Source organism: Pseudophryne corroboree, chromosome 3 (genome assembly GCF_028390025.1).
Source record: "Pseudophryne corroboree isolate aPseCor3 chromosome 3, aPseCor3.hap2, whole genome shotgun sequence".
NCBI classification, from domain to species: Eukaryota; Metazoa; Chordata; class Amphibia; order Anura; family Myobatrachidae; genus Pseudophryne; species Pseudophryne corroboree.
The window spans coordinates 749390166-749534344 of NC_086446.1; the positions used below are offsets into that span (position 1 = coordinate 749390166).

General features: G+C 48.1%; 3 protein-coding genes and 3 non-coding genes across 12 annotated transcripts in view; 4 read left to right on the forward strand and 2 right to left on the reverse strand.

Annotated features, from left to right (window-relative positions):
- Nucleotides 1-5404: 5404 nt before the first annotated feature.
- On the reverse strand, nucleotides 5405-61600 carry PI4K2A (phosphatidylinositol 4-kinase type 2 alpha). The gene is made up of 9 exons (XM_063962326.1): nucleotides 61135-61600; nucleotides 44840-45040; nucleotides 41965-42096; nucleotides 37609-37762; nucleotides 34596-34657; nucleotides 34397-34496; nucleotides 25988-26121; nucleotides 16251-16310; nucleotides 5405-9258 (listed from the first exon to the last, which is right to left on the reverse strand). The coding sequence occupies exons 1-9, from the start codon at nucleotides 61507-61509 to the stop codon at nucleotides 9097-9099; spliced, it is 1380 nt and encodes a 459-aa protein (XP_063818396.1). The 5' UTR covers nucleotides 61510-61600; the 3' UTR covers nucleotides 5405-9096.
- MORN4 (MORN repeat containing 4) lies at nucleotides 61598-97539 on the forward strand. 7 transcript variants are annotated; one of them, XM_063962328.1, is made up of 6 exons: nucleotides 61598-61683; nucleotides 72363-72460; nucleotides 74340-74454; nucleotides 92426-92535; nucleotides 93779-93888; nucleotides 96957-97539. In XM_063962328.1, the coding sequence occupies exons 2-6, from the start codon at nucleotides 72394-72396 to the stop codon at nucleotides 97101-97103; spliced, it is 549 nt and encodes a 182-aa protein (XP_063818398.1). In that variant the 5' UTR covers nucleotides 61598-61683; nucleotides 72363-72393; the 3' UTR covers nucleotides 97104-97539. The 7 variants fall into 7 exon arrangements, with proteins under 7 accessions (XP_063818398.1, XP_063818400.1, XP_063818397.1 ...); XM_063962330.1 differs by lacking the exon at nucleotides 61598-61683 and adding an exon at nucleotides 61753-61897; XM_063962327.1 differs by lacking the exon at nucleotides 61598-61683 and adding an exon at nucleotides 61905-62075.
- TRNAA-AGC (transfer RNA alanine (anticodon AGC)) lies at nucleotides 70649-70721 on the forward strand. The gene has a single exon. It is a non-coding gene; the product is annotated as a tRNA-Ala (tRNA).
- On the forward strand, nucleotides 71076-71147 carry TRNAG-UCC (transfer RNA glycine (anticodon UCC)). Its single transcript has one exon. It is a non-coding gene; the product is annotated as a tRNA-Gly (tRNA).
- On the forward strand, nucleotides 71673-71762 carry TRNAY-GUA (transfer RNA tyrosine (anticodon GUA)). The gene is given in 2 exon segments: nucleotides 71673-71709; nucleotides 71727-71762. It is a non-coding gene; the product is annotated as a tRNA-Tyr (tRNA).
- A 33240-nt stretch (nucleotides 97540-130779) lies between the features above and the next one.
- The window catches only part of HOGA1 (4-hydroxy-2-oxoglutarate aldolase 1), a 94662-nt gene continuing 81262 nt past the window's right edge, over nucleotides 130780-144179 (reverse strand). The window contains exon 7 of the mRNA XM_063962335.1: nucleotides 130780-131190. Within this exon, the coding sequence (XP_063818405.1) occupies nucleotides 131029-131190 (162 nt within the window). The 3' untranslated portion in view covers nucleotides 130780-131028. The remainder of the gene's footprint in view (nucleotides 131191-144179) is intronic.

Here is a 144179-nt window from a genome sequence, read left to right on the forward strand (position 1 = left end):
CAGAAGGAGACATCGGTAAAGCCGACTTTAGGAAACGGCGAGGGGGAGACGTCTCGAATTCCAATTTGTACCCCTGAGATATCACCTGAAGGATCCAGGGGGTCTACTTGCGAGTGAGCCCACTGCGCGCTGAAATTCATTGAGACGGGCCCCCCACCGTGCCTGATTCCGCTTGTAAAGCCCCAGCGTCATACTGAGGGCTTGGCAGAGGCGGGAGAGGGTTTCTGTTCCTGGGAACTGGCTGATTTCTGCAGCCTTTTTCCTCTCCCTCTGTCACGGGGCAGAAATGAGGAACCTTTTGCCCGCTTGTCCACAAAAGACTGCGCCTGATAATACGGCGTCTTCTCATGTTGAGAGGCGACCTGGGGTACAAACGTGGATTTCCCAGCTGTTGCCGTGGCCACCAGGTCTGAAAGACCGACCCCAAATAACTCCTCTCCTTAATAAGGCAATACTTCCAAATGCCGTTTGAAATCCGCATCACCTGACCACTGTCGTGTCCATAACCCTCTACTGGTAGAAATGGACAACGCACTTAGACTTGATGCCAGTCGGCAAATATTCCGCTGTGCATCACGCATATATAGAAATGCATCTTTTAAATGCTCTATAGGCAAAAATATACTGTCCCTATCTAGGGTATCAATATTTTCAGTCAGGGAATCCGACCACGCCAACCCAGCACTGCACATCCAGGCTGAGGCGATTGCTGGTCGCAGTATAACACCAGTATGTGTGTAAATACATTTTAGGATACCCTCCTGCTTTCTATCAGCAGGATCCTTAAGGGCGGCCATCTCAGGAGAGGGTAGAGCCCTTACAAGCGTGTGAGCGCTTTATCCACCCTAGGGGGTGTTTCCCAACGCACCCTAACCTCTGGCGGGAAAGGATATAATGCCAATAACATTTTAGAAGTTATCGGGGGAAACCCACGCATCATCACACACCTCATTTAATTTCTCAGATTCAGGAAAACTACAGGTAGTTTTTCCTCACCGAACATAATACCCCTTTTTGGTGGTACTCGTATTATCAGAAATGTGTAAAACATTTTTCATTGCCTCAATCATGTAACGTGTGGCCCTACTGGAAGTCACATTTGTCTCTTCACCGTCGACACTGGAGTCAGTATCCGTGTCGGCGTCTATATCTGCCATCTGAGGTAACGGGCGCTTTAGAGCCCCTGACGGCCTATGAGACGTCTGGACAGGCACAAGCTGAGTAGCCGGCTGTCTCATGTCAACTACTGTCTTTTATACAGAGCTGACACTGTCACGTAATTCCTTCCAACAGTTCATCCACTCAGGTGTCGACCCCCTAGGGGGTGACATCACTATTACAGGCAATCTGCTCCGTCTCCACATCATTTTTCTCCTCATACATGTCGACACAAACGTACCGACATACAGCACACACACAGGGAATGCTCTGATAGAGGACAGGACCCCACTAGCCCTTTGGGGAGACAGAGGGAGAGTTTGCCAGCACACACCAGAGCGCTATATATATATACAGGGATAACCTTATATAAGTGTTTTTCCCCTTATAGCTGCTGTATTGTTTATACTGCGCCTAATTAGTGCCCCCCTCTCTTTTTTAACCCTTTCTGTAGTGTAGTGACTGCAGGGGAGAGCCAGGGAGCTTCCCTCCAACGGAGCTGTGAGGGAAAATGGCGCCAGTGTGCTGAGGAGATAGGCTCCGCCCCCTTCTCGGCGGCCTTATCTCCCGTTTTTTTATGTATCCTGGCAGGGGTTAAATGCATCCATATAGCCCAGGAGCTATATGTGATGTATTTTTTTGCCATATAAGGTATTTTTATTGCGTCTCAGGGCGCCCCCCCCCCCAGCGCCCTGCACCCTCAGTGACCGGAGTGTGAAGTGTGCTGAGAGCAATGGCGCACAGCTGCGGTGCTGTGCGCTACCTTATTGAAGACAGGACGTCTTCTGCCGCCGATTTTCCGGACCTCTTCTGGCTCTGTAAGGGGGACGGCGGCGCGGCTCTGGGACCCATCCATGGGTGGGCCTGTGATCGTCCCTCTGGAGCTAATGTCCAGTAGCCTAAGAAGCCCAATCCACTCTGCACGCAGGTGAGTTCGCTTCTTCTCCCCTTAGTCCCTCGATGCAGTGAGCCTGTTGCCAGCAGGACTCACTGAAAATAAAAAACCTAATTTAAACTTTTACTCTAAGCAGCTCAGGAGAGCCACCCAGATTGCACCCTTCTCGTTCGGGCACAAAAATCTAACTGAGGCTTGGAGGAGGGTCATAGGGGGAGGAGCCAGTGCACACCAGCTAATCTTAAAGCTTTTACTTTTGTGCCCAGTCTCCTGCGGAGCCGCTATTCCCCATGTAAGCTTGCGAGCAGGGCCTTCCTACCTCTATGACTGTTATCACCCAGTTTGTAATTGTTATTTCAAATTGTAAAGCGCAACGGAATTTGCTGCGCTATATAAGAAACTGTTAATAAATAATAATAAATAATGGTCCTTTCGGAGTTCCCAGCATCCACTAGGACGTCAGAGAAATGTGTAATACATTTTTCATAGCCTCAATCATATAACGGGTGGATCTATTGGAGGGTACACTCGTCTCATCATCGTCGACACTGGAGTCGGTATCCGTGTCGACATCTGTATCTGTCATCTGAGGTAGCGGGCGTTTTATAGCCCCTGATGACATTTGAGACGCTTGGACAGGCACAAGCTGAGTAGCCGGCTGTCCTATGTCGTCAAACCTTTTATGTAAGGAGCTGACACTGTCACGTAATTCCTTCCATAAGTCCATCCACACTGGTGTCGACCCCACAGGGGGTGACATCACATTCACAGGCATTTGCTCCGCCTCCACATCATTATCCTCATCATACATGTCGACACAGCAGTACCGACACACAGCAGACACACAGGGAATGCTCTTACAGAGGACAGGACCCCACAAAGCCCTTTGGGGAGACAGAGGGAGAGTATGCCAGCACACACCAGGGCGCTATATAACACAGGGATATCACTATACAGAGTGTTTTCCCCTATAGCTGCCTATAATATTATATATACTGCGCCTAAATTGTGCCCCCCCTCTCTTTTTTACCCTTTCTGTAGTGCAGGACTGCAGGGGAGAGCCAGGGAGCTTCCTTCCAGTGAAGCTGTGAGGGAATAATGGCGCCAGTGTGCTGAGGGAGTTGGCTCCGCCCCTTTTTCGGCGGGCTTTCTCCCGCTATTTTATCGTTTCTGGCAGGGGTTAATATACACCTATATAGCCTCTGGGGCTATATATGGTGTTAGTTTTGCCAGCCAAGGTGTTATTATTGCTGCTCAGGGCGCCCCCCCAGCGCCCTGCACCCATCAGTGACCGCAGTGTGTGGTGTGCATGAGGAGCAATGGCGCACAGCTGCAGTGCTGTGCGCTACCTTGGAGAAGACAGAAGTCTTCAGCCGCCGATTTTCCGGACCACCTTCTTGTTTCTGGCTCTGTAAGGGGGACGGCGGCGCGGCTCCGGGAACGGACGACGAGGTCGGGTCCTGTGTTCGATCCCTCTGGAGCTAATGGTGTCCAGTAGCCTAAGAAGCCCAAGCTACCACCACCACTTAGGTAGGTTCGCTTCTTCTCCCCTTAGTCCCTCGGTGCAGTGAGCCTGTTGCCAGCAGGCCTCACTGAAAATAAAAAACCTAAACTATACTTTCTTCTAGGAGCTCAGGAGAGCCCCTAGTGTGCATCCAGCTCAGCCGGGCACAGAAATCTAACTGAGGCTTGGAGGAGGGTCATAGGGGGAGGAGCCAGTGCACACCAGATAGTCCTAAATCTTTCTTTAGATGGGCCCAGTCTCCTGCGGAGCCGTCTATTCCCCATGGTCCTTACGGAGTCCCCAGCATCCACTAGGACGTCAGAGAAATAGGATTTTGGTACTTACCAGGTAAATCCTTTTCTTTGAATCCAAGGGGGCACTGGACGCCCACCCAGAGCAGTTTTACCTGGTTTGTGGTAAGTTCAGGGGATCTTATGGTAACACATTCTCACCGACTGGTTCAAAGTTTCAAGTTCAATCGGTTATGGTGTCAACTGTTTAGTTGTCAGTAACGTTATGTGTCAACTGTATTGTTGTCCGTTATGTTATATGTAATTCCATTGTCAACCTCTCTATAGCTCCTGTCCGGCTCAGTAAAAAACACTGAGGTACTCTGGGATATGGAGGGGTAGAGAGTTCTAAATTTAAATATTCAGTGCCCTGTTCCTGCGGAAGCCGTCCATATCCCAAGAGTACTCCAGTGCCCCCTATGGATTCAAAGAAAAGGATTTACCTGGTAAGTACCAAAATCCTATTTTCTCGGAGCTAAGATACTGACTAAACACTTGTAATGTGTCACATATTATAAAACGTGAACCTGGTTGAAAGTAATTAGTCATCCATGCAGAGATTAGGCAGCCAGTTTCACTCTTAGCTGGAAGTGGGTTAACGCCCAGTGTAACATTGTCAATTGCTGAGAGACTTTTTTTTTTTTTTTTTTTCGTTTTGACTAGCATACATTTGTTCTTTCACAAGGGTGGGCGGTCTGGTCAGGTCAGCAGTTTCTAGGTTGTCTTGGGGAAAGGTTGATATGAAAATGGTCGACACATAAAGGTCAACATGTTTCTTTGTTGTTGTTTTTTTCTGGGGTGTCCTTTAAGTTTTAGCACATGGACCCTCAAAAAGTGCACCACGCCCTGCTTCGGGCAAGGTGCATTGCTGTGCTTGGCACAGGTTACCATTCCCAACTGAAGTCTTGGTGAAGTAAATAAAATGTGAAAAACTCAGCCTTTTGACCATGTTGACCTTTGTACAGTTGAGCTAAAGACCAGATAGTGGGTGGGCAGGCTGATAGAAATCCTGAAAGCAGAGTTTCCCAAACCTGGCCCCCACAGCATCGTAAAGCCGCATACACACTAGACGAGAAAGTAAAAAGATCTCGCTCAGAAGGGTCGATCTGAGAGAGATCTTTTACAATCTTGTCCAGTGTGTACACTCAATGTTGTTAATGATCGTGGGAGCATGCATCATTCCCGCCGGCATCGGCCAGTGTGTATGCACTTGCCAAAGCCGGGTCCCCGCTGTCACCACTATCTGCGTCAACGGGGATCGCCTAGTGTGCACTGGGCTTTACATTCCAGTTTTATAGATACTTATAATACAGATGAGGCGGTTCCGGGCTTCTGGCTGAGCTGTGTCTATAGATATAGGATACTCGACAGTGGGCCATGGAATACCGGCATAATAGAATAACAGAAATCTCTGCAGTCTGGCCGAGCCTTGGTCTACCCCCATAGCACTAAATAGAACAATATTAAACACAAAAAGACAGACGAGAGCTGCTACAAAAAGTTCACAAACATCTAAAAAATAATGAACTTTGTTGTTCTTGGAAAAGTCGCCAAACGTTTTCAGAGACCTGGTTTTATTTCTCTACGTTTCATAAAGTTATATACATACATGAATGTACACAGATTTACAGAATGTTTAACACAAACTGGCTGAAACAAAAGCTCAAATTAAAATTGTAAAAGGAGGCGCAGGTTTGTCAGTAATACCCTCAGAAGGGAAACCGTGCTTGTACCAGTACTCTCATTACTCCATTAGCGGCTCACTGGACGGAGCACAAAGTGTATTTTACCATTATCTATATACAGAAACAGGCAGTAGCTCAATCATCAGAGCATTGTATACTGACTGCCCACAATGCACAACTATTTTTAAATAAACTAGTTATGTGACCGGCCGCTGAGGAACAGTGTAAAAAAGTGGAGGATTGAGAAGGGAATCGCTGTAGATCATGGTGGGACTATATTGTGCAGTTGAACAATGTTGCAGTATACATTGGCCAATAGCAGACTACAGGCCGTCATTGAAGTGCACTACCGTATTTTTCGGACCATAAGACGCACCTGACCATAAGACGCACCTAGTTTTTAGAGAAGGAAAACTGGAAAAAAAATATTCTAAACCATCCTTGCGCTGCCTCCCTAGTTTTCACCAACCTCTAAGAGATATTTCTGTGTGATTTCTCAGACTCCTACAAGGATTCTGTACAGTGCAGCCTTCTGTCAGAGCCAGCATACAGAGACACACACACATCAGAGCCAGCATACATTACACACAGACACACAGACACACACACACACACACACTGACAGTACCAGTGGTTCCCCGCATCCAGGCTCTCAGCTAACGCTGCCCGCGGTGCACTCCTGAGGGGGGAGGTGGTGGGGGGGAGTCACATGATGCCGGCTCTGCTGCTGAGATGGGCTCTGAGATGCGGGCGCTCTGCTGATGATGGCGCAGCAGCAGCATCCAGGACCCGCCGCTACCCGCCGGCGCTACCCGCAAACACGTCTTATTCGCTCCATAAGACGCACATACTTTTCCCCCCACATTTGTGGGGAGAAAAAGTGCGTCTTATGGTCCAAAAAATACGGTAATTGTGTGAACACAATGGAGAAAACATTTTGTGAGGTTCAAGCCTATCCGTTCACTAGCGAGACATGGCTCCTCTCATTGGGGACTCCATAGAACCTACTGAACGGACAGACTGCAGTCTCTTGACAATAGACCCAGCCTACAAAACTGTATGCCAGTGCTGCCAACCTAGAGCAAGAAAAATAAGTTACTGTATTGCAGTGGCTGCCAAAGTGTGTGCCATAGCACCATGGGGGTGACTACTGTACACTCATGGTTCTCAAATGATTTGGACAAGCATGTCTATAGGGGCCTGGTAGCCCTCCTCCTCTATGTGGCCTCTAGCAGAAGAATGAATGTAAGTTGGGTTCCCTCTATTTCCCTGTATCCCCCGATGTATTTCTCTCCTTCTGTTTGTGCTGTCTGTCTACTCCTTTGGCTTTGTTACTCCCAAATTCTTGTCACCCTATGTGTGGTTCCCTGTTCCCCCATCTCTTTAAGTGTATTTCTCCTATTAAACTCCCCCCCCCCCCCCAAAAAACAAACAAAACAAAAAAAACTATTTGCTCCCACAATCAACTATCTTATTGCATCACACATTCCTCCCCATCTTCCACTACTATTCAGCTCAGTGTGATTGGCAGAACTAGTGCCAGCTGCCAATCAGAGGTTCAAATGTCCAACACCACAGAATTGAGCCTAAGGATGGCAGAGCAGCACAACTTTCTGATTCTAATAATGTAGTTCATTAAGACTCTTGCTTTAGACATGCCAGTGAGACACTAAGGCTGTCGTGAATGTCTAAGAATCACTAGCACATTGCATTCAGACTAATTGACGGATGGATCTATGGGTCATATCACAGCAGGTTAATGAGCTTATGTGGTGAGACACTGCAGCGTCCTGCATTCACGTAATGATAGCATATGTTGTCTAATATACGTATGTAGAACATTTTATTAACCCTACAAGCAACTCAATGACAGGAACGCACTCTGCAATAAGGTGTAGCTCCCGCAGGTGAACGGCAGGACAGTATTATGTGAGCACAGAAATCCAGGTATTGCTTTGGTGAGGTCACTAGTAACGCATGCTGCTGCTACAAGGATGGAGTATTGAGGATCTAGATCCATGCACGGCATCCCAGAGGAATAGACTGGAGGATCAGCAATGTAGTGCATATCTTATATGTGCGTAAGAACATTCTGCGCTATTAAATTATTCGCTACCTGTGTTGTGTTCTACGTTCACAAACTGATCTTTGTCCAGAGCAGCAGCTACTATGCGGCTCTTTACATGCAAGAGTTCATGCCTTAGCGCATTATACAGTAATAACAGTAAAACAAAATTCATTAGTAGTCTGGGACTGAGTCTTCTTCGCAGATATACCATTAGCACAGTCTGCACACGACCAGTAAATATAGGTAAAGCCTATTCTAGGTAAAGCTGAAAGTCAAGTGCAAAATTAGCGGAGCATTTGGCCACACACATTCAGATCAAGGATCGTTTCTGGCTGAGTTGGGGCCTGCTAGCGCAATGGGACGAGAACTGCCCACAGACGCCAATTGTGCGTCTTCTCACGCTTTCTACTGTTCACGATATCTGATCCTGCCTGCCTGCTTAAGAGGATCAGTATGAGGAACCGCAGTTAATTTCAGCCCCACACACTTGGATATAAGGCCATTTGCTGGTTTATCTGCAATATCACCTCTTGTAGGGGCACCTTACAGTTCTTCCTAAACAAGGTTTGTGATAAATACATGTAATTCGTTTAAAAAAACAGCCTATTTATTAGTCTAACAAATCCACAAAGATTTGCAGAAATGATAACAGAGGTTCCGAAGAACATCACACATAACAGACCATACCTATTACTTATCTTAAAAATATAATACAGCCCTCATTGAGGGTCTCGTAACAAACTTTGGAATATATGCAGGGATCATGAGCATGTCTTAGTATGTGTATATTTTTCACATACACACATGAACAGAATACTGGGAATTTTTTTTAAAAGTTCCCCATTTTCCTTCATAGGACGGTACTCCTATCAGCGCATGCAGTACCTCCTGACATACACTAGGTGGCAATCTGTAGAATAACACTGCGTAATCCAGAACATACACTTATTGGGTTCCTCTGTACTACCTACAGTTTTAGCGATTTCATCGCAAGGCAGGTGTGCATGACTAGGTCATTCATAGTTTTGTTATTGGCAGAGTCAGGCGACCAGTGGCTCTGCACCCGACCTGGAACTGCAAGTTCCAGGCTGCTCTGCTGGCACTTGTAGTTCCGGGACAGCAAGAGAGCAACCAACCGACGACGTAAAATTAGGTAGTGGAGAAGTTTGTTCATGGTTACATTTTTGGAGGGTTCAGGCAGTTGTTTAATTAAGGGAAAGAGTAGACTGCATTAAAAGCTTCATGCCTGTTTCTAAAATTTGTGGGCAATCTAAGTGGTTTTTAGGAAGGTTTCCCTAACGCCACATGCACGCACTCCAAAAGGATTCTGTTTGCGCATACATTCCATGACAGTGAATGAGTCACTATTACGAGTGCTCCCAACCTCCGGACTGCAACGTCAGTTTCCCGTGAAGATTGTATTCTCACTTGGTTGAGGTCCAGGATGCTGCATTACAGCAGCACTTCTCTTGTCCCTGGCGCGTGGACCTCCAGTATTACCACCAGGAGAAGAATGGCTTGCGGCTTTGGAAGCTCTGTGTGTAAGATTCACTTGTGCTCTTCTGGTGGGACCGGGCTGTTTCCACAATCACAGGTGGCGTCTGGACCAACTGCAGGGGACTCTTTCCATCCTTAAGTGCCTGGGCCAAGTTGAGGATCTGGGAAACACAGGTTAAGAAGCCATTTAATACATAGAAAAATGAAATGTCTCCATATGTTTTACCCATCTTCTGCATTATTAATAACAAACATAATGGGATACCATAGCATAAGTACAAAGTGTGAATATCACACCAGACTGGGAGGACAAATAACGGACAATGGTAGGGCAACATGCTGAAGCCAGGAGGAGCATACAGTGGGAAGACCCAGGAGGTCATTGATTCAGTATTCTGTACTCAACATATAAGTGAGCAAACAGTCACCAAAGAGGAGCAGGAATCTGAGCACTAGTGACCTGCATAGTGAAAGGGAGGAACCAAATGGTGGGGGCCCTGCCCATAAGAACTTACATACTTAATGAATTCCCCATTCCTCTCATTATTTATATTTCCTTATAACCAAGGATGAAGTCTCTGCTCTCATCTGACCCTAGAACCTGTCCCGTTCTTATTCCCTCTCCAATTCTAGGCTCCTTTCCTTCAATGCATGCCTAGCTCTAAGTTCACTTCTCCCACTAGCACATTCCCATCTTCCTTAAACACATGATCAGCCATAAAGAATTTCATCAACCTCCCTCTCCAGGTCCAACCTGAGCAACTTGTGTACGAGCACCTAGCTCAGTGCCTCATCCGTTCACTCCCTTCCCAAGTTTTCCCTAACATTTAATGGAGAATGTCCTCACAACAGTAACTTCTACACCCTGCAGTCTTCATACACAATCCTTTTGGACGTCTCTGTCATATCCAGCAACATTGGCCTTCCTTCTTCTTCTGCACAACCTTTATGTCACAGTCAGCTATTTATCCAATTACTCCTTCAGTATCTGGCACATCTTTCCTTCCTCTCCCACTATGCGATGGGGTCCCACAAGACTCTTCTCCCTTTGCTTTTCTCTCCATGCACCTTGCTGACCTAATTCTCTCAGCTTCTAGTATCAACTCTAAGCGGACAACATCCAAATCTACTGTTCCTTCCCTGTCCTCTTCTCTACCATCTTGTGTGGTCAACTCTCTCTACTATTTCCACATGATTGCCCCAATCAAGGCCTTAAACATAGCTCATCCTCAATCACATCTCCCTCACCATCAACCACTACGGTTTCCTCAAGCTCGCTACCATGGTGTGGTCCCTGACACTACTCTACTCCTTCCATCTGTACAAGGCCTGCCGCCTCCACTTACACAATATATGCCCTCTTCTTACCCATCATCTCCCTCCTTCACTACTACAACCTTCCCCATATCTGGCATTCTCTTCACCCAACTGTACCCATACCAATCTGTCCTAAATTCTGCAGAGAAACCAATCCTCCTCTCTGCCTCTCTCAAGCCCCTACACCAGCTCTCCAGGTCCACAAGAACACAATTCTAACTGCTCATCCTCACCTATAAAGCCTCTTTATACATCTCAGACCTCATCTTGAAATACTCTCCCTCACACCGCCTTAGATCTGCTGCCGATCACCTCTCTGCTACCTATTCATAGACTTCCCAACCACACCGATTAGACTCTGCCCTGGCCTTTAAATCTATAACCAGGGCAGTACAGATGGCGTAATGGTTAGCATTACTGCCTCACAGCACTAAGGTCATGGGTTCAATTCCCACCATGGCCCTAACTGTGTGGAGTTTGTATATTCTCCCCGTATTTGCGTGGGTTTCCTCTGAGTACTCCGGTTTCCTCCCACAAGCCAAAAATATACTGGTAGGTTAATTGGCTTCTGACAAAAATTAACCCTAGTATGACTGTGTGTGCGTATAAATGTGCTAGGGAATATAAATTGTAAGGTCCACTGGGGCAGGGACTGTTGTGAATGGCCAAATATTCTCTGTAAAGCGCTGTGGAATATGTGTGCGCTATATAAATAACTGGTAATAAATAAATAATAATAATAACCGCTCTCTGAAAATCCACCTCTTCATTACAGTCGGCCTTACTACCCAGGTGATACCACTCACATTGATATACCCTCACCGCTGTCCCACAATCCTTGTTATTTCAGCTCTGCCGCTAAATTGTAAGCTCTCACGAGCAGTGCCCTCCAGTACAAGCCTTTGTTTGTTTGTTTATTTATTAACAGTTTCTTATATAGTGCAGCAAATTCCGTTGCACTTTACAATTAGAAATAACAATAACAAACTGGGTGATAACAGTCATAGAGGTAGGAAGGCCCTGCTGGCAAGCTTACAATCTATAGGGAAATAGCACCTTTCCTTGTGTACATATGCCTATCTATTGCATAGAATGAGAAGACATGTGAGGATATGTGTGGACTGTACAGAGTGGATGCAATTTGATAGGAAGGTTTATGAACGTTATGTGGGCGGTTCTGGAATTTGATATGCTTGCCTAAAGAGGTGAGTTTTCAGGGAACGCTTGAAGGTTTGGAGACTAGAGGAGAGTCTTATTGTGCGTGGTAGGGCATTCCACAGAGTGGGTGCAGCCCGATGAAAGTCCTGCAGTCGTGAGTGGGAGCGAGTAACGAGTGTGGATGAGAGATGCAGATCTTGTGAAGAGCGAAGAGGTCGGGTTGGGAGATATTTTGTGATAAGCGAAGTGATGTACGTTGGTGTAGTTTGGTTAATGGCCTTGTGTGTGAGTAAAAGTATTTTATATTGAATGCGGTAGAGTACAGGTAACCAATGGAGGGACTGACCGAGTGGATCTGCAGACGATAAACGTCTAGCGAGGAAGATAAGCCTCGCCGCTGCATTCAGAATGGATTGTAGTGGTGAGAGTCTCGTTTTGGGAAGACCAGTTAGGAGCATATTGCAATAATCAATGCGGGAGATGAGAGCGTGGATTAGATGCATGTAACATGATCTTGAGACAGATTGAATGTGGGGAACAAAGGACAGATCAGAGTCAAGGATGACACCTAGGCAGCGAGCTTGTGGGGTAGGGTAGATAGTCGAGTTTTTAACAGTGATAGAGATATCAGGTTGGTACCTACTATTGGCCGGTGGAAATATAATTAACTCTGTCTTTGAAATATTCAGTTTGAGGTGGCGAGATGTCATCCAGGGTGAAATGGCAGAAAGGCATTCAGTGACACAGTCCAGTACAGATCAGGACAAGTCAGGGGAGGATAGGTAGATTTGAGTATCATCTGCGTACAGATGATACTGAAAACCAAAAGAGCTGATTAGTTTACCAAGAGATGAGGTATAGATAGAGAAAAGCAGAGGACCCAAGACTGAGCCTTGCGGTACTCCAACTGAAAGAGGTAGCGAAGAGGAGGTAGATTCAGAGAAGCGAACACTGAAGGAGCGATTAGATAGGTACGATAGGAACCAAGAATGGGCTGTGTCTTTAAGACCTAGGGATTGTAGCGTCTGTATGAGAAGAGAGTGGTCTACAGTGTCAAATGCAGCAGATAGATCTAGAGCAGAGGTTCTCAAACTCGGTCCTCGGGGGCCCACACAGTGCATGTTTTGCAGGTCTCCTCACAGAATCGCAAGTGAAATAATTAGCTCCACCTGTGGACCTTTTAAAATGTGTCAGTGAGTAATTAATATACCTGTGCACCTGCTGGGTTACCTGCAAAACATGCACTGTGTTGGCTCCCGAGGACCGAGTTTGAGAATCTGATCTAGAAGAATAAGTAGTGAGTAGTGGCCTTTAGACTTCGTAGTGACCAAATCATTAACCACTTTAGTCAGTGCTGTCTCTGTGGAATTTTGGGAACGGAAGCCTGACTGAAGTGGGTCCAACAAAGTGTATGAGTTAAGAAAGTGTGTGAGTCGAGTGTAGGCAAGTCTCTCAAGTAGCTTAGAGAGACAAGGGAGCTGAGAGATAGGGCGGTAGTTTGAGAGAGCATTAGGGTCAGAATTTAGTTTTTTTTAAATGGGAGTAATCACTGCATGCTTGAAGAGTGAAGGAAAAATACCAGTAGAGAGAGAGAGATTACAGATGTTAGTTAAGGTAGGGATGAGCACCAGAGACAGAGCTTTACTTATTTGTGAGGGTCAAGTATCAAGATGAGAGGTAGTAGAGAAGCAGGATGAGAAGAGTGATGGTGCTTCATCTTCATATGTGGGATCAAATGAAGAAAGAGTGCCAGAGGGTTCAGGTAAAGAACGGAGCAGGTCACTGGCTGCCGGAGAGCATACCATTTCATCTCGGATCTTCTCAATCTTCTCCTTGAAGTAGGAAGCAAGATCCTGTGCCTTGATAGTGGCGGGTGGGGTAGGTGCGGGAGGATTCAGAAGTGATTTAAATGTATTAAAGAGTTGTTTGAGGTTAGAGGCTTGAGCAGAGATAAGAGTTTGGAAATATGTTTGTTTGGCAGTGTCCAGGGCATTTTTATAAGAATGGTAGAAAGTCTTATATGTGAGGAAGTCAATTGAAATACGAGCTTTACACCACTGACGTTCAAGTTTTCGTGTGAGTTTTTGTAGTTGTCTTGTTAATTTGGAGTGCCATGGTTGACATCTAGGCCTACGTGGAGTGTGATGGGTAGCTGGAGCCACTTCATCAAGTTCTAGAGTCTCATTAAGGTGTGATACAGCCATCTCAGGAGAGGTGAATGCAGAAATAGGTGAAAGCAGTTGTTGGAGTGAAGTGGAAAGTTCTTGAAGATTAATTGTGTTAATATTTCTGCGGGTTTGAGGAAGATTGGAGGACTTCAGCAACACAGGGTTTGAATTAACAGAGGAGAGCATGCAAGTGGTTGTGATCTGAGAGGGGGAAAGGAGTGTTAGTGAGTTCAGAGATGGAGCATAGTCTGGTGAATACTAGATCAAGGCAGTGGCCCGCCTGATGAGTAAAGGAGTCAGTCCATTTGGAGAGGCCAAGGGAGGAGGTTAGAGAGAGTAGTTTGGAGGCGTGCGCAGCAGATTTTGGACAATCAATAGCAATATTGAAATCACCCATGATAATGGTGGAGATGTCAGAGGATAGGAAGTGAGGGAGCCAGGCAGAAAAATCTTCCAAAAATTGTTTTGGATGCCCAGGTGGGCGGTAGATAGCTGCAACACGCAGAGAGAAAGGAGAGTAAACCCTAATGGAATGTACTTCAAATGATGTAAATGTGAGTGATGGAACCTGTGGTAGAATAGTGTATGCAAAAGATTGGGAAAGTAAAAGTCCAACTCCTCCTCCTTTATGGTTATCGGGTCTGGAGGTGTGTGTAAAGTGGAGACCACCATGTGCTAGTGCTGCAGGGGAGGCTGTGTCAGATTGTGTGAGCCAGGTTTCTGTTATAGCCAGCAGATTGATGTTGTTGGATATGAAGAGGTCATGGATGGATGGATGTTAATTTGTTACAAACAGAGCGTGCATTCCATAAGGCACATTTTAGTGATCTGGAGGGTGATGGAAGACATGTGATGTTTATGAGGTTAGCTGGATTTCTATGTTGCTGTGAATCAGGTGAATGTGAGCGATGCAAGTGTTTTCACATCCATGCTTCTTTTGTCCAACAAATATGTCCCTGCTTTTTGTATGCTCTGTTTTGCCCTCTGTCCAACGTGCAGGAGAACGGAGTCACCTTAGTAATAACCAATAACAATATTTTTGGGGGTATTTATTAGAGGTATAGTAATCCCTTAGAAATATACATTTGTTGAGGACGTGTGGAGAAGCTCATTACATCCAGCAGTTTGCCTGTGTGTTTGTGCAGTGGAGGGAGGGAGGGGGGTGTAAAGCAATGACCTGTACTTCCTCTACACAGAAGATAACTGGAGCATGACAGGAAGAATAGCTCAGCTCGCTGCAAGCCCTTTTCATACAAGAAGTGAAACCTGGCACAGAAGACGTACAAGTCTGGGATTTTTTTTTTTTTAATTTACATTTTTTTAATTTACGAAATTTTGTAATGGTACTGTAATCATCGTTTCACACCAGCTGACTTCACACAATGGAGGTGCCCCATGAGGCAGCGATATCACTTAGATGCCAGTTACAGCACTACCACTGCCCTGGATTAGCTGGCTGCCTCTACACAGATCACGGTCATATGATACTTACTTATTTATTACCAGTTATTTATATATCGCACACATATTCCACAGCGCTGTACAGAGAATATTTGCCCATTCACATCAGTCCCTTCCCCAGTAAAGCTTACAATCTATATTCCCTACCACATGTACACACTCACACATTCACGCTAGGGTTAATTTTGTTGGGAGTCAATTAACCTACCAGATTATTTTTGGATTGTGGGAGGAAACCCACGCAAGCAGGGGGAGAATATACAAACTCCACACAGAGCCATGGTGGGAACAGGGCCGTTCCAGCGCTTTATGCGCCCCGGGCGGGAATAGGGGTGTGGCTTCATGCAGGGAGCGTGGTCAGTTACGCCCCCTGTTCAGTAGAGTAGCGCAGCAAAAGGTCCTCTCCACGAAGGGAAACTAGACGCGTAGCGTCTAGTTCCCTTCGTGGAGAGGACCTTTGCTGTGCGGTGCGCAATGACGTCACCGCGCACCGCACAGTAAAGGTCCTCTCCATGAAGGGAAACTAGATGCTACGCGTCTAGTTCCCTTCGCAGCGGGCAGCTGGGGGCAGTAGCGGCGGGCAGCTGGGGCAGTAGCGGATCTTGCCATGGTGCGGCGTCCTCCGGAAGGCGGCGCCCCGGGCAAAAGTCCTGCTTGCCCGTGGCAAGATCCGCTACTGGGTGGGAATCAAACCCTTAACAAGCAATCATCCGTTCTGCCGCTGTGTTATACTGTAAGAGCAGCAAGGTATGATCTGTGAGCTGGCGCTGGTGCCAGAAGTTTGGTGCTGATGTATCAAGTGTCTTATCAATTTAAACGTCATCACAGGAGAAGCCCAGATATTTATATCTGCTTTGAAGAGCTCAGTCAGCTGCCAGAATTATGGGTGTTGTGTGTCTAGGACCCCCTGCAACTACAGATATCTCTAATGACACAGCAGCACTATAATTTAAGAACACAGGAATGCCAACAGGCCATAGTGCAATACGCATATAGAGACATAAAAAAGACTATGGCTATACCAGGTAAATGATAGAGGAATACCTTACCTGCCCTCTCAGAACTGCAATCTGCTTGTGAAACTGTCCTCGGTCAAACCCTGGATCTTTCTGCAGTAAAAGAAGGATATTATAGTGTGGTTTCCACCTGGTAGGAGCGGTAAGCTTGCAGTTACAATAATAGAGATTTTAGGATTCAAGTAAAAAAAATGTCATTGAATATCTATAAAACAAGTTTATTTTAACCAAGTACAGTGCAGAAGTGTCCGACTGTGGGGGGGTATTCAATTAAGCGTCACTTTTCGCCCGTTTTTAGGTCGAATTTACATTTGACCTATCCAATGCTCGTGCCGTTTCTTCGACTGGTCGAAAAATCTGGCACTGGCGAAAACCACGTGTATCGGTGAGTTCACCGCCGATACATGTGTTTTGGCGAATTCACTGGCATTTTCGCCCGTGTTTGGCGCAATTTTCACGCCCACAATAGAATACTGTGTCGAATTAGTGCTGTTTTTTCCACCAGTCGAAAAATGGCACTTTATTGAATACCCCCTTGTTTGTCTTCCGTGTAGTTACCAAGCTACAAAGTCACACAGGAAGCCTGCAGGGTGACATTCAGGGAACACTCTAAATGGAGTTCGACTTGGAAACAAATACTTGTCAGGGGTGCGGACTAGGGGCTTATTTGTAGTTTCATTTTGAAAAGATCGTGCAGTGTTGTCAAAACTGCAAGTTCAGCGAACACAGTCAAAAGTTATAGTGGATGGTCTGCACCAGGCCATACACTTGCTGTGGATCCAGGGATACTATGGGGTATATGCAATTGCCGGCGAATCGCGGCAATTTTTCGCCCGTTTTTTAATTAGACACAATTCGACCGTCGAATTCCGGCAGGTGGGTGCCGGAATTCAACATATTCAATAAAAAATGGACTCGACAGTCCCGCTGTCGAAAAACAGCCGATTTGACGGATTTTGATTAGATTTTTAAAAATGTTTAAAAAACGGGTAAAAAAACAGAAAAAAAAATGCGTGGGGTCCCCCCTCCAAAGCATAACCAGCCTCGGGCTCTTCGAGCCGGTCCTGGTTCTAAAAATCCGGGGGGAAAACGGACAGGGGTTCCCCCGTATTTTTAAAACCAGCACCGTATTATAAATAATACTTGTGCCTCCTAAATAGACAAACCATGTACCTAATCCCTTCTAATATTATAAATAGATATGCTATTACCAATAAAAAACACACCAAAAAAAACATGTTTTTACATTTTTTTATTAGATTCCGCCAGCAAAGTGTGGCGGATTGAAAATGAAGAATTTACTGTCTAAAAGCACTGTTGTCGAATTTACAATCTTCAATTGAATACACTTTTGTCGAATTGCCGCATTTGTACCATTGCAGAAATGTCGAATTTGACAAATGTCGAATTTCAAAAAGTCGAATTTTGAAAGTCCGTTTTTTTGACGAAAAGTACTGAATTGCATTGTCGATTTTTTTGGGGGGGCGAAAATGTCCCGTTTTTCGACATTTTCGGGAATTCGACCGCAATTGCATATACCCCTCAGTCTGTTGGGTAAATATGACCACACACATTGGGGACAAGGCATTCAACAAAATTGGTCTGTGTATAGAAAATAACCAGATCACGATTCCTAAAAACAACTGCCTATGCAGACTGCACCGGTGGTAATGTATGAAGTACAGAAAGACGACGATCCACAGCACAAAGCCTAAAGAACCGTAATATTTATCACTATGCACAAGGGGGCCTGGTTTTTGATACATTTGGACTGGTGATATCAGGCTACCCTGGCATGCGCACAGCTGTACTTGGTTCCTGCAGTACTCCGTAAGGTCGTTTTAATATTATTGCTCTGCAGAAATAAATCTAAGTAAAGGGCTCATGTTCTGGGATGAAAGTGCGGATACTAGACATAAACAAATGTGTCCTAATACAGCTGCATCATGCCATACAGCCCCTCTTGGCACGCCAGGTCACGCGAGACTCTGCTAGCGTTGGGCAGCTTTTTTTTGCTGAAAGTGATTAGGACCAGGAAACTGTGCTGAATAATTTGACGTATGTCACTTGTATATCTGTGTGCGACTGAGTCTCTGTATACCAAACGCCATGACGCAGCAGCTTTATTCCATTCCAAGTTCCATTGTGCTTCATATACAGACTCGGGTATATTCAATAAGAGTCGGGTCCATTCCACCATGCAGTTGTCGGACCCGACAACCCCTATTCAAAAGAGCGGGCAAATCCGACTGTCGGATTTGGCCACTCCGGTTGTCATGTCCTGCTGCTGCTAGCAGCAGGGGGAGCTGTCAGCGGCGCCAGAGGAAGGGAGCTGTCTGCGGCGCCAGGAGGAGGCGATGTCTGCGGCGCCGAGGTGAAGGAGAGATGTCTGCGGCGCCGGGGCGAAGGAGAGATGTCTGCGGTGCCGGGGGGGGGGGGGGGGGGGAAGCAGCGGAGGAGACGGAGCGGACGGGGAGAGGAGAGGAGGAGACTGGGGGAGCAGCGGCTGCAGCAGCGTAACAGGAGGCTCACGGCAGTGTCCACCCGGCTCCAGCAAGCGGGACCTCCGCTTGCTGGAGCCGGGTGGACGCTGCCACTGGGTTCCTGCTCTACCCGCTGCTCCCCCGTCTCCTGCTCTCAGCTCACTCATCTCAATCCGACTTTTTTTAAAGTTGAAATGATATTGTCGGAAACTGGGCTAACACCTGTCGGGTTTGGCCCCGCTTCCGACAATGCACGCTGATCGGCGTCTGAAGCCGCCGATCAACGTGCATTCCGACAAGTCGGGTTTCCCGACTTGTCGGAATAAATGGGGCCGTAATGAATAGGTCGGAACCCCTTCCGACCTAAAACTGTCGGAAGCTGCTGTCTTTTCGACAAGACGGCAGCTTCTGACAGTTATTGAATATACCCCTCAGTCACATACAGTATACAACTGGAGCATATCAAATTAATCAGCACAGCCTACTGGAGCAATCTAGTTGCATCATGTTGCGACTAAGACACATTTTCGGCAAGGTAAGATGCCCAGCGCTAGCGAAGCTGCACGGCACCCATCAGCTCACTCGCACCAGGCATCTTCCGCTGCGTGGCGTATTGTGGCTAGATGTGGAGGACACAGATGCATTAGGCGGAACACTGAGGCGCCTGCAGCAAGACCACACTGACTGACTAATGCCGGATAGCATACATCAGCGTGGGGCATGTGCACGCAGCATTTACTGCCCAATCACATCCAAAACAACCACATCGGCTGCATATAAATAAAAAGTTAAAACAAAAAAATGAAACAGGTAAGTGGCCAAATTTAGGCTACTGAATTGAAGGGGCTAGTTTACTCATGAAAGGCTGCATTCCGCACTTCAAAGATGCAAATGTTCAAATGTGCTGCATCCTGTGTACAGAAGTAGTTCAGTTTTCTATAACAATTACCATAGCCAAGAAATTGTGCTTTCATTACTGCAGGAAACATGGCCTATTGATACGGTAGCAGAGGGTAGGAAGACGTGTGACCGTACAGAGAACACAGACAACGATTGTTACCGATACCACCAACACACTTTTTTCTTTTTCTTTCAAACAATAAAAAACTTTATATCCCACAATTTGACATTTAAAGGCCCTGAACGCACAAGCTATTTTCTGCCATCCACTTTTTTGCAGTGTGGCTGTATTTATTTTCACATTCAAATATAAAAATGAAAAGTAACAATTCAAAATGAACAAAAGTAAAACGGAGTTACTGGGAAAAAAAAATGCAGTAATTATATTTTAAAAAAAATGAAAATTAAAAAAATTGTAATACAATACCAAAGTGTGTACTGACTGATAGCGCAGGAAAAATAAGATTTTAAACCTACCGGTAAATCTTTTTCTCCTAGTCCGTAGAGGATGCTGGGGACTCCGTAAAGACCATGGGGAATAGACTGGGTTCCGCAGGAGACATGGGCACTAATAAGAACTTTAGACATGGGTGTGCACTGGCTCCTCCCTCTATGCCCCTCCTCCAGACCTCAGTTAGAGAAACTGTGCCCAGAGGAGACGGACAGTACGAGGAAAGGATTTTTGTTAATCTAAGGGCAAGATTCATACCAGCCCACACCATCCACACAGTATAACATGGAATATACGAACCAGTTAACAGCATGAAACAAAACAGCATCAGCCCGACACTGATCAAAACTGTAACATAACCCTTAAGTAAGCAAAAACTATATTCAAGTCTTGCAAATGTAGTCCGCACTGGGACGGGCGCCCAGCATCCTCTACGGACTAGGAGAAAAAGATTTACCGGTAGGTTTGAAATCTTATTTTCTCTTACGTCCTAGAGGATGCTGGGGACTCCGTAAGGACCATGGGGATTATACCAAAGATCCAAAACGTGCGGGAGAGTGCGGATGATTCTGCAGCACAGATTGAGCAAACATGAGGTCCTCATCAGCCAGGGTATCAAACTTGTAGAACTTCGCAAAGGTGTTTGAACCCGACCAAGTAGCAGCTCGGCACAGCTGTAAAGCCGAAAAAACCTCGGGCAGCCGCCCAAGAAGAGCCCACCTTCCTAGTGGAATGGGCCTTCACAGAATTTGGTAACGGCAATCCAACCGTAGAATGAGCCTGCTGAATCGTGTTACAGATCCAGCGAGCAATAGTCTGCTTCGAAGCAGGAGCGCCAACCTGGAGCGCCAACCTTGTCGGCTGCATACAGGACAAACAGTGCCTCTGTTTTCCTAACCCGGGCCGTTCTGGCCACATAAATTTTCAATGCCCTGACCACATCAAGGGACTCGGAATCCTCCAAGTCCCATGTAGCCACAGGTACCACAATAGGTTGGTTCATATGAAAAGAAGAAACCACCTTGGGCAAAAATTGAGGACGAGTCCGCAACTCTGCTCTATCCACATGGAAAATAAGATAGGGGCTTTTGTGAGATAAAGCCGCCAACTCCGACACTCGCCTTGCCGATGCCAAGGCCAACAACATGACCATTTTCCAAGTGAGATATTTTAATTCCCCCATTTTAAGTGGTTCAAACCAGTGAGACTTAAGGAACCGCAACACCACGTTAAGGTCCCAGGGTGCCACTGGAGGTACAAAAGGAGGCTGGATATGCAGCACTCCCTTCACAAAAGTCTGGACTTCTGGGAGAGAAGCCAATTCCTTCTGAAAGAAAATGGATAGGGCCGAAATCTGAACCTTAATGGAGCCTAATTTTAGGCCCAAATTCACTCCCGTCTGTAGGAAGTGAAGGAAACGGCCCAAATGGAATTCTTCCGGAGGAGCATTCCTGGACTCACACCAAGATACGTACTTTCGCCATATACGGTGATAATGTTTCGCTGTCACGTCTTTCCTAGCCTTTATCAGAGTAGGAATGACCTCATCCGGAATGCCCATTTCCGCTAGGATCCGGCGTTCAACCGCCAAGCCGTCAAACGCAGCCGCGGTAAGTCTTGGAACAGACAGGGCCCCTGTTGTAACAGGTCCTCTCAGAGGAAGAGGCCACGGATCTTCTGTCCTGCAGATCCGAATACCAGGCCCTTCGCGGCCAATCTGGAACAATTAGAATTGTCTGTACTCCTCTTCGTCTTATGATTCTCAATATCTTTGAGATGAGCGGACGAGGAGGGAACACATAGACCGACTGAAACACCCATGGTGTCACCAGGGCGTCCACCGCCGCTGCCTGAGGGTCCCTCGACCTGGCGCAATACTTCGGTAGTTTCTTGTTGAGGCGTGACGCCATTATGTCTATCTGAGACAGTCCCCACCGACTTGCAATCTCTGCGAAGACTTCCTGATGAAGTCCACACTCTCCTGGATGTAGATCGTGTCTGCTGAGGAAGTCTGCTTCCCAGTTGTCCACTCCCAGAATGAAGACTGCTGTCAGGGCGCTTACATGATTTTTCGCCCAGCGAAGAATCCTGGTGGCTTCCGTCATTGCCACTCTGCTCTTTGTTCCGCCTTGGCGGTTTACATGCGCCACTGCGGTGATGTTGTCTGACTGGATCAAAACCGGTAGGTCGCGAAGCAAATTTTCCGCTTGTCGAAGGGCGTTGTATATGGCCCTCAACTCCAGTACGTTGATGTGAAGACAAGCCTCCTGGCTTGACCAGAGACCCTGGAAGTTTCTTCCCCGTGTGACTGCACCCCAACCTCGGAGGCTCGCGTCCGTGGTTACCAGAACCCAGTCCTGAATGTCGAACCTGCGACCCTCCAGAAGGTGAGCACTCTGCAACCACCACAGGAGAGATATCCTGGCCCTGGGGGACAGGGTGATCATCTGATGAATCTGTAGATGCGACCCGGACCACTTTTCCAGAAGGTCCCATTGAAAAGTTCTTGCATGGAACCTGCCGAATAGAATGGCCTCGTAAGCCGCCACCATCTTTCCCAGAACTCGAGTGCAGTGATGCACCGACACCCTTGTTGGCTTCAATAGGTCCCTGACCAAAGACATGAGTTCTTGGGCCTTTTCCATCGGAAGATAAACCCTTTTCTGGTCTGTATCCAGAATCATGCCTAAGAAGGGCAAACGAGTCGTTGGAATCAACTGTGACTTCGGGATATTGAGAATCCAGCAGTGCTGTTGCAACACCCTCAGGGAGAGTGATACGCTGTTCAGCAACTGTTCTCTCGATCTCGCTTTTATTAGGAGATCGTCCAATTACGGGATAATAGTGACACCCTGCTTGCGCAGGAGCACCATCATTTCCGCCATTACCTTGGTGAAAATCCTCGGGGCCATGGAAAGCCCAAACGGCACGTCTGAAATTGGTAATGACAATCCTGTACAGCAAACCTCAGGAACGCCTGATGAGGCGGATATATGGGGACATGAAGGTATGCATCCTTTATGTCCAGGGACACCATATAATCCCCCCCTTCCAGGCTGGCGATGACCGCTCTGAGCGACTCCATCTTGAACTTGAACCTTTTTAAGTATAGGTTTAAGGATTTTAAATTCAAAATGGGCCTGACCGAACCGTCCGGTTTCGGGACTACAAACAGGGTTGAGTAATACCCCATCCCATGCTGCAGCAGGGGGACTTTGACCACCACTTGTTGAAGACACAATTTTTGAATAGCTTTTAACACTATCTCCCTCTCTGGGGGAGAAGCCGGCAGGGCCGATTTGAAAAACCGGCGAGGAGGCCCCTTTTCGAATTCCAGCTTGTAACCCTGGGAAACAATTTCTATTGCCCAGGGATCCACCTGTGAGTGAACTCAGATGTGGCTGCAAAGTCGAAGACGTGCCCCCACTGGGGCGGACTCCCTCAGCGGAGCCCCAGCGTCATGCGGTGGATTTTGTAGAGGCCGGGGAGGACTTCTGCTCCTGGGAACTAGCTGTGGCTGGCAGCTTTTTCCCCTTGCCCTTACCTCTGGCAAGAAAGGAAGATCCCCGCACTCTTGGGTTTATGCGACCGAAAGGACTGCATCTGATAATGTGGCGTTTTCTTAGGCTGTGAGGAAACATAAGGCAAACAAGTTGATTTACCTGCCGTAGCTGTGGAAAACTAGGTCCGTGAGACCTTCCCCAAACAATTCCTCACCCTTGTAAGGTAAAACCTCCACATGCCTCTTCGAGTCGGCATCGCCCGTCCATTGTTGGGTCCATAGGGCTCGTCTAGCCGAAATCGCCATAGCGTTGGCTCTGGAACCCAGTAGGCCAATGTCTCTCTGAGCATCTCTCATATATAGGACAGCATCTTTAATATGACCCAGGGTCAATAAAATGGTTTCCTTATCCAGCGAATCTATATCAGCAGATAAGGTATCTGTCCACGCTGCTACAGTGCTACAAACCCAAGCTGACGCTATCACCGGTCTGAGTAAGGTACCAGTATGTGTGTAAATAGACTTCAAGGTAGTCTCCTGCCTGCGATCCGCCGGATCCTTGAGGGTTGCCGTATCTTGAGATGGCAGCGCTACCTTTTTGGATAAGCGTGTCAACGCTTTGTCCACCCTCGGGGAGGATTCCCACCGTATCCTGTCCTTAGTCCGGAAAGGATACGCCATAAGAATCCTTTTGGGAATCTGCAGTTTTTTATCTGGAGATTCCCAAGCCTTTTCAAATAATTCGTTCAGCTCATGAGATGGAGGAAAGGTTACCTCAGGTTTCTTTTCTTTAAACATGTGGACCCTCGTGTCAGGGACAGAGGGTTCATCCGTGATATGCAACACCTCTTTAATAGCAATAATCATATAATGAATACTTTTAGCCAATTTTGGCTGCAACTTTGCATCATCGTAGTCGACACTGGAATCAGAATCCGTGTCGGTATCAGTGTCTACTATTTGGGATAGTGGGCGCTTTTGAGACCCAGAAGGTCCCTGTTACATAGTGAAAGGCAGGGCTAAATTCCCTGTACATTCCCTGGACTCAGCTTTGTCCAACCTTTTGTGCAATAAATTAACATTTGCATTTAAAACATTCCACATATCCAACCAGTCAGGTGTCTGCGTTGCCGACGGAGACACCACACTCATTTGCTCCACCTCCTCCCTAGAAGAGCCTTCCGCTTCAGACATGCCGACACACGCGTACCGACACACCACACACTCAGGGAATTCTCTATCTGGAGACAGTCCCCCCACAAGGCCCTTTGGAGAGACAGAGAGAGAGAGTATGTCAGCACACACCCAGCGCCAATGACCCAGGGAAAAATTACCCAGATAGCGCTTTTATTTCATATATATATTATATATATATATATTATATATATATATATATATATATATATATATATATATATATATATATATATATATATATATATATATAAAAAAACACTGCGCCAAATTATGTGCCCCCCCCTTCTTTCAAACCCTCTGTCACCGTGTTCAGCAGGGGAGAGTCTGGGGAGCCAGCTTCTCAGCGGTGTGCTGTGGAGAAAATGGCGCTGGTGAGTGCTGAGGATCAAGCTCCGCCCCCTCAGCGGCGGGCTTCGGTCTCGCTTGATTTCTTTAAAAACTGGCGGGGGATGTCAGAATATACAGTGCAGAGCCTATATATGTCCTTATTTTGCCAGACCAGAGGTTTAAATTGCTGCCCAGGGCGCCCCCCCTGCGCCCTGCACCCTTACAGTGCCTGCCGTGTGTGTGTGTTGTGTGGGAGCAATGGCGTGCAGCGTTACCGCTGCGCGTTACCTCAGTGAAGATCCAAAGTCTTCTGCCGCCTCTGAAGTCTTCTTTCTTCTTATACTCACCCGGCTTCTATCTTCCGGCTCTGTGAGGAGGACGGCGGCGCGGCTCCGGGACGAACAGCTAGGAAAGACCTGCGTTCCGACTCCTTCTGGAGCCAATGGTGTCCAGTAGCCTAAGAAGCAGAGCCTATCAGTTAAGTAGGTCTGCTTCTCTCTCCTCAGTCCCTCGATGCAGGGAGCCTGTTGTCAGAAGGCTCCCTGAAAATAAAAAACCTAACAAAAATTATTTCTTTCAGGAAACTCAGGAGAGCTCCCTGTAATGCACCCAGTCTCCTCTGGGCACAGTATCAAACTGAGGTCTGGAGGAGGGGCATAGAGGGAGGAGCCAGTGCACACCCATATCTAAAGTTCTTTTTAGTACCCTTGTCTCCTGCGGAGCTCGTCTATTCCTCATGGTCCTTACGGAGTCCCCAGCATCCTCTAGGACGTAAGAGAAATACCCAGTATTAGGGCCTTGTGATTATTAGGACTGCTAATTACAAGAAACCGGACTTTCTATACTTCTATGTCAATAGACGACCCAGATGCAGACGAACGTAGAACTATCATCTTACAATGCATCTAACCTTAAACAGCTCATAGAGATCTTCCTCCAAGTCTTTCACAAAGTTGGGGTCGGAGATTTTTGGGAGGATGAGTTCTTTGATTTCCTGGGAAAAGGGGACTTTGGCCTGCGTTAACCATGCCCAGTAAAATGGATCTGAGGAGACAGAATCAGACAATAAGTGGCATTAAACCCAAATGAAATGATAATATAGGAAGGTGCAACAGCACAAAAAGGTTAGATGAAGTAACCAAAAAAACAATGTGTAAGTCTGTTGTAGGTTTAATGGAAATAGTCATAAAAACGCAGCATTTTGGGCAAAATACTGTTGAAGTAGTATTACAAAAATATGATTTTAATTACCTACCAGTAAATCCTTTTATCATAGTCCGTAGAGGATATTGGGGTCCACATTAGTACCATGGGGTATAGACAGGTCCACTAACAGCCTCGGGCGCTTTAAGAAATCAATAGTGTGCACTGGCTCCTCCCTCTATGCCCCTCCTACAAGACTCAGTCTAGAAACTGTGCCCGAGGAGACGGACATACTTTGAGAGAAGGATAGTTAAGGATAGTGGTGAGATTCGGAACCAGCACACACAACAACAAGAGGAAAGCCAAGCTAACCAAACTTGAAACAGGAACAGCAACGGCCGAACCAACATTACTTAACCAAGTAACAGTGCAGGATGAACGAAGCACTGGGCGGGCGCCCAGTATCCTCTACGGACTACGAGAAAGGGATTTACCGGGAAGGTAATTAAAATCCTATTTTCTCTTACGTCCTAGAGGATACTGGGGTTCACATTAGTACCATGGGGATGTACCAAAGCTCCCAAACCGGGTGGGAGAGTGCTGAGGTCCCTGCAGAACCGATTGACCAAACTGAAGGTCCTCAGAGGCCAAAGTATTGAACTTGTAGAACTTAGGGAACGTGTTCGAACCAGACCAAGTAGCTGCTCAGCAGAGCTGTAAGGCCGAGACACCCCGGGCAGCCGCCCAGGGAAAAGTAGAGTGGGCATGTACAGATCTAGGAACCGGCAAACTTGCAATAGAGTAAGCATGCTGGATAGTAAGCTTGAGCCAGCGAGCAATAGACCACTTTGAAGCAGGACACCCAATTTTATTGGGATCATAGAGTACAAACAGCGAGTCCGATTTTCTGTGACGAGCTGTCCGTTTGACAGATTGCAAAGCCCTCACAACATCCAGGGACTTTGAAGTGGAAGAGGTGTCAGTAAGCACCAGAACCACAATGGGCTGGTTGATGTAAAACGCAGACACCACCTTTGGAAGAAATTGCTGACGAGTTCCGAGTTCAGCTCTATCTTCATGAAAAATCAAATAGGGGCTCTTGTGAGACAATGCCCCCAATTCCGACACACATCTTGCCAAGGCCAGCAATGTGATGGTTTTCCACATAAGAAACTTTACATCAACCTCCTGTAAAAGGCTCAAACCATTCAGATTGTAGAAACCGCAACACCACGTTGAGATCCCAAGGTGCCGTGGGAGGCACAATGGGCGGCTGGATGTGCAGAACACCTTTCAAGAACGTCCGAACCTCAGGGAGGGAAGCCAACTGTTTTTTTGAAGAAAATCTGGACTTTTATGGAGCCCAGGCATAGGCCCACATCCACACCAGACTGCAGAAAAAGCAGAAACCGACCCAGTCGAAATTCCACCGCAGGAATTTTTCTGTTTTCACACCAAGACACATATTTTCTCCAAATCCGGTGGTAATGTTTAGACGTTACCCTTTTTCTGGCTTGGATCAGGGTAGTAATTACCCTGTCCGGAATTCCTTTCTGGGCTAAAATTTGACGCCCAACCTCCATGCCGTCAAACGTAGCCGCGGTAAGTCTTGATAGACGAACGGCCCCTGTTGCAGAAGATCCTCTCGGGGAGGTAGAGGCCACTGATCCTCCAGAAGCATGACCAGTAGATCCACGTACCAAGCCCTTCTTGGCCAATCCGGAGCAATGAGAATTGGCTGAACCTTTTCCCTTTTTATTCTTTTGAGAATTCTTGGGATCAGTGGAAGTGGTGGAAACACATACACCATCTGGTAGGCCCATGGAGCCACCAGAGTGTCCACCGCCACTGCCTGTTGGTCTCTCGACCTGGAACAATAACGCCTGAGTTTCTTGTTGAGATGAGAGGCCATCCTGTCGACTTGTGGAGTTCCCCACCGACGTGTCACGCACCCGAACACCTCCGGATGAAGGCCCCACTCTCCTGGGTGGAGGGCGTGTCTCCTGAGGAAATCTGCTTCCCAGTTGTCTAGTCCCAGAATGAAGATCGCAGAATCCGTGTTACCTCTGACATTGCTGCTCTGCTCTTCGTTCCGCCCTGTCTGTTTATGTACGTTACCGCCGTCACACTGTCCGACTGAACCTGGATCGCCTGATCTTGAAGATGATGTGCTGCCTGTAGAAGGGCGTTGTATATGGCCCTTAGTTCCAGAAGGTTGATTGGAAGCCTCCGTGTTGGTTCCAGGTGAGATTTTGGTAGGTTCAGAATCCACCCGTGATCCCGGAGAAGCTGAGTTGAGAGGGCAATGCTGTCCAACAACCGCTCCCTGGATGGTGCCTTCATCAGCAGATCCTCCAGGTACGTAATTATGTTCACTCCCCGTTTGCGGAGGAGGAACATCATCTCCGCCATTACCTTGGTGAACATCCTCTGAGATGTGGAGAGGCGAAAAGGCAGAGTCTGGAACTGGTAGTGACAGTCCTGTAAGGCAAACCTGAGATAAACCTGATGAGGCGGCCAGATCGGGATATGAAGGTATGCATCCTTGATATCCAGAGACACCAAGAATTCCCCTTCCTCCAGACTCGAGATCACCGCTTTCAGAAACTCCATCTTGAATTTGATCACCCGTAAATACGGGTTCAACGACTTGAGGTTTAAAATGGGTCTCACTGAATCGTCCGGTTTCGGTACCACAAACAGGTTGGAATAATACCCTCCGTTCCGTAGCTGAGGTGGAACTGGAACAATGACCTGAGTCTGTATCAGTTTTTGAATGACATCCTGTAAATTTATACTTGCCTCCTGAGAAGCTGGTAAGCCTGACTTGAAGAATCTGTGAGGTGGGAGGTCCTGAAACTCCAGTCTGTATCCCTGGGCGATGAGCTCTTTGACCCAGGGATCCTGGCATGATGTCGCCCATACGTGACTGAAATCTTTTAACCGGGCTCCCCAATGCCCGTCTTCCAGGCAGAGAGGTCCACCGTCATGCTGAAGGCTTTGAGGAAGCAGAACCGGAGTTCTGTTCCTGTGAACCTGCAGTTGCTTGTTTTCTGGGTTTACCTCATAGAAACATAGAATTTGACGGCAGAAAAGAACAACTTGGCCCATCTAGTCTGCCCTTTTTTTATCCTTTAGGTAGTCTCAACCCTTTTTGAACCTTAATTCTTTGTAAGGATATTCATATGCCTGTCTCAAGCATGTTTAAATTGCTCTACAGTCTTAGCCTCTGCCACCTCTGATAGGAGGCTATTCCACTTATCCACTACCCTTTCTGTGAAGTAATTCTTCCTTAAATTTCCCCTGAACCTCCCCCCCTCCAGTCTCAGTGTATGTCCTCGAGTGCTAATACTTCTCTTCCTTTGAAGAATGTTTCCCTCCTGAACTTTGTTAAGACCCTTGGTATATTTGAAAGTTTATATCATGTCCCCCCTTTCCCTTCTCTCCTCCAAACTATACATGTTAAGATCTTTTAGCCTTTCTGGGTAAGTTTTGTGATGTAGGCCATGCACCATTTTAGTTGCCCTTCTTTGTACACTCTCTAATGTATTTATATCCTTCTGGAGATATGGGGGGGTCATTCAGAGTTGATCGCTCGCTAGCAGTTTTTAGCAGCCGTGCAAACGCTATACCGCCGCCCACTGGGAGTGTATTTTAGCTTAGCAGAAGTGCAAACGTTTTTATTGCAGAGCGCTTGCAAAAATTTTTTGTGTAGTTTCAGAGTAGCTCAAAACCTACTCAGCGCTTGCGATCACTTCAGACTATTCAGTTCCGGATTTGACGTCACACACCCGCCCAGCCACGCCTGCATTTTCCCTGGCACGCCTGAGTTTTTCCGTACACTCCCTGAAAACAGTCAGTTGCCACCCAGAAACGCCCACATCATGTCAATCACTCTGCGGCAACCAGTGCGACCGAAATGCATCGCTAGACCCTGTGCAAAACTGCATCGGACGTTGTGCCCGTACGTCGCGCGTGCGCATTGCGCCGCATGCACAGAGCTGCAGTTTTTTAGCCTGATCGCTGCACTGCGAACAAATGCAGTTAGCGATCAACTCGGAATGACCACCCTGGTCTCCAGAACCTCTATTGCCTTTGAAGGCTGTAGAAGAACCCTTGGTTTTATTTTTAAATTTTGCTGTCCGAAAAGACTGCAGAGTCGGAGCAGAATAGGCATTCCCAGCTGGGGGGGCTGCGGAAGGAAGATATGTAGACTTACCCGCCGTAGCCTTGGATATCCACGTATCCAGTTAGTCACCAAACAGGGCCTAGCCTGTGAAAGGTAGGCTTTCCAGACCCTTTTTGGAACCCGCATCCGCCGTCCACTGACGTACCCATAGGCCCCTGCGTGCAGACACTGCCATGGCCGTGGTGCGTGCATTGAGCGGGATCCGGTCTCTAGGTCGACCACTATTGGTCGACATGTTCTAGGTCAACAGGTCAAAAGGTCGACATGAGTTTTCACGATATTTTTCTTTTTTTTTTTTTTAACCTTTTCATACTTAACGATCCACGTGGACTACAATTGGGAATGGTAACCTGCGCCGAGCGCAGCGTTAGCGGAGCGAGGGGACACGGCGCACTAATTGGGGTTCCCGGTCACTCTACGAAGAAAACGACACCAAAAAAACCTCATGTCGACCTTTTGACCTGTCGACCAAGACCATGTCGACTCTGTCAACCTAGTTACTGTCGACCAGTAGTGGTCGACCTAGACACTGTCAACCTAGTTACTATCTACCTTCCATACCACACCCCATTGAGCACTCCGATTTCTTTGATGGATTCCACCATAAAATTTGCAGAGTCCTGTATATAGGGGGTCATTCCGACCCGTTCGCACGCAGCGGTTCTTCGGTGCGATACGAACGGGTCAGAACTGCGCATGCGTGGCAGGCACAATGCGCACGCGCGTCGTTGCCCGCAGCGGTTACAACAAAGAAGAAAGTGATCGCTGGCGCAATTGCAAAAAGATAGACAGCGGGGAGGCATTCCGGGGCATCCACTCACCGTTTTCCGGGCGTGGAGATCCGAACGCAGGCGTGTCCAGGCGTTTTGGAGGGCGGATGTCAGACGTCAATCCCGGGACCTTCGGCGCTGGATCCGTCGCACAGGGTAAGTCTGACCCTGGTCTTGTTTTGCAGGAATCTTTTTTAGCATAGCAGGACTGCAAAGGCGATCGCAGCCCTGCTATGCTAAAGTACACTCCCCCATAGGCGGCGTCTAGTTGATCGCACGAGCAGCAAAAAGTTGCTACATGCGATCAACTCGGAATGACCACCATAGTGCAGGAGTAAAAGTATCTCACCTCTTGGTAAGGAATCTAACCCCTCAATTAAGTTACCAGACCATTTTACAATGGCCCTAGTATTCCAAGCACAAGCTATAGTGGGTCTCTGGGCCACCCCCGCAGCTGTGTATACAGACTTGAGAGTGGTCTCAATCTTACGATCAGCCACATCCTTTAAGGAGGCTGCCCCCGGGACCGGTAAGACTATCTTACGGGACAATCTAGATACTGATGCATCAACAATCGGTGGGTTTTCCCATTTTTTCCTACTGTCCTGAGGAAAAGCGAAGGATGTCAGTAACCTTTTAGGGATCTGAAACTTCTTGTCAGGATTAATCCAAGTTTCTACAAATAGGGAATTTAATTCCATAGATGCAGGGAAAGTAGCTGAGGATTTCTTTTTTACATTAAAACAAGATTCCTCCTCATCCTCTGTCACTTTGTCAGGAATGTGCAGGACATCTCTAATAGCTTCTATCAGGGCCTGTAGTCCCTGTGACAAAGCTGCATCCCCCCCTCCCGAGTCCACCTCACCCTCCTCAACGTCTGATACATCATCATCAGTATCAGTCTGCAGGCCTTGGGCCAGTGTACGCTTTTGTGGACAAATGGCAGGGGTCTGAGACGCCGGAATGGCCACTGAATCTCTATTCATCAGGTCATCTACCGACTGTCTGAAGTATTGCATCTCCCTCTCATTTGGGGATAATTTATGGGAAATATTCGAGATCATCCCTTTCAATGAATCTAACCATACAGGTTCAGATCCACTAGCCTGAGAATATGTACTATCCTGAGTACACTGCAGTGATCCCTGAGTGAGAAAAACACTCTGCCGTGCATGAGACACGCTCCTTTGACATAGTAAATGTGAAAGAACACACACACACACACACACACACACACACACACACACACACACAGGACAACAGGTTAAAAGCACAGTTAACCCACACAGAGCCCCCTAGGGAGACACAGAGTATGATGGAGCCAGCCACAGCGCGCCCCTATAGCTAATTTCCAAGGTTAGCTGGGTCGCAAACTAAGCACCCTTAATAGGGGCTTAGTATACTATTATTGCTCCTCCCCTTGCTTTGACCCCCTGGTACCGCTGAGGTGATCTGGAGTCTTTGTGGGGAAGCAGCGCTTTCCTGCCAGCCTGTCTGTGCATAGCTGCAGAGGGAAAATGGCGCTGGTGAGCTGCTGGATCTGCTCATAGTGAAGCCCCGCCCCCTAAATGGCGCGGTCTTCCCGTTTTTTTATACTGGCTGAGGTAATATTTCTACTCTACAGTGGGTTAAAACCCCTGTAAGATGTACTGCCAGTGTGGGTATTAATAGTTATGGCTTCAGTTCGCCCCTCACAGCGGACCACACAGCACCCTACATGTTTCTGAAGCCTGGAGCCGCAGACTGCTTATCAGCGCTGCGCTCCTACCCTTTTCCCGCCCTTACAACCTGCGACCCGCTAACCGGGAGACCGGCCACCTACTCACCACTCTTCTTACTCCTGGCTCTGTTAGGGAAGGTGGCGTGCTGCAAGTCTGTTCGCACACCGTGGTGGGGCTTGTGAATAGGACCCTCAGGAGCTCTGTGTCCTGTGACCGGGGAATGGGGCCGTTCCCACCTCTAAGTCCTACGAAGCAGGCAGTCTGGTGCCAACCAGAACGGCCTGAAAACCAAAAATAGAAAATAAATGCAGAAAACTCTTCAGGAGCTCCCCTAGCTGTGACCGGCTCCTCCGAGCACATTTTCTAAACGGAGTCTGGTAGGAGGGGCATAGAGGGAGGAGCCAGTGCACACTATTGATTTCTTAAATTGCCCAAGGCTCCTAGTGGACCAGTCTATACCCATGGTACTGATGTGGACCCCAGTATCCTCCAGAACGTAAGAGAAAAGAGATATACAATGATAATGAGGTTATCCACATCTAAATACCTCACTGCCCCCAAATCTGTTGGGGAGAAAGACAGACAGACCGAGAGAGCGCGCGAGAGACACAGACAGACAGACAGAGCGCCAGACAGACAGTCAGAGCGCGAGAGAGCGACAGAGAGCGAGACAGAGAGAGCGAGACAGACAGAGAGCGAGAGCCAGAGAGCGAGACAGACAGAGAGCGAGAGCCAGAGAGCGAGACAGACAGAGGGCGAGAGCCAGAGAGCGAAACAGACAGAGGGCGAGAGCCAGAGAGCGAAACAGACAGAGAGCGAGACAGAAACAGAGAGCGAGACAGAAACAGAGAGCGAGACAGAAACAGAGAGCGAGACAGAAACAGAGAGCGCGCTCTTTGTCGCTTGGTAACTACTCGGAAGACAAACGTGGGTATTCAATTAAGTGCCGCTTTTCGACTGGTCAAAAAAACGGCACTAATTCGACACGGTATTCAATTGTGGGCGTGAAAATTGCGCGAGAGAGAGAGAGGCACACACACACAGACAGAGAGAGAGCCACAGCGCGGGCGAGACACGGAGAGCGCGGGCGAGACACGGAGAGCGCGGGCGTGTGAGCTGGAGCAACCTTATGGAGCTGTATTCTGTTCACGGTGAATGCAGCATTACTGTAGGATTAGGTATCGTTGAATAATAAACCAAATACTACGCCCACAGTATAGACTGGAAAAACCTTTGGACGTAGCAACGATAGTCCATCCAGGATTCATTATAGCTGTATTCTACATAGGGACATTTATGTTAACACAGAACATAGATGTGGAGCTCTCCCACATCTGTGGAGGGGGGGTACTAAAAACTGATTTGTTCTACCTCTATTTCCATATACAGTTTTAGAGCGCCATCATGCAGACTCACAATTGCTGGAAGGTTTATTAGCTCCTGGGGTAACTGAGTGACAAGACTAGAGGAGAAAAAGACTAGAGGAAGAAACTTACAGGCTCTCCAGGAATCCGGGTGCTTTAGTGGGAACGCTAAACCGTTGTCTATCGCTGCAATCTTGATGATCGGCTCTCTTACCAAGACCCAGTCTGAATCCTAGACAAAGACAGGGCACAGCGAATGACGCATATACGTTGCCACCTCTAGGACAGGTCACAAAATGTACTTTACAGACCAACTCTTATCAATACTAACCTTGGATGCTGCATTCTCCATTGGATAGTCATATTTTATCAGCCAGTTATCATTCCCCCGGTCTAAGATGATGGAAAGAGACAGGAAATACATTGCTGGTATTATATACTGTAGCACCGTATACGGAGGAGACTATGAGAACTGCAGACACAGTGAGCGGTTATGGTTTGCCCTGTAATTCTGTCGTCAGCAGAATACACTTTACATTGTACATGGTTTCCCTTATGTCCAATACAAGATTATATAGGAGCTCCAAACACCATCTGAACCGCCCTCCCCACCCAAATGTGCTCAAACCCCCTATTACCCCTGTGTAATGGTCATGATCACATTACCAGACAGGGATCGGGGCACAGCCGACACATAAATTCTAATAGGTGGCGCAATGGGGTTGATGCAATTTGTGTTCTGCATAGGATACTGGTCAATGAGACTCAGCAACATAGCGGCCATTGCCACATGGATTATATGATGGTGGGTTAGGGTTACCAGCGACCCAGGCTATACCGCGTCTAATTATTAGGTGCTTGTGTTCTGTTTTGTATTGTAGTAATTAATTAATATATTAGTCTGCAAACTCAATTGTTGATTCGTTTCAGAATAATACAGAACAAAAAGACCCTCACCATATAAACTGTATATTACCAAGTATTACACTCCCGGTGATCAGTGCCATACAGGATTACAAATGGGGTTTACAATTCTCAGGCTTTATTATTATTTATTGTTTTAAGACAAGACCGTAAAAGAAAAGTCACTTGAAGTTGTTCAGTGTTCATAACACAGGTTCAGTCTCCCATATCTGAAATGTTTGGGACCAGAAGTATTTTGGATTTCGGATGTTGCCGTATGGTGGAATATTTGCATACCATAATGAGCAGAGCCGGCCTTAGGCATAGGCAAACTAGGCAAATGCCTTGGGCATTTGGTATGCTTAGGGGCACCAGCAGCTCCTGCTGATTAAAATGATATGCGGCATGCCTATATTCTGTGTGTGACTGCGGCTGTATCTGCATACGAAATGCTACGTGCGTGTTTTCCTGGAAATCACTGTAATGTAGCATTTCGTATGCAGATACAGCTGCAGTCGCATAGGCATGCTGCATATCATTTTAATCAGCAGAAGCTGCTTGTGCATCCTAGCCATATTGTAATGCAAATAATATGCATTTTCATAAACAAAAGGTGCCCGAGCTGACAGCTGACTCATGCCAGGCTTCTCCTGCAGAACTAGCGGCGGTGCTAGGGGGCACCAGCCAAAATCTTGCCTAGGGCATCATATTGGTTAGGGCCGGCTCTGATAATGAGATATCTTGGGGATGGGCGCCAAGTGTAAACACTAAATGCATTTATGCTTCATATACACCGTATACACATAGTCTGAAGGCCATTTTATACAATATTTTAATAATTTTGCGCAAGTAACAAAGTTTGTCTATATTGAACCATCAGAAAGCATAGGTGTCACTATCACAGTCATACTCAAATAAGGGAGACTCCACCTGTATAACAAAAATGCAGACTAGAGAAAACCTTGATTATATTTGGTTTATCTTGTTTCAGCTGTAAACCGGGAGAGAGGAGATGGATTCCAGGGAGGTGGGGAGATGCTCATTAATCCCAGACAGGATGAACCAGTCAGATAAACAGTTTTAGCAGCGGCAGGGATGGGAAACTTCTGCCTCTCTGCACCCTCCCCAGTGTTGCCGATCATTGCTGATCAGTCAGCACAGCAGGACTCCCCATCCAGTGGCTGCAGACAATAGCAGCCGTGGGGAAGTGTAAACCAACCCCCCCAAAGCCACCCCCAGCATCACCCTGTGTACCTGGCAGCTGTCTGGGGTGTAAAAAGTAACGTTGCAATGGTCGCAACGTTGCAATGTTACTGATTTTCCCAACCGATGTTCCAATGTTTGAGAGAAGGGGGGGGGGGGGGAATGAAAAAAAAAATTCTACATTTTTACCTTTTTGAACTATAATCATTTTGGAGAAGGTTAAATGCATGTTCTTCACCTAATTCACTCATTAAATAAAAACGACAATTTCTGAGTGTTTTTGGGGGAAAAATACGGTCAGTTAAGTGGTTAGGTGCATCCGCTCAGTGTTTCATCATTAGTAACCACTTACTGGGGTGGTTTCAGATCGTAAGGGTAGCAAGGCCTAGGAGGGATTCCAGCCGGTTTAGGGAGGCTTCTAGGGTTACCCTGGGATCATTACTATGTCCAAAACCACTGCACTGCGCACTAATGGTGTAACAGGAAACTAATGCACTGCTCTTATGTAAGAGTGGAGTAGCGGTGGCAGGAGTGGAGCATGTGGAAGGTCCTCAAATGCTGCAAGGGCAGGGGTGTGGTGGACGGTTTCAGACAAACCAAGAGCCTTAGGGACTCATTTATCACGGATTGCATATTGAATGCGATCTGGACAGGATCTTACTGTCCAGGATTGCAATGCAATATGAGATCCCTTCAGATGGATGTATCACCCGGCACCTGCAGGGACAGTGGCTCCGAAAGGAGCCCGTCCTTGTGATGCGCTCTGTGGGCTGCCAGGGGCCTTGCGCTTGCACGGTCACACTTGACCGTTATGCATTGAGGCCATTTCCAGCGGAGTGTTCTGAGCAACCCAGCCGGAACTTCTTTCCGCAATCCGTAGCCTGTAGGCTACAACGGGTTACAGCAATCAAAAGATTGCAGAAGCTGTGGGGAACAATATCGGGATATGCGGCTGCAGGTGGAAATGGAGGGGTCACAGCAGGTATCGGAGATACCTGCTGCGATCCCTCCTTTATACATTCCAGGGATACTTAATATTTGCGGCTAACCCCCGTAAACGGGTGTTTTTTCGGGAGCATAGCCGCAAATATTATAGGATAAATGGGCCCCTTAATTCTTTTTGGATGATTGTAGAGAGCACACGAGACACATTCTGAAATGGAATCTGCTCTCACCGCTCATGTATCTGTAGTGGCCACCGGCCATTGAGCTATTAGTGCTACGATGTACATGTATACCTGTGTTCCGGATAATGTAATCTAACACCACCAGTCTCTCAAACTGTAACTGGAGCTTTCGGTTTGTGTTCTCAGGAAGAGGTTCCGTCTCAAATCTCCGCAGCCAATAATCTGCATCCTTATAGCCTTTAACGAACAACTGGAAGGAGCCCACCTGGGGAGTGAGACAAGTGTAATGAGTGCCCCAGTTACAGACGGCTTATAAGATACGTTTCCCTTTCAGTGTCACATCATATAGAAGTGAGGAGATGTCAGTCTGGTCCATTTCACCCAGGCCCTATCTCCCATCTCTGCCACTGACCTAACCTGGGTGATACAGGAATGAGGGTCTCCAAGGTAAGCAGTAAAGTTTCTGGAACACTCCGGGTAGTCTGTTACCAGGGCTGTCTTATGCGAATTAACAATACAGACATAGTGTTTACTAAAACAAATTTACCTTGTGTGTTTGTTCTAGATCAAGTGATTTCTTTGCTAATTGTTAAGAGACCAGCAGCTTCAATGTGATCCAAGCTGAGGCCTCAAGAGTATGAACCATAGACAGGGCCGGTGTGGCCCACAGGGGAAACACCCGGCGGGCCCCACCGTCTGAGAGCTCACCCCTTCCTCTAAGGATCAGACTCCACTTGTATTATACATATGTTACAATATACTGCACAGGACTATGGTGTATTCTCTACATGCATTGCAGTTATTAATCTGGTACATTATCACGCATGCATTACCAGTATTTACATACAGATGTAGCCACCTTTATCTTGAGTGGCCGCGGCGGTTGTCCCGTTCGACCATACGCAGCGTACTGTGGCGTAGCGAGGCGCGCCTAGCCACAGAGAGGCTATCTAATCGCACGGAGACAGACATTTGGCGTTACCTTTACGTGTAATACCTGCGATCAGCCACCAGATGTCGCTTTTTACAATCACCACTGCGCATGCGTGTGGTCTCCCGTAAAATACAATACTGACATACATAATAAGGACTACTTTACTAAGGCGTCTCATTACGCTGCATACAGCAAATACTGTACTCATTACGCTGCATTATTTAATACAGTACTGTACAGTATATACAGTACGACACCGACGCAAATACAGTAGTACAGCATACAGTATATGATCCATCTACAATACTTTATGAATACTGTATGTGAGCGTGCAAGTCCCGCAGACAAAACACAGTACTGTAAAACCAGTAGTGTACACTGTCGCAAATGGATGTGTGTTACAAGTTCACTATTGCCTCTCAAGATTAGGAATTTTCTACAGTGTTATCGTCCTAATCCCGTAGCCATTACAGCATAATCAAAACCAACGGATTTATACATTTGTCTGCGGCGAAGTGGTGAAGTGTTTCGCTTCCTATACTCAGAGTCCAGGGTTCGATTCCTTAAGTACTGTACGAATGCATGTTACTGTAGTTTTTTTCAGACACTTTATTATTTTTTTTATTCACATACTGCAAACCAGGGCATACAGTAGCTGCATGAGCGGTTCTATGCGATCGAGTCCGGTGTACCATAATGTGCAGGTTCTATGCAGGTTAAGGTACTATGCTCCGTACACAGTACACATACAATTCTGTAGCTGGGCAGACTGAATAGAAATGGCTACCACCTATGACTCCTTGCCCCACAGAGGCCCTAGGCTACGGAGCAAGTAATAGTCCAGATTGTACAGACTATGGGGCAATGCTGAATGAGCGTCACAATCCCCTAGCTAAAATACACAGTATGCATATTATGGTACACCGGACTCGATGACATACTGTAGCACACTGGCAAAATGGCCGCCGCCCCTGAACCCTTGTGCAGGTTATGGGGCAATGCTGAAGGAGCGTCACAATCCCCTAGCCAAAATACACAGGGGAGGGATAAGCTACTGTAGGATTGCATACAGTATTACGGTACACCGGACTCAATCGCATAGCACACTGTCAAAACGACCACTACCCATGAACCCCCACCTCCTGAACCCCCACCTCGTGGCAGGCAGCAGTTGGGTATGGAATGAGAAATGGCATAAGCTGTGCAGGCTACGGGGCGATGCTGAAGGAGCGTCACAATCCCCTAGCCAAAATACACAGAGATACTGTAAGCGAGGTCTATGCACATTACAGTACTGTACGTTACACCGGGCTCGGTCGCATAGCAAACTGACAAAACACAAGTTTTACAGTACATACAGTAAAGCAGGCCAAAGCTGCAGGAGAGTTTCTACTGTAAAGGTTCTATGCACCGTACGGTAATGTACACATACCTGTACAATTCTATAGCAGGGCAGACTCAATTGAAATGGCTACCGCCTGTGACTCCTACAGTAGCTCCTAGGAGGCACTCAGCTATGGAGCAAATAACAGCACAGATTTTGCAGCCTTCACAGGTCTTATGCTATACACAAATACCGAAGATGCACAGTCCGTCAGAATACACTCATTTCATTCACGCTGTTTGGGTGCATTTAGCGTAAAGAATCGCTCCTGCAGATGTACTTTGATTTATGTGAAACCTGTGTGCATCCTTCCATTGACTGTCTTACAATGGAAATAAAATAATACAGTGCATTATTACAGAAAAAAAAAAAAAAAAAAAGAAAGAAAGCACATCATGTCTCGAACCCTGGACCCCCAGTGAGGGAGGTGGGAGCCTTCACCCCTAGCCCACGACGCCTCATGAGAGATTTCTAATTTCATGTGTGAAAGTACTGCAAACAGCGCCCGGCCCTCGCCCCATTGCTGTTGGTTTATGCCTTAGAGGACTCGGGACGCTCGCATTTGTAAAGCACGGTGTTTTCCTCCGCCTCCTGCTAGCCTGTTGCCCTTCCCCCATGGGAGCCTGCACAGATCATGCAGTAGACAGGGAGGGAATGCAGGTCATGTGCAATACACAAACGCCCACTGTAGTACTATTTTGCTCACTTACAGTACCGTACTGTAGGTTGCATTTAGCGTAAAGAATCGCTCCTGCAGATGTACTTTGATTTATGTGAAACCTGTGTGCATCCTTCCATTGGATGTACTGTATTGGAGAGAAAAAAAAAAATGTTAAAGTGAATGTCACGGGAACACATTAAAAATAAGGTTGGCACTTCCTTCCCATTGGTGTTGGTTTACAGTATGCCGTAGTGTACTCGGACGCTCATGTAATTGCATTTCAAAGGCACAGTATTTTCCATCGTCTCCCCCCTACCCCCATCGCCCTTCCCCCCTGGGGGCCTGCACAGGGAGGAAATTCAGGTCCTGTGCAATGCACAAACGCTGAAGATCTACAGTACTGTTTTGCTTAGTTGGTAGCGCCAGAATACACTCATTTCATTCACGCTGTTTGGGTGCATTTAGCGTAAAGAATCGCTCCTGCAGATGTACTTTGATTTATGTGAAACCTGTGTGCATCCTTCCATTGACTGTCTTACAATGGAAATAAAATAATACAGTGCATTATTACAGAAAAAAAAAAAAAAAAAAAAGAAAGAAAGCACATCATGTCTCGAACCCTGGACCCCCAGTGAGGGAGGTGGGAGCCTTCACCCCTAGCCCACGACGCCTCATGAGAGATTTCTAATTTCATGTGTGAAAGTACTGCAAACAGCGCCCGGCCCTCGCCCCATTGCTGTTGGTTTATGCCTTAGAGGACTCGGACGCTCGCATTTGTAAAGCACGGTGTTTTCCTCCGCCTCCTGCTAGTCCTCCATTCCCATTATGCATTAGCGAACTCAGACGCTCATATATTTTATATTTTAAAAAGCACGGTGTTTATACATTGTACTGTACATTATTCCTTTTACACAATTACTGTAGTTGCGTCTCCATACACATACAGTACTGTACTCCATACTTTTTCCACCGCTTCCCGTTACGCCTACAGTATTGCCAGAGCTGTAGATCAATCCGCCGCTATACTGTACGATCGAAAGTACTGGATTAGTGGAGCATTAGCCACACAGTGGTGGAGATGTGTAATGCATGATGAGTATCTAGATCGTCTCAACGCGCCTGCCTGTGATTAAACTCAGCTATCGCCTTAGCGTGGCTAAACGCCCGTCTCGGCGGAGAAACAGTCAAGATAAAGTTGGCTACATCTGTATTTATCAAGGGGCCCGGACCATGCACACTGTAATGGTTAGGGAAGCCTCTGTGTTGGCTGGTCACACCCCCTCTGGAGACTGGCCACACCCCTAAGCATGGGCCCCAACCACTGCATTCCTCCAGTGGGCCCTTCGCGCCCAAGTCTGATATAGATACTGTATATCTAGATATACAGACAATTGCATGGACATCCACATATAAAGTCACCGATCTATAAGCTAGAGTAACGGACTATAAAGTATTAGGATTATTATTATATTGGCTCTCCTACCTTACCTTAGGAGGCAATCCTATCCGATTAAACCGCTGGCCAACTTTTGGCACTTTTTCCAAGGCCAGGCGCTTCCCTCTAGACTTCACCCGGTCTATAGCGCTGTAATTAAAGGTTTCACTGGCTAAATACACAACCTGCAAAAAAAATAAAAATAAAAAAAAATTAATTTTTTAATAAGGCACAAACAGCAAACACAAACATTAATTAATAAGAGAGACATAATGAAACTAGACAATGATAGATTTCTGCTACCATTATTTAATTAAAGGGAACTCTCCCATAGCCTCAGTAAGCAGCAGCAGCAAACCTGAAACCTGTACACAGTCACACGGGGTCCGAGTCAGGTTCCAATGCTGTTGTGGCACTTGTCGCAATATACCGATGTTTAGTACTTTGCGCATGCGGCAGACCCGTGCTGCACATGTTCCGCATAGGTCAGCTACAAACATCAAGAGATTGACAGTCTGCAGCCGTCTGGGGGCGGAGATGGCCTCCATACTGTAGAAGTGCCAAGCCAGGGTTTCTGTCTTCTGACAGAGATCTCCTGTTGTAGGAGCTGCGGCGGCCGGCTTGTGTGACATCATGGGTCACGCGGCCGACTGATGGTGTCGCAGGTGATCCGGTGCTGGGTCCTAGGACGCAGCACTGGATCATACGTGCATGCAGGAGGCGCTCCTGCTGCATTACAATACTGGTGCATTGCTGCCGCTTCCAAGTAACCACGTGTGTATCAGGCCCCCCCATCACTATATGGGTAGAACATTACAGCTCGCATTACTAAACCATACAGAAGTTGCAGCAATTTCAATGGCAATACGTAAACCGTTTCCTTACAATGACTGTCCTCGCAAGGGGCCTAATTCAGACCTGATCGCAGCCTCAAATTTTTTAGCAGTTGAGCAAAACCATGTGCACTGCAGGTGGGGCAGATGTAAGATGTGCAGAGAGAGTTAGATTTGGGTGGGGTGTGTTCAAAGTGAAATCTAAATTGCAGTGTAAAAATAAAGCAGCCAGTATTTACCCTGCATAGAAACAAAATAACCCACCCAAATCTAACTCTCTCTCTCTCTGCACATGTTACATCTGCCACACCTGCAGTGCACATGGGGGGTCATTCAGACCTGATCGCTCACTAGCGTATTTTGCAGCGCTGTGATCAGATCAGAACTGCGCATGCACCGCAATGCGCAGGCGCGCTGCACGGGTACAAAGCGGAACGTTGCTGTGCGATGGCTTTAACGAAGAATCCATTCGCACAGCCGATCGCAAGGAGATTGACAGGAAGAAGGCATTTGTGGATGTCAACTGACCGTTTTCTGGGAATGTTTGGAAAAACGCAGGCATGTCCAAGCGTTTGCAGAGAGGGTTCCTGACGTCAATTCCGGGCCCATACAGGCTGAAGTAATCGCAGCGGCTGAGTAAGTTCTGGGCAACTCAGAAACTACACAAGGTTTAGTTGTACCAATCGGCTGCACAAGCGATCGCACACTTGCACAGCTAAAATACACTCCCCCATAGGCGGCGACTATCTGATCGCAGCGCTGCAAAAAACTGCTAGCGAGCGATCAGGTCTGAATGACCCCCATGGGTTTGCCCAACTGCTAACAAATTTGCTGCTGCGACAACTCTGAATTACCCCCAATAACAGATGGAGAGAGAACAGGTCACTATAACACGGTAGCAGGCAGCAGATACTTGCTCAGCAGATGTCTTCTCTTTTGTATTACTCAGCATCTAACCTATTAATGATGATCTGAAGTACGCTGGATTAAGGTACAGATGTATTAAACTGGAGAAGGCATAAGGAAGTGATAAACCAGTGATATGTGCAAGGTGATAAACGTACCAGCCAATCAGCTCCTAACTGTTAATTTACATATTGGAGCTGATTGACTGGTGTCTTTATCACCTTGCACTTATCACTGGTTTATCACTTCCTTATGCCTTCTGCAGGTTAATACATCTGCCCTTATATTATTAATACATAAGGGGACACTTATGAAATCTGAAGTGTAGGCAAAAGGGTTGTATAACGCACAACCCATCAATCGGACCTCTCCTGAGCTGCGCCCGATTCAGGTGAGCGCGCAGTGGCGATATCGCACGCAGGCAACCAATGTTCACTCTGTGTGTGCGTCCGAGTTGCACCGCGCATGTGTCCCTACGATTACCGCTCAGGGAACAAGAACGAATTTGCGCACGGACAGAGTGATTTTCAGTGGGCGTTCCTAGGAGGTAACAGGGAGGTGGCTAGCCAGACGCAGGCATGTCGCCGACAGCGGCTGCGTCTAAAGACACAGTAGCGGCGACACAGGAGCCATGTTCAGATGATTGAAATGGCACCCGTCATAGGGCTTCAATGTGGAGACCGATGGTGCGTCTAAGTACAAGCCGAAATGGAATAGCAGCGCCGCCGCGCCAATGACAGTACGCTCAGAATCGGTTGCATTTTCATAAAGATGCAGACGTGTAAAATGGCGCGGCCGTGGCACCTTTGAATCAGGCCCACCGTGGGACTGAGCGCTGTTGTTTTCAATGGACAACAAACTATTTGCTGGACCCCCCTTTTTAAAAATGCCCCCGCTGAGGGTATATCTGGACACTGCAGAGATAATAAGAAACTGTAGAACAGGGGTATTTAAACTTGCAGCCTTCCAGCTGGTGTGGAACTACATATCCCAGCATGCCCTGCCATAGTTTTGCCATTAGGCTAAAAAAGTGTGGCAGAACATGATGGGGGGGGGGGTGCAGTTCCCCAGCAACTGGGGGGCCGTACATTGCATACTTATACTACTTTGAGGGTAAGGGTTCCTCACCTACAGCGCAGTTATACCGTTCATGGTGCATTTAATCTGCAGTCAGCGGCAAAAGAAATACCTTAGTTCTAGGAACAATGTCCAGCTCTAGTTTTTGGTCCACCAGGCTGGCTCCAGCCTCCGACAGATATCCCTGGTTGAGGACAAGGCAATCTCTTCCGAAGCAGCAGGGACAGCACAGCTTCTGCAGCCACTTCGTCCACTTGGGGTTCAGCTGACCATATGGCTCCTCCGTTTTTGGTTTGAAGACGGCAATGATTTCCTGTAGGGAGTAAAAGGTAACCGGTCACTTGGAGCAAACTTATGCACAATTGCTCAAAGGATCACACACCCCAGCACCAATCGGTGCCAATCGGTCACATCAGTGTGAAATAGATTTGTTCTAACCGGAATGAAGAACGATTGGGTTTTTATTTACGTTTTCCTAAACTCCATGAAAAGTACAGGTATGTATAACATGAGGAAGGGCGAGAAATGTAATATACTGCAGAATATAAGAAGCAGTAATTACATCCTCTCTTCAGTCTGTTTCTTCTTAATGATTGATCATGCTGCTTATTTTTCCCCACAGTGTCACATGGTAAAAAAATGTATTTAGAATGCCCTGAATTCTGTTTTCACTGTAACATCCTCTCCCTCCTCCTCCTCCTCCTCCCTCAGAAAATCACATACACTACTACACTGTCTGACAGTCTGTTTACATGTGACATACTGGCTGTGTCTTTGTTCAGAAATTGGGAGATAATTCTGAGTCTCATGCAAAGTGGCTGAAGCTGGGGGCAGCCGAGAAAGCCAAATTTAGTACCTTATACTAATGCAGGAATGTGCAGGGGTTCATGTGTCTGCCAGCGGAGACCCATGCCACCCACTGATTTTACTCCAGCTGCTGCAACTATCACCTTAATCCCAGCACTTAGACCAGCCCATGCTAATAACAGGCGACCTTTTCCAGTACATACGACTCAGAATCGCACAGTGCTCTCTATACATACCCCCGACACTCCCACAAGTCAGGGCAGTTGCGTACGTTGCCCAATTTCACGGAAAAGACAGAGCTGCCTGAGTTCCATTCAACTTAGCATAGGATGGACATACTCACAAGTGCATGAATCTGCACAAGCGCCGTAAGTGCAAACTCGCAGTTTGCGTCCGTGCAGAGATCTGTCTGACTCAGAATCAGCCGCAATGTGTTTGGCATCTGCCCTGGGCACTGTGACCTCTTCCCCCTCCACCAACACAGAATATGCCGAGAACTGTGAGCCTGTAGCAGCCATATATGTCTACCCCCCAGAGAGGTATGGAGAAAGATCATGACCGGTTAGATTTCTATTGAAAGCAAAAAATAAGCATAAACAATTATATATGGGATTGCTCCTTTAAGATTATAGCAAACATCTGAGCGTCTACTATGGGTAACATCAATTGTATTGCTCACTAGCTCTTATGCAAATCCTCACACGTTTGTTGCGTTTCGCCACGCACATTTCCCAGTCTTTGCAAGCACGGGATAAAGCCTGCCAATACAGATGAGCTCAGTTCTCAGGTATTCCAAGAACTTGCTGAGATTTTATTAACATCCTCGTGTTAGGAAGCAAAACCACATGCCAGGCTATATACAGTAAATGTGGTGTTGCCGTTCCAGAGCTGAATACACAAAGTCGCTGACATGTTATCTTTACCACAAAGTAGAATGACAATTTTTTTGAAACTATTTCATGAACAATGTCACAGACCCAGTTCTAAGAGACTCTAATTCCTGACCGCTGTCAGTAACTAGTCACATAGCGCTCATTTAAGCTTGCGTGACGTGGGCGTGACACAGAACTAATCAGATGAACAACCACCTGGTCTGTCTGAGAAAGATTTTACACACCCCGTTATCGCGCACCCTCACTATTAACTCCCACTTCTGCCACCAATAATACCACTTTCAGATAAAAGCCGGGGCTTGGACCCTTTCACACTGAACTCATGTCCAGCCCCGTGTCTGAACGGCATGTCACTGAAGACACGCCCTTGATGCAGACCTCCAAATGCACAGCCAATCAGCCGCTCTGAAAGGTAACCCAGGTCGGTTGCACCTAGGGAAGCCAATCCCGGGCCTTTTTTTCAATCTTGGGTATCAGGATTGAAAAATGGCCAATACCGGGATTCCCGGGATTGGCTTTTAGCTATGTGGCCGCCCCCTCGACCCACCCAGCCCCGCACACATAACTCATCCTATTCCGGGGGCGGGCGGGTGGGGAACACACTCTGATCGCTGCTGGCGGCTCCCAGCAGCGGCTGACGGCGCAGCGTGACCTCTCCCACTGCGCTGGGGAGCCGGAACAAGGAAGCCGGGCAGCGTCTGAGCGTCCTGTGGACGCTCAACGCTGATCCCTCAATCCCCGGGATTGGAGCTTCCAATCCCGGCCATTTTTGGCCCTAAATCCCGGGATCCCGCCGATCCCGGGATTGGCCACCATAGTTGCACCCTTTCAGAGAGCAAGCAAGACGGGTCAGACCTGGGAATAACCCGACCCGGGAAGATCTGGCAATTTGAACCTGGGAAGATACCCGGGTTGACCCAGCAAATTAACTATCTCTTGACTAATTCCCCTTTTAAACCAAAATCCCGGGTCCGATCCGGGATTTTGAACACGGGAGTTTCCCGGGTCGGACCCGGCTTCATACCCCATTTACACTGATCGTCAACCCGGGTTATTCCCGGGTCAATACCGTTTACACTGAAGCGGAGTCAGCCCTGCTTTTCCCTGTGGATGTCATTAAAAATGGCCTTTTAGGGTGGATAAAGATGAGGTCACAAAAGTTAACAAAAGGGAGGGGTGGTGCCTGCTCCTAGCATTGCAGCAATGACAAACACCTCTCTCCACTCCAATCTATCCTCAATGCTGCTGCCCGGCTCATTTTCCTCACCAAACGCACTACGTCCACCTCCCCTCTCTCACAAGACCTTCACTGGCTCCCCTTCCCTTTCAAAATCCATTTCAAGCTTCTCACACTCGCTTACAAAGCCCTCACCCACTCCTCTCCCATCTACATCTCTGATCTTATCTCCCTTTACACTCCCACCCGTCCTCTTCGCTCTGCTAATGCACTCCGACTCTCCTGCCTACGGATTACTTCCTCCCACTCCTATCTCCAAGATTTTTCACGTGCTGCACCACTTCTCTGGAATTCCCTACCTCTCCCCCTCAGATTCTCCACCTCTCTACAAAACTTCAAACGGGCTCTCAAGACCCACTTCTTCACCAAACCCAGCCAAATCTCATCCTAAACCTCTGCTCCACGCTCTCTATGTACCCCATCTGTCTCACCCCTGCCTGTCTACCCCTCCCCTTTAGAATGTAAGCTCTAACGAGCAGGGCCGTCTTTCCTCATGTGCTTATCCTTCATCTTACTTTAATAATCTTCAACTGTACCACATCCAGCAGTCTTCTGCCACCTGATACTTATTCCAGTGTCATCTGCTGATGTAGCTATGGTTATTTACCCTGTACTTGTCCTATACTGTCATCAACTGTAAGTTGCTGTTTTCCTGTTTGATTATTTATGTACTCTGTAATTGGGCGCTGTGGAACCCTTGTGGCGCAATATAAATAAAGGATAATAATAATAATGATGGCAGACAGAGTAGCTGTGTTTCAGTTCCTGCTGTTCTATACAGACTGAGGGTGAAGCTCTGGCTCACACTACGTGTCAGCAGTGTCTTGGTGCAGATCAGGCTGTGAGCAGACTGGGGATATTGGGGGTCATTCCGAGTTGATCGCTCGCTAGCTACTTTTAGCAGCCGTGCAAACGCATTGTCGCCGCCCACTGGGGAGTGTATTTTTGCTTTGCAGAAGTGCGAACGCGTGTGCACCAGAGAACCTGCAAAACCATTTTGTGCAAAACAAGACCAGCCCTGTAGTTACTCTTCGTGTGCGTTGATTCTAACGACGGAGGGACGGCTTTTGACGCCACACACCCACCCAGCGTACGCCAAGCCACGCCTGCATTTTCCCCGACACGCCTGCGTTTTTCTAAGCGCTCCCTGAAAACGGTCCCAGAAACGCCCACTTCATTCATATCAATCTTCCTGCGTTCGGCCGTGCGACTGAAAGCTTCGCTAGAACTTGTGCAAAACCACAAAGGACTTTGTGACCGTACGTCTCGCGTGCGCATTGCGGTGCATACGCAGATTAGCCTTTTTTCCACTGATCGCTGCGCTGTGAACAGCAGCAGCTAGCGATCTACTCGGAATGACCCCCATTGTTTGCAGGTCAGGCTGTGGCTGTAGTGAAGGGAGCAGGCTACAGAAGCTGCATAAACGCTGCTGTGTTGCTCCATGTGCACTGTCTGCGGGGCACTGACTGATGACATCATCTACCAGTGCCACAGACGTTCCAATCAGCTTCTCTCTGCAACAGCCGTGTCAAATCACCCGAGTTGAGAGCGTTTACACTGCCACAGAATCCGGTGGATTCCCAGGAAACAGGACCCGGGTTATTTTTTAGAGCCCATTTACACCAAGCCCTGATCCGGATTGACGCTGCAATAACCCGGGTTATTTCTTTGGTGTAAAAGGGGTATAAGATAAGAATACTGAGGGGAACTTATATTCTTTAAAAGGAGAAATGACTTGCAATGCTTAGCGGATGCAAGATAATCTATATATTAATTACAAAGTTATTATACAAAATGAGTTTCTACGATAAACACAGAAAGAATCAATTTATACAACAGCTTATCTCTGTGCAGCGAGTAACACACAAAATATAGATCACACCCCAAATATATTTATCTCCAGGTACTGTAAATGCTATGCAATCTCCCCTTCCTCTAGGCCAGGGATGGGGACCTTCAGCCCTCCAGCTGTTGTTGAACTACACATCCCAGCATGCCCTGCAAGTTTTTGCATGGCCAAATAGCAAAACTATTGCAAGGCATGCTGGTATGTGTAGTTCAACAACAGCTGGAGGGCCAAAGGTTCCCCACCCCTGATCTAGACTGTGTACATGTATTTCATGGGATGCAGTCAGTTTACCTCCAATCAAAATCCCGACAAGGTCACAATCCCGACATGGACAAAATACCGACATTAAAAATACAGACAAGGTCAAAATACCGACATGTAAAATGCCGACAGGTCAAAATACCGACATGAGTTTTTCATCTTTTTTTTTCATTAAAACCGACTTGTTCATACTTTACCATCCCAGTGGATCCGGAGGGGGAATATAATAGTGTGCCCGAAGCATGGCGAGCGCAGCGAGGTACCGTGCCCGAAGCATGGCGAGCGCAGCGAGCCATGCGAGGGGACGCGGTACACTTTATATGGTGTCCATGCTGACTTATGTCGACCTACACACAAAAACACAACAAAAACAGTATGTCGGTATTTTGACCTGTCCGCATTTTACATGTCGGTATTTTGACCTTGTCGGTATTTTAAATGTCGGTATTTTGTCCATGTCGGGATTTTGACCATCGGTCAACTGGTGTCGGGATTTTGAACGTCAGGATTTTGATTGGAGGTATTTCATACCGATCCCGTATTTTATTACCAGTTGTTTATATAGCGCACACATATCCTGCAGCACTGTCCTAGACTACGTCAGTCATTCACATCAGTCCCTGCTCCAGTGGAGCTTACAATCTATATTCCGTCACATAGACACACACACACACACACACACACACACACACTAGGGTTAATTTTTTTATTTTTTTGTCAGTAGCCATATAAGCTACCAGTTTGTTTTTGGATTGTGTGTGGAAAGCCATGCAAATAATGTGAGAACATACAAACTCCATACAGATAATGATGTCGGTTTCTCTTTCCAGAGGACGATTAAAGTTGAATTTGGGATTTACATTCCACTCTATATAGGTGATTAATTATGGACCTTTACCTCACAATATAGCCCATCGCAACTACACTATGTACACAAAAGTGTTTGGATTTGACAGCAAATAGATCAGCGAGATTGTATTGGCGTCAGTACTTTGTAGGGCCACCACGTGAGGTAATTACTGCAGACACCCTTCTTGGCAAACTGTCCACAAGTTCCTGGACAACAGCAGGTGGTATGTTTTGTCACTCCGCCTTAAGTACAGTGACCAGCTGTGACACAGAAGAAGGGAGAGTCTAGAACGCACCCGTCGCTTCTATTCATCTCAGAGGTTCTCAATGGGGTTAAGATCTGGACTCTGAGCTGGTCAGTCCACCCAGGTTACAGAATCATCTGTATACCAGTCCAGCGTCGCCCTGGAAACATGACACCGCGCAGCCTACGATGATCGCCTTTCCAAAACTCAGCTCCTTCCAGCAAGCCATTGCATTACCAAAATCAGTGGCCCTCTACCCATTTTATACCTTCACAAACACGTGTCTGCTGCAGGAGCACACTATTTCACTTGCGCGGGGAGGGGAGCAGAAATAATGGGAGCCAGCAGCACCCAGGACAAGCAGATTCCAACGACGTGTTAATCTACCATCATATCATCAGCACTTAGGAGCAAATTAACTCTAACACATGGAGAACATACAAAATTGCTACACACTGTGAAAGCAAAGGCCATTTAACGCGTCATTCGGAATTGCTCATATTAATTGGCAACTGTAGCACAGTCACGCCTGGGCTGTCCGTATGACAAGAGCCCTACAACCCTCACTTGTAGAACACTGGGCCTAATTCAGACCTGATCGCAGCAACAAATGTGTTCTCTAATGGGCAAAACCATATGCACTGCAGAGAAGGGCAGCTGTAACATGTGCAGAGTGTGCTAGATTTGGGTGGGTTATATTGTTTCTGTGCAGGGTGAATACAGGATGCTTTATTTTTACACTGCAATTTAGATTTCAGTTTGAACACCCCCCCCCCCCCCCCCCCGTCCAAATCGAATTCTCTCTGCACATGTTATATCTGCCCCCCCCGCCATGCACATGGTTTCGCCTATTAGAGAACCATTTTGCTGCTGCCATCAGGTCTGAATTAGGCCCGTTGATTAAATATGTGCAGAGATCATCTCAGGGAATCTAAACCGTATGTAAAGCGGCAGGACAGCATGCAAAGCACCCGGCTCGGTTTCCAAACGCTCGGCTTCCTTTGCTTAGGCCAGAACTGCTGTACTGCTGATCTAACTTCCATGCGCTCGGAACAAAAGTACACAACCGGCAGCGTCGCAGCAAAATCAATACAGGACAACAAAACAAGGCTGGAACCAGTCATATCTGAGAAGACATAATAAAGTGACTGGATCAATGAACAATATTACACAGCTCGATAACAGCACAAAGGTGACCCAGGAGGACAGGTAAGGTGAGAAATAAGCAGATAGGAATCTGAGACAAGAAACATTTTCACTCTTGCGCCTGAGATAGGAGAAAGCGAGGCTGGAAAGGGAAGCTCGTATAGCCTCTGTTATTCCATACTGCGGCACAGAGGGACAGATCTGCGCTCGCAAGAAATATATTATATACACCGTCCTGCAGAGAACAATGCACTTTCTAACTTTGGGTGTCTGCTTCGCTACTGGCGTTTTACTGTTAAGAGTTTGAAATAAGGTCGAATTAATAAATATTAATATTAAAGTGCCCGTCATTGCCTAGATTTATAAATAACACACTGAAAGGCAGCTCAATTCTGAAGTATATATACACCGATCTGCTATAACATAACAACCTGCCTAATATTGTGCAAGTCCCCCTTGTGTGGCCAAAACGGGTTACGTTTATGTGACTGGCGGTCAGGAGACCACCAGTCACAATACAGACGCTGGGATCTCGGAATCTGAAAACCTGATGGCCGGCATGCCGACCAACAGTGACTATTCCCCACTCATGGGCCACAGAGACCACAAGGGGCTTCGTTCCGCTGCCCCCCCCCCCCCCCGCCGGCCATCCGTCGGCCAGGATCCCGCCGTCGGTATTATGACCGTCGATCACGCATACCCAGCGCACCAAAACAGCTCATACCCATCGAGGCATGGACTCCACAAGACCTCTAAAGGTGTCCTGTGGTATCTGGCATTAAAACATTAGCAGTAGACCTTTAAGTCCTGTAAGCTGTGAGATGGGGCCTCCATGGCTCGGACCTGTCTTTCCAGCACATCCCACAGATGCTCGATGGGACTGAGATCTGGGGAACTTGGAGGCCAAGTCAACACCCTGAACTCTATGTTCCTCAAACCATTCCTGACCAATGTTTGCAGTGTGGCACGGAGCATTATCCTGCTGACAGAGGCCTCTGCCAACAGGGAATACTGCTGCAAGAAGGGGTGCACCTGGTCTGCAACAATGTCCATGACCCAAGGCTTCCCAGCAGTACAATGTCCAGAGCAGCACGCTGCCTCCTCCAGCTTGCCTTCTTCCCATAGAGCATCCTGGTGCCATCTCCTCACCAGGTAAACGACGCACATGCACCCGGCCGTCCACCTGATGTAAAAGAAAACGTGACTCATCAGACTAGGTCACCTTCTTCCAGTGCTCCATGGACCAGTTCTGATGCTCATGTGCCCATTGTAGGTACTTTTGGCAGTGGACAGGGGTCACCCTGTTAGTGGTTGACTGGTGGTCCTTCCTACTTTTGGTAGGTACTAACCACTACATACCAGGAACAACCCACAAAACCTGCCGTTTAGAGATGTTCTGACCAAGTCGTCCAGCCACCACAATTTGGCCCATGTCAAAGTCGCTCAGATCCTTACGCTTGCCCAACACATCAACTTCAAGAACGGACTGTCCACTTGCTGCCCAATATATCCCACCCCTTATCAGCTGCCATTGTAATAAGATAATCGATGTTATTCACTTTACCTCTCTAAGGACTGGCATCCAAAATAGAGCAGCGGTTGCATTGTAGCAGAGTACACAATAAATCTATCCCTCTCTAAGCTTGGAAGAGTGTTTGGCCTCCAAGATGGGAATGGCTATTCGGGACAAAGATTGTGGGTTGAAGAGTGGTATTGAGGGTTTAGCCTTTTAAAGGACTGGAGCTTTAAAAATATGTGCAGAGGCTCCGGAAAAACGCCCGTGGCTGCATCTCGCATCCTTTTACATAAGCCATTAAATGTTCATTTCGGCTAGCCACTGCTATATAGCATGCATCGTTAGGACGACGACTGGAGCACAGCATTACAGTCATCCGGTCAGACGATATTTGACGTGAAAATGATTATAACGATTCTTTTCTTTTCTTGGTCTGTGGTAAAACAGCATAACGGAAATGCAGCCAGTTAATACAAAACAAAACAGCTATTTATAGTCTTAACTGTATTATATCAGACGTCAGGCTTCCAATATAAACTGATGTACGCAGCATCCTTATCTGTGGTGAAGAGAAAAACATTTTCCAGCAAAACAAAGACAATGCAAGTCACATTCCGTGGACAGTGAATCATGTGACAGCAGCCAGAAGTGCTCCTATGGTGGGACTGAAGCTCTAATTCCACACACTATTATATACATCTAGTAGCAGAGGTCTTATATGCTCGAAGTACATCGCCTTGTGTGTGTCCAGCTCAATGGACCAAGGGCCTAATTCAGACCTGATCGCAGCAGCAAAACTGTTCTCTAATGGGCAAAACCATGTTCACTGCAGGTGGGGTAGATGTAACATGTGCAGAAAGAGTTAGTATTAGGTGGGTTATATTGTTTCTGTGCAGGGTAAATATTGGCTCCTTTATTTCTACAATTAAATTTATATTTCAGCTTGAACACACCCCACCCAAATCTAACTCTCTCTGCACATGTTACATCTGCCCCACCTACAGTGCACATGGTTTTGCCCATTAGAGAAAAAGTTTGCTGTTGCGATCAGGTCTGAATTAGGCCCTAAGTACATACTCATGAGAATTGGTTCAGCCCATAATATACCAGATTTGCATGTGAATAATTGGCTGCATCCACATACTGGATAATCATGTTCACCTAGGAGGCAGATTAAGCATTAAGGAGTTGTTTGCTCAAGTAGATTGCTGACTGTGCAGGTGTTTGTTCAGGGTTGCACATGAAAGCCGGGACACTTGTACTACAGTATGTCTGAGCAAATAGTCACATGGTGTAAGCAATGAGAATTCTGGGAATGTCAAACGATCCTTAGATAAACTATTCTCCCAGGTCTGAAGTCTTTGCACACGCACATCATATATACTGGAATTTATATATATATATATATATATTATATATATATATATATATATATATATATATATATATATATATATATATATTTTACACACACACCAAGCTGTGCTCAACATCGCTTGTGTTGTAGTGTGTCAGCCTTGTATGTATGTATTGTATGCCCATCATACAACACTTAAGTGTTGCCAGGTGGGGTTGCACACACCAATACTATTGTGTAATTAGGTATTTTATTTGTGTACTGTGCTTGCTGGCCGATGTACCATTGGGTCGCATGGAGCCTGCAAGTGAGCAGAGAACTGGGGAAGGTCTATGGGTAGACCCAGGTACGTGAGACAAAGACTTAGGCCAGAGTGTGAACTTTACCCTTGACTTAGAGGTAAATTTACTAAAGTTTCTAAAACAGAGAATGAGGTTGCTTATAGCAAACCAATCATATCCTGTCTATCATTTCTCTATTGCTTTTTAGAAAATGATAGACAGCATCTAATTAGTTGCTATGGGTAACGTCACCAATTTTCTGTTTTAGAAGCCATGTGTAAAATAGGGACAGTGCGCGATGAAGGTGCACATAAAAAAAAAATACAGGAGGGTGGCCACAGAATAGTACCAATTCAGATTACACCGCACAGTATTGTCCATTATTCACATTATACCACACAGTAGTACCCCTTATACACGCTACGCCACACAGTAGAGCCCCTTACACACGCTACGCCACACAGTAGAGCCGCTTATACAGGTTACACCACAGTAGAACTATTTATACATGTTACACCACAGCAGAGCCCCTTATACACGTTACACCACAGTAGAGCACCTTATACACGCTACACCACAATAGAGCCCCTAAAAACACCACAGTAGAGCCCCTTATACACGTTACACCACATTAGAATAATTTATACATGTTACACCACAGTAGAGCCCCTTATACACGTTACACCACAGTAGAACTATTTATACATGTTACACCACAGCAGAGCCCCTTATACACGTTACACCACAGTAGAGCTGCTTATAAACGTTACACCACAGTAGAACTATTTATACATATTACACCACAGCAGAGCCCCTTATACACGTTACACCACAGTAGAGCTGCTTATAAACGTTACACCACAGTAGAGCCATTTAAACACGTTCTGCTACAGTAGAGCCGCTTATACATGTTACTCTGCAGCTTCTAATGCAGAGAGATGTGCTGCAGCTGGGGCAGAGAGAGGTGCTGCAGCAGCCGGGGCAGAGAGAGGTGCTGCAACAGCCGGGGCAGAGAGAGGTGTGGCAGCAGCAGCCAGGGCAGAGAGAGGTGCTGCAGCAGTCAGGGCACAAAGAGGTGCTGCAGCAGCAGGGGCAGAGAGTGGTGTAGCAGGTCAGAAGTAACCCTGCTGCACAGCTGCAAGCAGACAGTGAGACATAAAGAGGGCAGCAGAGCTCTGGCATGTGCTGGCTGTCAGTGTCTCCTGCTGTCACCTCTGGCCTGTCCTGTTCCCTACCTAATCTCTGAGTCAGTGCGCGTCCCACTGCTTCTCCTCCTCCTGCTCTGCAGCTGTATGTACAGCAGCACACGTTATAGCGGGTAGAGGGAGGGATGGTGATCAGGCGGCCGCGCGCCCTCTAACTTTTCCTGCGCCTGGAGCTGGAGAACCACCAGGGCCACCCTCGCTACACCCCTGCATCACTCCAGCATCTGTCCCAACCCACCGTGCTTTTACTCCAGGGTTTAAAAAGAAGACGATACATCTGTTACTGTACCAGCCTCATGTACTAAACTGGGCCATGAGAGTTACGTTCAAATGAAGCATCACAACAGGACCGTCTGATCTGTGGTTCCTACTTGGTATCCACAGTGGTGTAATGGGACTGCAGTTTTCATATTCAACTACAGCAACAGGTTTGCAAAACATACCAGCGGTAGCAATTGGTCTCTTGGGTCCAACTGATCATTTATATCCCCAGGCGCTAATTATTGAACAAACGGGACATAGACCTATTGTGTTTAACCACACTATAAACGTGATTTCACATTAAGTTGTACTGAGAAATAAATGTAAGGGCATATACACAGGGGATCTGCTAAAAGCAACAGGAAAATCTCCAATTTATCCTCACATCACGCTCTAAGGGCGATATACAGAAAGCATTTCAATGCCGTAGTGCGACTTGTCAGATCGTGTGCACACACAGGTCCATTCATTTCAGGCTATGGCATTGCAGTACATTTAATGCTCATTAATTATGTGCAGTGAGGATATAACGATGGATGTACAAGACCTAAAATAGTTGCAAGATATTGCATTTCTCGCTGGAACTAAATTATTAAGCAAGTGCTACCCAACCCCAAATGCTTTCCCATCGTTAGAGATGCAAGTTTCCCCTTTACAACGACTCCCACTGCCATCTTTGAGGGTACTGTATATATTCTATACTGTCCTTTCACTATGCACAGGCTTTGGCATTTAATTGGTGCATGCATGTTTGTTTCTAAAGTGACATCAGAACCGCAGCTGCGGCGTACTGTAACACCAATATATAATAATCATTGCAAGTTCTATGCAGATATAAGATCAGGGAATTCTTTATAACTCATGGGGATACATTAAATTAAGCTTGATGTCCGGTTGATGCCTTGCGTGATGGTGATCAGCAGGAAAAATAACCAACAAATTTCTGATCTTGTTGCGGAGGTGCGAGTGAAAATGTGATGCTTTGTTAACCATAATACCCAGGAATGTGCGTAGAAAGATATCGCACGAGGCTGCAACAGAACCTCGCATTTAGCTGTAGCTGGACCACATAGATAATTGTAATGTGGCCGATCTGCTATGTACAAAACATAATAATTTACACATATATCGCCATGTTCTACAAGCCTGCATATCAATCCTTTCTACTGTCCTGACTGTAAAAATTACTAGACACAGGTACTTCTCAGGTACCCGGTGGTACAGTATTAGCTACAAAAGGCATTGGGTACGATATGTCGGCATTTGGGATGCCGGCGGACAGAAGACCGACCGCAGCATCCTGATGCTTAGAATCCTAACAGGCTAGGTAAGTATACTTATCTCCCCCCAATTCCACCCTAACCCTCCCTGTCCACAGCCTAAAGCTAACCCTACCACCCGCAGCCTATACCCAACCGCCCCGCGCGGCTTACCTGAGCGCAGTCCAGCTAAACGCTCGTACGGAATCACGGCTGCCTGGATTCCAGGGCCGGGATTGCGATTCCGGCGTCGGTATCTCAACTGCCTGGGATCCTGAACGGATCCCCTACAAAGGGTGGTCTTCAGTATGCCGATTGTCGGGATCCCAGCGCACAGTATACCGGCGCCGGAATCCCGACAGCTGACATACCGACACTTTTTCTCCCTCGTGGGGGTCCACGACCCCCCTGGAGGGAGAATAAAATAGCAAGGCGCTCGTCACCGTGCCCGCAGCGTGGCAAGAGCAGCGCGCCCGCAAGGGGCTCATTTGCGCTCACCACGCTGTCGGTATGCTGCCGGTCGGGCTCCCGGCGCCGGTGTTGCTGGTCGCCGGGAGCCCGGCCGCTGGCATACCATACTACACCCCCTACAAAGTATATACCATGGATCACATACAAAAGACAACAAAGTGAAGTAGCTTGAAAATAAAATAAAGTGAATTGAGGTGAAAATTGCATCTGATACAGGAAATCATTACAGGTTTAGTCCCCCATATATGAAATGCCTGGGAGCAGAAGGATTTGGGATTTTTCTGTATTTTGGAATATTTGCAGTCAGTATTTGGTGTTGTTGATAAATGGAGCCCATTGTGTGGCAGCTGAGAAAGACTTAATACTTTGGAAGCCAGAACTGGTTTACTATAAGCCTATGCAAATATACGCTGCCTTACACACTGACTAACCTGTCCCAGAATGTCTGCAAGAGAACAAACACAGAAGTTATACTTGGTCACATATTGGTGGCAGACAAAGAAAGACAAATACCACAAGAAGTGTAACTCTTGCCGTGTAGAAGAATGCAGATATCTGACTTGAGGCAAAAAAAAAAAAAAAAGAGAAGAAGAAAAAAGAAAGAGAAATTGTGTTATCAACAACTTTCCTCTTTCATGAGCAAAGATTTACCAGGGTTCCATTATGACCACTGCGTTTTGGGTGTACGACTTGATCTGAATCATTGGTCACTACGGTTCCTTTAAAAGTTTGTCACCAAATACAATGGTCTCACAGCGCACTTGGGGGCTGATGGAAAATTAAAGCAACACTAACTTTGCCCCTGGACAACCCATATTGCACTGCAAGGGGGGGGTGGGACAAATTAGGGATGGACATCGGAAGCCCACCATCAAATGATGGCTGGCCTTCTGCCATCTAATCTTTCAACGTGATGGTAACTGACCATCGCATCAAATAAATTCGATAGAATCATCATTTGCGCATGCGCAAAAAAATCCTGTTTGCGTACGCGTGATTCTCTGCAGCACGGCCACGCTTGCGCAATTCCTTCTGATGCGTGGCCGGATTGGGACGGGACCATCGGAACACCATCAAATGTTTACCATTTGATGGCGGCAAACATCGGAACACCATCGCTGAATGGTAAAAACACTGTAATTGCAACAAAAACATCTCGATGGTTGCAAACCATTGCGATGCGATGTCCATCCCTAGGGCAAATACTGGTTGCTTTTGCATGTAGCCCACAAATGCTGGGCTTTTCACATCTCCACCCGCAGTGCAGCATGGTGTTACCAAGGTGCCAGTTTACTCCCTTTTGTTTCCCATTTCTTTCAACTCAGAACCAGCTCACACTGCAATGGGTTATGCATGGGTGTGCCCAGTGGGCTTGTCTCTGCCACTTCCGCTTATCTCACTGCACATTAGAAGGCACTTCTCTGCGTTGCTCCTCAACACAAGGCTTTGCCAGAAGCGCCCTCACTGCGCCAGACTTGTCTCATCAGCAAATGCTGCTATCTTGCTCCACACACCTATGCTCTCTGGAGGACAGCTAGTGTGAAACAGAGACGTACAGTGGGAGCAAAGATAGTTTTGCGCTGTGTGAAGGTCATCCAGTGTTAGTGGTGGAGCCCTGGCGTCACCCTCACACACATGTCCAGGTTAGGGAAGTGACACGGGGATATGGGGAAGTGAAAGAACTCAGAAGCATTAGTAAATTCCCGGGCATCTAGGCGTAAAGTCTAATGATAGGTTACAGCGGCTTAGGAGCAGCACATGACACAGGTCACAGGGTAGCCAGACATGTGGGCATGAAACACTTGTGCTCTCAAGACAGGACTCCATGCACAGCGCTCCATAGGCAGTGACAGAGGGCCTAACACCCCATTTATTCTGAGGGGCCCCAAAAGTGCACCAGCACTCCATCCAACTTGTCAGATAACCCAGTACCCCATCCCCAGGCAGGGTCAGCCATCTCACTACCCCAGGGGTGCCATCACCATACCGGCCATAAGGCACTGCAGGGAGGCCACATCCCCACAACCGCCCTCAGGCACTGTCAGGGGTCCCATCACCACATCTACTCTCAGATGCGGCAAAGGGGCACATCACCACAATCACCCTCAGGTGCTGCCAGGGGCCCCATCACCACATCCACTCTCAGATGCTGCAAAGGGGCCCATCACCACAACCACCCTCAGGTGCTGCCAAGGGCCCCATTGCCACATCCACTCTCAGGTGTTGCCAGGTGACCCATCAACCCACCTATTAGGCACTGCCAGGGGCCCCATCACCACACCCACCCTCAGGCACTGTTAGGGGCCCCATCACCACACCCACTGTAAGGCACTGTCAGGGGCCCCATTACCACAAGTTCAGGCACTGTCAGGGGCCCCATCACCCCACCTTTAGAAACTGTGAGGAGCCCCATGACCACCCTCAGGCACTGTCAGGGGCACCATCGCCACACCTTCAGGCACTGCCATGAGCCCCACCCCAAGGCACTGTCAGGGTCCCCATAACCGCACCCACTCACAGGCACTATCAGGGGCCCCACCACCCCACCTTTAGGCACTATCAGGGGCCCCACCACCCCACCTTTAGGCACTATCAGGGGCCCCACCACCCCACCTTTAGGCACTATCAGGGGCCCCACCACCCCACCTTTAAACACTATCAGGGGCCCCACCACCCCACCTTTAGGCACTATCAGGGGCCCCACCACCCCACCTTTAGGCACTATCAGGGGCCCCATAACCCCACCTTTAGGAACCCAGGAACATCTCACCTCCTGCTCGTCTTTGACGAAGTAGCTGCCGCTGGAGCCCTGGTAGATCCTCTCCGGGAAGATGCCCCGGCTGATCGCCCGCTCCGCCTTCCGCACCACCACGGCAAACTCCGGGTCGTCCGGAAAGCGATTCTTATCCCGGGGGCGTGAGCGATCCAGCAGCGGCTGCCGCTCCTGCTCGGTGGGGGATTCGGGAGGGGAGGGCACCGGGCCACACTGCGGAGAGGAGGTCGGGATCCGCACTACCACACCGGGAAGCACCGGGGGACGGGCGGCAGGGCTAAGCTGGGCCGGGGGCACCGGGGAGGGCTGGGGCGGGACGCTGGGCTCGGGCCGCTCTCGCACCGGAGACACCAGCGGGCTGCTCTCATCCATGGTGAGGCCAGACACCCGGCCACAGCCCGGTGACAGCAGCAATCCGCTTACTCACACGCACAGGCAGCTGCTAGCGCACACTTCCGGGAACCCGGAGCCAATGGCAACGGACGGGGGCGTGGCGACAGGCCAGCACCGCCGACTGTCACTTCTGCACCAATAAGCGGACAGCAGGTGAGGGCAGATTGCCCTTTCACAACATGGCCGCCGCGCCTTCACACACGTCTACATCAAACTGGCATTTGCGTATAAATCAGCAATGGCCGCTATATATCGGTGTGTTTCCCGATACGCCCCCTGCTGCTCTCTCTGGAAGTGAGAATAGGGTTGACAGTACAAGGGGGCAATTTTCCCTCCGTAAATATGGCCGCCAGCTTTTCTGTCTGAGGTAAAGAGAGGAGCCGGCGCCGGCCAATGACAGGTGGCGGTTATCGACGTTGTCATAGCGACGGCCATCGGGCTGTGCAGACGGGTGCCGGAGGGAATGAGCCGGGACCACAAGGCTGGGAGCCGCCGAGTCAGGGAGCACTGTCTATGGGGAGCCCCGAAGGCCCGGGCCCAGAGCAGTGAGTGACACGGAGCCATTGCATTATATTACATTATACTATGGCACATCATATCCCAGACTCCCACCGGGCTGTCAGGAAATTACTGACTGCTACTATGAAGTAACCTTTACTTACCGGCTCTGTCCTGTCCCGCTAATGCTCTGTGTGCATCTTATGTATCATCCCTATTTATACAGCTCTGCTGCTTATTTTCCCATACAGATTGCTTATATCCCTATTTTCCCATATGCATTGCTTATGTCCCAATATCCCCATAGACGTTACTTGTGCCCCTATTTTCCCATAGACGTTGTTTGTATCCCTATTTTTCCATAGACGTTGCTTGTATCCCTATTTTCCCATAGACGTTGCTTGTATCCCTATTTTCCCATAGACGTTGCTTGTATCCCTATTTTCCCATAGACGTTGTTTGTATCCCTATTTTTCCAAAGATGTTGCTTGTGCCCCTATTTTCCCATAGACGTTGTTTGTATCCCTATTTTCCCATAGACGTTGTTTGTATCCCTATTTTTCCAAAGATGTTGCTTGTATCCCTATTTTTCCCATAGACGTTGCTTGTATCCCTATTTTCCCATAGACGTTGCTTGTATCCCTATTTTCCCATAGACGTTGCTTGTATCCCTATTTTCCCATAGACGTTGCTTGTATCCCTATTTTCCCATAGATGTTGCTTGTATCCCTATTTTCCCATAGATGTTGCTTGTATCCCTATTTTCCCATAGACGTTGCTTGTATCCCTATTTTCCCATAGACGTTGCTTGTATCCCTATTTTCCCATAGACGTTGCTTGTGTCCCTATTTTTCCCATAGACGTTGCTTATGTCCCTCTTACTTGTGCCCCTATTTTCTCATAGATGTTGCTTGTAGGAATCCCTATTTTCTCATAGACGTTGCTTGTATCCCTATTTTCCCATAGACGTTGCTTGTATCCCTATTTTTCCATTGTGTCCCTATATTTCCCATAGACGTTGCTTATGTCCCTGTTACTTGCGTCCCTGTGTTCCCGTAGACGCGGCTTGCGTCCCTGTGTTCCCGTAGACGCGGCTTGCGTCCCTGTGTTCCCGTATACACCATTTGTCTATACATTTTGGGGCAATGTTATATACTAAAGTGGCAGTAAAATTCCCAAAGTCGTTGGGCAGCCTACCGTAACCTCCCCCGACCCCCCCGCAGCCTACCGTAACCTCCCCACCCCCGCAGCCTAACCCTCTCCATAGTGTCTAATCTGAACCCCAACCCCTGTACTCAGGGCCGGTGCAAGGTTTCTCGGCACCCTAGGCAAAACTTCTGCCTTCTGCCCCTTCCCCCGGGTGGTCTTCTGGTTGCCGAATGTCGGGATCCCGACACCCGGCCTACCGACACATATTCTCCCTTGTGGGGGTCCACGACCCCCCTGGAGGGAGAATAAATAGCGTGGCGCGCTTAGTGCACCACCGTGCCTGCAGCGCGGCAAGCGCAGCGAGCCCGCAAGGGGCTCATTTGTGCTCGCCACGCTGTCGGTATGCCAGCGGTCGGGCTCTTGGCGCCGGTATGCTGGTCGCTGGGAGCCGGCCGCCGGCATACCATACTACACCCCCTTCCCCCTAACCCACCCTTCAGATGAAAGGCATGTTGCTCTCACCCCCTCCCCCCTACTCTGGTAAATGTCTGCTGTTCTATCCCCCCAAAATCTGTGTGCATGCTGCTGCTCATCCCCCCAGACTGTGTGCCTGCTCCTTATCTCCTCCCCCCACCCCCTCACCACACCGCTGCTCTCGCCCTCTTTCCTTATCAATGCAGAGAATGCACTGTGCAGCCACCTTACCTGCAGGCTGCAGTGCAGAGTTGGAACTGAGTAGTCTGTGTGAGAGCCTGGAATGAAGAGCAGTGCTCCATGTCACCCCCAGCCAGGACTCCAGGAGCTGTCAAAGTTACTGCCTGTGCCGGGTGGAGGTGTAGCTGGAGGCTGCAATACGGGAGCTTAGCAGTCACGGCTACTGTAAGATACGCATTCTGGGGGATTGCAGTCGCTGTAAAAGGTAGGGCAGCTGTAGCAGGCCGCCCCCTCAGGTCCCGGCGCCCCTAGGCAGCTGCCTAAAGCTGCCTAGTGGAAGCTCCGGCCCTGCCTGTACTTACTTTCTGGATGTGTTGGGATAGCGAATGTCTGTATTTTGAGCCCACCCTATTAGGAAATATATTACAGCTTGGTATGGATCTGTGCTTGGCATCTGTATAGAGTTACAGGTATTTATTATGCTGTGATATATATTCTGTTCAATTTAAGTCTGTTTTATGTATTTGACACATTGCAAATTATGGATTTGATGGTTTTTCCTGGCTCTTTGTATCCTATGTATTCCTATACTACTGTAACTTTTAGGACTGTGAGCAATTGGTTAATGTTATCCACTGCATCCTATTGTATTAAGTGTTCCCCACACCCCTTACATTGTAAGCTTGTTTGGGCATGGTCATTGTCTGTCTGGCTCATGTCATTATATGCAGTCTGTCTGTGTAATATATAGACACATTATAAATGAATGGTAATGATAATAATGTTGAATTGTTTAGAACTTATGTAAACATAGTTACCGCAGAGTTTCAGGGCTGTAACTGAGGATTGTGAGGCATGAGGCACTTTGCCTCAGTGATGTTGCTGTGTACTAGTGAACTGCCAATCAATATCTGTTCAACACACATTATGTCTGCCTCTGCTTTGTGGCAGCGCCGGCTCGTTTAGGCAATGTTCAGATTGATATTTTTCATATTTAGAAATGCTAAAAGTGTTTTTCTGTGTTTTTTTTTTTTTTAATTATTTTTTTTTTTATTTTTTTTATTTTTTGTTTTTTTTATTTCTCTCACCGTCCTCTCAGCTTGGAGTTTTTAATGCAGGACATGTAAGACACTACAGCTAACAGTTTACGGACGCTGATTCCCTTTTACGCAACAACATATTGATAAATAATTGATCTCTCTTTTGTTCAGTTAAAATAAACCTGTCACTGTATCAAGAAAGCTTTGTGTAAAAGTTACTGCTTGGTAAAGCAAATTTAAGCTGGCCACACAATGACATAATCTGGCAAACCGGCCAATCAGTGATCATCTGACCGTGTGTGGACATGAACGGTGATCTGCCAAAAGCACCAAAACATAAATAAAAAAAGGATCGTGCACTTTTAAGTTGGTTTTCCAAAATGTTGATTTGACAGCCCATCAGTCAGCAGATATCTTTCATGTGCAAATGCCTACATATACACAGGGATGTAAAAAAAATGTGGGGTGATTCCCCCCCCCCCCCCTTTCCTAAATCGTAACCTGCAGCAGGACATTCAGCCTAGTGCTGGTTACCCCACAATCAGGAGAAATACCAACATGGAGGCCCCCTGATTTTAGGGTAACCAGCACTAGGCTTCACCAGCCTGGGTTTATAAAACTATAGAACCATCCCTAGGCCAATTGTAACCAAGGCAGGGTACCCTATTGGGATCGTCGAGCTCTGGGCTGCAAATATTGTATTGGCCTCCCTTCCTAGATACCTATACACAGAAAAATGTACCAAATATCAGGGATACTACCAGGGGCGCTTTAAGAGAGGAGGAGACCCGTGTTCAGCCTCCTCCGTTCGGGCCCCTTCCTCTCTGCCGGCAGCACTGAGAGTCTGAGCTCTAGAGGGCTCAGACTCTTCTGCGCATGCGCAGATCTCCGGGAAACTTGGGTGGCGGCCATTTTCCCGGAGATTTCTCTACTGCACATGCGCAGAACTCAGTGAAAATGGCCGCTGAGCCATTTTCACTGTGTTTTAACAGCGCTGCGGATGCCGGCGCTGAACTCCGAAGGGGTGAGTATTTTAAAAATGGGTGCAGCGTGTGCGGTGGGGGCCCTCTCTGGACTCAGGGGCCCGTGTACACTGCATCCATTATAGAAATGGCAGTGGATACTACATAGTAGGGGTCACAACTTTGGGCCTGATTCAGAGCAATGTATGCTGCTATATAAGTCGGCTTCTGCGATCCGTATTCGGTTCAGGTGGAAGACTGGGAGGTTACCTCAAGTCTTTGCAAATAGAGGAGGTGCCATATGTGTGTTTCGGCATAATCTCCCCCTCCCCGATGACAGCTGTCATATACACAACCCCTCCTGGAGGGGGCCACACCCCTCCCATCCGGGCATTACAAGCTCCAGAGTGTCAGAGGGAGCTGATCCGGTCCAGTCTTTACCCAATCCCTTTCTCTTCTGCTGGCTCTTGGATATGACATCATCTCCAGTTGCGGGGAAATACAGATCTCCCCATCTAGACGCTACCATGTAAAGGTTGTGTCTATGTTCCCTTCGTGATCAGGACTAGGAAGTGACAGCATGAGAGGGCAGAATAGAACTTCCGCCCTTACAGCGCCTTAATATTTCATCCATTCTCCGTTTGAGGTTATTTTGTTTCATCTATACACCGTTGTACCCTCACAGGCTCGCTTTGCTTGCCATGCTTCGGGCTCAGTGTCTCGCTTTGTTCACCACAGGTTACTATTCCAAATAGTTGGTGACATGGACCCAGGGGCTTATGGGAAAGGTCCTCTCCACGAAGGGAAACTAGACACTACCATGCTGTAAATGGGACCCGGTCGCCTTTGAGGGAGCTTTTTCCGCTGAGCCGTGACCCGGATTATCACGCCAATAACCCGGGTCTTAGCGGCAGTGTAAAAGGGGTGTTAGTGATGCATAGCATGCACAAACAACAAAGCTGATATATTCTATTATAACATACAGAAATGGGGGAGAGGGGGTATACTGTATTACCAGTTGCCAATAACACAGTATTTGGGTGACTTTATTAAATGTATTATGATAAAATAAGTTTATTGTGAGGAAACCAAAATAAGCATGTTACAGACTTTCCTTTGTATGTTGTAACCAGGGCCCGTGTCTGCAGTAGGGGGTGATTCAGTATAAGAGAGGCGGAGTCGGACCCATGTTATTAGGACAAGTGGTGTCAGGGGAGTACTGAGGCAATCTCTGCCTGACATCATGTGTGAGGAGGGGACGGCAGAATCCATTACACTATTAAATCATCGGATCCTGCTGTCTAGACTTAATCATACCTAAGTACTTCTGTTCGTCCAGCAGCCCCTCTGTATTTATACGTTGTATTGTTACTGTTCCAGGAGACGCCTCGTTATGTCTGGTTGCCTTCCCACTCCTCTTATATTTAATTAGTCTTTTTAACAAAAATATGTGACCCCTCTTTTCCGTCCCTACTATAGAGAGCACGTAGGGCTTTTTCCAATATTGGCTAAATAATGACTATATGTCCTTATCTTTCCGGTGCTTAGGGCCTAATTCGTATCTGGACCTAAACCCGATGGTGTACATACAAATGCGATGTTTGTGGAGTTGCGCAGACGCAAGACCCGTTCTGCACATGTGAGCTGTTTGGGGGGGCAGAGCGTGCGCTGCACAGTTCTTCAAAACAGGGGCGTGTGTCCGGATCTGACAGTCAGCAGTTGGATACGCAGACTCACAGCGGCCTAAAACCATTGCGTATTGTGACTGATGGTCGCAATGGTGATCCCAGGCTGCACCCTCACACGCAGCACTCTGATCTTGCAAATGCAAACAGGAGGCGTCTATCTCCTATAGATAAAACCCCCTTAAACCCCGCCAGGGTCTTAGATTAAATCTTCCTTGTTACAGTTACTATATACAGTACAAATGTGTCGTCAGTCACCTAGCGTCTTCACACCACAACTGCACACCAACAGACTGGTACTGGGGACATACAGTTGGGCTTCCACTTTTTTCACAATCGTGGCAATGTAACGTGGCACAATACTGCGAAGTGGGATGCATTGCGTGGCTCAGTGTTCATTTTTGCGCTGCTGCTGCTGGCAGTGGCGTCACTAGGGTGGATGTGACCCTGTGCGTCTATGCACTATGCCCCCCCCCCCTTCCCCCATTACAGGTCTTCTTGTTCTTGTGAAATGGGGGTGCTAGTACATGATCCCAGGTATGCTTACCTTCACATTAGCATTGCGGAATAGACTGCTATCTGGCAAATCCTGAGTGAAAGACGCGTGGCGCAGCTATGTGACATTTTACACAGTGTTCCAAATGGGGGTTATTGGTGCGATTTGAGGACAGGTCATGTGGTCACATCTGGACGGTGCTGAGGTTACCGGAAATGCAGAGAGTTTATGAATTGGTGAAATGTTTTGTAGACTCAGCTGAAAGGGTGACCAAGTGCAATAGCAAATGTAAATATCATACAGAAACCCCGTTCCTTGTCTGGTTATGTGGAGTATGTGATAATGTTCAGCAGTAATCTGGCTGCAGGCACAACCTCAGACCACCACACCACTGTGCTGCAGTGCAAGGAAGGGGAAGATGGAGGAGATGCAGGGAGAACGCCGCTGGGGTATAGGCAGGAGAAGGGGGGTTAGGGTTCAGGGGCAAGAAGGTTAGGGCCTGGAGAGGGAGGGAGGGTTAGGGTTAGGCACCAAGCAGGGAGGGTTAGGTTAAGGCAGCGAGGAAGGGAGGGTTAGGGTTAGGCACCAAGCGGGGAGGGTTAGGCACCAAGCTGGGAGGGTTAGGTTTAGGCAGCGGGAAGGGAGGGTTAGGGTTGGGCACCAAGCGGGGAGGGTTAGATTTAGGCAGCGGGGAAGGGAGGGTTAGGCAGCCCCAGGGAGGGTTAGGTTTAGGCAGCGGGAAAGGGGGAGGGTTAGGCAGCCCCTGAGAGGGTTAGGTTTAGGCAGCGGGGAAGGGAGGGTTAGGGTTAGGCACCAAGCGGGGAGGGTTAGGTTTGGGCAGCAGGGAAGGGAGGGTTAGGCACCAAGCGGGGAGGGTTAGGTTTAGGCAGTGGGAAGGGAGGGTTAGGTTTAGGCAGCGGGAAGGGAGGGTTAGGGTTAGGCAGCGGGAAGGGAGGGTTAGGGTTGGGCACCAAGCGGGGAGGGTTAGGTTTAGGCAGCGGGAAGGGAGGGTTAGGGTTAGGCAGCGGGAAGGGAGGGTTAGGGTTGGGCACCAAGCAGGGAGGGTTAGATTTAGGCAGCGGGGAAGGAAGGGTTAGGCAGCCCCAGGGAGGGTTAGGTTTAGGCAGTGGGGAAGGGAGGGTTAGGGTTAGGCACCAAGTGGGGAGGGTTAGGTTTGGGCAGCGGGGAAGGGAGGGTTAGAGTTAGGCACCAAGCGGGGAGGGTTAGGTTTAGGCAGCAGGAAGGGAGGGTTAGGGTTGGGCACCAAGCGGGGAGGGTTAGATTTAGGCAGCGGGTAAGAGAGGGTTAGGCAGCCCCAGGGAGGGTTAGGTTTAGGCAGCGGGGAAGGGAGGATTAGGGTTAGGCACCAAGCGGGGAGGGTTAGGTTTGGGCAGCGGGGAAGGGAGGGTTAGGCACCAAGCAGGGAGGGTTAGGTTTAGGCAGCGGGGAAGGGAGGGTTAGGTTTAGGCAGCGGGGAAGGGAGGGTTAGGGTTAGGCACCAAGCGGGGAGGGTTAGGTTTAGGCAGCGGGGAAGGGAGGGTTAGGCAGCCCCAGGGAGGGTTAGGTTTAGGCAGCGGGGAAGGGAGGGTTAGGGTTAGGCACCAAGCGGGGAGGGTTAGGTTTAGACAGCGGGGAAGGGAGGGTTAGGGTTAGGAAGCCCCAGGAGGGTTAGGTTTAGGCACCCACAAGGTTAGGGTAGGGGGCGGGGGAGGGTTAGGTACTTTAAAGGGGGCTTTCGGGATGCTGCTGTCAGTATCTTGACCGCCGGCCCCCCCGTCCAATGGGAAATCCTACTGAACCCATGCAGGGCACTATACTAAACCTCGATCATGATTCCATTCACAAACCCAGCAATACAAGAAAGGCCTGATATGTTTGTGGTTTGCTGGAGAATCTCTATATTCAGAGAGAGAGATAGATATATATAGATAGATAGATATAGATATAGATATAGATATATATTATATATTACTAATGTCTCATACTAATACCGCTCTTCCACTGACTTCAAAATTCCAGGTTGGGATTTTGGTTAGCGTAAACGCATCCTACCTGGATCTAACTCCTGGGTCCCCGACCCGGGTCACGGAGCTGGGACCCTGGAAATTGCAAGGTTGATAGACCTGGCAATTTCCCAGGTTGCAGTGAAAAAGGGGTATCATTCAGAATTGTATACCTTTCTCTAATCGGGAATCAGGCTGCCCTTCATTTATATTTGTGTTGGGGTATTACAGCTCCTACTCCTGTGATATGTTATCAGCTGTCATCCAGTGCTCTTACATGCACCCACTGGGTAGGAGTAGTATTGGGTGGTCTTACTCTGCTCTACCCTCTGTGCAACATTTAAGTCTGTGCAAAAAAATAGAAGTGGTCTCTAGCCTCTAAATGAGGTTCTAATGTAATTAAATGAATGCACTACATATGGGCAATTGTTTTCTTTTGTATTTTTTCTTCCTTCCCCTTCTATTCATTACTGTAATGCAGTCAGAGCTGGAGAGCACTGGGCTGTCACATGACCCCTCGGGCTATTGTATAACTCATTGTGCTGATTGGCTGCTGTGTGTGATGCACGGGGAGATACAGTCTGAGTTGTGAAACCCGGAAGAGCCGCTGTGTGGCCGATGCAGCCAGTGCGGGGGATTAGCTCAGATGGTAGAGCGCTCGCTTAGCATGCGAGAGGTAGCGGGATCGATGCCCGCATCCTCCAAGAATTTTTTTTTTTTTTTTCCCCCACCTTTTCTTAATTCTACCTAAATATTATATTTCACCATTTTGATGCTTTTATGCGCAGCACAGGATTTGTAAATAGCTTTCCCCCCCTGTTTATTACTGCTTCAGGCTGTAGCTGGAGAACACCATAGACTTCTATAGTCTATTATATATTGACCTGGAACATGCTGCTTGCTCTCATTACTGGAAGCTGCTTGGGGTGAGGCCGGTCACTTATAGTCCCCCCTCTATGGTATGGTAGCCAGCATTGCACACTCCCTGCTTCCCTATCAGGGCTGGGAATCTGTGCTGTGTGCTCTAGAGGCTGATCTTTCCCTGTAGTGAATGTGAGGCGTTGGTGGTATAGTGGTGAGCATAGCTGCCTTCCAAGCAGTTGACCCGGGTTCGATTCCCGGCCAACGCAACTGACTTTTTATTTTTGTAATAATAATTATTATTGTTTTTTTTAAGTAAAGGCTCCCAATAGACTGTCTTTATATGTTGCCCTTTTCTGTATGTTTGGATGGTTGTTATATATGCATATAGTTTTATATTCACTGACTCCTGCTCGTCTGACTGTGCATTGGGATTATTATTATTATTATTATTATTATTATTATTATTATTATTATATGCAGAGCCCATTGGCTGGCAGTGTAGAGACAGGCATGTTGTGTAGGGAGAGTGCCTGTGGAAGCATCAGACGTGTGTGTTACACAGTGCAGCAGGCATGGTGTATACTGTATGGGGAAAGTGCATGTGGCAGCATCAGACATTGATACAGTGCAGAGGGATGGGGTATACCGTACGGTATAGGGAAAGTGCATGTTACACAGTGCAGTAGGCAGTGTAGAGGGATGGTATGTATCTATTTATCTATAGGGCGAGTGCATGTTACACAGTGCAGCAGCTGCTACTTGGTGACTGTAGTCAGGGCGGCTGTACAGAGCCTTCGATAGCTCAGATGGTAGAGCGGAGGACTGTAGTGCTGTAATGTGCAGGAATCCTTAGGTCGCTGGTTCGATTCCGGCTCGAAGGACATTTTTATTTGTTTTGTATTATCCTTTATGTGTGTCTGACAATATTACAGTATAGCGTTGGGGAGACCTATTCCATGCTTCCTGTCACTAATCCTATTGAAACCTATATACCACCTCGGTTTACAGAATGTAGCCTGCACATTGTTGCACGCATAGCAAATGCATATAGAATATCACTCATCTCTGTATCGCTCAGCTCTACATGTAATGAGTGTACCTGATTGCTCTACATGTAATGAGTGTACCTGATTACTCATGTATGTACAGAACCATATGTGCCAGGTCTAGTGGTTGTTTAATTTATTTGCAGTGTTTTTTTGCAAACTGTAATGTAAAAAATAAAAAAAAAAGTGTTGGACGACCTCCCAGACTGTTCTTCCGCTAGGTGGCGCTGCAGACTCATACTGAACGGTTAAAGGAAGGTTTTATATTTGTTATATCACACGTGTCTCTGCTACTGTCACAGTCATTCCGATACACTGTTACAGCTACTTGTTGGGGTTATTGTTTAGATCTCTACAGTGATCTATGGCAATTATTAGATCTTTTTATTTTTCCTGTAGATGATAATACATTTATGTCCTGGTTTCTCATCATAGATTTCACCATCACCTGTAACCCACTGGCAATATGACGCTGATTAAAGCCTCTTTTACCTATTCCACTGGGGAGGAGTATTATGGAGAATGGAGAGAAGGTGAGAAATACACATTCACATAATCTGATAGTAAATATCCCCCCCATAGCATCAACCCAGATGTTCACACGTTACCTATCACATACCTCCCAACATGACCCTCTCCAGGAGGGACAGAATGCTCTGCTCCTGGTCTGCCCTCGTTATTTATGATTGCCATCACCTGTCCTGAAACGCCTTCCTTATCCAGTAACCTGCTCAAAACAGGTGTCGGCAATCATTCATTAAGAGGAAAGTCCAGAAGCAGAGCGGAAATCATTCATTAAGAGGAAAGTCCAGAAGCAAGAGCGGCAATCTTTCATTAAGAGGAAAGTCCAGAAGCAGAGCGGCAATCATTCATTAGGAGGAAAGTCCAGAAGCAGAGCGGCAATCATTCATTAAGAGGAAAGTCCAGAAGCAGAGCGGCAATCATTCATTAAGAGGAAAGTCCAGAAGCAGAGCGGCAATCATTCATTAAGAGGAAAGTCCAGAAGCAGAGCGGCAATCACTCATTAAGAGGAAAGTCCAGAAGCAGAGCATTGTGTCCCTCCTGGAGGGGGTCATGTTGGGAGGTATGCTATCATCCTAACGCTGGGTACACTCTAGGGGGGTCAGGGAGGGTCGCTGGGCGGGAGGGGGATGAACGGCAGCGTTAAGCCGCCATTTAGGGGGAGCGGTGGCCGGAACCGTTGGGGGGGGGGGGGGTGCGGGCCTCGGCGGCTGCGTGACGTCTCAAGCAGCCGCTGCGGCCAGTGGCAGCGACAGTTAACTCCCGGCCAGCCGCAGGAGCTGCGCTGGCCGGGAGTTACTCCTCAAATACAAAGGCATCACCTCTGTGCGATGCGTTTGTATTTGTGCGGGGGGGCGGACTGACATGCGGTGCGGACTAGTCCTGTGCTGGGCGTCCCCCCGCATGTCAGGGAAGATGATCGTAGCTGTGCTAAATTTAGTACAGCTAAATCAACTCGGAATGACCCCCTAGGACGGCATATCTGGCGATTGGTGAGTATTTACCAATCTTCAGCTCCATGTGTCGTGCCTGACGTCACAACTGTGCGGTCATTTACATATGCCCACCCAGTCGTGATGTCATCCACAGGCAGCCTCTGCAGCAAGTGTACAGGTGGTCAGCTGACCGACTGTTACGCTCAGCACGATGTGCCGATATATCTCTGCAGGTATCTGGGCTATGGGCTGTGCTGCGTGGCCGATGCGATATGTCTGTGAACAATGTAATTTACAGACATATCGCTGGTGCACACCTGCCGCCGCTCCCATAATATATTGGACGTGCAATTGAACGGCCGATGATATGTCGGCCAGTGTGTACCTTGCATAACAGTCCAGGTTTTAAGGATATCCACAATTGAGCACAGGTGACTTAATTATTACCTAATTCTTTACCTGAATTGCTTAAACAAGGATATCCTTATAACTTACTTTCATTAGGGTGCCTTGAGGAAAGTATAGGGAGACCTCACTGTGGGGCACATTTACTAAGCAGTGATAAGAACGGAGAAGTTGTCGATGGCAACCAATCAGCACTGAAGTAACATCAATAATTTGCATACTTAAAGTGATACAGAGCTGCTGATTGGTTGATGGGGCAACTTCTCCGCTCCTATCACTGCTTAGTAAATGTCACCCTGTATCTTCATATGGGGATAATAGATGTGTTATAAACTACAATATCCCTCCCTGTCTCACCTATCATAATGTACATTGGCTGTAAAGAAAGTTAATTTAAATTAATGTTTTCCATTATGTTGCCCTTCTATTTGCCTCCTCACTTTTATCTGGCATTCTACAAAGAGAACGCTGTAGCTTATGTTGTAGGTTATGTCGCTGTCGCCGTACTGTAAGGCGGAGAAATGAGCATTCTCCTGCCCTCTACCTGCAGGTCGGAGGCATGGCGTTGGCCAGTTACTGTTTGCTGATGGCACCCTCTACATAGGCCAGTTTGAGAATGGACTTTTCAGCGGTTTTGGGGTTCTGAACTTTCCAGACGGCTCAAGGTGAGACAGAAGCCACTGCACAGAAAGCGTTCTGATGAGATAATCCTATACTGTATACAGTGCTCGCAGCAGGATGGGCTAGCTTGTGGCACAGACCAGTATGCAGGAGAACAAAGTTCCTTGAGAATGGGAGGCTGTATGAATAAAGACCCTGCAGACGCTGTGTGCAGGCTGCAGATGTAACTTTGGGAGGGTTGTGCAAGAATTTATAGTGGTCCAAGAACTAATTGGAAATATATACGAGTACAACCACACCATGAGGCTCCAGCTGGGCTATGTTGTAGAAGAGACCAGCACTCCATATGTAAACAGACGATTTTTATATTGTCCTTTCAAATCATGGGAGATCCTGCGGGGTAGGAGGAACCTACAGTATGAACAGGACTTGTGAGAAACTTGTTACCTATTTGGTTATGTTTCCAATATGCTGAATTTGCACAGAAATTTGCTGCTATGTGATTTGAAAGGACAATATAAAAATCATCTGTTTACATATGGAGTGCTAGTCTCTTCTACAACATAGCCCCAGCTGGAGCCTCATGGTGTGGTTGTACTCATATTGAAATTTTTTGGACCGGACACCCTCCGTTGGATGTTTGCAGTGTAATATATATATATATATATATATATATATATATATATATATATATATATATATATATATCTCCAAAGAAGTCATCCACGGCACTCAGTAAATAATTCGCAAGGAGGCATTTCTGCCTCCTTGCGAATTACTTACTGAGTGCCGTGGATGACTTCTTTGGATATATTGGTGTACTGCCTGTGCACCTACCGGGACTTTTACTGCTGTATTTAACAGGTGTGCTGCCCGTCTCTATGTGTGTGTGTATATATGTATGTATGTATGTGTGTGTATATATATATATATATATATATATATATATAAATATAAATTTTACAAGCATGGGGTAATGTTAAAGGTACATACGAAAAATATTAAAACCAAAAAAAAAAAAAAAATTATATAGTACAAAGCATGAGAGTAAGAAACAACTATATTCTAAAAAGATAAGAATACAATGCTTATCTTAAAAATGGAGGGTCAGTTCAGAGGTACACCCAACGCGTTTCGTCCATCAGACTTCATCAAGGGGTAGGGTGCTAATGAACAAGGGTTGTATTTATAGCTGGTATCATGTGTTCCTAGATAATTATGACATCACTTCCTGTTGGAAGTATAAACAGCATATAGCTGCACAAAACTGTATGTAAACATATGTATGCTGGAGAGATAAGGAGCATGTGTCCCAAGGTATTACTTCTTGCAAAAAACGAGTCTTTAAAACAGTATTTCTCTGACGTCCTAGTGGATGCTGGGGACTCCGTAAGGACCATGGGGAATAGACGGCACCGCAGGAGACTGGGCACATCTAAAGAAAGATTTAGGTCTATCTGGTGTGCACTGGCTCCTCCCCCTATGACCCTCCTCCAAGCCTCAGTTAGATTTCTGTGCCCGGCCGAGCTGGATGCACACTAGGGGCTCTCCTGAGCTCCTAGAAAGAAAGTATAGTTAAGGTTTTTTATTTTACAGTGAGACCTGCTGGCAACAGGCTCACTGCAGCGAGGGACTAAGGGGAGAAGAAGCGAACCTACCTAAGTGGTGGTAGCTTGTGCTTCTTAGGCTACTGGACACCATTAGCTCCAGAGGGATCGCACACAGTACCCGACCTCGTCGTCCGTTCCCGGAGCCGCCCCGCCGTCCCCCTTACAGAGCCAGAAGCAAGAAGGTCCGGAAAATCGGCGGCTGAAGACTTCTGTCTTCTCCAAGGTAGCGCACAGCACTGCAGCTGTGCACCATTGCTCCTCATGCACACCACACACTTCGGTCACTGATGGGTGCAGGGCGCTGGGGGGGGGGGCGCCCTGAGCAGCAATATTAACACCTTGGCTGGCAAAACTGACACCATATATAGCCCCAGAGGCTATATAGGTGTAAATTACCCCTGCCAGAATAACACAAAAAGCGGGAGAAAGCCCGCCGAAAAAGGGGCGGAGCCATCTCCCTCAGCACACTGGCGCCATTTTCCCTCACAGCTCCGCTGGAAGGATCGCTCCCTGGCTCTCCCCTGCAGTCCTGCACTACAGAAAGGGTAAAAAAGAGAGGGGGGGCACAAATTTAGGCGCAGTATAATATATATATGCAGCTATAAGGGAAAACACTCTTTATAGGTGATATCCCTGTGGTGTATATAGCGCTCTGGTGTGTGCTGGCATACTCTCCCTCTGTCTCCCCAAAGGGCTTTGTGGGGTCCTGTCCTCTGTCAGAGCATTCCCTGTGTGTGTGCTGTGTGTCGGTACCGCTGTGTCGACATGTATGATGAGGAAAATGATGTGGAGGCAGAGCAAATGTCTGTAAATGTGTTGTCACCCCCTGAGGGGTCGACACCTGTGTGGATGGACTTATGGAAGGAATTACGTGACAGTGTCAGCTCCTTACATAAAAGGTTTGACGACATAGGACAGCCGGCTACTCAGCTTGTGACTGTTCCAGCGTCTCAAATGTCATCAGGGGCTTTAAAACGCCCGCTACCTCAGATGGCAGACACAGATGTCGACACGGATACCGACTCCAGTGTCGACGACGATGAGACTAGTGTACCCTCCAATAGGTCCACCCGTTACATGATTGAGGCAATGAAAAATGTATTACACATTTCTCTGACGTCCTAGTGGATGCTGGGAACTCCGTAAGGACCATGGGGAATAGCGGCTCCGCAGGAGACTGGGCACAAAAGTAAAGCTTTAGGACTACCTGGTGTGCACTGGCTCCTCCCCCTATGACCCTCCTCCAAGCCTCAGTTAGATTTTTGTGCCCGGCCGAGAAGGGTGCACACTAGGGGCTCTCCTGAGCTTCTTAGTGAAAGTTTAGTTTTAGGTTTTTTTATTTTCAGTGAGACCTGCTGGCAACAGGCTCACTGCATCGAGGGACTAAGGGGAGAAGAAGCGAACCTGCCTGCTTGCAGCCAGCTTGGGCTTCTTAGGCTACCGGACACCATTAGCTCCAGAGGGACCGAACACAGGCCCAGCCTCGGAGCTCGGTCCCAGAGCCGCGCCGCCGGCCCCCTTACAGAGCCAGAAGCAAGAAGAGGTCCGGAAAAATCGGCGGCAGAAGACATCAGTCTTCAACAAGGTAGCGCACAGCACTGCAGCTGTGCGCCATTGTTACTCAGGCACACTTCACACTTCGGTCACTGAGGGTGCAGGGCACTAGGGGGGGGCTCCCTGAGCAGCAATGTAAACACCTTGGCTGGCATAAATACACCACATATAACCCCCAGGGCTATATGGATGTGTTTTAACCCCTGCCAGAACTCACCAAAAAGCGGGAGAAAAGGCCGCCGAGAAGGGGGCAGAGCCTATCTCCTCAGCACACGGGCGCCATTTTCCATCCGCTGGAAGGACGTCTCCCTGACTCTCCCCTGCAGTCCTGCACTACAGAAAAGGGTAAAAAAGAGAGGGGGGCACTAATTTGGCGCAGTTTTAATACTAACAGCAGCTATAAAGGGAAAAGCACATTTTATAGTGGTATTCCTGTCTATATATAGCGCTCTGGTGTGTGCTGGCATACTCTCCCTCTGTCTCCCCAAAGGGCTAGTGGGGTCCTGTCCTCTATCAGAGCATTCCCTGTGTGTGTGCGGTGTGTCGGTACGATTGTGTCGACATGTTTGAGGAGGAAAATGAGATGGAGGCGGAGCAATTGCCTATTATAGAGTTGTCACCCCCTAGGGAGTCGACACCTGAGTGGATGAGCTTATGGAAGGAATTGCGTGACAGTGTCAGCTCTTTACGACAGACAGTTGACGACATGAGACAGCCGGCTACTCAGCTTGTGCCTGTCCAGGGGTCTCAAACGCCATCAGGGGCTTTAAAACGCCCGTTACCTCAAATGGCAGACACAGACACGGATACTGACTCCAGTGTCGATGATGAGGAGACAAACGTGACTTCCACTAGGGCCACACGTTACATGATTGAAGCAATGAAAAATGTATTGCATATCTCTGATAATACAAGTACCACTAAAAAGGGTATTATGTTTGGTGAGAAAAAACTGCCTGTAGTTTTTCCTGTATCCAAGGAATTAAATGAAGTGTGTGATGAGGCGTGGGTTTCCCCCGATAAAAAAACTGATAATTCCTAAAAGGTTATTGGCATCGTACCCTTTCCCGCCAGAGGATAGGGCACGTTGGGAAACACCCCCTAGGGTGGATAAAGCGCTCACACGCTTGTCTAAACAGGTAGCACTACCCTCTCCTGATACGGCCGCCCTAAAGGAACCTGCCGATAGAAAGCTGGAGAATATCCTAAAATGTATATACACTCACACGGGTGTTATACTGCGACCAGCAATCGCCTCAGCCTGGATGTGCAGTGCGGGCCTGGCGTGGTCGGATTCCCTGACTGAAAATATTGATACCCTAGATAGGGACAGTATATTACTGACTATAGAGCATTTGAAGGATGCATTTCTATATATGCGTGATGCACAGAGGGATATTTGCCGACTGGCATCAAGAGTTAGCGCGCTGTCCATTTCTGCAAGAAGAGGTTTATGGACGCGGCAGTGGTCAGGTGATGCGGATTCTAAAAGGCCCATGGAAGTATTGCCTTATAAGGGGGAGGATTTATTTGGGGTAGGTCTATCAGACCTGGTAGCCACGGCAACTGCTGGAAAATCCAAATTTTTACCCCAGGTAGCTTCTCAACCTAAGAAGACGCCGTATTATCAGGCGCAGTCCTTTCGGCCCCATAAGGGCAAGCGGGCAAAAGGCGCCTCATTTCTGCCCCGTGGCAGAGGGAGAGGAAAAAGGCTGCAACAAACAGCCAGTTCCCAGGAACAAAAGCCCTCTCCCGCCTCCGCAAAGTACTCAGCATGACGCTGGGGCTTTACAAGCGGACTCAGGCACGGTGGGGGCCCGTCTCAAGAAGTTCAGTGCGCAGTGGGCCCACTCGCAAGTGGACCCCTGGATCCTTCAGGTGGTATCTCAGGGGTACAAATTGGAATTCGAGACGTCTCCCCCTCGCCGTTTTCTAAAGTCTGCTTTACCGACGTCTCCCTCAGACAGGGAGGCAGTATTGGAAGCCATTCACAAGCTGTATTCCCAGCAGGTGATAATCAAGGTACCCCTCCTACAACAGGGAAAGGGGTACTATTCCACACTATATGTGGTACCGAAGCCGGACGGCTCGGTGAGACCAATTTTAAACCTAAAATCCTTGAACACTTACATACAAAGGTTCAAATTCAAGATGGAGTCACTCAGAGCAGTGATTGCAAACCTGGAAGAAGGGGACTATATGGTGTCTCTGGACATCAAAGATGCTTACCTACATGTCCCAATTTTCCCTTCTCACCAAGGGTACCTCAGGTTTGTGGTACAGAACTGTCACTATCAGTTTCAGACGCTGCCGTTTGGATTGTCCACGGCACCCCGGGTCTTTACCAAGGTAATGGCCGAAATGATGATACTCCTTCGAAGGAAGGGAGTTTTAGTTATCCCTTACTTGGACGATCTCCTGATAAGGGCAAGATCCAGGGAACAGTTGGAAGTCGGGGTAGCACTATCTCAGATAGTGCTGCGCCAGCACGGTTGGATTCTCAATATTCCAAAATCGCAGCTGATCCCGACGACACGACTTTTATTCCTAGGGATGATCCTGGACACAGTCCAGAAAAAGGTGTTTCTCCCGGAGGAGAAAGCCAGGGAGTTATCCGAACTAGTCAGAAATCTCCTAAAACCAGGCCAAGTCTCAGTGCATCAATGCACAAGGGTCCTGGGAAAGATGGTGGCTTCTTACGAAGCAATCCCATTCGGCAGATTCCACGCAAGAACCTTCCAGTGGGATCTGCTAGACAAATGGTCCGGTTCGCATCTTCAGATGCATCAGCGGATAATCTTGTCACCAAGGACAAGTGTGTCTCTCCTGTGGTGGTTGCAGAGTGCTCATCTTCTAGAGGGCCGCAGATTCGGCATTCAGGACTGGGTCCTGGTGACCACGGATGCCAGCCTGAGAGGCTGGGGAGCAGTCACACAGGGAAGAAATTTCCAGGGCTTGTGGTCAAGCCTGGAGACATCACTTCACATAAATATCCTGGAGCTAAGGGCCATCTACAATGCTCTAAGCCTAGCAAGACCTCTGCTTCAAGGTCAGCCGATGCTGATCCAGTCAGACAACATCACGGCAGTCGCCCACGTAAACAGACAGGGCGGCACAAGAAGCAGGAGGGCAATGGCAGAAGTTGCAAGGATTCTTCGCTGGGCGGAAAATCATGTGATAGCACTGTCAGCAGTGTTCATTCCGGGAGTGGACAACTGGGAAGCAGACTTCCTCAGCAGACACGACCTCCACCCGGGAGAGTGGGGACTTCACCCAGAAGTCTTCCACATGATTGTGAACCGTTGGGAAAAACCAAAGGTGGACATGATGGCGTCCCGCCTCAACGAAAAACTAGACAGGTATTGCGCCAGGTCAAGGGACCCTCAGGCAATAGCTGTGGACGTTCTGGTAACACCGTGGGTGTACCAGTCAGTGTATGTGTTCCCTCCTCTGCCTCTCATACCCAAGGTACTGAGAATCATAAGAAGGAGAGGAGTAAGGACTATACTCGTGGCTCCGGATTGGCCAAGAAGGACTTGGTACCCGGAACTTCAAGAGATGCTCACAGAGGACCCGTGGCCTCTACCTCTAAGAAGGGACCTGCTCCAGCAGGGACCCTGTCTGTTCCAAGACTTACCGCGGCTGCGTTTGACGGTATGGCGTTTGAACGCCGGATCCTGAAGGAAAAAGGCATTCCGGATGAAGTCATCCCTACCCTGATCAAAGCCAGGAAGGATGTAACCGTACAGCATTATCACCGTATTTGGCGTAAATATGTTGCGTGGTGCGAGGCCAGGAAGGCCCCTACAGAGGAATTTCAACTGGGTCGTTTCCTGCATTTCCTGCAAACAGAACTGTCTATGGGCCTAAAATTAGGGTCCATTAAGGTTCAAATTTCGGCCCTGTCGATTTTCTTCCAGAAAGAACTGGCTTCAGTTCCTGAAGTTCAGACGTTTGTCAAGGGGGTACTGCATATACAGCCTCCTTTTGTGCCTCCAGTGGCACCTTGGGATCTCAATGTAGTTTTGGGGTTCCTAAAATCACATTGGTTTGAACCACTCACCACTGTGGACTTAAAATATCTCACATGGAAAGTGGTAATGCTGTTGGCCCTGGCTTCAGCCAGGCGTGTCTCAGAATTGGCGGCTTTATCCTATAAAAGCCCTTACCTAATTTTTCATACGGACAGGGCAGAATTGAGGACTCGTCCTCAATTTCTCCCTAAGGTGGTTTCAGCGTTTCACTTGAACCAGCCTATTGTGGTACCTGCGGCTACTAGGGACTTGGAGGACTCCAAGTTGCTGGACGTAGTCAGGGCCCTGAAAATATGTTTCCAGGACGGCTGGAGTCAGAAAATCTGACTCTGTTTATCCTGTATGCACCCAACAAGCTGGGTGCTCCTGCTTCTAAGCAGACTATTGCTCGTTGGATTTGTAGTACAATTCAGCTTGCACATTCTGTGGCAGGCCTGCCACAGCCAAAATCTGTAAAAGCCCATTCCACAAGGAAGGTGGGCTCATCTTGGGCGGCTGCCCGAGGGGTCTCGGCTTTACAACTTTGCCGAGCTGCTACTTGGTCAGGGGCAAACACGTTTGCTAAATTCTACAAATTTGATACCCTGGCTGAGGAGGACCTGGAGTTCTCTCATTCGGTGCTGCAGAGTCATCCGCACTCTCCCGCCCGTTTGGGAGCTTTGGTATAATCCCCATGGTCCTTACGGAGTTCCCAGCATCCACTAGGACTTACCGATAATTCTATTTCTCGTAGTCCGTAGTGGATGCTGGGCGCCCATCCCAAGTGCGGATTGTCTGCAATACTTGTACATAGTTATTGTTACAAAAATCGGGTTATTATTGTTGTGAGCCATCTTTTCAGAGGCTCCTCTGTTATCATGCTGTTAACTGGGTTCAGATCACAGGTTGTACGGTGTGATTGGTGTGGCTGGTATGAGTCTTACCCGGGATTCAAAATCCTTCCTTATTGTGTACGCTCGTCCGGGCACAGTATCCTAACTGAGGCTTGGAGGAGGGTCATAGGGGGAGGAGCCAGTGCACACCAGGTAGTCCTAAAGCTTTACTTTTGTGCCCAGTCTCCTGCGGAGCCGCTATTCCCCATGGTCCTTACGGAGTTCCCACCATCCACTACGGACTACGAGAAATAGAATTATCGGTAAGTAAATTCTTATTTTCTGATAGTACCCCAGGTACCACAAAAAAGGGTATTATGTTCGGTGAGAAAAAACTACCAGTAGTTTTTCCTGCATCTGAGGAATTAAATGAGGTGTGTGAGGAAGCCTGGACTTCCCCCGATAAGAAATTGATAATTTCTAAACGGTTATTGGCAGCGTACCCTTTCCCGCCAGAGGATAGGTCACGTTGGGAAACGTCCCCTAGGGTAGATAAAGCGCTTACACGTTTATCAAAACTGGTGGCACTACCGTCTCCGGATACGGCCGCCCTAAAGGATCCTGCTGATAGGATTCCCTGTCGGATAATATTGATACCCTGTATAGGGACACTATTTTGCTGACAGTAGAGCATATAAAGGACGCTGTCTTATACATGCGTGATGCACAGAGGGATATTTGCCGGCTGGCATCAAAAATAAGCGCAATGTCCATTGCCGCCAGAAGTGGGTTATGGACTCGGCAGTGGTCAGGTGATGCCGATTCAAAAAGGCACATGGAAGTTTTGCCTTATAAGGGGGTGGAACTGTTTGTGGATGGTCTTTCAGACCTCGTTTCCACAGCTACGGCTGGGAAATCGACATTTTTGCCACAGGCTACCCCACAGCAAAAGAAGGCACCGTATTATCAAGTACAGTCCTTTCGGCCCCATAAACACGAGGGCTCGAGGCGCATCCTTTCTGCCGAGAGGCAAAGGTAGAGGGAAAAAGCTGCAGCATACAGCCAGTTCCCAAGAGCAAAAGTCTTCCCCCGCGTCCGGTAAGTCCACAGCATGACGCTGGGGCTTCACAGGCGGATCCGGGTACGGTGGGGGCCCGTCTCAGAAATTTCAGCACACAGTGGGCTCTCTCACAGGTGGATCCCTGGGCCCTTCCAGTAGTATCTCAGGGGTACAGGCTGGAATTCGAGACATCCCCCCCCCCCCCCCCCCCCCCCCCCCCCTCCCGCGCCGTTTTCTAAAATCTGCCTTACCAGCAACTCCCTCTGCCAGGGAGGCAGTGTTGGTGGCTATCCAAAAACTGTATTCACAGCAAGTGATTGTCAAGGTACCCCTTCTTCAGCAAGGGAAGGGTTACTATTCCACAATGTTTGTGGTACCGAAACCGGACGGTTCGGTGAGACCCATCTTAAATTTAAAATCCTTGAACACTTATATCAAAAGGTTCAAGTTCAAGATGGAATCGCTCAGGGCGGTTATTGCGAGCCTGGACGAGGGGGATTACATGGTCTCTCTGGACATCAAGGATGCCTACCTGCATGTCCCCATTTACCCTCCTCACCAGGAGTACCTCAGATTTGTGGTACAGGACTGTCACTATCAGTTCCAGACGCTGCCGTTTGGGTTATCCACGGCACCGAGGGTCTTTACCAAGGTAATGGCCGAAATGATGATACTCCTTCGCAAGAAGGGAGTTTTAATTATCCGTACTTGGACGATCTCCTGATAAAGGCGAGGTCCAAGGAACAGTTGGTAGTGGGGGTAGCACTTTCTCGGGAAGTGCTACAACAGCACGGCTGGATTCTCAATATTCCAAAGTCACAGCTGGTCCCGACGACACGTCTTCTGTTCCTGGGAATGATTCTGGACACAGACCAGAAAAAAGTGTTTCTTCCAGTGGAAAAAGCCGAGGAGTTGTCATCTCTAGTCAGAGACCTCCTAAAACCGGGACAGGTGTCGGTACATCAATGCACACGAGTCCTGGGAAAAATGGTAGCTTCGTACGAAGCAATTCCATTCGGAAGGTTCCACGCAAGGACTTTCCAGTGGGACCTGTTGGACAAATGGTCCGGGTCCCATCTCCAGATGCAACAGCGGATAACCCTGTCGGCAAGGACCAGGGTGTCGCTGCTGTGGTGGCTGCAGAGGGCTCATCTACTAGAGGTCCGCAGATTCGGAATACAGGACTGGGTCCTGGTGACCACGGATGCCAGCCTTCGGGGCTGGGGCGCAGTCACACAGGGAAGAAATTTCCAAGGACTGTGGTCAAATCAGGAGATTTCGCTTCACATAAATATTCTAGAGCTAAGGGCCATTTACAATGCCCTAAGCCAAGCAAGGCCCCTGCTTCAGAACCAGCCGGTACTGATCCAATCAGACAACATCACGGCGGTCGCCCATGTAAACAGACAGGGCGGCACAAGACTAGGGGCTCTCCTGAGCTTCTAGTAAAGGAAAGTATTTATTAGGTTTTTTATTTTCAGTGAGATCTGCAGGCAACAGACTCACTGCAACGAGGGACTTAGGGGAGAGAAGCGAACCTACCTGCTTGCAGCTAGCTTGGGCTTCTAGGCTACTGGACACCATTAGCTCCAGAGGGATCGAACACAGGCCCAGCCTCGGTCGTCCGGTCCCGGAGCCGCGCCGCCGTCCCCCTTGCAGAGCCAGAAGCATGAAGATCTTCACGGAAATCGGCGGCTGAAGACTCCGGTCTTCATTAAGGTAGCGCACAGCACTGCAGCTGTGCGCCATTGCTCCCTGTGCACACCACATACTCCGGTCACTGATGGGTGCAGGGCGCTGGGGGGGGGCGCCCTGGGCAGCAATTAGAGTACCTTAAAGTGGCTAATCACACATAATATAGCCTAAGAAGCTATATATGTGTAAAATACCCCTGCCACATTATTATTATAAGAGCGGGAGAAGTCCGCCAAAAAAGGGGCGGGGCCATCTCCCTCAGCACACTGGCGCCATTTCCTCTCACAGCTCCGCTGGAAGGACGCTCCCCAGGCTCTCCCCTGCAGTTTCCAGGCTCAATAGGGTAAAAAAGAGAGGGGGGGGCACTAAATTTAGGCGCAAATACTATATATATATATATATATATATATATATATATATATATATATATATATATATATATATATATATATATATATATATATATATATATAGCGGCTATAGGGTAAATCACTTGTGTAGTGTAACTCCCTGCATTATATAGCACTGTGGTGTGTGCTGGCATACTCTCTCTCTGTCTCCCCAAAGGACTTTGTGGGGTCCTGTCCTCAGTCAGAGCATTCCCTGTGTGTGTGCGGTGTGTCGGTACGGCTGTGTCGACATGTTTGATGAGGAGGCTTATGTGGAGGCGGAGCAGGTGCCGATAAATGTGATGTCGCCCCCTGCGGGGTCGACACCTGAGTGGATGGATATGTGGAAGGAATTACGCGACAGTGTCAACTCCTTACATAAAAGGTTTCACGACATAGCAGATGTGGGACAGCCGGCTTCTCAGCCCGTGCCTGCCCAGGCGTCTCAAAAGCCATCAGGGGCTCAAAAACGCCCGCTACCTCAGATGGCTGACAGATGTCGACACGTATACTGACTCCAGTGTCGACGACGATGAGACTAGTGTACATTCCAACAGAGCCACCCGTTACATGATTACGGCAATGAAAAATGTGTTGCACATTTCTGACATTAACCCAGGTACCACAAAAAAAAAAAAGGGTATTATGTTTGGGGAGAAAAAGCAACCAATGGTTTTTCCCCCATCTGGGTTGAATGAAGTGTGTGAATGGTCTTCCCCCGATAAGAAATTAGTGATTTCTAAAAAGTTACTAATGGCGTACCCTTTCCCGCCAGAGGACAGGATACGTTGGGAGACATCCCCTAGGGTGGATAAAGCGCTCACACGCTTGTCAAAAAAGGTGGCACTACCGTCTCAGGATATGGCCGCCTTAAAGGAGCCTGCGGATAGAAAGCAGGAGGCTATCCTGAAGTCGGTATATACACACTCAGGTATTATACTGAGACCGGCTATTGCTTCAGCATGGATGTGCGGTGCTGCTGCTGCGTGGTCAGATTCCCTGTCTGATAACATTGATACCCTCGACAGGGACACTATATTGCTAACCATAGAGCATATTAAAGACGCAGTCTTATACATGAGAGATGCACAGAGGGATATTTGCCGGCTGGCATCTAGAATTAATGCAATGTCCATTTCTGACCAGGAGAGGATTGTGGACTCGGCAGTGGACAGGTGATGCAGATTCTAAAAGGCACATGGAGGTTTTGCCTTACAAAGGTGAGGAATTGTTTGGGGACGGTCTCTCGGACCTCGTTTCCACAGCAACAGCTGGGAAGTCGACATTTTTACCCCATGTTCCCTCACAGCCAAAGAAAGCACCGTATTATCAGGTACAGTCCTTTCAGCCCCAGAAAGGCAAGCGGGTTAAAGGCGCGTCCTTTCTGCCCAGAGGCAGAGGTAGAGGGAAAAAGCTGCACCATACAGCCACTTCCCAAGAACAAAAGTCCTCTCCCGCTTCCTCTAAGTCCACCGCATGACGCTGGGGCTCCACAGGCGGAGCCAGGTGCGGTGGGGGCCCGTCTCCGGAACTTCAGCGACCAGTGGGCTCGCTCACGGGTGGATCCCTGGATTCTACAAGTGGTATCTCAGGGGTACAAGCTGGAATTCGAGACGTCTCCCCCTCGCCGTTTCCTCAAATAAGCCTTGCCAACAGCTCCCCCAGACAGGGAGGCAGTGCTGGAGGCGATTCACAAGCTGTATTCTCAGCATGTGATAATCAAGGTACCCCTCCTTCAACAAGGCCGGGGTTACTATTCTACAATGTTTGTGGTACCGAAACCAGACTGTTCGGTGAGACCCATTCTAAAATTGAAATCCTTGAACACTTATATACGAAGGTTCAAGTACAAAATGGAATCGCTCAGGGCGGTTATTGCAAGCCTGGACGAAGGGGATTACATGGTATCACTGGACATCAAGGATGCTTACCTGCATGTCCCCATTTACCCTCCTCACCAGGAGTACCTCAAAATTGTGGTACAGGACTGTCATTACCAATTCCAGACGTTGTCGTTGGTCTGTCCCCGGCACCGAGGGTATTTACCAAGGTAATGGCCGAAATGATGTTACTCCTTCGAAAAAAGGGAGTTATAATTATCCCGTACTTGGACGATCTCCTTATAAAGGCGAGGTCCAGGGAGCAGTTGTTCGTCGGAGTAGCACTATCTCGGGAAGTGCTACAACAGCACGGCTGGATTCTGAATATTCCAAAGTCGCAGCTGGTTCCTACGACGCGTCTACTGTTCCTGGGTATGGTTCTGGACACAGAACAAGAAAAAGGGTTTCTCCCGGAGGAGAAGGCCAAGGAGTTGTCATCTCTAGTCAGAGACCTCCTAATACAAATACAGGTGTCGGTGCATCAATGCACGCGAGTCCTGGGAAAGATGGTAGCTTCTTACGAAGAAATTCCATTCGGTACGTTCCATGCAAGGATCTTCCAGTGGGATCTGTTGGATAAGTGGTCCGGGTCGCATCTTCAGATGCATCGGCTGATAACCCTGTCTCCAAGGGCCAGGGTGTCGCTGTTGTGGTGGCTGCAGAGTGCTCATCTTCTAGAGGGCCGCAGATTCGGCATACAGGACTGGGTCCTGGTGACCACAGATGCCAGCCTTCGAGGCTGGGGGGCAGTCACACAGGGAAGAAACTTCCAAGGACTATGGTCAAGTCAGGAGACTTCCCTACACATAAATATTCTGGGACTAAGGGCCATTCACAATGCCCTAAGTCAGGCTAGACCCCTGCTTCAACACCAGCCGGTGCTGATCCAGTCAGACAACATCATGGCGGTCGCCCATGTAAACCAGCAGGGCGGCACAAGAAGCAGGATGGTGATGGCAGAAGCCACAAGGATTTTCCGATGGGCGGAAAATCACGGGTTAGCACTGTCAGCAGTGTTCATTCCCGGAGTGGACAACTGGGAAGCAGACTTTCTCAGCAGGCACGACCTCCACCCGGGAGAGTGGGGACTTCATCCAACTTTGCCGAGCTGTTACTTGGTCGGGTTCAAACATTTTTGCAAAAGTATACAAGTTTGATACCCTGGCTGAGGAGGACCTTGAGTTTGCTCATTCGGTGCTGCAGAGTCATCCGCACTCTCCCGCCCGTTTGGGAGCTTTGGTATAATCCCCATGGTCCTTACGGAGTTCCCAGCATCCACTAGGACGTCAGAGAAAATAAGAATTTACTCACCGGTAAATCTATTTCTCGTAGTCCGTAGTGGATGCTGGGCGCACGTCCCAAGTGCGGATTGTCTGCAATACTTGTATATAGTTATTGCCTAACTAAAGGGTTATTGTTATGAGCCATCTGTTAGGGAGGCTCAGATATATTTCATACTGTTAACTGGGTATAATATCACGAGTTATACGGTGTGATTGGTTTGGCTGGTATGAGTCTTACCCGGGATTCCAAATCCTTTCCTTATTGTGTCAGCTCTTCCGGGCACAGTATCCTAACTGAGGTCTGGAGGAGGGTCATAGAGGGAGGAGCCAGTGCACACCAGGTAGTCCTAAAGCTTTCTTTAGTTGTGCCCAGTCTCCTGCGGAGCCGCTATTCCCCATGGTCCTTACGGAGTTCCCAGCATCCACTACGGACTACGAGAAATAGATTTACCGGTGAGTAAAATCTTATTTTCTCGTAGTCCGTAGTGGATGCTGGGCGCCCATCTCAAGTGCGGATTGTCTGCAATACTTGTGTATATAGTTATTGCCTAACTAAAGGGTTATTGTTTTGAGCCATCTATTCGAGAGGCTCAGTTGTTGTTCATACTGTTAACTGGGTATAGTATCACGAGTTGTACGGTGTGATTGGTGTGGCTGGTATGAGTCTTACCCGGGATTCCAAATCCTTTCCTTATTGTGTCAGCTCTTCCGGGCACAGTTTCCCTAACTGAGGTCTGGAGGAGGGGCATAGAGGGAGGAGCCAGTGCACACCAGGTAGTCCTAATTCTTTCTTAGAGTGCCCAGTCTCCTTCGGAGCCCACTATTCCCCATGGTCCTTACGGAGTTCCCAGCATCCACTGTGGACTACGAGAAATAGAATTACCGGTGAGTAAATTCTTATTTATTTATTTTTGGTTTTAATATTTTTCGTATGTACTTTTAACATTACCCCATACTTGTAAAATTTTATCCCACCTTTTTTATAAATTAAAATTAATTTTATCTGAACGTATCCTGCCACTTCTTCGTAATTAATCTAAATCCATTAGACACCGTTGGTCGCTGGCGCCCCCATCCCCCGTTTCCACATTTAAATCCTAGGTAGCTTATCCCTGCCTAAATCTGCTTGGAGGCTAGCTGACACCTTATATCTATTAAGGAGTGTCTACGGTTGCGTCTATTACAGGTTGAGTATCCCATATCCAAATATTCCGAAATACGGAATATTCCGAAATACGGACTTTTTTGAGCGAGCGTGAGATAGTGAAACCTTTGTTTTTTGATGGCTCAATGTACACAAACTTTGTTTAATACACAAGGTTATTCAAAATATTGCATTAAATGACATCCAGACTGTGTGTTTAAGGTGTATATGAAACATAAATGAATTGTGTGAATGTACACACACTTTGTTTAATGCACAAAGTTATAAAAAATATCAGCTAAAATGACCTTCAGGCTGTGTGTATAAGGTGTATATGAAACAGAAATGCATTCTGTGCTTAGATTTAGGTCCCATCACCATGATATCTCATTATGGTATGCAATTATTCCAAAATACGGAAAAATCCGATATCCAAAATTCCTCTGGTCCCAAGCATTTTGGATAAGGGATACTCAACCTGTATTATAACCCTATATACACTCTACTCACATAAGCCGTTGGCGCCGTACTACCACTATTTCACTCAAAATGTATGTATGTGTGTGTGTGTATGTATGTATGTATATATATATATATATATATATATATATATATATGTATATATATGTATGTATATATATATATATATATATATATATATATATATATATATATATATATATATAATTTTTTTTTTTTTTTTTTTTTTTTAATAGACCCTAATGGGTATTTACTAACATTGCTCAAAGATCCAAATCAGCATGTAAACAATAATAGCCACTCTTTTCACTTGTTTTCATTGTGTTATTTGTACTAAAGAGATAAAAGCTGTTTGGATGTAGTTTAAATGCTGATTTTGCCCTTCCAGCAATGTGAGTATATTACGTTTATTGTAATTTCATTCTTATATAATCTGCTGGTAGCCCTGTTCATTTGGAATTGGTGTATCTTCTCTAAAATGTAATGTGAAACTGGAAACGCCAAAATGCTTTTATAACATGGTAAATCTGTAATAATGTATATAGTTACATAGTATCTAAGGTTGAAAAAAGACAATTGTCCATCAAGTTCAACCTATTTGTGGTCTCCTATGCAGTATTATTTTATAGTTACTCTAAAAAGGTATATAATGCATGACTATGCACCATAACCCTGGATATCCTTATCCATTAGGAATTTATCTAACCCATTCTTAAAGGTGTTGACCGAGTCCGACATTACAACTCCCTCAGGCAGGGAATTCCATACACGTACTAGTGAAGGCAATGGGGTATATTCAATTCAAGTTGGATCCTTTCCGACAAAGCAGTATTCAATGAGGCCAAATCCGACTGTTGGATCTGAGCCGCGACGGACCATTAGCCACCGTTGAGGGGGAAACGGGAGTCCGGAGGAGGTGCTGCTGCTGAGCCACGCCGGACCGTCGGCCACCGTTGAGGGGGAAACGGGAGTCCGGAGGAGGTGCTGCCGCTGGGAGCAGAGAGGCTGCTTCGGGCGCCGCCACGCCGCAGTGGAAGGGGAGGAGGTAGGAGGTATCCGCATAGCCCGCCTTCTCTACCTACTAATCCTCCCCCCGTCCCAACACCACTCAAAACATGTCCCCGCTCCCCCGTCTCATCTCCTCAATCCGACTTTTTTTAAAGTCTGATTGAGATGGTTTGAAACAGGGCCAAAACCTGTCGAATTTGGCTGCGTTTCCAACAAAAGCATGTGAATCCGCGGCTTTTCCGCTGATCCACGTGGTTTCCCACAAGTCTGGGATTCCCGACTTGTCGGGAAAAAAACAGCCCCTATTGAATAGGTCGGAACCCCTTCAGACCTAAATCAGTCGGAAACTGCCGTCTTTCCGACAAGACGGCAGTTTCGACTTCAATTGAACATACCCAATGTGTAGATTTCAGGCCTTCTATCCAGTGCCCAGGTAATCTGTAGATGCTGCAGCTAGGGAAGGGGGCATCTAGTGATGCTCAGTGGATTTGCAGCAAGAATAAGTCTAATAGGCCCTACACATTACGCGATGTGCCGCCGAGGTGCCCGACGGGCGACCCGACGGCGGGGGAGCAGTGACGGGGGGAGTGAAGTTTTTTCACTCCCCCCGTCACCCAGCGCCGTAGACGTGCAGGCAAATATGGACGATCTCGTCCATATTGGCCTGCATGCACAGCCGACATGGCACCAGCGATGAACGAGCGCGGGGCCGCGCATCGTTCATCGCTGGTGCCTCCACACTGCACGATATGAACGTTATCTCGTTCATTAATGAACGAGATCGTTCATATCGTGCAGTGATGTCGGCCAGTGTGTAGGGCTCATTAGTGTGTGCAATTTTCAGGTGACAGAATTCCTGGGTTTTACAGTTCACTTGTGAAAATACACTATCAGTTCTTGAAAGCACCTGGTGGTGGCGCTATTGCTATTGAAATTATAATTGCTACTGGATGAAAAGACGACTCATCCCTTATGCTGCTTTCCTAATGCTTTTGAGTATTTTTGCTATTTTATGTTAATTCGGTTTGCCACAGTAATCGTATTGTTTTCCCTCTGTGCTAATAAGGTACGAAGGGGAGTTCGTTCAAGGAAAATTCCAGGGCACAGGTGTATTCACTCGCTATGACAACATGAAGTTTGAGGGAGAGTTTAAAGGGGGCCGGGTTGATGGTTACGGTAAGTTTGATCTTGTACTGGTCTGAAATGTATCAAGCTGCTTCCTCGTGGTCTTTTAAATAGGAGCGGTATGTATTACCACCGCACGGGATGCCGAATGTCAGTACACCGATATCTGCATCCTGAGCGGTAGAATGCTGGCAGGGGGGGGCGAGCGCAACTAAGCCCCTTGGGGGCTCGGTGGCGCACTAAGCTCGCCTCAGGTTCTATTCTCCCTCTATGGGTGTCGTGGACACCCATAGAGGGGGAATCGCCTACCTTGACGGTATTCCGGCGGCGGTATGGTGCCCCCATCGGGATCCCGGCGTCAGCATTGCGACAGGCGGGATCCCAATGAGCGGTATGCAAATTTGTTAGCAGTTGGGCAAGACCATGTGCACTGCAGGGGTGGCAGATGTAACGTGCAGAGAGAGTTAGATTTGGGTGGGGTGTGTTCAAACTGAAATCTAAATTGCAGTGTAAAAAGAAAGCAGCCAGTATTTACCCTGCACAGAAACAAAATAACCCACCCAAATCTAACTCGCGCACATGTTACATCTGCCCCCACCTGCAGTGCATATGGTTTTGCCCATCTGCTAACAAATTTGCTGCTGCAATCAGGTCTTAATTACCCCCATAGTCCAGGTTTTAGGGATATCCCTGCTTGTGCACAAATGGTATAACCCAGGCATGTTCAAACTGCGGCCCTCCAGCTGTTGAGAAACTACACATCCCAGCATGCCCTGACACAGCTTTAGCATTCTTTGACAGCAAAACTGTGTCAGGGCATGCTGGGATATGTAGTTTCACAACAGCTGGAGGGCCGCAGTTTGGACATGCCTGGTATAACCAAACTGACTGAGGTGCTAATTAAGTCACCTGTGCCTAAGCATGGATATCCTTAAAACCAGGACTGTTGGAGTGCCTTGAGGACTGCGTTTGGGAATGAATGCCTTAGAGGACTATTATATAGATGTCTGTTCATCATCGGTGACAGGTCCAGAGAATTACCATTCCTTATGACCGTACTGTATGTTGGGCAGTCACTTTACCCCTGTCTGACACTGCACAGTTTCCACATGGTACATAGACTTCTCATGGTCTTACTATATGGTTTGTATAGCTAGTTAGTGTAGTAGTGTCTATTTTATTTTATAAGTTTAGTTCTCCATTATCATTCTCATTGCTAAATAAACGGAATGCGAGCTTACAGCTTTCTGTCCTTTACAGTACATCTGCTTCATTATCTGATTTCCACACACAGGACTGCTGACGTTCTCCGATGGTTCCCACGGCGTTCCAAGGAACGAGGGTCTCTTTGAGAATAACAAGCTGGTAAAGCAAGAGAAGTGCCAAGCGGTGATCCAGCGGGCTGTAAGTGCCTCCAAAGCATCCTGCTGCCTTGCGGTGAACCAAGTGTAGAGGGTCAGGTCACCCTCGCAGGGCCACCGCCATGTCTCCCGTCTCATCCTACAAGTGCACTCACCTGTTCCTTTTTGGCTTGTTTACACTGCTTTCTGGTAAAAGCAGACAAACTGCTGCTTCAGAAGCTCTTTTGTCCAAGGTGTATGTGTATGTGTGTGTGTGTGTGTGTGTGTGTGTGTGTGTGTGTGTGTGTGTGTGTACGATATATGATCGTCAGGAAATGGGACTAGCTGCCGCTTAACCCTTCCAAGTGCAATGGAACTTACACAGTGCCTCTAGACAAAGAGCTGAGACTTGCTTTAGCGTCTTGTAACGGTAAGGATTGATAATAGTATATTCCATTATTAATATATATATCCACACCACTAAAAAAAATCTTTCCACAAAGTATTTTAGGGTTTTACCTTTTTGCACCCATCCGTACAGTCTAAAAGCTGAGAGCAAATCAAAATGCAAGGTATATCTCAGAATAGAGGAGAATATGTACCCTTGCAGAGCCTGGCGTCCATGCGATATAGAGAACTGAGATAGGTTAAAGTTTCTAGTAACGTGGGCATAAAATATTTATTGCGTCAGAATCAAATACACAGAAATAAACGATGGCACCTATTGAGCAATAACTGGGTGCCATTTGCTGACGCAAGGCACCATATGCAAACGGCAAGTAGGTTAAGACAAACCCCACGAATGTTCAGGTAATCGTTGTATGTTGTCATGTTATATGTAGGTCTGTACAGGTCTGATAAAAATGGAACACAGAAATGGGTATGTTACAGAATTAATTATTGCAAACGTTTTTTTCCACATGTTCTAATTCCGTCTGGGCCTGTAGAGTGTAGAGTCCATAGCTTAAGATATATCTGACCGGCTACTAGCCGAGTGGTTGTCGGTTAATTGTGTGGTAGCCAAGGGTGGAAGTTACTGTAAGAAATTTACTTGCAGGCACAGAGTTCATTAGGACATGCATATGTTTGGTCAAATTAAAGAAGTCCTCAATCCTTGTATTTTTTTTTTTTTTTTTTTTTTACCAGTTTATTCCCCACCTTCCCCAGACACCATCCTTGGTGGAAGCGGGGCATTAACTAATGGATATCCTGGCCTGCAACAATTGATGTGATTCTCCACCACCACCTCCCTTCCCCTCACTGCCTCCTCAACAGTTACTTTTGGCGTTACCGGCAGGAGGATTTTGAATTTTCGGCTCCGGTGACACCTTGTGGATTACGCCCGAATGAATAGAGGGCTACAGACGTTTGCTTATCTTGCAAATGGCTTTGGACCAAAATATGAGATCTGCTCATTTGGCTGATGGGGGTCCTACTGGTAGACACAGGGTTTAGTTCTGTAAATCACATCTCGGATCTCTGAGTATGTGATGCACTGCAAGATACATTTATATGGATCTGTCAGGGAGAAATTAGAACAGGACACTTCTGCTGATCAATGTGGAGGTTAATACCAGGTATAGAGACTTGTTAAAAAGAAAACAATAGGCGTTTTGCAAAGCATTATTATTGCGTGCCTGGTGAGACGTTTATCTGTCTACACAGTGAAGGTCTGCCAAGAGACACCTGGTGGGAGTGACGTGTAATCGTCTCACTAAGTGTGCATTTGTTAGACGGGTTGAATGTATGTGTCTTCGATCACTGTCCTATGTGTATCACATGTGTCGATAACTTATTTCACTTCATTGTTTAATGACCGCTAATTAGCTATTTATTGTATTGCATGTGTTTAGACTCTGCCAAAACCTACTGTTACCCTGTTAAATACTGTATGGGCTATTTATGTGCAAAATGAATGAGAGCTCCGCGTTCCGTCACCACCGCTGACCGCACAAGCTACGGTATTGGCAGTTGGTTTGATAATCATAGTGAGTTAAAGAAGAAGAAATGTCACAAGGTTTATTAGTGAAATGTTCTACTAAAAAAAAAAAAAATCCAAGAATTACAAAAATGTCGATAATGTTTGTGTCTGATACAGTGTAACAAGGACCTCTGTACAGATCATTGCTGGGGTGTGTCAGACATATTGCCTAATGTACTAGCAGGAAAGGACCAAAGACTGACTGTATATAGTTGCAGAATATACTGTATAATTTTACGCAAACAAATCGCTAGCTAAATTCTTTAAGGTGCTAATTTGTCCTTAAATATGTACATTTATATTTTTTTAAATATTTGAAGGGTTGGTTTTTTGTTTTTTTATTTTGTTAGACTGATCCAAAGTAATATACTCCCCCTCCCCCGCATAATGCGACGCATTTATGTACATGCAGTCTTGGGACGAGCAGTGCTAGTAGTATAATTTAAACTGCAGCTATATAATGTTACCTGTATGTCAGCCGGTTGCGGCTTATTTAATACACTACAATCCCATAATGACCAATGAAACTGTAGGTATTATTTTTCACCTGCAGTCTAGAAAATCAAAGCCAGGAGCTGAATTATGTGCATTACATGTACTATAGCCCGATGTCGTCCAAAAAGCCCAATAGAGGTAATTGAACAACAAATGATACAGAGTGTAACGAGATGATATTCTGAATGCATTGAGCGAAAGCAACACTTGGAAAGGGGAGATGGCAGAAGTGCGGCAAGAGACCGCCATTATATGCTATGTATTAAACCCATTTATAATTTCATTACTTATTAAAATTTAATGGAGGGCAAGGATTGCAAATGGGCTTATGTTTTTACAATTCAGGGAACGTGGCCAGTTGCTGCAGCATTTGACATGCGTCACGAATCCTCCAGAACAAAGGACATAGCAACATGATATTACCGAGCCCCCAGTTTTCCGTACCGCCGCGGTTTCGCTGAATCGGTTATGGGTGGAATTTCAATCTCGCATCTACTTTTTTATTTTTGCATGTGATTCTGAGAATCTCCGGCGGCAACATGAAGCTCTTTCCTGTACATAGAGCCTTAGGGTTATCTGCCTTAAGTATCATCAAGTGTGATGAAATCTAATCAGTTTTGTGTGTGATTAACACTGCAGCATTGTGTTACTAACAGATGATGATTTCCCCAAGAGTTGCTGAGAATGGATTCAGTAGCATGGCTCCTGTGCTTCCGGGGGGGGCGTCTAGCAATTCTGAATGTGTAGTCCATTCATCTACAAGGGGCCTATTTATTAAAGTACTTTTGTGGCATATGCCCTGAAGACACCCATCTTTAAGATGTAAGAAGGAAGGACCGCAGCAGCTATCTGCCACCGTCCCCCTATGTCGGACTACAGCCGCATTCCCCATAGTTTACATTGAATCAAAGAGCTGTAGACATACGGGTGTAACTGACCTTGGAAATGACCCCTGTACAGAGAACTGGGCATCTTTCGGGAGCAGTATTCCAAGCAATGGGGTCATCAATGTATTGAGAAGTTGGGATGTAAATATAATTATCCGTGAAGAGATAATGCAATATTTGCTGTGGTCATCTCTTGCTTAATGTATTTGCATAGTTTAATATCCACTTACAGTCTATGAATGTCTAAAGTACACTAAAATATCTGTCTGTATTGAGAATCGTGCCTTGGCTGTCACATGTCTGAGTTCTACTATACTTGAAATGAAGTTGACATTAAAGTTAAATACTCCTCTCTCGGTGTCTCTGTAACCTCCATATATGTCTCTCGGTGTCTTTGTAACCTCATATATGTTATTGTGTGATTCTGTCGCTCGCTGTATGTATATATGAGGCTTGGACTACAGGTGCCTCTCTGCCTGATGTGGATCATCCGGTTTCTTGCTGAGACTTCTGGTACCACAACATCTGGACAGACACGAGGTGCCTACGGTTGGTATACAGTACAGGATCATGCCTTCAGTAACTTTTAACAAATGATTCTGCTTCCACGTGCCTCTATGAAGGAGTCAGGAGAAAGCTTCTAATTTGCAGCCAGGGGATCTCGTTCACGACGCACTGGATGAGCAGCTCAGGGCATCTTGGTTTTGAACTGGGGTACCTAGATAGTCTACCTTATACATATAAGATTCTCTACCACTCTGCCTAGTTGTAGATGTGAGGTTCAGGACTCACGGAGGATGCCAGGGGATAGTGTAGAAAATCTCAAAAGAGACTAGAGGTCACTGGTGAGTGTATTCAGTCAGATGGTCAACAGTAGCCATGTCGACACTAGAATGGTGACAGACACTGTCGACATCCTTACAATGTTAACATCTGAAATGGTATGTGAAATGAAGATATTCTCAGAATACTGATGGTTGGAGTGGGCAGGTTAGGCACTAGGGAAAGGGGACTTATCCTCTGGTGGCCCCAGCAATGTCATCCGAGTTGTGGTCATGTGACGCTGTGTGGTTTTGAACAGCGGGCGATTGGGTTCAAACTGCGCATGCACCGCAATGCGCAGGTGCGTCGAACGGGTACAAAGCGGATCGCCGCTCAGCGACGGGTTTGTGCAACAGATCTGTTCGCACGGGCGATCACAAGAAGATTGACAGGAATAGGGCGTTTGTGAGTGTCAACTGACCGTTTTCAGGGAGTGTCTGGAAAAATGCAGGCGTGTCCATGTGTTTGCAGCGAGGGTTCCTGACAATTTCTGGTCCCGGACAGGCTGATGTGATCGCAGCGGCTGAGTAAGTCCTGGGCTGCGCAGAGACTGCACAAAATCTGTTTGTGCAGCTCTGCCACACATGCGATTGCACATTTGCACAAAATATACTCCCCCTGTAGACGGCGACTATCTGATCGCAGGGCTGCCAAAATCACTTACTAGCAATCAGGTCTGAATTACCCCCTATGTGTCTGAGAAGCAATAGTTTTCCCTATATCTGCAAAACACTGCATAAATGAGCTGCGGGAACGTCATGATGCCTAAGTTTATTTCTCTTACGTATGCAATAATTAATTCTGTAACTTACCCATTTCTCTTACGTCCTAGAGGATGCTGGGGACTCCGTAAGGACAATGGGGAATAGACGGGCTCCGCAGGAGACATGGGCACTAAAAAGAACTTTAGATATGGGTGTGCACTGGCTCCTCCCTCTATGCCCCTCCTCCAGACCTCAGTTTGATACTGTGCCCAGAGGAGACTGGGTGCATTACAGGGAGCTCTCCTGAGTTTCCTGAAAGAAAAGAATGTTAGGCTCTGCTTCTTAGGCTACTGGACACCATTAGCTCCAAAGGGAGTCGGAACGCAGGTCTCTCCTCGCTGTTCGTCCCGGAGCCGCGCCGCCGTCCTCACAGAGCCGGAAGATAGAAGCCGGGTGAGTATAAGAAGATAGAAGACTTCAGAGGCTGCAGAAGACTTCAGATCTTCACAGAGGTAACGCTGCGCGCCATTGCTCCCACACAGAACACACACGGCAGGTACTGATGGGTGCAGGGCGGGCGCCCTGGGCAGCAATTTACACCTCTAGGACTGGCGAAAATAAGATTTTACTCACCGGTAAATCTATTTCTCTAACGTCCTAGTGGATGCTGGGGACTCCGTCAGGACCATGGGGATTAGCGGCTCCGCAGGAGACAGGGCACAAAAATAAAGCTTTAGGATCAGGTGGTGTGCACTGGCTCCTCCCCCTATGACCCTCCTCCAAGCCTCAGTTAGGTTTTTGTGCCCGTCCGAGCAGGGTGCAATCTAGGTGGCTCTCCTAAAGAGCTGCTTAGAAAAAGTTTTTAGGTTTTTTATTTTCAGTGAGTCCTGCTGGCAACAGGCTCACTGCATCGAGGGACTTAGGGGAGAGAAGTGAACTCACCTGCGTGCAGGATGGATTGGCTTCTTAGGCTACTGGACACCATTAGCTCCAGAGGGAGTCGGAACACAGGTCTCACCCTGGGGTTCGTCCCGGAGCCGCGCCGCCGACCCCCCTTGCAGATGCCGAAGATGGAAGAGGTCCAGATGCAGGCGGCAGAAGACTTTTCAGTCTTCCTGAGGTAGCGCACAGCACTGCAGCTGTGCGCCATTGTTGTCAGCACACTTCACACAGCGGTCACGGAGGGTGCAGGGCGCTGGGGGGGCGCCCTGGGCAGCAATGTATAATACCTTTTTTATGGCTAAAAATACATCACATATAGCCCCTGGGGGCTATATGGATGTATTTAACCCCTGCCAGGTCTCAGAAAAACGGGAGAAGAAGCCCGCCGAAAAGGGGGCGGGGCCTATTCTCCTCAGCACACAGCGCCATTTTCCCTCACAGAAATGCTGGTGGGAAGGCTCCCATGCTCTCCCCTGCACTGCACTACAGAAACAGGGTTAAAACAGAGAGGGGGGGCACTGATTTGGCGATATGACTACATATATTAAAATGCTATAAGGGAAAAGCACTTATATAAAGGTTGTCCCTGTATAATTATAGCGTTTTTGGTGTGTGCTGGCAAACTCTCCCTCTGTCTCCCCAAAGGGCTAGTGGGTCCTGTCCTCTATCAGAGCATTCCCTGTGTGTGTGCTGTGTGTCGGTACGTGTGTGTCGACATGTATGAGGACGATGTTGGGAGGCGGAGCAAATTGCCTGTAATGGTGATGTCACTCTCTAGGGAGTCGACACCGGAATAGATGGCTTATTTAAGGAATTACACGCTGCAAGTCGATTGACGACATGAGACGGCCGGCAAACATATTAGTATCTGTCCAGGCGTCTAAAACACCGTCAGGGACGTTATAATGCCCATTTTACCTCAGTCGGTCGATACGGACACTGACTCCAGTGTCGACGGTGAAGAAACAAACGTATTTTCCTTTAGGGCCACACGTTACTTGTTAAGGGCAATGAAGGAGGTGTTACATATTTCTGATACTACAAGTACCACAAAAAAGGGTATTATGTGGGGTGTGGAAAAACTACCTATAGTTTTTCCTGAATCAGATAAATTAAATGAAGTGTGTGATGAGGCGCGGGGTTCCCCCGATAGAAAATTATTGGCGGTATACCCTTTCCCGCCAGAAGTTAGGGCGCGTTGGGAAACACCCCTTAGGGTGGATAAGGCGCTCACACGCTTATCAAAACAAGTGGCGGTACCGTCTCCAGATACGGCCGCCCTCAAGGAGCCAGCTGATAGGAGGCTGGAAAATATCCTAAAAAGTATATACACTTATACTGGTGTTATACTGCGACCAGCGATCGCCTCAGCCTGGATGTGCAGCGCGGGGGTGGCTTGGTCGGATTCCCTGACTGAAAATATTGATACCCTTGACAGGGACAGTATTTTATTTACTATAGAGCATTTAAAGAATGCATTTCTATATATGCGAGATGCACAGAGGGATATTTGTACTCTGGCATCAAGAGTAAGTGCGATGTCCATATCTGCCAAAAGATGTTTATGGACACGACAGTGGTCAGGTGATGCAGATTCCAAACGGCACAAAGATGTATTGCCGTATAAAGGGGAGGAGTTATTTGGGGTCGGTCCATCGGACCTGGTGGCCACGGCAACTGCTAGGAAATCCACCGTTTTTACCCTAAGTCACATCTATGCAGAAAAAGACACCGTCTTTTCAGCCTCAGTCCTTTCGTCCCCATAAGCATATCTGCCCAGGGATAGAGGAAAGGGAAGAAGACTGCAGCAGGCAGCCCATTCCCAGGAACAGAAGCCTTCCACCGCTTCTGCCAAGTTCTCAGCATGACGCTGGAGCCGTACAGGACCCCTGGATCCTACAAGTAGTATCCCAGGGGTACAGATTGGAAAGTCGAGACGTTTCCCCTCGCAGGTTCCTGAAGTCTGCTTTACCAACGTCTCCCTCCGACAGGGAGCCAGTATTGGAAACAATTCACAAGCTGTATTCCCAGCAGGTGATAATCAAAGTACCCCTCCTACAACAAGGAAAGGGGTATTATTCCACACTATATTGTGGTACTGAAACCAGAAGGCTCGGTGAGACCTATTCTAAATCTGAAATATTTGAACACTTACAAAGGTTCAAATCAAGATGGAGTCACTCAGAGCAGTGATAGCGAACCAGGAAGAAGGGGACTATATGGTGTCCCGGGACATCAGGGATGCTTACCTCCATGTCCCAATTTGCCCTTCTCACCAAGGGTATCTCAGGTTCGTGGTACAGAACTGTCACTATCTGTTTCAGACGCTGCCGTTTGGATTGTCCACGGCACTCCGGGGCTTTACCAAGGTAATGCCCGAAATGATGATTCTTCTTCGAAGAAAATGGACGACCTCCTGATAAGAGCAAGGTCCAGAGAACAGTTGGAGGTCGGAGTAGCACTATCTCAAGTAGTTCTACGACAGCACGGGTGGATTCTAAATATTCCAAAACCGCAGTTGTTTCCGACGACACGTCTGCTGTTCCTAGGGATGATTCTGGACACAGTCTAGAAAAAGGTGTTTCTCCCGGAGGAGAAAGCCAGGGAGTTATCCGAGCTAGTCAGGAACCTCCTAAAACCAGGAAAAGTGTCAGTGCATCATTGCACAAGGGTCCTGGGAAAAATGGTGGCTTATTACGAAGCGATTCCATTCGGCAGATTCCACGCAAGAACTTTTCAGTGGTATCTGCTGGACAAATGGTCCGGATCGCATCTTCAGATGCATCGGCGGATAACCCTATCTCCAAGGACAAGGGTGTCTCTCCTGTGGTGGTTACAGAGTGCTCATCTTCTAGAGGGCCGCAGATTCGGCATTCAGGATTGGATGCTGGTGACCACGGAGGCCAGCCTGAGAGGCTGGGGAGCAGTCACACAGGGAAAAAATTTCCAGGGAGTGTGATCAAGTCTGGAGACTTTTCTCCACATAAATATACTGGAGCTAAGGGCAATTTATGATGCTCTAAGCTTAGCGAGACCTCTGCTTCAAGGTCAGCCGGTATTGATCCAGTGGGACAACATCACGGCAGTCGCCCACGTAAACAGACAGGGCGGCACAAGAAGCAGGAGGGCAATGGCAAAAACTGCAAGGATTTTTCGCTGGGCGGAAAATCATGTGATAGCACTGTCAGCAGTGTTCATTCCGGGAGTGGACAACTGGGAAGCAGACTTCCTCAGCAGGCACGACCTCCACCCGGGAGAGTGGGGACTTCATCGGGAAGTTTTCCACATGATTGTGAACCGTTGGGAAAGACCAAAGGTGTACATGATGGCGTCCAGCCTGAACAAAAAACTGGACAGGTATTGCGCCAGGTCAAGAGACTTTCAGGCAATAGCTGTGGACGTTCTGGTAACACCGTGGGCGTACCAGTCGGTGTATGTGTTTCCTCCTCTGCTTCTCATACCCAAGGTATTGAGAATTATAAGACGTAGAGGAGTAAGAACTATACTCGTGGCTCCGGATTGGCCAAGAAGGACTTGGTACCCGGAACTTCAAGAGATACTCACAGAGGACTCATGACCTCTGCCGCTAAGAAGGGACTTGCTTCAGCACGTACCATGTCTGTTCCAAGACTTACCGCGGCTGCGTTTGACGGCATGGTGGTTGAACGCCGGATCCTAAGGGAAAAAGGCATTCCGGAAGAGGTCTTTCCTACCATGGTCAAAGCCAGGAAGGACGTGACCGCACAACATTATCACCACATGTGGCGAAAATATGTTGCGTGGTGTGAGGCCAGGAAGGCTCCACGAAGAAATTTCAACTCGGTCGATTCCTGCATTTCCTGCAAACAGGAGTGTCTATGGACCTCAGATTGGGGTCCATTAAGGTTCAAATTTCGGCCCTGTCGATTTTCTTCCAGAAAGAATTGGCTTCAGTTCCTGAAGTCCAGAAGTTTGTCAAGGGAGTACTGCATATACAACCCCCTTTTGTGCCTCCAGTGGCACTGTGGGATCTCAACGTAGTGCTGGGATTCCTCAAATCACATTGGTTTAAACCGCTCAAATCTGAGGATTTGAAATATCTCACATGGAAAGTGACCATGATGTTGGCCCTGGCCTCGGCCAGGCGAGTGTCAGAATTGGCGGCTTTGTCTCACAAAAGCCCATATCTGATTGTCCATTCGGACAGGGCAGAGCTGCGGACTCGTCCCCAGTTTCTCCCTAAGGTGGTGTCAGCGTTTCACCTGAACCAGCTTATTGTGGTACCTGCGGCTACTAGGGACTTGGAGGACTCCAAGTTGCTAGATGTTGTCAGGGCCCTGAAAATATCGGTTTCCAGGACGGCTGGAGTCAGGAAAACTGACTTGCTGTTATCCTGTATGCACCCAACAAACTGGGTGCTCTTGCTTCTAAGCAGACGATTGCTAGTTGGATGTGTAGTACAATTCAGCTTGCACATTATGTGGCAGGCCTGCCACAGCCAAAATATGTAAATGCCCATTCCACAAGGAAGGTGGGCTCATCCTGGGCGGCTGCCCGGGGGGTCTCGGCATTACAACTCTGCCGAGCAACTACGTGGTCGGGGGGAGAACACGTTTGTAAAATTCTACAAATTTGATACCCTGGCTAAAGAGGACCTGGAGTTCTCTCATTCGGTGCTGCAGAGTCATCCGCACTCTCCCGCCCGTTTGGGAGCTTTGGTATAATCCCCATGGTCCTGACGGAGTCCCCAGCATCCACTAGGACGTTAGAGAAAATAAGATTTTACTTACCGATAAATCTATTTCTCGTAGTCCGTAGTGGATGCTGGGCGCCCATCCCAAGTGTGGATTGTCTGCAATACTTGTACATAGTTATTGTTACAAAAAAATCGGGTTGTTATTGTTGTGAGCCGTCTGTTCAGAGGCTCCTACGTTGTCATACTGTTAACTGGGTTCAGATCACAAGTTGTACAGTGTGATTGGTGTGGCTGGTATGAGTCTTACCCGGGATTCAAAATCCTTCCTTATTGTGTACGCTCGTCCGGGCACAGTATCCTAACTGAGGCTTGGAGGAGGGTCATAGGGGGAGGAGCCAGTGCACACCACCTGATCCTAAAGCTTTATTTTTGTGCCCTGTCTCCTGCGGAGCCGCTAATCCCCATGGTCCTGACGGAGTCCCCAGCATCCACTACGGACTACGAGAAATAGATTTATCGGTAAGTAAAATCTTATTTTCTCGTAGTCCGTAGTGGATGCTGGGAACTCCGAAAGGACCATGGGGATTAGCGGCTCCGCAGGAGACTGGGCACAACTAAAGAAAGCTTTAGGTCACCTGGTGTGCACTGGCTCCTCCCCCCATGACCCTCCTCCAAGCCTCAGTTAGGATACTGTGCCCGGACGAGCTGACATAATAAGGAAGGATTTTGAATCCCGGGTAAGACTCATACCAGCCACACCAATCACACCGTATAACTCGTGATATTATACCCAGTTAACAGTATGAAAATACTGAGCCTCTCAACAGATGGCTCAACAATAACCCTTTTGTTAACAATAACTATGTACAAGTATTGCAGACAATCCGCACTTGGGATGGGCGCCCAGCATCCACTACGGACTACGAGAAATAGATTTACCGGTGAGTAAAATCTTATTTTCTCTGACGTCCTAGTGGATGCTGGGAACTCCGAAAGGACCATGGGGATTATACCAAAGCTCCCAAACGGGCGGGAGAGTGCGGATGACTCTGCAGCACCGAATGAGAGAACTCCAGGTCCTCCTCAGCCAGGGTTATCAATTTTTTAGAATTTAGCAAACGTGTTTGCCCCTGACCAAGTAGCAGCTCGGCAAGTTGTAAAGCCGAGACCCCTCGGGCAGCCGCCCAAGATGAGCCCACTTTCCTCGTGGAGTGGGCTTTTACTGATTTAGGATGCGGCAGTCCAGCCGCAGAATGCGCCAGCTGAATTGTGCTACAAATCCAGCGAGCAATAGTCTGCTTAGAAGCAGGAGCACCCAGTTTTTTGGGTGCATACAGGATAAACAGCGAGTCAGTTTTCCTGACTCCAGCCGTCCTGGAAACATAAATTTTCAAGGCCCTGACTACGTCCAGTAACTTGGAATCCTCCAAGTCCCTAGTAGCCGCAGGCACTACAATAGGGTGGTTCAAGTGAAAAGCTGATACCACCTTAGGGAGAAACTGGGGACGAGTCCTCAATTCTGCCCTATCCATATGGAAAATCAGATAAGGGCTTTTATATGACAAAGCCGCCAATTCTGATACACGCCTGGCCGAAGCCAAGGCCAATAACATGACCACTTTTCACGTGAGATATTTTAGATCCACGGTTTTTAGTGGCTCAAACCAATGTGATTTTAAGAAACTCAACACCACGTTGAGATCCCAAGGTGCCACTGGAGGCACAAACGGGGCTGAATATGCAGCACTCCTTTTACAAATGTCTTTCTGGAAGAAAATCGACAGAGCCGAGATCTGTACCTTAATGGAGCCTAATTTCAGGCCCATAGTCACTCCTGCTTGTAGGAAGTGCAGAAATCGACCTAGTTGAAATTCCTCTGTTGGAGCCTTTTTGGCCTCACACCAAGCAACATATTTCCGCCATATGCGGTGATAATGTTTTGCAGTTACATCTTTCCTGGCTTTAATCAGCGTAGGAATGACTTCCTCCGGAATGCCCTTTTCCTTTAGGATCCGGCGTTCAACCGCCATGCCGTCAAACGCAGCCGCGGTAAGTCTTGGAACAGACAGGGCCCCTGCTGCAGCAGGTCCTGTCTGAGTGGCAGAGGCCATGGGTCCTCTGATATAATTTCTTGAAGTTCTGGGTACCAAGCCCTTCTTGGCCAATCCGGAACCACGAGTATCGTTCTTACTCCTTTCCGTCTTATTATTCTCCATACCTTTGGTATGAGAGGCAGAAGGGGGAACACATAACCCGACTGGTACACCCACGGTGTCACTAGAGCGTCCACAGCTATTGCCTGAGGGTCTCTTGACCTGGCGCAATATTTCTCTAGTTTTTTTGTTTAAGCGGGACGCTATCATGGCCACCTGTGGTCTTTCCCAACGGTTTACCATCAGTTGAAAGACTTCTGGATGAAGTCCGAACTCTCCCGGGTGGAGGTCGTGCCTGCTGAGGAAGTCTACTTCCCAGTTATCCACTCCCGGAATGAACACTGCTGACAGTGCTAACACGTGATTTTTCGCCCATAGGAGAATCCTTGTGGCTTCTGTTATCGCCATCCTGCTTCTTATGCCGCCCTGTTGATTTACATGGGCGACTGCCGTGATGTTGTCTGATTGGAACAGTACCGGCTGGTTTTGAAGCAGAGGCCTTGCCTGACTCAGGGCATTGTAAATGGCCCTCAGTTCCAGAATATTTATGTGTAGGGAAGTCTCCTGACTTGACCAAAGTCCCTGGAAGTTTCTTCCCTGTGTGACTGCCCCCCAGCCTCAACGGCTGGCATTCATGGTCACCAGGACCTAGTCCTGTATGCCGAACCTGCGGCCCTCTTGAAGATGGGCACTCTGCAGCCACCACAGTAGAGATAACCCTGTCTCCAAGGACCGGGGTATCAGTCGATGCATCTGAAGATGCGATCCGGACCACTTGGCCAACGGTCCCATTGAAAAATTCTTGCATGGAACCTGCCGAATGGGATTGCTTCGTAGGAAACTACCATTTGTCCCAGGACTCGCGTGCAATGATGCACCGATACTTGGTTTTGCTTCAGGAGGTCTCTGACTAGAGATGACAGCTCCTTGGCTTTCTCCTCCAGGAGAAACACTTTTTTCTGGTCTTCCAGAACCATCCCCAGGAACAGCAGACGTGTCGTAGGAACCAGCTGTGACTTTGGAATGTTTAGAATCCAACCGTGCTGTTGTAGCACTTTCCGAGATAGTGCTACCCCGACTAACAACTGCTCCATGGACCTCGCCTTTATAAGGAGATTGTCCAATTACGGGATAATTAAAACTCCCTTTTTTCTAAGGAGTATCATCATTTCGGCCATTACCTTGGTAAACACCCTCGGTGCCATGTACAGTCCAAACGGCAGTGTCTGGACTTGGTAATGGCATTCCTGTACCGCAAATCTGAGGTACTCCTGGTGAGGATGGTAAATGGGGACATGCAGGTAAGCATCCTTGATGTCCAGGGATACCATGTAATCCCCCTCGTCCAGGCTTGCAATAACCGCCCTGAGCGATTTCATCTTGAACTTGAATTTTTTTATGTATGTGTTCAAGGCTTTTTAATATAAAATGGGTCACACCGAACCATGCGGTTTCGGTACCCCAAACAGTGTGGAATAGTAACCCCGTCCTTGTTGAAGTAGGGGCATCTTGAGTATTACCTGCTGGGAATACAGCTTGTTAATTTGCCTCTAGCACAGCCTCCCTGCCTGAGGGAGTTGTCGGCAAGGCAGATTTGAGGAAACGGCGGGGGGGGGGGGGAGACATCTCGAATTCCAGCTTGTACCCCTGAAATACTACTTGAATGAAACAGGGATACACCTGTGAGCAAGCCCACTGATCGCTGAAATTTTTCGAAGCGGCCCCCCACCATACCTGGCTACACCTGTGGAGCCCCCGCGTCATGCTGCGGACTCAGAGGAAGCGGGAGAAGAATTTTGATTCTGGGAACTGGCTGACTGGTGCAGCTTTTTCCCTCTTCCCTTGTCTCTGTGTAGAAAGGAAGCGCCTTTGACCCGCTTGCTTTTCTGAAGCCGAAAGGACTGTACCTGATAATACAGTGCTTTCTTAGTCTGTGAGGAAACCTGAGGTAAAAATATTTCTTCCCAGCTGTTGCTGTGGATACGAGGTCCCAGAGACCATCCCCAAATAATTCCTCACCCTTATAAGGCAGAATCTCTATGCGCCTTTTAAGGTCAGCATCACCTGTCCAGTGACAGGTCTCTAATACCCTCCTGACAGAATGGACATTACATTCATTTTGGATGCCAGCCGGCAAAATATCCTTCTGTGCATCCCTCATATATAAGCCGACGTCTTTAATATGTTCTCATGTTAGCAAACTAGTATGTTTGACAGGGTCACCGACCACGCTGCAGCAGCACGCTCTGCAGGTTTCAGTCTAGTACCTGAGTGTGTAAATACAGACTTCAGGATAGCCTCCTGCTTTTTATCAACAGGTACCTTCAAAGTGGCCGTTCCTAAGACGGCAGTGCCACCTTTTGACAACCGTGTGAGCGCCTTATCCACCCTAGGGGATATCTCCCAGCGTAACTTATCCTCTGGCGGGAAAAGGTACGCCATCAGTAACTTTTTAGAAATTACCAGTTTCTTATCGGGGGAACCCACGCTTTTCACACACTTCATTCATTCATCTGATGGGGGAACAAAACACTGCCTGCTTTTTCTCCCCAAACATAAAACCCATATTTAGAGGTACTTGGGTTAATGTCAGAAATGTGTAACACATTTTTTATTGCCGGGATCAAATCACGGATGTTCCTAGTGGATTGTGTATATGTCTCAACCTTGTCGACACTGGAGTCAGACTCCGTGTCGACATCTGTGTCTGCCATCTGAGGGAGCGCGCGTTTTTGAGCCCCTGATGGCCTTAGACACCTGGGCAGGCGCGGGCTGAGAAGCCGGCTGTCCCACAGCTGTTATGTCAACCAGCCTTTTATTGTCGGTTCCTACCGTCCACCTATCCATCCACTCTGGTGTCGGCCCCACCGGGGGCGACATCACATTTATCGGCATCTGCTCCGTCACCACATAAGACTCCTCATCAAACATGTCGACACAGCCGTACCGACACACCGCACACACACAGGGAATGCTCTGACTGATGACAGGACCCCACAAAGCCCTTTGGGGAGACAGAGAGAGAGTATGCCAGCACACACCAGAGCGCTATATAATGTGGGGATTAACACTATAACTGAGTGAATTTTCCCCAATAGCTGCTTGTATATACAATATTGCGCCTAAATTTAGTGCCCCCCCTCTCTTTTTAACCCTTTGAGCCTGAAAACTACAGGGGAGAGCCTGGGGAGCTTTCTTCCAGCTGCACTGTGAAGAGAAAATGGCGCCAGTGTGTCTGAGGGAGATAGCTCCGCTCCTTTTTCGCTGACTTTTCTCCCGGTTTTTTATGCATTCTGGCAGGGGTAACTATCACATATATAGCCTCTGGGGCTATATATTGTGGTATTTTTGCCAGCCAAGGTGTTTTTATTGCTGCTCAGGGCGCCCCCCCCAAGCGCCCTGCACCCTCAGTGACCGGAGTGTGAAGTGTGTATGAGGAGCAATGGCGCACAGCTGCAGTGCTGTGCGCTACCTTGGTGAAGACTGATGTCTTCTGCCGCCGATTTTCCGGACCTCTTCTTGCTTCTGGCTCTGTAAGGGGGACGGCGGCGCGGCTCCGGGACCGAACACCAAGGACGGGCCTGCGGTCGATCCCTCTGGAGCTAATGGTGTCCAGTAGCCTAAGAAGCCCAAGCTAGCTGCAAGCAGGTAGGTTCGCTTCTTCTCCCCTTAGTCCCTCGGTGCAGTGAGCCTGTTGCCAGCAGGTCTCACTGAAAATAAAAAACCTAAATATATACTTTCTTATTAGAAGCTCAGGAGAGCCCCTAGTGTGCACCCAGCCTCGGCCGGGCACAAAAATCTAACTGAGGCTTGGAGGAGGGTCATGGGGGGAGGAGCCAGTGCACACCAGGTGACCTAAAGCTTTCTTTAGTTGTGCCCAGTCTCCTGCGGAGCCGCTAATCCCCATGGTCCTTTCGGAGTTCCCAGCATCCACTAGGACGTCAGAGAAAATAGATATATTGGCTCTGAGGGCGGTATATGGGTATCCCCCGCCAGTTTTTGAATGGATTCGAGCGGGACCGAAGCCCTGCCACTGAGGGGGCGGAGCTTGATCCCTCAGCACTAACCAGCGCCATTTTCTCCACAGCACACGCTGAGAAGCTGGCTCCCCGGACTCTCCCCTGCTGAACGGTGACAGAGGGTTTTAAAGAGGGGGGGGGGGGGGGGCACATAATTGGCGCAATTGATTTATATATATTATATAGCGCTATATCTGGGAATTTTTTCCCCCCACAGTCATTGGCGCTGGGTGTGTGCTGGCATACTCTCTCTCTGTCTCTCCAAAGGGCCTTGTGGGGGAACGGTCTCCAGATTAGAGATTTCCCTGAGTGCGTGGGGTGTCGGTACGTGTGTGTCGGCATGTCTGAAGCGGAAGGCTCTTCTAGGGGTGGAGCAAATGAGTGTGGTGTCTCCGTCGACAACGCCAACACCTGACTGGTTGGATATGTGGACTGTTTTAAATGCATGTGTGAATTTATTACACAAAAGATTGGACAAAGCAGAGTCCAGGGAATGTACAGGGAGTCCAGCCCTGCCTTTCACTATGTCGCAGGGACCTTCTGGGTCTCAAAAGCGGCCACTATCCCAAGTAGTAGACACGGATTCTGAATCCAGTTTCGACTATGATGATGCGAAGTTGCAGCCAAAATTGGCTAAAAGTATTCATTATATGATTATTGCAATAAAAGATGTGTTGCATATCACAGATGACCCCTCTGTACCTGACACGAGGGTCCACATGTTTAAAGAAAAGAAGCCTGAGGTTACTTTTCCCACTTCACATGAGTTGTTTGAAAGAGCTTGGGATACTCCAGTCAAGAAACTGCAGATTCCCAAAAGGATTCTTATGGCGTATCCTTTCCCGGCTAAGGACAGGATACGGTGGGAATCCTCCCCAAGGGTGGACAAAGCGTTGACACGCTTATCCAAAAAGGTAGCGCTGCCATCTCAAGATACGGCAGCCCTCAAGGATCCTCTGGATCGCAGGCAGGAGACTACCTTGAAGTCAACTTACACTCATACTGGTACATTACTCAGACCGGCGATAGCATCGGCTTGGGTTTGTAGCGCTGTAGCAGCGTGGACAGATATCTGCTGGTGTTGATACCCTGGATAAGGAAACCATTCTATTGACCTTGGGTCATATTAAGGATGCTGTCCTATATATGAGAGATACTCAGAGAGACGTTGGCCTACTGGGTTCCAGAGCCAACGCTATGGCGATTTCTGCTAGGCGAGCCCTATGGACCCGACAATGGACAGGTGATGCCGACTCGAAGAGGCATATGGAGGTTTTGCCTTACAAGGGTGAGGACTTATTTGGGGAAGGTCTCGCGGACCTGGTTTCCACAGCTACTGCAGGTAAATCAACTTTTTTGCCTTCTGTTTCCTCACAGCCTAAGAAAACGCCACATTATCAGATGCAGTCCTTTCGGTCGCATAAATCCAAGAGAGTACGGGGCTCTTCCTTTCTTGCCAGAGGTAAGGGCAAGGGGAAAAAGCTGCCAACTACAGCTAGTTCCCAGGAGCAGAAGTCCTCCCCGGCTTCTACAAAATCCACCGCATGCCGCTGGGGCTCCGCTGGGGGAGTCCGCTCCAGTGGGGGCATGTCTTCGACTTTTCAGCCACGTCTGGGTTCAATCACAGGTGGATCCCTGGGCAATAGACATTGTTTCCCAGGGTTACAAGCTGGAATTCGAAGAGGTGCCTCCTCGCCGGTTTTTCAAATCTGCCCTACTGGCTTCTTCCCCCAGAGAGGGAGGTAGTTTTAGCAGTCTTCAACAAGTGGTGGTCAAGGTTCCCCTGCTTCAGCAGGGGATGGGGTATTACTCAACCCTGTTTGTGGTCCCAAAACCTTTACTTAAAAAGGTTCAAGTTCAAGATGGAATCGCTCATAGCGGTCATCGCCAGCCTGGAAGGGGGGGATAATATGGTGTCCCTGGACATAAAGGATGCATACCTTCATGTCCCCATATATCCGCCTCATCAGGCGTTCCTGAGATTTGCTGTACAGGATTGTTATTACCAATTTCAGACGTTGCCGTTTGGGCTTTCCACGGCCCCGAGGATTTTCACCAAGATAATGGCGGAAATGATGGTGCTCCTGCGCAAGCAGGGAGTCACAATTATCCCGTACTTGGACGATCTCCTAATAAAAGCGAGATCAAGAGAGCAGTTGCTGAACAGCGTATCACTCTCCCTGAGGGTGTTGCAGCAGCACGGCTGGATTCTCAATCTCCCGAAGTCACAGTTGGTTCCAACGACCCGGTTGCCTTTCTTAGGCATGATTCTGGATACAGACCAGAAAAGGGTTTTTCTCTCAATGGAAAAGGCCCAAGAACTCCTGAACTTGGTCAGGGACCTCTTGAAGCCAAAAAGGGTGTCGGTGCATCACTGCACTCGAGTTCTGGGAAAGATGGTGGCGTCTTACGAGGCCATTCCATTCGGCAGGTTCCATGCAAGGACTTTTCAGTGGGACCTTCCAGGTCGCATCTACAGATTCATCAGATGATCAGCCTCTCCCCCAGTGCCAGGGTATCTCTCCTGTGGTGGCTGCAGAGTGCTCACCTTCTAGAGGGTCGCAGGTTCGGCATTCAGGACTGGGTTCGTAACCACGGACGCGAGCCTCCGATGATGGGGAGCAGTCACACAGGGAAGAAACTTCCAAGGTCTGTGGTCAAGCCAGGAGGCTTGTCTACACATCAACGTACTGGAATTAGGGGCCATATACAACGGCCTTCGTCAAGCGGAGAATTTGCTTCGCGATCTACCGGTTCTGATTCAGTCAGACAACATCATCGCAACATCATCGCAGTGGCTCATGTAAACCGTCAAGGCGGAACAAAGAGCAGAGTGGCAATGGCGGAAGCCACCAGGATTTTTCGTTGGGCGGAAAATCATGTAAGCGCTCTGACAGCTGTCTTCATTCCGGGAGTGGACAACTAGGAAGCGGACTTCCTCAGCAGACACGATCTACATCCAGGAGAGTGGGGACTTCATCAGGAAATCTTTGCAGAGATTGCAAGTCAGTGGGGACTGCCTCAAATAGACATGATGGCGTCACGCCTCAACAAGAAACTTCTGAGGTATTGCGCCAGGTTAAGGGATCCTCAGGCGGTAGCAGTGGACGCCCTCGTGACACCGTGGGTATTCCAGTCGGTCTATGTGTTCCCTCCTCCTCCTCTCATCTCAAAAATATTGAGGATCATAAGACGAAAAGGAGTACAGGCAATTCTCATTGTTCCAGATTGGCCTCGAAGGGCCTGGTATCCGGATCTACAGGAAATGCTCACAGAAGATCTGTGGCCTCTTCCTCTCAGAGAGGACCTGTTGCAACAGGGTCCCTGTCTGTTCCAGGACTTACTGCGGCTGCGTTTGACGGCATGTCGGTTGAACGCCGGATCCTAGCGGAAAAGGGCATTCCGGATGAGGTTATTCCTACTCTGATAAAGGGTAGGAAGGACGTGACAGCAAAACATTATCACCGTATATGGAGGAAGTGTGGGTCCAGGAATGCTCCTCCGGAAGAATTCCATCTGGGCCGTTTCCTTCACTTCCTACAGACTGGAGTGAATTTGGGCCTAAAATTAGGCTCCATTAAGGTTCAGATTTCGTCCCTATCCATTTTCTTTCAGAAGGAATTGTCTTCTCTCCCAGAAGTCCAGACTTTTGTGAAGGGAGTACTGCATATCCAGCCTCCTTTTGTGCCTCCTGTGGCACCATGGGACCTTAACGTGGTGTTACAGTTCCTTAAGCCTCACTGGTTTGAGCCTCTTCAGACGGTGGACTTAAAGTATCTCACTTGGAAAGTGGCCATGTTGTTGGCCTTGGCATCGGCAAGGCGAGTGTCTGAGTTGGCAGCTTTATCTCACACTATCTGATTTTCCATGTGGATAGAGCGGAGTTGCGGATTCGTCCTCACTTTTTGCCTAAGGTGGTTTCCTATGAACCAACCTATTGTGGTGCTGGTGGCTACGGGGGACTTGGAGGATTCCGAGTCCCTTGATGTGGTCAGGGCATTGAAAATTTATGTAGCCAGAACGGCTCGGGTTAGGAAAACAGAGGCTCTGTTTGTCCTGTATGCAGCCAACAAGGTTGGCGCTCCTGCTTCTAAGCAGACTATTGCTCGCTGGATCTGTAACACGATTCAGCAGGCTCATTCTATGGCTGGATTGCAGTTACTAAATTCGGTAAAGGCCCATTCCACTAGGAAGGTGGGCTCTTCTTGGGCGGCTGCCCGAGGCGTCTCGGCATTACAGCTTTGCCGAGCGGCGACTTGGTCGGGTTCAAACACCTTTGCAAAATTCTACAAGTATGATACCCTGGCTGAGGGGAGGACCTCATGTTTGCTCAAGCTGTGCTGCAGAGTCATCCGCACTCTCCTGCCCGTTTTGGAGCTTTGGTATAATCCCCATGGTCCTTACGGAGTCCCCAGCATCCTCTAGGACGTAAGAGAAAATAAGATTTTAAACCTACCGGTAAATCTTTTTCTCCTAATCCGTAGAGGATGCTGGGCGCCCGTCCCCGTGCGGACAAATTTCTGCAAGACTTGTATATAGTTTTTGCTTGCATAAGGGTTATGTTACAGTTTTGATCAGTCTAGGGCTGATGCTGTTTTGTTTCATGCTGTTAACTGGTTCGTATATTCCATGTTATATGGTGTGGGCTGGTATGAATCTTGCCCTTAGATTAACAAAAATCTTTTCCTCGTACTGTCCGTCTCCTCTGAGCACAGTTTCTCTAACTGAGGTCTGGAGGAGGGGCATAGAGGGAGGAGCCAGTGCACACCCATATCTAAAGTTCTTTTAAGTGCTCATGTCTCCTGCGGAGCCCGTCTATTCCCCATGGTCATTACGGAGTCCCCAGCATCTTCTACGGACTAGGAGAAAAAGATTTACCGGTAGGTTTAAAATAAGAATTTACTTACCGATAATTCTATTTCTCATAGTCCGTAGTGGATGCTGGGGACTCCGAAAGGACCATGGGGAATAGTGGCTCCGCAGGAGACTGGGCACAAAGTAAAAGCTTTAGGACTAGCTGGTGTGCACTGGCTCCTCCCCCTATGACCCTCCTCCAAGCCTCAGTTAGGATACTGTGCCCGGACGAGCGTACACAATAAGGAAGGATTTTGAATCCCGGGTAAGACTCATACCAGCCACACCAATCACACCGTACAACTTGTGATCTGAACCCAGTTAACAGCATGATAACAGAAGGAGCCTCTGAAAAGATGGCTCACAACAACAATAACCCGATTTGTGTAACAATAACTATGTACAAGTAATGCAGACAATCCGCACTTGGGATGGGCGCCCAGCATCCACTACGGACTATGAGAAATAGAATTATCGGTAAGTAAATTCTTATTTTCTCTAACGTCCTAGTGGATGCTGGGGACTCCGAAAGGACCATGGGGATTATACCAAAGCTCCCAAACGGGCGGGAGAGTGCGGATGACTCTGCAGCACCGAATGAGAGAACTCCAGGTCCTCCTCAGCCAGGGTATCAAATTTGTAGAATTTAGCAAACGTGTTTGCCCCTGACCAAGTAGCTGCTCGGCAAAGTTGTAAAACCGAGACCCCTCGGGCAGCCGCCCAAGATGAGCCCACTTTCCGTGTGGAATGGGCTTTTACAGATTTTGGCTGTGGCAGGCCTGCCACAGAATGTGCAAGCTGAATTGTACTACAAATCCAACGAGCAATCGTCTGCTTAGAAGCAGGAGCACCCAGCTTGTTGGGTGCATACAGAATAAACAGCGAGTCAGATTTTCTGACTCCAGCCGTCCTGGAAACATATATTTTCAGGGCCCTGACTACGTCCAGCAACTTGGAATCCTCCAAGTCCCTAGTAGCCGCAGGCACCACAATAGGTTGGTTTAAGTGAAATGCTGAAACCACCTTAGGGAGAAATTGAGGACGAGTCCTCAATTCTGCCCTGTCCGTATGAAAAATTAGGTAAGGGCTTTTATAGGATAAAGCCGCCAATTCTGATACACGCCTGGCTGAAGCCAGGGCTAACAGCATTACCACTTTCCATGTGAGATATTTCAAGTCCACAGTGGTGAGTGGTTCAAACCAATGTGATTTTAGGAATCCCAACACTACATTGAGATCCCAAGGTGCCACTGGAGGCACAAAAGGAGGCTGTGTATGCAGTACTCCCTTGACAAACGTCTGAACTTCAGGAACAGAAGCTAGTTCTTTTTGGAAGAATATCGACAGGGCCGAAATTTGAACCTTAATGGACCCTAATTTGAGGCCCATAGACAGTCCTGTTTGCAGGAAATGCAGGAATCGACCCAGTTGAAATTCCTCCGTAGGGGCCTTCCTGGCCTCGCACCACGCAACATATTTACGCCAAATACGGTGATAATGTTGTACGGTTACATCCTTCCTGGCTTTGATCAGGGTAGGGATGACTTCATCCGGAATGCCTTTTTCCTTCAGGATCCGGCGTTCAACCGCCATGCCGTCAAACGCAGCCGCGGTAAGTCTTGGAACAAACATGGTCCCTGCTGGAGCAGGTCCTGTCTTAGAGGTAGAGGCCACGGGTCTTCCGTGAGCATCTCTTGAATTTCCGGGTACCAAGTCCTTCTTGGCCAATCCGGAGCCACGAGTATAGTCTTTACTCCTCTCCTTCTTATGATTCTCAGTACTTTTGGTATGAGAGGAAGAGGAGGGAACACATACACTGACCGGTACACCCACGGTGTTACCAGAGCGTCCACAGCTATTGCCTGAGGGTCCCTTGACCTGGAGCAATATCTGTCCAGTTTTTTGTTGAGGCGAGACGCCATCATGTCCACCTTTGGTTTTTCCCAACGGTTTACAATCATGTGGAAGACTTCTGGGTGAAGTCCCCACTCCCCCGGGTGAAGATCGTGTCTGCTGAGGAAGTCTGCTTCCCAGTTGTCCACTCCCGGAATGAACACTGCTGACAGTGCTATCACATGATTTTCCGCCCAGCGAAGAATCCTTGCCACTTCCGTCATTGCCCTCCTGCTTCTTGTGCCGCCCTGTCTGTTTACGTGGGCGACTGCCGTGATGTTGTCCGACTGGATCAATACTGGCTGACCCTGAAGCAGAGGCCTTGCCTGACTTAGGGCATTGTAAATGGCCCTTAGTTCCAGGATATTTATGTGAAGTGACGTTTCCATGCTTGACCACAAGCCCTGGAAATTTTTTCCCTGTGTGACTGCTCCCCAGCCTCTCAGGCTGGCATCCGTGGTCACCAGGACCCAATCCTGAATGCCGAATCTGCGGCCCTCTAGGAGATGAGCACTCTGTAACCACCACAGGAGAGACACCCTTGTCCTTGGAGACAGGGTTATCCGCTGATGCATTTGAAGATGCGATCCGGACCATTTGTCTAGCAGATCCAACTGAAAAGTTCTTGCATGGAATCTGCCGAATGGAATCGCTTCGTAAGAAGCCACCATCTTTCCCAGGACCCTTGTGCACTGATGCACTGACACCTGGCCTGGTCTTAGGAGTTTCCTGACTAGGTCGGATAACTCCCTGGCTTTCTCTTCCGGGAGAAACACCTTTCTCTATCGTCCTAGTGGATGCTGGGGTTCCTGAAAGGACCATGGGGAATAGCGGCTCCGCAGGAGACAGGGCACAAAAAGTAAAGCTTTACGATCAGGTGGTGTGTACTGGCTCCTCCCCCTATGACCCTCCTCCAAGCCTCAGTTAGATTTTTGTGCCCGGCCGAGAAGGGTGCAATCTAGGTGGCTCTCCTAAAGAGCTGCTTAGAAAAGTTTAGCTTAGGTTTTTTATTTTACAGTGAGTCCTGCTGGCAACAGGATCACTGCAACGAGGGACTTAGGGGAGAAGAAGTGAACTCACCTGCGTGCAGGATGGATTGGCTTCTTGGCTACTGGACATTAGCTCCAGAGGGACGATCACAGGTACAGCCTGGATGGTCACCGGAGCCTCGCCGCCGGCCCCCTTGCAGATGCTGAAACGAGAAGAGGTCCAGAATCGGCGGCAGAAGACTCCTCAGTCTTCTTAAGGTAGCGCACAGCACTGCAGCTGTGCGCCATTTTCCTCTCAGCACACTTCACACGGCAGTCACTGAGGGTGCAGGGCGCTGGGAGGGGGGCGCCCTGGGAGGCAAATGAAAACCTTTTTTGGCTAAAAATACCTCACATATAGCCTCCGGGGGCTATATGGAGATATTTAACCCCTGCCAGAATCCACTAAAGAGCGGGAGACGAGCCCGCCGAAAAAGGGGCGGGGCCTATCTCCTCAGCACACAGCGCCATTTTCCTCACACAGCTCCGCTGGTCAGGAAGGCTCCCAGGCTCTCCCCTGCACTGCACTACAGAAACAGGGTAAAACAAGAGAGGGGGGGCAAAATTGTGGCAAAACTATATTATTAAAGCAGCTATACAGGGAGCACTTATTATAAGGCTATCCCTGTCATATATAGCGCTTTTGGTGTGTGCTGGCAAACTCTCCCTCTGTCTCCCCAAAGGGCTAGTGGGGTCCTGTCTTCGTTAAGAGCATTCCCTGTGTGTCTGCTGTGTGTTGGTACGTGTGTGTCGACATGTATGAGGACGATATTGGTGTGGAGGCGGAGCAATTGCCAAATATGGGGATGTCACCTCCTAGGGGGTCGACACCAGAATGGATGCCTTTATTTATGGAATTACGGGATAGTGTCAACACGCTAAAGCAGTCGTTTGACGACATGAGACGGCCGGACAATCAATTAGTGCCTGTCCAGGCGCCTCAAACACCGTCAGGGGCTGTAAAACGCCCTTTGCCTCAGTCGGTCGACACAGACCCAGACACAGGCACTGATTCCAGTGGCGACGGTGACGAATCAACCGTATTTTCTAGTAGGGCCACACGTTATATGATTTTGGCAATGAAGGAGGCGTTACATATTGCTGATACTACAGGTACCACAAAACAGGGTATCATGTGGGGTGTGAAAAAACTACCTATAGTTTTTCCTGAATCAGATGAATTAAATGAGGTGTGTGATGAAGCGTGGGTTGCCCCCGATAAAAAAATGCTAATTTCTAAGAAGTTATTGGCTTTATACCCTTTCCCGCCAGAGGTTAGGGCGCGCTGGGAAACACCTCCTAGGGTGGACAAGGCGCTCACACGCTTATCAAAACAAGTGGCGTTACCCTCTCCTGAGACGGCCGCACTTAAAGATCCAGCAGATAGGAGGATGGAAAATATCCAAAAAAGTATATACACACATACAGGTGTTATACTACGACCAGCTATAGCGACAGCCTGGATGTGCAGTGCTGGGGTAGCTTGGTCAGAGTCCCTGATTGAAAATATTGATACCCTGGATAGGGACAATGTTTTACTGTCTTTAGAGCAAATAAAGGATGCATTTCTTTATATGCGTGATGCACAGAGGGATATCTGCACACTGGCATCACGGGTAAGTGCTATGTCCATTTCGGCCAGAAGAAGTTTATGGACGCGACAGTGGTCAGGCGATGCGGACTCAAAACGGCATATAGAAGTTTTGCCGTATAAAGGGGAGGAGTTATTTGGTGTCGGTCTATCGGATTTGGTGGCCACGGCTACAGCCGGGAAATCCACCTTTTTACCTCAAGTCACTCCCCAACAGAAAAAGACACCGACTTTTCAACCGCAGCCCTTTCGTTCCTTTAAAAACGAGAGCAAAGGGATATTCATATCTGCCACGAGGCAGAGGAAGGGGGAAGAGACAGCAACAGGCAGCTCCTTCCCAGGAACAGAAGCCCTCCCCCGCTTCTACAAAAGCCTCAGCATGACGCTGGGGCTTCTCAAGCGGACTCGGGGGCGGTGGGGGGTCGTCTCAAGAATTTCAGCGCGCAGTGGGCTCACTCGCAGGTAGATCCCTGGATCCTGCAGATAATATCTCAGGGGTACAGGTTGGAACTAGAGACGGATCCACCTCGCCGTTTCCTGAAGTCTGCTTTACCAACGTCCCCCTCCGACAGGGTGACGGTCTTGGAAGCCATTCACAAGCTGTACTCTCAGCAGGTGATAGTCAAGGTACCCCTTTTACAATAAGGAAAGGGGTATTATTCCACTCTATTTGTGGTACCGAAGCCGGATGGCTCGGTAAGACCTATTCTAAATCTGAAATCCTTGAACCTGTACATAAAGAAGTTCAAGTTCAAGATGGAGTCACTCAGAGCAGTGATAGCGAACCTGGAAGAAGGGGACTTTATGGTATCCTTGGACATCAAGGATGCGTATCTCCACGTTCCAATTTACCCCTCACACCAGGGGTACCTCAGGTTCGTCGTACAGAACTGTCACTATCAGTTTCAGACGCTGCCGTTCGGATTGTCCACGGCACCTCGGGTCTTTACCAAGGTAATGGCCGAGATGATGATTCTTCTTCGAAGAAAAGGCGTATTAATTATCCCATACTTGGACGATCTCCTAATAAGGGCAAGGTCCAGAGAACAGCTAGAGATGGGATTAGCACTGTCTCAAGAAGTGCTAAAACAGCACGGGTGGATTCTGAATATTCCAAAATCCCAGTTAATTCCGACAACACGTCTGCTGTTCCTAGGGATGATTCTGGACACGGTTCAGAAAAAGGTTTTTCTCCCGGAGGAAAAAGCCAAGGAGTTATCCGAGCTTGTCAGGAACCTCCTAAAACCAGGAAAGGTGTCTGTACATCAATGCACAAGAGTCCTGGGAAAAATGGTGGCTTCTTACGAAGCAATTCCATTCGGCAGATTCCACGCAAGAATTTTCCAGAGGGATCTGTTGGACAAATGGTCAGGGTCGCATCTTCAGATGCACCAGCGGATAACCCTGTCTCCAAGGACAAGGGTATCTCTTCTGTGGTGGTTGCAGAGTGCTCATCTATTGGAGGGCCGCAGATTCGGCATACAGGATTGGATCCTGGTGACCACGGACGCCAGCCTGAGAGGCTGGGGAGCAGTCACACAAGGAAGAAACTTCCAGGGCGTGTGGTCGAGCCTGGAAACGTCTCTTCACATAAACATTCTGGAACTAAGAGCAATCTACAATGCTCTAAGCCAGGCAGAACCTCTGCTTCAAGGAAAACCGGTGTTGATCCAGTCGGACAACATCACGGCAGTCGCCCATGTGAACAGACAGGGCGGCACAAGAAGCAGGAGTGCAATGGCAGAAGCTGCAAGGATTCTTCGCTGGGCAGAGAATCATGTGATAGCACTGTCAGCAGTGTTCATCCCGGGAGTGGACAACTGGGAAGCAGACTTCCTCAGCAGACACGACCTTCACCCGGGAGAGTGGGGACTTCATCCAGAAGTTTTCCACATGCTGGTAACCCGTTGGGAAAGACCAATGGTGGACATGATGGCGTCTCGCCTCAACAAAAAACTGGACAGGTATTGCGCCAGGTCAAGAGATCCGCAGGCAATAGCTGTGGACGCGCTGGTAACGCCTTGGGTGTACCAGTCGGTGTATGTGTTTCCTCCTCTGCCTCTCATACCAAAAGTATTGAGAATTATACGGCAAAGAGGCGTAAGAACGATACTAGTGGTTCCGGATTGGCCAAGAAGGACTTGGTACCCGGAACTTCAAGAGATGATCACGGAAGATCCGTGGCCTCTACCTCTGAGAAGGGACTTGCTTCAGCAGGGTCCCTGTCTGTTTCAAGACTTACCGCGGCTGCGTTTGACGGCATGGCGGTTGAACGCCGGATCCTAAAGGAAAAAGGCATGCCGGAAGAAGTCATTCCTACTTTGATTAAAGCAAGGAAGGAAGTAACCGCGCAACATTATCACCGCATTTGGCGAAAATATGTTGCGTGGTGCGAGGATCGGAGTGCTCCGACGGAGGAATTTCAACTGGGTCGATTCCTACATTTCCTGCAATCAGGATTGTCTATGGGTCTCAAATTGGGATCTATTAAGGTTCAAATTTCGGCCCTGTCGATTTTCTTCCAAAAAGAATTGGCTTCAGTTCCTGAAGTCCAGACTTTTGTTAAGGGAGTGCTGCATATACAGCCCCCTGTGGTGCCTCCAGTGGCACCGTGGGATCTCAATGTTGTTTTGGACTTTCTCAAATCTCATTGGTTTGAACCACTAAAAACTGTGGATTTGAAATATCTCACATGGAAAGTGACCATGCTACTAGCCCTGGCTTCGGCCAGGAGAGTGTCAGAACTGGCAGCTTTATCTTACAAAAGCCCATATCTGATTTTCCATTCGGACAGGGCAGAACTGCGGACTCGTCCGCATTTTCTCCCTAAGGTGGTGTCAGCATTTCATCTGAACCAACCTATTGTAGTGCCTGCGGCTACAAGCGACTTGGAGGACTCCAAGTTGTTGGACGTTGTCAGAGCTTTAAAAATATACATTTCAAGGACAGCTGGAGTCAGGAAATCTGACTCGCTGTTTATACTATATGCTCCCAACAAGTTGGGCGCTCCTGCATCTAAGCAGACTATTGCTCGCTGGATTTGTAGTACGATTCAGCTTGCACATTCTGTGGCAGGCCTGCCACAGCCAAAATCGGTAAAAGCCCACTCCACAAGGAAGGTGGGTTCTTCTTGGGCGGCTGCCCGAGGGGTCTCGGCATTACAACTCTGCCGAGCGGCTACGTGGTCGGGGGAGAACACGTTTGTAAAATTCTACAAATTTGATACCCTGGCTAAGGAGGACCTGGAGTTCTCTCATTCGGTGCTGCAGAGTCATCCGCACTCTCCCGCCCGTTTGGGAGCTTTGGTATAATCCCCATGGTCCTTTCAGGAACCCCAGCATCCACTAGGACGATAGAGAAAATAAGAATTTACTTACCGATAATTCTATTTCTCGGAGTCCGTAGTGGATGCTGGGCGCCCATCCCAAGTGCGGATTATCTGCATTACTTGTACATAGTTACAAAAATCGGGTTATTATTGTTGTGAGCCATCTTTTCAGAGGCTCCGCTGTTATCATACTGTTAACTGGGTTTAGATCACAGGTTGTACGGTGTGATTGGTGTGGCTGGTATGAGTCTTACCCGGGATTCATAAATCCTTCCTTATTGTGTACGCTCGTCCGGGCACAGTACCTAACTGAGGCTTGGAGGAGGGTCATAGGGGGAGGAGCCAGTACACACCACCTGATCGTAAAGCTTTACTTTTTGTGCCCTGTCTCCTGCGGAGCCGCTATTCCCCATGGTCCTTTCAGGAACCCCAGCATCCACTACGGACTCCGAGAAATAGAATTATCGGTAAGTAAATTCTTATTTTTTCTGTACTGTGTCCAGAATCATCCCTAGGAACAGCAGACGTGTCGTTGGAATCAGCTGCGATTTTGGAATATTTAGAATCCATCCGTGCTGTCGTAGTACTATTTGAGATAGTGCTACTCCGACCTCTAACTGTTCTCTGGACCGTGCCCTTATCAGGAGATCGTCCAAGTAAGGGATAATTAAGACGCCTTTTCTTCGAAGAAGAATCATCATTTCGGCCATTACCTTGGTAAAGACCCGGGGTGCCGTGGACAATCCAAACGGCAGCGTCTGAAACTGATAGTGACAGTTCTGTACCACAAACCTGAGGTACCCTTGATGAGAAGGGCAAATTGGGACATGGAGGTAAGCATCCTTGATGTCCAGAGACACCATGTAGTCCCCTTCTTCCAGGTTCGCTATCACTGCTCTGAGTGACTCCATCTTGAACTTGAACCTTTTTATGTAAGTGTTCAAGGCTTTCAGATTTAAAATGGGTCTCACCGAGCCGTCCGGCTTCGGTACCACAAACAGCGTGGAGTAATACCCCTTTCCCTGTTGTAGGAGGGGTACCTTGATTATCACTTGCTGGGAATACAGCTTGTGAATGGCTTCCAATACCGCCTCCCTGTCGGGGGTAGACGTTGGTAAAGCAGACTTCAGGAACCGGCGAGGGGGAGACGTCTCGAATTCCAATTTGTACCCCTGAGATACTACCTGCAGGATTCAGGGGTCCACTTGCGAGTGAGCCCACTGCGCGCTGAAATTCTTGAGACGGGCCCCCACTGTGCCTGAGTCCGCTTGTAAGGCCCCAGCGTCATGCTGAGGACTTGGCAGAAGCGGGGGAGGGCTTCTGTTCGTGGGAAGAAGCTGTCTGTTGCAGTCTTTTTCCCCTTCCTCTGCCCCGGGGCAGATATGAGTGGCCTTTTGCCCGCTTGCCCTTATGGGGACGAAAGGACTGAGCCTGAAAAGACGGTATCTTTTTCTGCTGCGAGGTGACTTGGGGTAAAAAGGTGGATTTCCCAGCCGTTGCCGTGGCCACCAGGTCCGATAGACCGCCCCCAAATAACTCCTCCCCTTTATACGGCAATACTTCCATATGCCGTTTGGAATCCGCATCCCCTGACCACTGTCGCGTCCATAATCCTCTTCTGGCTCAGGGAATCCGACCAAGCCACCCCAGCACTGCACATCCAGGCTGAGGCGATTGCTGGTCGCAGTATAACACCAGTATGAGTGTATATACTTTTAAGGATATTTTCCAGCCTCCTATCTGCTGGCTCCTTAAGGGCGGCCGTTTCTGGAGACGGTAACGCCACTTGTTTTGATAAGCGTGTGAGCGCCTTATCCACCCTAGGGGGTGTTTCCCAACGAGCCCTAACCTCTGGTGGGAAGGGATATAGTGCCAATAATTTTTAGAAATTAGCAGTTTTTTGTCGGGGGTAACCCACGCTTCATCACACACTTCATTCAATTCCTCTGATTCAGAAAAAACTACGGGTAGTTTTTTCACACCCCACATAATACCCCTTTTTGTGGTACTTGCAGTATCAGAGATGTGCAAAACCTCCTTCATTGCCGTGATCATGTAACGTGTGGCCCTACTGGAAAATACGTTTGTTTCTTCACCGTCGACACTGGAGTCAGTGTCAGTGTCTGTGTCTGGGTCCGTGTCGACCCACTGAGGTAACGGGCGTTTAATAGCCCCTGACGGTGTTTGAGACGCCTGGACAGGCACTAACTGAGCTGCCGGCTGTCTCATGTCGTCAACAGTTTTCTGTAACGTGCCGACACTGTCACGTAATTCCTTAATTACGGCCATCCATTCAGGTGTCGACTCCCTAGGGGGTGACATCACCATTATAGGCAATTGCTCCGCCTCCACATCATTTTCCTCCTCATACATGTCGACACACACGTACCGACACCCAGCACACACACAGGGAATGCTCTGATAGAGGACAGGACCCACTTAGCCCCTTGGGGAGACAGAGGGAGAGTTTGCCAGCACACACCAGAGCGCTATATATGTATAGGGACAACCTTACAATAAGTGTCTATCCCTTATAGCTGCTTATATCTGTTATTTTGCCAAATAAGTGCCCCCCTCTCTTTTTTTACCCTGTTTCTGTAGTTGCAGGATGCAGGGGAGATTCTGGGAGCCTTCCTACCAGCGGAGCTGTGTGGGAAAAATGGCGCTGTGTGCTGAGGAGATAGGCCCCGCCCCCTTCACGGCGGGCTCTTCTCCCGCTTTTTTCTGGAAAACTGGCAGGGGTTAAATACATCCATATAGCCCAGGAGCTATATGTGATGTATTTTTTGCCAAATAAGGTAAATTCATTGCTTCCCAGGGCGCCCCCCCCCCAGCGCCCTGCACCCTCAGTGACCGAAGTGTGAAGTGTGCTGAGAGCAATGGCGCACAGCTGCAGTGCTGTGCGCTACCTTATGAAGACAGGAAAGTCTTCTGCCGCCGATTTATGGACCTCTTCTTGCTTCAGCATCTGTAAGGGGGCCGGCGGCGCGGCTCCGGGACCCATCCATGGCTGGGCCTGTGATCGTCCCTCTGGAGCTAATGTCCAGTAGCCTAAGAAGCCCAATCCACTCTGCACGCAGGTGAGTTCGCTTCTTCTCCCCTTAGTCCCTCGATGCAGTGAGCCTGTTGCCAGCAGGTCTCACTGAAAATAAAAAACCTATTTAAACTTTTACTCTAAGCAGCTCAGGAGAGCTACCTAGATTGCACCCTTCTCGTTCGGGCACAAAATCTTAACTGAGGCTTGGAGGAGGGTCATAGGGGGAGGAGCCAGTGCACACCAGCTAGTCCTAAAGCTTTTACTTTGTGCCCAGTCTCCTGCGGAGCCACTATTCCCCATGGTCCTTTCGGAGTCCCCAGCATCCACTAGGACGTTAGAGAAAATCTTATTATACCATGCTAATGTAAGATCAGGCACGCAGGAGTCATCCAGGGTATGCACTGGCCAAAGGGCATGGCTAATTGTAGGAGAATACATTACAGCCCAGCGCACCGCAATGACAATCATTACACCTTAGTTTACGTGCAAGTGATACTGGCAGCTACACATGTAGAAAATGCTAATGTTATCACACCCAGCAGATTCCCTGACGCTTCTTTTAGTTTGTTTCACATTTAATTCACATGCTCTTACATTAAAGCCTGGTGTTAGTACCCGAGTACTAGAGGAGCCACGTGGGTCTAGATATTGTCTCTGCTACCTTGGTTCCAGCCTTCTTCTACCCTCTATCAATGATCAGTAAGAGGATGGGGGCGTGGGGGTAACAAGTCAAAGGAATATCATCATCGCTGGGGTAAGTGGTGGGGGCTGCAACGTTACGGGAGACTTGCCCACTTTTGAGGATGGCCACCCAATGTTCGGGAGCTACCTGGTCGTTCACATGCTGTTAAATTAGAGCCTGGCATTAGTACCCGAAATCTGGAAGAGCCATGTAGGTCTAGATATTGTCTCTGCTACCTTTGGTCACCCCATCATAAAACCAACCTTCTACCCTCTATCAATGATCAGTAATGTGGGGGGAGGGGGGTTGCGTGGCAAGTCAAAGGAATCTCATCAACGCTGGGGTAAGTGGGGGTAGCTTGTCAGGTTACGGGAGACTTCCCCACTTTTCGAGAGTAGGCAAGTAGACAATAATAACCCTATACTGTTCACTTGCTGCCTAATAACTCCCCCTTGATAGGGACCATTGTAACCAGATAATCACTGTTATTCACTTCACCTGTCGCTGGTTTTAAAGTTATGGCAGATGGGTGTAGGTGGTTAACTCACCAAATCTTCTGCTTTGTGTTGTGCTACACACTTCCCTCCTGTCCTCTCATGGATGCTGTCCGGAGAGACCTGGCAAACTGAAATGGTCCATTCATATCTTGGATTGGATGCATAAATTCCATCAAAATTAAAATTCTACTAAGATTTCTCTGTTTCTTCCCTTCCAGTTCGCGTCCCATTCCTTTGCCTCATAAACCTCCATCACTTCATCTCTAGGTTAGTTTGGTCAGGTAGGATCCACCTTAGGGATTTGTGTAAGCAAGTTTAAGGATGGAGGTCTCGTTCTTCCCAACATCCACAAATGCTACTTAGCGGTCTCAATCTTTGCGGTGTGGGAGGATCTACAGACTGACTCCATAGCCTGTCTCCTTACTCTGTATCCTGGGCACTTATTTGAACGCAGCAGCAACGAGAGAATATTCTAATGCTGCAGAAAGCATCTGAGGACAAAAGATGCCCCCTGGCAGCATTGCAGATCCGATTGCTGCATCTGAAGGCGCAGCATCAGATCACCATCGCAACCGGCCATCTGAGTAAGCCTCAGATTGCCCAGAATGACCGGCAGAATTGCTTAGCCGTGGGCCAGGAAGTCTGATTCCGAAGATGCTGGCCCTGTGCTTGGCAAGCCTATAAAAACTAGAGATGAGTGGGTTTGGATTTACTTGGTTCTTAATGGCAGAATTATCGCAAGTTCTTTTTTTCTAGATTTTCTTATTGGCTATCCAAAAAACATGACGTCCGTGAGCCAATTAGGAGATTCAGGTAAATCCAAATAAAACCGAACCCGCTCATCGCTAATAAAAACAGAGGCGACAATCCCCCTCGCCTCCCCCAGTCTGTCATACATGCTGCGACTAAGGGAGGACTGCGAGCGATCTCTCAGAGGGAGATTGGCGCGTGCGCTATACAGATCCTGTGCATTCGCTGATCTCTAACAATTGGAGATGTATGAAAACCATCGAGCTGGCGTACATCTCTGGATGAGGCCCCAAGAGCTATTTTCCCTAAAGATTCCAATAGGATTTGGAGGCGATATGGGGTAGAGGTCTCCCTGGCCCATATAGGGTGGTTCTGGCCAAAAATTGGCAAGTTCTGGGGCTCGGTACAGCACTTAGATCACAGGCATTTCGCCACCACACTGCCTGCCATTCTCCCTCCCTCCAAGGTTTATTCCCAGTATTAAAAAACACCCGTTATTAGGGGTTCATTCCGAGTTGATCGCACGTAGCAACTTTTTGCTGCCTGTGCAATCAACTAGACGCCGCCTATGGCGGAGGGTATTTTTGCATAGCAAGGCTGCGAACGCTCGTGCAGCCGAGCTATGCAAAAACATTTTGTGCAGTTTCTGAGTACTTTTCAACTTAACTCACCCGCTGCAATGTCTTCAGCCTGTCCGGTCCCGGAATTGACGTCAGACACCCGCCCTGCAAATGCCTGGACACACCTGCGTTGGACTCACCACTCCCAGAAAACGGTAAGTTGGCGCCCCGGAACGCCTTCCTCCTGTCAATCTTGTTGCCATCGCAGCAGCGCTCGGTTTCTTCGTTCTTCTTGTCGTTGCCCAGCACAACGACGTGCCTGCGCATTGCGGCCGGCGCCCATGCGCAGAAACGACCGTTTGCACCACTGCGAAAAACAGCTGCGTGCAATCGGGTCGGAATGACCTCGCTAGACACTTACTAATTGTAGCTTATACCCATTTCCACTACAACTCGGAATATTGCCGGGTCTATCAACCTGCCAATTTCCCGGGTCTCCATTCCGTGACCCTGGTCGGCAGCAGGGTTGGGGGGATACGTTCATTAGGTGAACATGTGTTTTTCACATTTTATTTTTTCATTTTTTTGAACTTTTTCATACTTTACAATCCACATGGACTACAATTGGGAACGGTAACCTTTCGCTCGCCATGCAAGGGGACACGGTGCAGTAATTGGGGTTCCCCTTCACTTTACGAAGAAAACGACACCCAAAAAAAGTTTTTAAAAAAATCACGTCAACCTTTTTCCATGTCAACCTAGTGACCATGTCGTCCTAATGCATGTCGACCACTAATGGTCAACCTAATGACTTTCGACCTAAGTGTGGTCGACCTAATGACCCATACCCGGGGTTGGGAACCCGGGAGTTAGTTCCGTGTCGGTTGCGTTTACACGTTCACATGCAAAAACCTGGGATTTTGTAGTCAGTGGAAAAGGGGCATGACTGTGCAATAGCAGCTAAGCTGAGCCATCCTCTTCCTCTGCCCTACATTAATGTATCTGACACACGTTCCCCAGCGTGTGGTCACCCTGAATCTCACACAGTGAGACCCCAAACTGACCACGCAAGAAACTTGTGGACACCAAAGTATTCTCTCTCCCTTATTCCTCTATTTTGTCAGTACACTGAGGGTTAGCCCAGGAGCGGTTCTTGGTCTGCGATCACTCCAGACTTTTTGGTCCCAGAATTGATGTCAGACATCCGCCCTGACAAACACTCCCAGAAAACGGACAGTTGCCACCCATAAACGCCCTCTTTCTGTCAATCTCCTTGCGATCGACTGTGCGAATGGATTCTTCGTTAAATCCATCACCCAGCACTGATCCTTTGTACCCGTACGACGCGCCTGTGCATTGCGGTGGATACGCATGCGCAGTTTTGCCGAGATTTCACCTGATCGCATCGCTGCAAAAAGTTTCTATGGAGCGATCAACTCGGAATGACCCCCTTAGTGTCTGTGCACTGAGGTAAGCCCTTCTAGTGCTAGTCCTTACTTACACAAATAAGATTGACCTATGATGCAATTGCTCACCTCGCCAGACTAGAGTCTTGCAGAGATATGATAAGAACCAGGTAATCGGGTAAGTCAGCTGCCCATAATTCAGGATTACAGTCATGTAACTTATTGAGGGGCAAGGAACTGTAATAAACATACAACGGCCCCTGACAACTCCTTTTAAAGTTTGGGAAAACTTTCCCTTCTGTAAACTGACTATTTTGTTAAGGCCCCTTTGCAGAAACTAACCAAGGTTAGGTCTCGTCAGTGACAATCAAACCGCCCCTCTCGTGTTATGACAAGTTGGGCAGTGACCTTACCCGGCCTTTTCTCCACCCCAACTTCAAATAAATATCAAATTCCATGTGTCTCTGGTTACATGCGTGTCTGACAGACGGTGCCTGACATAGAGGCAGAATAAGATGGATGGGCTCTTTGCCTCAAGCCCTCTGATTTTGTACGACCACCCCCTGAAAGTCTAAATACTGTGTTACCTTATATTTTTAAACGTATATAAAAATGGACCATGATCTCTTTGGAAGTGACCAGTGCTGGGTATAGTGACATAGCTATGTCATAAAAGGTTTTATTGGCATGTTATTTAAAAAAAAAAAGGATGGATTTCCCCTTTTATAATGATCTTTTTTAACAATTATGATACTTGTTGCAATATTTCACCAAAATAGCATTCCACTGGTTGTTTAATGTATATTTCCTATTTTCCTTACTGCCGTCTCCCTGGTATATGTATGATCATCATATTAGTTGATTTAAAAAAACGTGTGAAATGATTTCATGGACGGTCATTTAGCCGTGGGTATCCAGCCAGCCATTGTCCGTGAACGCCTTCCTCAGCTCCTTACGCTCCTGTTCTGTTAATGGCACAAGTGGGGAACGACAGTGACCTCCGTGGTATCCAAACCACTCCATTGCCTGCTTCACGCCTGGGATCCCAAACTTGCGAGTCACCTGTGATAGGGGAGATGGGCTCAGTATGTACAAAGGAGATCAGTGAAAACATCAAAGGCCCTTTTATTCTGGGTGGTTTTTTTTTATTAATATCCACAAATAAAATATATTCAGTACAGAGGGCAATGTTTGTTCCCCATACGCCCATGATACTGCCCCCAGTGGTTACGTGCAATGGTTTTGCCACCACCCAGTTGACAAAACGCCCTATTTCACGAAAGACAGATCTGGTCAAGTCCCGTCTCTAAATAGGACAGACATGCGGCAAAATGCGTATATATTTGCATCTTCAAGTGCTCTATGCAGAAACTCGCCATTTGCATCCGTGAACAGCGATCTGTGCAACTCAGAATAAGTTCCTCTACCTGCAGCAACCAATCAGCTCCAATCTACACAGTGACAGAAGTAGAAACCATTGGTAAGAATTTAGTTGAGTTCCTACTTTGTAGACCCCTGATTGAGGCTAAAGCAGCTGATTCGCGCTGGACGCTACTGGCAATAAGTCCGGCACGGCGAACAGCGCTCAAATGAGCCACTCCTGGTCAATCTCTGAAACAGGAGTCACTTAATCTTAGCAGTAGCCCAAGCCTCTAACTGAAGCCAAAGCTATCCCACCTTCTCGGCGGGCTTGTTCTCATAACTTGAAATGGCAATGATATTAAATGCAAAGCCCCATGAGTCTAAAGTTGTTTATTGTCAGGCTTCACGGAGGAAGGAGGTAACAAGACAGACTTTACTTCTATAGCATAGTTGTAGGCACTGGCACGGCCGTAACTAGGGGGGGGCTAAGGGGTCACGTGCCCCAGGTGCGGGAGTTCAGGGGGCGCAGCAAACGATGCCTGGCTCCTACGACCGCTGCTCCTTCACTCCCACCCCCTGAGATTGCCTCCCGCAGCCGCGTATGCTGACCCGTCGCTGCTCGGTGTCCTCTGCCTCCTGCGTGCTCACTAGATAATAGATGCGGCACAGAGCCCTGGCGGCGGCTGTGCGCGCATCGTCACCTGTTGCCCCTGACATCCGGCACCCGCTCCAAGCCGCAAACGCTGGCCTCAATGCATGGAGGCAAAGGACCAGACTCCACTCTCTACTGACTACTCCAGTGGTGAGTGGAGGTGTTATTTATATATTTTTAGTTATTTATTTTCTGTGTGTTTATATATATATATATATATATATATATATATATATATATATATATAAAATTCCATATGCCACATAGCAATACATAATAATTACCAAGAGCACTCATACAAAAAAGCACTATTGAAGATATATAAAATCTAGATAAAGTATAAATATAGTTATATAGGAGGGGAGACCCTTCTATATAACTATATTTCTCTAACGTCCTAGTGGATGCTGGGGACTCCGAAAGGACCATGGGGAATAGCGGCTCCGCAGGAGACTGGGCACAAAAGTAAAAAGCTTTAGGACTACCTGGTGTGCACTGGCTCCTCCCCCTATGACCCTCCTCCAAGCCTCAGTTAGATTTTTGTGCCCGAACGAGACGGGTGCAGGCTAAGGGGCTCTCTTGAGCTGCTTAGTGTAAAAGTTTAAAGTAGGTTTTTTATTTTCAGTGAGACCTGCTGGCAACAGGCTCACTGCACCGAGGGACTAAGGGGAGAAGAAGCAAACTCACCTGCGTGCAGAGTGGATTGGGCTTCTTAGGCTACTGGACATTAGCTCCAGAGGGACGATCACAGGCCCAGCCATGGATGGGTCCCAGAGCCGCGCCGCCGGCCCCCTTACAGAGCCAGAAGACTGAAGAGGTCCGGAAAATCGGCGGCAGAAGACGTCCTGTCTTCAATAAGGTAGCGCACAGCACCGCAGCTGTGCGCCATTGCTCTCAGCACACTTCACACTCCGGTCACTGAGGGTGCAGGGCGCTGGGGGGGGGCGCCCTGAGACGCAATAAAACACCTTTTTTGGCAAAAAATACATCACATATAGCTCCTGGGCTATATGGATGCATTTAACCCCTGCCAATTTTTCCATAAAAAAGCGGGAGAAAGGCCGCCGAGAAGGGGGCGGAGCCTATCTCCTCAGCACACTGGCGCCATTTTTTCCTCACAGCTCCGTTGGAGGAAGGCTCCCTGACTCTCCCCTGCAGTCCTGCACTACAGAAACAGGGTAAAACAAGAGAGGGGGGGCACTAAATTGGCATATAAATATATACAGCAGCTATATTAGGGAAAAACACTTATATAAGGTTATCCCTGTATATATATAGCGCTCTGGTGTGTGCTGGCAAACTCTCCCTCTGTCTCCCCAAAGGGCTAGTGGGGTCCTGTCCTCTATCAGAGCATTCCCTGTGTGTGTGCTGTGTGTCGGTACGTTGTGTCGACATGTATGAGGAGGAAAATGGTGTGGAGGCGGAGCAATTGCCTGTGTTAGTGATGTCACCCCCTAGGGAGTCGACACCTGACTGGATGGTCTTATGGAAAGAATTACGTGATAGTGTCAGCACTTTACAAAAGACTGTTGACGACATGAGACAGCCGGCAAATCAGTTAATACCTGTACAGGCGTCTCAAACACCGTCAGGGGCTCTAAAGCGCCCGTTACCTCAGGTCGATACAGACACGGACACTGACTCCAGTGTCGACGGTGAGGAAACAAACGTATTTTCCAGTAGGGCCACACGTTACATGATCACGGCAATGAAGGAGGTTTTGAACATTTCTGATACTACAAGTACCACAAAAAAGGGTACTATGTGGGGTGTGAAAAAACTACCCGTAGTTTTTCCCGAATCAGATGAATTAAATGAGGTGTGTGATGAAGCGTGGGTTTCCCCCGATAAAAAACTGCTAATTTCTAAAAAATTATTGGCATTATACCCTTTCCCGCCAGAGGTTAGGGCACGTTGGGAAACACCCCCTAGGGTAGATAAGGCGCTCACACGCTTATCAAAACAAGTGGCGTTACCGTCTCCTGATACGGCCGCCCTCAAGGAACCAGCTGATAGGAAGCTGGAAAATATCCTAAAAAGTATATACACACATACTGGTATTATACTGCGACCAGCAATCGCCTCAGCCTGGATGTGCAGTGCTGGGGTGGCTTGGTCGGATTCCCTGACTGAAAATATTGATACCCTGGACAGGGACAATATATTATTGACTATAGAGCATTTAAAGGATGCATTTCTATATATGCGAGATGCACAGAGGGATATTTGCACTCTGGCATCAAGAGTAAGTGCGATGTCCATTTCTGCCAGAAGAGGATTATGGACGCGACAGTGGTCAGGGGATGCGTATTCCAAACGGCATATGGAAGTATTGCCGTATAAAGGGGAGGAGTTATTTGGGGTCGGTCTATCGGACCTGGTGGCCACGGCAACGGCTGGGAAATCCACCTTTTTACCCCAAGTCACCTCGCAGCAGAAAAAGATACCGTCTTTTCAGGCTCAGTCCTTTCATCCCCATAAGGGCAAGAGGGCAAAAGGCCACTCATATCTGCCCCGGGGCAGAGGAAGGGGAAAAAGACTGCAGCAGACAGCCTCTTCCCACGAACAGAAGCCCTCCCCCGCTTCTGCCAAGTCCTCAGCATGACGCTGGGGCCTTACAAGCGGACTCAGGCACGGTGGGGGCCCGTCTCAAGAATTTCAGCGCGCAGTGGGCTCACTCGCAAGTGGACCCCTGGATCCTGCAGGTAGTATCTCAGGGGTACAAATTGGAATTCGAGACGTCTCCCCCTCGCCGGTTCCTGAAGTCTGCTTTACCAACGTCTCCCCCCGACAGGGAGGCGGTATTGGAAGCCATTCACAAGCTGTATTCCCAGCAAGTGATAATCAAGGTACTCCTCCTACAACAGGGAAAGGGGTATTATTCCACGCTGTTTGTGGTACCGAAGCCTGACGGCTCGGTGAGACCCATTTTAAATCTGAAATCCTTGAACACTTACATAAAAAGGTTCAAGTTCAAGATGGAGTCACTCAGAGCAGTGATAGCGAACCTGGAAGAAGGGGACTATATGGTGTCTCTGGACATCAAGGATGCTTACCTCCATGTCCCAATTTGCCCTTCTCACCAAGGGTACCTCAGGTTTGTGGTACAGAACTGTCACTATCAGTTTCAGACGCTGCCGTTTGGATTGTCCACGGCACCCCGGGTCTTTACCAAGGTAATGGCCGAAATGATGATTCTTCTTCGAAGAAAAGGCGTCTTAATTATCCCTTACTTGGACGATCTCCTGATAAGGGCAAGGTCCAGAGAACAGTTAGAGGTCGGAGTAGCACTATCTCAAGTAGTACTACGACAGCACGGATGGATTCTAAATATTCCAAAATCGCAGCTGATTCCGACGACACGTCTGCTGTTCCTAGGAATGATTCTGGACACAGTACAGAAAAAGGTGTTTCTCCCGGAAGAGAAAGCCAGGGAGTTATCCGACCTAGTCAGGAACCTCCTAAGACCAGGCCAAGTGTCCGTACATCAATGCACAAGGGTCCTGGGAAAGATGGTGGCTTCTTACGAAGCGATTCCATTCGGCAGATTTCACGCAAGAACTTTTCAGTGGGATCTGCTGGACAAATGGTCCGGATCGCATCTTCAAATGCATCAGCGGATAACCCTGTCTCCAAGGACAAGGGTGTCTCTCCTGTGGTGGTTACAGAGTGCTCATCTCCTAGAGGGCCGCAGATTCGGCATTCAGGATTGGGTCCTGGTGACCACGGATGCCAGCCTGAGAGGCTGGGGAGCAGTCACACAGGGAAGAAATTTCCAGGGCTTGTGGTCAAGCATGGAAACGTCACTTCACATAAATATCCTGGAACTAAGGGCCATTTACAATGCCCTAAGTCAGGCAAGACCTCTGCTTCAGGGTCAGCCGGTGTTGATCCAGTCGGACAACATCACGGCAGTCGCCCACGTAAACAGACAGGGCGGCACAAGAAGCAGGAGGGCAATGACGGAAGTGGCAAGGATTCTTCGCTGGGCGGAAAATCATGTGATAGCACTGTCAGCAGTGTTCATTCCGGGAGTGGACAACTGGGAAGCAGACTTCCTCAGCAGACACGATCTTCACCCGGGGGAGTGGGGACTTCACCCAGAAGTCTTCCACATGATTGTGAACCGTTGGGAAAAACCAAAGGTGGACATGATGGCGTCCCGCCTCAACAAAAAACTGGACAGATATTGCGCCAGGTCAAGGGACCCTCAGGCGATAGCTGTGGACGCTCTGGTAACACCATGGGTGTACCAGTCAGTGTATGTGTTCCCTCCTCTTCCTCTCATACCAAAAGTACTGAGAATCATAAGAAGGAGAGGAGTAAAGACTATACTCGTGGCTCCGGATTGGCCAAGAAGGACTTGGTACCCGGAAATTCAAGAGATGCTCACGGAAGACCCGTGGCCTCTACCTCTAAGAAAGGACCTGCTCCAGCAGGGACCATGTCTGTTCCAAGACTTACCGCGGCTGCGTTTGACGGCATGGCGGTTGAACGCCGGATCCTGAAGGAAAAAGGCATTCCGGATGAAGTCATCCCTACCCTGATCAAAGCCAGGAAGGATGTAACCGTACAACATTATCACCGTATTTGGCGTAAATATGTTGCGTGGTGCGAGGCCAGGAAGGCCCCTACAGAGGAATATCAACTGGGTCGATTCCTGCATTTCCTGCAAACAGGACTGTCTATGGGCCTCAAATTAGGGTCCATTAAGGTTCAAATTTCGGCCCTGTCAATATTCTTCCAAAAAGAACTAGCTTCTGTTCCTGAAGTTCAGACGTTTGTCAAGGGAGTACTGCATATACAGCCTCCTTTTGTGCCTCCAGTGGCACCTTGGGATCTCAATGTAGTTTTGGGTTTCCTAAAATCACATTGGTTTGAACCACTCACCACTGTGGACTTAAAATATCTCACATGGAAAGTGGTAATGCTGTTAGCCCTGGCTTCAGCCAGGCGTGTCTCAGAATTGGCGGCTTTATCCTATAAAAGCCCTTACCTAATTTTTCATACGGACAGGGCAGAATTGAGGACTCGTCCTCAATTTCTCCCTAAGGTGGTTTCAGCATTTCACTTAAACCAGCCTATTGTGGTGCCTGCGGCTACTAGGGACTTGGAGGATTCCAAGTTGCTGGACGTAGTCAGGGCCCTGAAAATATATGTTTCCAGGACGGCTGGAGTCAGAAAATCTGACTCGCTGTTTATCCTGTATGCACCCAACAAGCTGGGTGCTCCTGCTTCTAAGCAGACGATTGCTCGTTGGATTTGTAGTACAATTCAGCTTGCACATTCTGTGGCAGGCCTGCCACAGCCAAAATCTGTAAAAGCCCATTCCACACGGAAAGTGGGCTTATCTTGGGCGGCTGCCCGAGGGGTCTCGGCTTTACAACTTTGCCGAGCAGCTACTTGGTCAGGGGCAAACACGTTTGCTAAATTCTACAAATTTGATACCCTGGCTGAGGAGGACCTGGAGTTCTCTCATTCGGTGCTGCAGAGTCATCCGCACTCTCCCGCCCGTTTGGGAGCTTTGGTATAATCCCCATGGTCCTTTCGGAGTCCCCAGCATCCACTAGGACGTTAGAGAAAATAAGAATTTACTTACCGATAATTCTATTTCTCATAGTCCGTAGTGGATGCTGGGCGCCCATCCCAAGTGCGGATTGTCTGCATTACTTGTACATAGTAATTGTTACAAAATCGGGTTATTGTTGTTGTGAGCCATCTTTTCAGAGGCTCCTTCGGTTATCATGCTGTTAACTGGGTTCAGATCACAAGTTGTACGGTGTGATTGGTGTGGCTGGTATGAGTCTTACCCGGGATTCAAAATCCTTCCTTATTGTGTACGCTCGTCCGGGCACAGTATCCTAACTGAGGCTTGGAGGAGGGTCATAGGGGGAGGAGCCAGTGCACACCAGGTAGTCCTAAAGCTTTTTACTTTTGTGCCCAGTCTCCTGCGGAGCCGCTATTCCCCATGGTCCTTTCGGAGTCCCCAGCATCCACTACGGACTATGAGAAATAGAATTATCGGTAAGTAAATTCTTATTTTATACTTTATCTAGATTTTATCTATCTTCACTAGTGCTTTTTTGTATGAGTGATCTAGGTAATTATTATGTATTGCTATGTGGCATATGGAATTCTAGTACTGTAATGTTTCATGACAAAACATAAAGACTCCAGTAGTAGCGCAGCTTACACATAACGACCCCAGTAGTAGCGCAGCTTACACATAACGACCCCAGTAGTAGCGCAACTTACACATAACGACCCCAGTAGTAGCACAGCTTACACATAACGACCCCAGTAGTAGCGCAACTTACACATAAGGCCCCAGTAGTAGCGCAGCTTACACATAACGACCCCAGTAGTAGCGCAACTTACACATAAGGCCCCAGTAGTAGCGCAGCTTACACATAACGACCCCAGTAGTAGCGCAGCTTACACATAACGACCCCAGTAGTAGCGCAGCTTACACATAACGACCCCAGTAGTAGCGCAGCTTACTCGTAATGCCCCAGTAGTAGCGCCGCTTACACATAACGACCCCAGTAGTAGCGCTGCTTACACATTATGACCCCAGTAGTAGCACAGTTTACACATAATGCCCCAGTAGTAGCGCTGCTTACTCGTAATGCCCCAGTAGTAGCGCCGCTTACACATAACGACCCCAGTAGTAGCGCCGCTTACACATAATGATCCCAGTAGTAGCGCTGCTTACACATTATGACCCCAGTAGTAGTGCAGCTTACACATAACGACCCCAGTAGTAGCGCCGCTTACACATAATGATCCCAGTAGTAGCGCCGCTTACACATAACGACCCCAGTAGTAGCGCCGCTTACACATAACGACCCCAGTAGTAGCGCCGCTTACACATAACGACCCCAGTAGTAGTGCAGCTTACACGTAACGCCCCAGTAGTAGCATCACTTACACATAACGACCCCAGTAGTAGCGCCACTTACACATAACGACCCCAGTAGTAGCGCCGCTTACACATAACGACCCCAGTAGTAGCGCCGCTTACACATAACGACCCCAGTAGTAGCGCCGCTTACACATAACGACCCCAGTAGTAGCGCCGCTTACACATAACGACCCCAGTAGTAGCGCCGCTTACACATAACGACCCCAGTAGTAGCGCCGCTTACACATAACGACCCCAGTAGTAGCGCCACTTACACATAACGACCCCAGTAGTAGTGCCACTTACACATAACGAACCCAGTAGTAGTGCCACTTACACATAACGACCCCAGCAGTAGCGCCGCTTACACATGACCCCAGTAGTAGCGCCGCTTACACACAATAAACCCAGTAGTAGCGCAGCTTAACGTGATGCCCCAGTAAAAGCGCAGCATACACATATCGCCCCAATAGTAACGCCCCCATAGTAGAAGTGCAGTTTATTCACACTCCCCCCCCCCCCCCCCCTCCCCCGCACACATACATAAATACACACACACACACACACACACAGAGACTTTCTCACTCTCCCTGGCTGGCAGGATCTGGAGCAGCATGTCCTCTGTGGCACTGCAGTCTGATGGTCCCGTGTAGCCCCACCCCCTCCGTCCGTGTAGCTCTGCCCCTTCCTTCCGGACAGTCACTGTCACAGGAGGGGAGGGGGAGAGGAGGCTTTCAGTTGCCGGCGCCGCTGCCTGTCATGCAGTGACAGGCACAGCGGCCGGCAGCAGCAGGTGGCCCAGGTGCAGCAGTGGGGATGCAGAGCAGGTAGATCGCCTCTCCTTCCTGGCGTCCACCTGCTCTGCATCCCGTTGCTGAGCGGGTAGTGCCGGGCCTGGGGATAAAGTACCAGCCAACCAGCCCTTAACTGTCATTTTTCAAACACAGCCTGTTACATGGCAGTTAGGAGCTGATCAGCTGGTCCTTTATCTATGTCCACTTTATCTCTTTTTAAGGCTTAGTAAATAGACCCCTTTATAACTCCAGAGGGCACTAGAGAAGCTAAAATGTATAAATAATGTCGGCTATCCCACCTTCTCGGCGGGCTTGCTCTCATAACTTGAAATGGCAATGATAATAAATGCAAAGCCCCATGAGTCTAAAGTTGTTTATTGTCAGGCTTCACGGAGGAAGGAGGTAACAAGACAGACTTAACTTCTATAGCATAGGCACTAGAGAAGCTAAAATGTATAAATAATGTCTCCAACCTATTACTTTCAGAATGGTGCAGGTACGTCAGTAAGAACATAAACTAAGAAGGAAAAGGAAGTAAGGTAATTATTAAGGATAGCCGACTAACAAAATGATGCTATGGTAGCCATTGCAGTCCAGGTCTTCAGGATATCCATGCTTACGCACAGATGTTTTAATCAAACTGACTGAGGCACTAATTAGTTTACCTGTGCTTACGCATGGATATCCTAAAAACCTGGACTGCAATGGCATAAGTTGGCAAACTCTGATCTAGCCAAAGAAATACATTTTAAAATATCAGTAAATACATATTCCCAGACTACAAATGAAAATGATTTATAGTAATATATAGTTGTGTCCATTATTCAGCTGTGCAGCATCTACATCATCATGTTCCTTCCATTAATTGCAGCCAGTCATGTCCTATAAATACAGCAGAACAATTGGTGTGTGTCTTATGATGCGGAGTATGTGGATAAGGTTTAGCAGGGTACATTGTGTCATATTAATGTCAGTGTACCCGGTGCCGCATAACTCTCTCCGTGTCCTACAACAGCTCATGACATGCCACCAGCTGCCCTTACATATTAACTGGCCCACGTACGCCCGTGACATTTTATTGCTTACACAGATACTTAGGGTGTGCTCCATCATTATACAGAGAACTATGCCAAGGAGACTTGTGTTTCATGTGCTGCCAAAAGTAAAAGAGACATTTAAAGCAAAAAAGCAAGCAACTGGGCAAAACCATGCTGCACTGCAGGTGGGGCAGATGTAACATGTGCAGAGAGAGGTATATTTGGATGGGGTGTGTACAAACTGAATTCTAATTTGCAGTGTAAAAATAAAGCTGTCTAACATTTGTGGGCTACATGCAAGAGCAGCCAGTATTTACCCTGCACAGAAACTATATCATCTAACTCTCTCTGCACATGTTACATCTGCCCCACCTGCAGTGAAACATGGTATTGCCCAGTTGCTTACTTTTCTCTATCGTCCTAGTGGATGCTGGGGTTCCTGAAAGGACCATGGGGAATAGCGGCTCCGCAGGAGACAGGGCACAAAAGTTAAGCTTTAGGATCAGGTGGTGTGCACTGGCTCCTCCCCCTATGACCCTCCTCCAAGCCTCAGTTAGGTTTTTGTGCCCGGCCGAGAAGGGTGCAATCTAGGTGGCTCTCCTAAAGAGCTGCTTAGAAAAGTTTAGTTTTAGGTTTTTTATTTTACAGTGAGTCCTGCTGGCAACAGGATCACTGCATCGAGGGACTTAGGGGAGAAGAAGTGAACTCACCTGCGTGCAGGATGGATTGGCTTCTTAGGCTACTGGACATTAGCTCCAGAGGGACGATCACAGGTACAGCCTGGATGGGTCACCGGAGCCGCGCCGCCGGCCCCCTTGCAGATGCCGAAAAGAGAAGAGGTCCAGAAATCGGCGGCAGAAGACTCTTCAGTCTTCTTAAGGTAGCGCACAGCACTGCAGCTGTGCGCCATTGCTCTCAGCACACTTCACACGGCAGTCACTGAGGGTGCAGGGCGCTGGGGGGGGGCGCCCTGGGCAGCAATGGAAACCTGTTATTTGGCAAAAAATACCTCACATATAGCCTCCGGGGGCTATATGGAGATATTTAACCCCTGCCAGAATCCGTTGAAGAGCGGGAGACGAGCCCGCCGAAAAGGGGGCGGGGCCTATCTCCTCAGCACACAGCGCCATTTTCCCTCACAGAAAGGCTGGAGGGAAGGCTCCCAGGCTCTCCCCTGCACTGCACTACAGAAACAGGGTTAAAACAGAGAGGGGGGGCACTAATTTGGCGATAGACATATATATAAAGATGCTATAAGGGAAAACACTTATATAAGGTTGTCCCTATATAATTATAGCGTTTTTGGTGTGTGCTGGCAAACTCTCCCTCTGTCTCTCCAAAGGGCTAGTGGGTCCTGTCCTCTATCAGAGCATTCCCTGTGTGTGTGCTGTGTGTCGGTACGTGTGTGTCGACATGTATGAGGACGATGTTGGTGAGGAGGCGGAGCAATTGCCTGTAATGGTGATGTCACTCTCTAGGGAGTCGACACCGGAATGGATGGCTTATTTAGGGAATTACGTGATAATGTCAACACGCTGCAAGGTCGGTTGACGACATGAGACGGCCGACAAACAATTAGTACCGGTCCAGACGTCTCAAAAACACCGTCAGGGGTTTAAAACGCCCGTTTACCTTAGTCGGTCGACACAGACACAGACACGGACACTGAATCCAGTGTCGACGGTGAATAAACAAACGTATTCCTCATTAGGGCCACACGTTAAGGGCAATGAAGGAGGTGTTACATATTTCTGATACTACAAGTACCACAAAGATGGGTATTATGTGGGAGTGAAAAAACTACCGTAGTTTTTCCTGAGTCAGATAAAATAAAATGAAGTGTGTGATGAGGCGTGGGTTTACCCCGATAGCAAATATTGGCGTTATACCTTTTCCCGCCAGAAGTTAGGGCGCGTTGGGAAACACCCCTTAGGGTGGATAAGGCGCTCACACGCTTATCATGTGGCGTTACCGTCTCCAGATACGGCCGCCCTCAAGGAGCCAGCTGATATGAAGCTGGAGTAATATCCTAAAAAGTATATACACACATACGGTGGTTATACTGCGACCAGCGATCGCCTCAGCCTGGAAATGCAGTGTTGGGTTGGCTTGGTCGGATTCCCTGACTGAAAATATTTTAGTGATATAGAGCATTTAATAGGATGCAGTCTATATATATATATATATATATATATATATATGCGAGATGCACAGAGGGATATTTGCACTCTGGCATCAAGATAAGTGCGTTGTCCATATCTGCCAGAAGATGTTATGGACACGACAGTGGTCAGGTGATGCAGATCCCATACGGCACATGAAAGTATGGTCGTATAAAGGAGAGTAGGTACTTGGGGTCGGTCCATCGGACCTGGGGGCCACGGCAACAGCTGGGAAATCCAACCTTTTTACCCCAAGTCACATCTCAGCAGAAAAAGACACTGTCTTTTCAGCCTCAATCCTTCCGTTCCCATAAGGGCATGCGGGCAAAAGGCCAGTCATATCTGCCCAGACATAGAGGAAAGGGAAGTAGACTGCAGAAGGCAGCCCCTTTCCAGGAACAGAAGCCCTCCACCGAGTCTGCCAAGTCCTCAGCAGGACGCTGGGGCCGTGCAAGCTGACTCAGGTGAGGTGGGGGGTCGTCTCAAGAGTCTCAGCGTGCAGTGGGATCACTCGCAAGTTGACCCCTAGATCGTACAAAGTATTATCCCAGGGGTACAGTTTGGAGATTCGAGACATCTTTTCCTCGCAGGTTCCTGAAGTCTGCTTTACCAAAGGCTCCCTCCGACAGGGAGGCAGTATTGGGGAAAAAATTCACAAGCTGTATTTCCAGCAGGTGATAATCAAAGTACCCCTCCTACAATCAAGGAAAAGGGTATTAGTCTTCCACACTATATTGTGGTACTGAAGCCAGACGGCTTGGTGAGACATATTCTAAATCTGAAATTTTTGAACACTTACATACAAAGGTTCAAATCAAGATGGAGTCACTCAGAACAGTGATAGCGAACCGGAAAAAAGGGGACTATATGGTGTCCCTGGACATCAAGGATTACCTCCATGTCCAAATTTGCCCTTCTCAACAAGGGTACCTATGGTTCGTGGTACAGAACTGTCAATATCAGTTTCTGACGCTGCCGTTGAATTATCCACGGCACCCCGGGCCTTTACCAAGGTAATGGCCGAAAAGATGATTCTCTTCAAAGAAAAGGGCATCTTAATTATCCCTTACTTGGACGATATCCTGAAAAGGGAAAGGTCCAGAGAACAGTTGGAGGTCGGAATAGCACTATCTAAAGTAG

Excerpts from the sequence above, each read along its gene's own strand:
- MORN4 (XM_063962328.1), top strand. The coding sequence starts at position 72,394 with ATGACGCTGATTAAAGCCTCTTTTACCTATTCCACTGGGGAGGAGTAT. Across the intron at positions 74,455-92,425 it reads AACTTTCCAGACGGCTCAAG|GTACGAAGGGGAGTTCGTTC; the intron begins GTGAGACAGAAG and ends TGTGCTAATAAG. Across the intron at positions 92,536-93,778 it reads GGGCCGGGTTGATGGTTACG|GACTGCTGACGTTCTCCGAT; the intron begins GTAAGTTTGATC and ends TTCCACACACAG.
- PI4K2A (XM_063962326.1), bottom strand. The coding sequence starts at position 61,509 with ATGGATGAGAGCAGCCCGCTGGTGTCTCCGGTGCGAGAGCGGCCCGAG. Across the intron at positions 37,763-41,964 it reads GGATAGGATTGCCTCCTAAG|GTGGGCTCCTTCCAGTTGTT; the intron begins GTAAGGTAGGAG and ends CTCACTCCCCAG. Across the intron at positions 34,497-34,595 it reads TGGAGAATGCAGCATCCAAG|GATTCAGACTGGGTCTTGGT; the intron begins GTTAGTATTGAT and ends GTCTTTGTCTAG.